The following is a 144,179-nucleotide window of genomic DNA, read 5'->3' as shown; positions in this document are numbered from 1 at the left end:
GCTCATAAAGCTAACAGAAATCTGCTGTATCAGTTCTTGTGGAATAAAGATAGTTTCTGTTATTATTGTTACAATTGCGTGTTTAAAAATTGTTGTTAGTGCAAGTCCTTTGTTATTTCATACTTCATAACCTCTAATTATAAAGGACACTGCTTGAATTATAGCTCATTGTGGACGCGAGATATGATGGTGCTTTTCCCAACATGTGAGTCGACTCCGTGGAACAGGCTGTGATGATCAAATTGCTTACAAAACTAGAACGCAAGAATCTGTTGCTATTGCGAATGATTGACATCTGTATGACAGAAACTTTACAGACAAGTCTATAAATAAATGTCGCGTGACTAGGGCCTCCCGTCGGGTAGACCATTCGCCGGATGCAAGTCTTCGGCCACTTCGCCACTTCGGCGACTTGCGCGTCGATGGGGATGAAATGATGATGATTAGGACAACACAACACCCAGTCCCTGAGCGGAGAAAATCTCTGACCCAGCCGAGAATCAAACCCAGGCCCTTAGGATTGACACTGTGTTGTGCTGACCACTCAGCTACCGGGGGCGGAGAGACAACTCGATAGAGGAGTGCTATGGAGCAAAAATGTCAAATGTAAGCACGCTGACTGTATTTGCTTTCGATGTATCCAAAGAGAGAGGTGCAGTAAAATCTTATAGGAGGTTCTATTACAAGACAGGCTCTCACGGTTTGTTTCATAAATACCAGTGTGATATAGCATAACACGGGTAAAACGGGACCTGCCATTGTGTACAAAACAGCAACATCATCTTGAATTAACGCTTGTTCTTGTCAAATATAAAATGATTGTGTTTTTTTCTGACATGTGACCAAATAGCATGGAAGGCTGTATTCTGTAGTGTTATTTCATGTGTCTAAAATGTTTGTAATACACACGTGCATAACAGTTTATTTACAGATACTGATTTGAATGTGAGAGCGACTGTCAGGTCGTGTAATTTCTCGCTCAAGCAGAAAGAAATTGCTTAAAGTAGATGTTTTTTCTTCAGAATTTAAATTCTCGCCTTTTCTTTACCCTAACGACGGTTTCGAAATAACGAGTACATTATGCCGTGATCGGTAGGTTTTGCAGCAAAATAGTGGAAGCTTTTTTTACTGATTTTACTCAGGGTGGTCACGTATAGGCCTTTGCAGTCTGGTCATCTCTAATCGGCGGCGGTGCTGTAGCTTTTTACACTTTGTTGGACGTCGCAAAATAATGAGACGCGAATTGTATCCTGCAGTTGAACAATAAAACTATACCGACTTTGCTTATAGATGTGAAAGACTATGGACTGCGCCTGTTTTCATACTAAGACGATTTTTGTTTTCATTGCGATTGTGTTTTTAATAGGTACTCGATTGTAAGGGATGATTTGATGTTAAATGAAGTGTTTTCACATTCAGAACCATGGGTACTTGTGTAGGTGGTGTGGGGCCAGTTCAGTATGTGTGAGGTCACCGATGTAGCTGTGCCCCATCAGAGAACAGCACGTGGGGCTGGGTGTTGCTGCTACATTTTAGATGAACAAACAAGGTGCACTTTGGGTGGTCCTCATTTATCTTTTATTGTTTAGTTGGCCTTACATCCTTTTGTGGTGGCGATCGGCCAATGCTTGTACCATTACCTCAAGATGGGTTGGGTGGTGCTCGCCCGCTGGCAGAATGGTGGTAGGCCACAGAAGAACAACATGGCGCACAGTATCAGCTGACCATTTGAAAAGGCCTGTGTCCCCACCATATCTGGAGGGAGGACAGAGGGGGAGCGATAAGGGGAGGTAGGGGTGCCTATAATTTCGCTAGTTCCTGGGTGTGCATAGAGGAGAACCGACGTTCAACTGCTGCCCCTATGTAATCTTTTCGGATGACGATTTTCCCCAGTACATGTGTTGCATTATGACCCATTGGTGTTTGTTTCCATGACAATTTCAATCTGTAACTAGAAAAGTGAAGCATTTTACATCAGTGGTGGTAGCGTGTATGTATTGGCTTTGATCATCTGGGGTGCAGGGTGTCTACATCTACATCCTACATCTACATTTATACTCCGCAAGCCACCCAACGGTGTGTGGCGGAGGGCACTTTACGTGCCACTGTCATTACCCCCCTTTCCTGTTCCAGTCGCGTATGGTTCGCGGGAAGAACGACTGCTGAAAGCCTCCGTGCGCGCTCTAATCTCTCTAATTTTACATTCGTGATCTCCTCGGGAGGTATAAGTAGGGGGAAGCAATATATTCGATACCTCATCCAGAAACGCACCCTCTCGAAACCTGGCGAGCAACCTACACCGCGATGCAGAGCGCCTCTCTTGCAGAGTCTGCCACTTGAGTTTGTTAAACATCTCCGTAACGCTATCACGGTTACCAAATAACCCTGTGACGAAACGCGCCGCTCTTCTTTGGATCTTCTCTATCTCCTCCGTCAAACCGATCTGGTACGGATCGCACACTGATGAGCAATACTCAAGTATAGGTCGAACGAGTGTTTTGTAAGCCACCTCCTTTGTTGATGGACTACATTTTCTAAGGACTCTCCCAATGAATCTCAACCTGGTACCCGCCTTACCAACAATTAATTTTATATGATCATTCCACTTCAAATCGTTCCGCACGCATACTCCCAGATATTTTACAGAAGTAACTGCTACCAGTGTTTGTTCCGCTATCATATGATCATACAATAAAGGATCCTTCTTTCTATGTATTCGCAATACCTTACATTTGTCTATGTTAAGGGACAGTAGCCACTCCCTGCACCAAGTACCTATCCGCTGCAGATCTTCCTGCATTTCGCTACAATTTTCTAATGCTGCAACTTCTCTGTATACTACAGCATCATCCGCGAAAAGCCGCATGGAACTTCCGACACTATCTACTAGGTCATTTATATATATTGCGAAAAGCAATGGTCCCATAACACTCCCCTGTGGCACGCCAGAGGTTACTTTAACGTCTGTAGACGTCTCTCCATTGATAACAACGTGCTGTGTTCTGTTTTCTAAAAACTCTTCAATCCAGCCACACAGCTGGTCTGATATTCCGTAGGCTCTTACTTTGTTTATCAGGCGACAGTGCGGAACTGTATCGAACGCCTTCCGGAAGTCAAGAAAAATAGCATCTACCGGGGAGCCTGTATCTAATATTTTCTGGGTCTCATGAACAAATAAAGCGAGTTGGGTCTCACACGATCGCTGTTTCCGGAATTCATGTTGATTCCTACATAGTAGATTCTGGGTTTCCAAAAACGACATGATACTCGAGCAAAAAACATGTTCTAAAATTCTACAACAGATCGACGTCAGAGATATAGGTCTATAGTTTTGCGCATCTGCTCGACGACCCTTCTTGAAGACTGGGACTACCTGTGCTCTTTTCCAATCATTTGGAACCCTCCGTTCCTCTAGAGACTTGCGGTACACGGCTGTTAGAAGGGGGGTACGTTCTTTCGCGTACTCTGTGTAGAATCGAATTGGTATCCCGTCAGGTCCAGTGGACTTTCCTCTATTGAGTGATTCCAGTTGCTTTTCTATTCCTTGGACACTTATTTCGATGTCAGCCATTTTTTCGTTTGTGCGAGGATTTAGAGAAGGAACTGCAGTGCGCTCTTCCTCTGTGAAACAGCTTTGGAAAAAGGTGTTTAGTATTTCAGCTTTACGCGTGTCATCGTTTGTTTCAATGCCATCATCATCCCGGAGTGTCTGGATATGCTGTTTCGAGCCACTTACTGATTTAACGTAAGACCAGAACTTCCTAGGATTTTCTGTCAAGTCGGTACATAGAATTTTACTTTCGAATTCACTGAACACATCACGCATAGCCCTCCTTTCGCTAACTTTGACATCGTTTAGCTTCTGTTTGTCTGAGAGGTTTTGGCTGCGTTTAAACTTGGAGTGAAGCTCTCTTTGCTTTCGCAGTAGTTTCCTAACTTTGTTGTTGTACCACGGTGGGTTTTTCCCGTCCCTCACAGTTTTACTCGGCACGTACCTGTCTAAAACGCATTTTACGATTGCCTTGAACTTTTTCCATAAACACTCAACATTGTCAGTGTCGGAACAGAAATTTTTGTTTTGATCTGTTAGGTAGTCTGAAATCTGCCTTCTATTACTCTTGCTAAACAGATAAACCTTCCTCCTTTTTTTATATTCCTATTAAGTTCCATATTCAGGGATGCTGCAACGGCCTTATGATCACTGATTCCCTGTTCTGCACATACAGAGTCGAAAAGTTCGTGTCTGTTTGTTATCAGTAGGTCCAAGATGTTATCTCCACGAGTCGGTTCTCTGTTTAATTGCTCGAGGTAACTTTCGGATAGTGCACTCAGTATAATGTCACTCGATGCTCTGTCCCTACCACCCGTCCTAAACATCTGAGTGTCCCAGTCTATATCTGGTAAATTGAAATCTCCACCTAAGACTATAACATGCTGAGAATATTTATGTGAAATGTATTCCAAATTTTCTCTCAGTTGTTCTGCCACTAATGCTGCTGAGTCGGGAGGTCGGTAAAAGGAGCCAATTATTAACCTAGCTCGGTTGTTGAGTGTAACCTCCACCCATAATAATTCACAGGAACTATCCACTTCTACTTCACTACAGGATAAACTACTACTAACAGCGACGAACACTCCACCACCGGTTGCATTCAATCTATGTACCTTTGTAAAAATTTCGGCAGATTTTATCTCTGGCTTAAGCCAGCTTTCTGTACCTATAACGATTTCAGCTTCGGTGCTTTCTATCAGCGCTTGAAGTTCTGGTACTTTACCAACGCAGCTTCCACAGTTGAGAATTACAATACCGATTGGTGCTTGGTCCCCGCATGTCCTGACTTTGCCCCGCACCCGTTGAGGCTGTTGCCCTTTCTGTACTTGCCCAAGGCCATCTAACCTAAAAAATCGCCCAGCCCACGCCACACAACCCCTGCTACCCGTGTAGCCGCTTGTTGCGTGTAGTGGACTCTTGACCTATCCAGCGGAACCCGAAACCCCACCACCCTATGGCGGAAGTCGAGGAATCTGCAGCCCACACGGTCGCAGAACCGTCTCAGCCTCTGATTCAGACCATCCACTCGGCTCTGTACCAAAGGTCCGCTGTCAGTCCTGTCGACGATGCTGCAGATGGTGAGCTCTGCTTTCATCCCGCTAGTGAGACTGGCAGTCTTCACCAAATCAGATAGCCGCCGGAAGCCGGAGAGGATTTCCTGCGATCCATAGCGACACACATCGTTGGTGCCGACATGAGCGACCACCTGCAGATGGGTGCACCCTGTACCCTTCACGGCATCCGGAAGGACCCTTTCCACATCTGGAATGACTCTCCCCGGTATGCACACGGAGTGCACATTGGTTTTCTTCCCCTCTCTTGCTGCCATTTCCCTAAGGGGCCCCATTACGAGCCTGACGTTGGAGCTCCCAACTACCAGTAAGCCCACCCTCTGCGACCGCCCAGATCTTGCAGACTGAGGGGCAACCTCTGGAACAGGACAAGCAGCCATGTCAGGCCGAATATCAGTATCAGCCTGAGACAGAGCCTGAAACCGGTTCGTCAGACAAACTGGAGAGGCCTTCCGTTCAGCCCTCTGGAATGTCTTTCGCCCCCTGCCACACCTTGAGACGACCTCCCACTCTACCACAGGTGAGGGATCAGCCTCAATGCGGGCAGTATCCCGGGCAACCACAGTCGTAGTCCGATCGGGGGATGCGTGGGACGAGCTGGCCGTCCCCGACAAACCCCCTTCCGGACCCCCACAGTGATGCCCATTGGCAACAGCCTCAAGCTGTGTGACCGAAGCCAACACTGCCTGAAGCTGGGAGCGAAGGGATGCCAACTCAGCCTGCATCCGAACACAGCAGTTGCAGTCCCTATCCATGCTAAAAACTGTTTTGCAAAGAACGTCTGAACTAATCTACAGAGAGCGCAAACAAATCGACAAAATTTAAACCGTTATTAAAATACAAGATTGCCTAGTAAGTGCAGTAATGCTGCTACTTGCGCACTGCTGACACTGCTCGGCGGCGGAAGGAGACTACGCGAATTTACACTATTCTGTACTAAAACGCGATGCTACAACTCTCAAATACTATAATACGCCCGAAATTTATGAATTAAACAATGCAAGTACCAAAAACACGCAAAGAAATTAAGAATTAAACTATGTAACAAATGAGTGAGCTAGGAGTATACGACTTGCTGCTGCAGCTGCTTATCCAATGGCGGCAGGGAGCACACTGACTGTGACCAACCGACACTGGCCGTTCAAAACAAAAACAGAAGACAAACGACTACGCGAATTTACACTATTCAGGTACTAAAACGCGATGTTACAACTCTCAAATACTATAATACGCCCGAAATTTATGAATTAAACAATGCAAGTACCAAAAACACGCAAAGAAATTAAGAATTAAACTATGTAACAAATGAGTGAGCTAGGAGTATACGACTTGCTGCTGCAGCTGCTTATCCAACGGCGGCAGGGAGCACACTAACTGTCACCAACCGAGTCACAGTCGAGTAGGCATCTGTAGCGAACTCTGACATGAAACAGCGATAGACACAGTCCTCAGCTGTGGGGTTACAGGTAACAGACTTATTAAACTCATCTCTGTCCATCACCAGCATCTTGTCAATTCTGTTGTGACTTGGCAAGACAGCCAAGCCACTACGAGGTGAAGCCGAAAGGCACGCGTTTAAGCTCACGCAGGCTGGCGTGAGGTCTAGAACAGTTAAAGGATTTGAGTCTAGCAAATAAAGTACGTAGCTGTTGGAATACTTAACTTTAATCCATAATTGGTGAACATCGGTCTGACGGTACATGCATCACAAGATAAATAGCAAATGATAATGGCGCCTTGCTAGGTCGTAGCAAATGACGTAGCTGAAGGCTATGCTAACTATCGTCTCGGCAAATGAGAGCGTAATTTGTCAGTGAACCATCGCTAGCAAAGTCGGCTGTACAACTGGGGCGAGTGCTAGGAAGATTCTCTAGACCTGCCGTGTGGGGGCGCTCGGTCTGCAATCACTGATAGTGGCGACACGCGGGTCCGACGTATACTAACGGACCGCGGCCGATTTAAAGGCTACCACCTAGCAAGTGTGGTGTCTGGCGGTGACACCACAAATTCAACCCAGTTCCTGCCAGAAATAAAGATAGTACCTTCCATTCCAGCATTTTTCCCACTAGTTTGCAGGTCAAGAATAGAGTTTGAGTACATCTGCCACTAGTGTTGAGTGGTATTGTGAAACTTTTTTTTCCCAGCAGGGTATCACCAGTTTAATGACAACGTCAATTTTTGAGCCGTATTGCGATTTTAGGCAAGCCTTGTGTAGTTATATGCATATAGTTGTGTAATTACAACCAGCCCTTATGATTAATTACGTAATTATAACGGATCCTTACTTCAGTTTCCCAACCAAAATAAATAAAGGACACTAACCTAACCTTCCTCTCCTGCATCTGGACAGTTTCCATGTATTTGGGGGGTGCACACGGGCTTTCCATCGAGAAGGTCTGGGGTTCAAGTCATGGAAACGGCAGCGCAATTTTTAATTTCCCACCAATTCCCAGGTGGTGGGTGGGGTGGAACGTCAGCCCAGCCCTGTGACAAAGAAATTCTCACCAGTTTTGAAATTCCCACCAAAATTCGAACTATGCACCAAAATTCAAAATTCCCACCAATGGGATAGGTGGGGGAGGACGAGAGGGAGAGGGACGGGGTGGAGACCCGGGTGCAAGCTGAGGAAAACACATGGCATCATCTGTGGGTGGGAGGTGTGGCTGGAGGTGGGGGCCAATTAATTGAGCAATTTAATTAATTTCCATATTAATTTGATATCAAAATTGTCCTTATGCCGCCCTTAGCCTACTACTGCCATCAATGTACTCAGTGGTGCTGCCAACAGATGCGAGACCACACAAATATGATGCGCCCTAGTAGCACCACATCAGCATTTATGTGACGTCGCACCTTGTTAGCTAAGACAGATGAATATATACAATTTACTATCGAGGACTTTTGGGTTGCTAGTTCTCACAGTTACACTTAAAATACGTAAGGGACACATGCTGTGCTGTGGATCGATCTGCATGGTTGAAAATGAACATACTTCATACGCCGCAATTGCCATTTAGACGCTTTTAATGCTCAAAGATGACTGGTTTCAACAATCTTATCTGCCATATCTGATCTAGGGAGAAAATAAAGACAGAAAGGGGTGATGGAGGGAGACTACAATTCATATAATGGAAAAATAAAATTGATATATTCCACGTACATTGTGGAACTTGCTAGAAAATTGCCATGTTACATGAAGTCAAAGCATAAACAGCACTCCCCATGTACACATGTCTTCATAAGAAATCCAGTCGATACATTACACATAGTTGGTAAAATGTACATATATGATAAAAAGCACACAGTTAAAATCCTCGTATCGTCCAAGCAAGCTGGTGGTGACTATGATTCTCACAAGTTTTCTGCACAGCACCATGCTGCTGGTGGAGAATTAAAATACAGACAGCAGACCTGCTAGGAAGTTATCTATCTCGCCACTGGACAGCATGTGTAGTACATGCTAAATGATCACATACAGTGGTTACAAGCAATGAATATTAGTGCACCGGAAGCAAAGCTGCATTTTTCAAAGTTCCTCATATAATACTTAGGAATTCCACCTGGATATACATGTCAAACCACCATGGGTCTCTGCTTCATGTAAAATCTGTGCACTTATTGACAATGCAAAAAAAATTAATAATCAAAAATTTTAAAGACCAATAATTTTAATTTACAAAGCAATACGAAGTAAAAAGAATAAAACTGTACTGGTGAGAGCGGGAATGCTAAACGAGCCAGACCCGGGGGAGTTCGGCAAAGTATCCCCGTGGAGTAAAGGGGAGAGAGGAAGGGGGACGCAAGCAAAAACCACGCAAGGCTCAACTTACTTCAAACGTTATCTAATCCAGAAGCAAATGGAAGCCTTACTGGGTGCGAGGGGTCTACTACAGAATAAATCGAAATGATATATACCATAAAAAAGTAATGTAGATTACTACAGTAAAATTAATGGTGTGGGTGGGTTGTAATAGTGCGTATGTGAATACATAATACAGCACATAGATGATGTCTGTAATCCATCTTGTGTGTATATTCAAACAGGTAGGCGCTTATAGTAGTAGAATAGCCCACACGTACCATACCATCACCCCCAAACATTATATGTAACCTGTCTTCCTTTTAATAGTCACATTTTATGACGGAAGTCCAATTTGCATCCAACACTTGACAGGTGTCTTATACGGCAGTTGTTTAGTATTTCATCTTTACTGCATATGGTAGTAATCCACAGAAGAACAACATGGCGCACAGTATCAGCTGACCATTTGAAAAGGCCTGTGTCCCCACCATATCTGGAGGGAGGTCAGAGGGGAAGCGATAAGGGGAGGTAGGGGTGCCTATAATTTCGCTAGTTCCTGGGTGTGCGTAGAGGAGAACCGGCGTTCAACTGTTGCCCCCTTCGTAATCTTTTGGGATGACGATTTTCCCCAGTACGTGTGTTGCAATATGACCCATTGATTACAAGGGCCAGTTAGCTTGGTTATCATATATCCTTAGGGGTTGCAAATATTACTGATTTCGTCGCATCCCTTAGCCATAATACTAAATACAGAACTTGGACTGAACCCAACTACTTTATTTTCGCTATTGCCATTTTTCTTAAATGCCCCATTTAGAGTAATTCTTGAGACACAGCATGGATTACAGACGTCCTGACTTTAAGTACTGTAACATGGCGATTTTATAGCAGGCTTCAAAAGGTCTGTGGAATATTTTATTTATCCGTCATATGAATTATAGCCTCCCTTAACCGCCCCCTTAGTCTCTTTGCATTCCTCTTAGATCAGACGATGGCTGCATAAGACTGTTGAAACCGGTCATCTTGGAGGAAGGCCGGCCGGTGTGGCCAAGCGGTTCTAGGCGCTTCAGTCTGGAACCGCACTACCGCTACGGTCGCAGGTTCGAATCCTGCTTCGGGCATGGATGTGTGTGATGTCCTTAGGTTAGTTAAGTTTAAGTAGTTCTAAGTTCTAGGGGACTGATGAACTCAGATGTTAAGTGCCATAGTGCTCAGAGACATTTGAACCATTTGGAGCAAGAAAAAGCATCTACACTGTGATTTCGGCGTATGAAGTGTGTTCATTTTCAATTAAAGTAAGACTGCGTTTGATTGGAACAATGCTACTATGATACAATTATGACAAAACCCACATGAATTATGTTTAGCCACAGTAGGTTTGTATCAACACCTGCGTAGAAAGGTATGGTTCAAATGGCTCTGAGCACTATGGGACTTAACATCTGAGGTCATCAGTCCCCTAGAACTTAGAACTACTTAAACCTAACTAACCTAAGGACATCACACCCATCAATGCCCGAGGCAGGATTCGAACGTGTGACCGTAGCAGTCGCGCGGTTCCGGACTGAAGCGCCTAGAACCGCTCGGCCACAGAAAGGTATGAACCTATATGCTAACTCGGCTTGGGCACATGAGAAACCATAGAATGAAAAGCAAAGTGACAAAGTAGAGAGAGAAACGGAGCAAAAATGGAATGTCTCATTACGTGCAACAAATACTGGCAAAATCTAAAATCTCATAACCAGAAGGCATTACAGGAACACAAAGCATCACCAGTATTTAATGAACTTTCTTTTCAAGAAGCCATGCAAAGCAAAGAAGTTTTTTACGGTTAATTTGTATGAAACACATACTAGAGTTCAGAAATTTTCATGGTGCGACCTCTAATTTCGAATACAAAACATACAGTGTGTTCCGTAATATCCATTATAAACTTCTAGGACTTGTACAGGGGAGTGATACATAATACTTTGAATAGAAACGCATGTCAAACATGTTTGCTAGGTAGGTATGCAACAGGGTAGGCCTGGTGAGGTTCCGCTGATGCCACTTTACGACCATCACCTCTCTCATCTGGTTCGTGCCTCATTCACGTGTCTGAGAGTGTTAGAGCGACGTGGTTGAGTACACGTTTGCTGAATACACCGACATGATCCTTCTGAATGGCGAAGCTCACTGTAATAGTCGTCTTTATCAAGATCGTTCTCCACAACGTTCGACCCTGTCTCATACCCTTTTCGTCACAATTTCGCAACTGCGAGACGCCGCACACCCTCATTAGAAGAGGCCGTACTGAATCACGTTGAAGAGAACCCGTTAACGAGTACACGAGCAGTTTATTTAACTGTTAGGCGGTGGAACTGTAAAACAAGTGACGTATTGGGTCACACCTAACCAATTACTTGTAAAAGTGGTCGCGCTACCTCTGGTACCACGCGCCGCGGAATTTGAATCCGCGCCAGACGTCATGGACGTCGAAGACCCATAGAGGTCGCTGCACTGTAAGCTGTGGCGGCGCGTGCCTCCTGGCCCGCTTTTAGTGTGGGGGCGCCACCAGTGGAACACATGGTCCCAGCGGCCAATAGCGGCGCCCCCGAGAGCATACTTAAGCGCCGGCCACTCGCCCATCAAACCCCCCCCCCCCCCAAATTCTATACGTCCCTCCAGATCCTTGAGTGCCATGCACTCCGCCTCGCCATCGGTATAAGCCTCCCATCCCCCACGCGGATCCTCTATGACCTCATTCCTTTCCCCCATCTGCTACTATTCCTCGAACATATCAGCACACTCTACACCTCCCGCCGCTTTGATCCCCCTCACCCCCTGGTTGCTCCTCTCCTCTCCCATCCCCACCCCCTGCCACGCCTTCACTGTTGTGTCCCCCCTACCCTCCATCTCTACACCCTTAATCTCCTTTACCAAGGTGGCTTCCATCAACTCCCCCTCCCGGATGATGCCCTCTCTCCCTCCATTTATCCCTGCTATCAACTCTGATCCTCACACCCCCTCCTTTCCTCTGTCCTTCTCGTGGGCTCCCTCTCCCCCTCCTTCCATCCTCTTTTTTCTCCACTTACCCTCTCTCTTCCCCCCTTCTCTCCCTCGAGTCCTTTTGCATTTCCCTCCTCTGCCTTTTCCCATTCCCTCTCGTGTCTGCCCTGCCCCTCCCCCCCCCCATCCTTATGAGTCCTCTCCCTCTTTTGGTTCCCCCCTTTCGTTTTTCCTCTCCTCCCTCCTTGTTCCCCCCCCCCCCCCCCCAATCTGTCCAGCCCTACCCCCATCTGCCCTTGGCTATGGTGTGTCATCTTTGTGCCGACATTTTAGTGCAATGTTTACAGTGAGTGTTCAGTGTTGTGTGTCTTGTCTGAAGTGTTGCAAACGGACATCATACTGTCACTGGGTGTGCTTTTTATATCTCTTGCGAACAGAAACCAGACTGTCGCCATGTTTTTTTAATTGTCTGTCTACTATCTTACCTCTCTGCTTCCTGTGTATTTTATTAGCTTTGCCAACCCTTGGCTTTATGTTTTAACTTTCCCCAATTTTCCGGCGTTTTACAATTTAAGTCACCGTTTTATGACCTGCTTTTATTGTTTCTTATCTACTTCTTACGTTTTAAAAAGTCTGTAGGCTGCAGAGCAGCGTAAAAAGCTGCTGCTAGCCCGCCCCCTTCGGGGGGAATCGAAATTCAATAAAGCAAAAAGAAAACGCATCAAATCAGTCTTGCCTCACTTACGCCAGTTTGCACCTCGCTTGCGCTAGACTGCTTTCTTCCTGGTTCGTGTACGAGTTGTTTCCTTGTGACTCTGTTGTTCGGTCTTGTCGTATTCGTTGTGTCCTACGTTGGTCGTGTCCGTCCTTTTCTGTTGTATTGTTGTTGGCGGGCCTCTCCGCGGGTCCCGCCGCGCCTTTCGTCAGTGCTACCCCGCGACCGTCCTGGTCGCAGTTACAACACTACCAACGTGTTTCAAGTGGATGCAACACGGTAACAGTACGTTTCTGCACTTGGTTTCAGTTCAAACCATTATCTACTCACCCCCTCTGGAAGCCCTAGAAATGTGAAATGGGAATTTCTGGACACTCTGTAGATCAACAAGATGCCCTCAAGCTGGTGCCCCGTAGCCCAGACGTCCAGCAAGGTTTGGTAACAGCACTGGAGAGAGATTTTGAGAGACACAGAAAAATATGTTCCTGCTGCTGGAACAACAGAGACTAGAGAAACATCACAAACGTGTCTGGCAAGTTTGTGACTGAAGACTTAGTTTTAGGCCTGGAGCTGCATTATCCTTTGAAATTCATTGCACATTTTCTCGTTATTTTGATGAAGTACTCTGTGGAAACTTGACATGCTGGCTGCCATCGATGTTTTCGGTGATGATGCCTACAGATGCGAGACCCCACAAATGTGATGTGCTCTGCTAGCACCACATCAACATTTGTATGGTCCCGCACCTTGTAAGCTAAGACAGACGTATCCGACATCTGCTGCCGCGATATAGTTGCCAGCAGCAACAGTTCTTGAGTGCGAACGTGTCTACAGCAACTGACACATTTCTGTTCACTTTTACAGTAGATAATGAAATTCTTCAAATTCCTTTATGTCTTTGGCTCGCTTCACACAATGCGTTTCTTAGCAAAAATCTGAGGAAACCCGAGAATTTCAAAAATTTTCCAAAAGTCGTTCCACCTTTGACAATGATCTAGACGCAGTTACATATTTTTTACACTATTACGCATATAAATACATAAAACAAATAAATTACTAGATATTGTACTTAGATTTGCAATGTTTCTTTGCTATTACACATATTCAGATCAATAAATTATCAAGTAGAATCGGCGTAAAACTCAGTATTCTCTAGGTGGGTTGATTGAAGACCAGTCTTAAGTTGGTACCCCATAGCCCAGACGCCCAGAAAAGTGTGGGTAACAGCACTGGAAATAGATGTTGAGAGCCACAGAGAAACACGTTCATTTTGCGTGAACAGCTGAGATTTGGAAATAACGCAACATTTTTGTGGCAAGTCTGTGACCGTCGACTTACTTTCGGGACTGGAGCTGAATTATCCTACGAAATTCATTGGATATTTTCTTGTTATTTTGATGAAGTACTCTGAACAGTTCTTGCGTAATAACCGACAATGAGAAAATTTAATTTTTCGATTGCAAGAAGATCATTTTACTTCTAAATTACAGCAGTTTTTCTCATCTTTAACTTTCTGAGCAATCTGCTATCAAAATGGTTCAAATGACTCTGAGCACTATGGGACAACATCTGAGGTCATCAGTCCTCTAGAACTTACAACTACTTATACCTAACTAACCTAAGGAACTCACACACATCCATGCACGAGGTTGGGAAAGTAGTATATGTAATACTAGTTGTTTTTCCACACTCACTAATGCAACTCAAAAGAGCCACAATAAGATTTAATAACTCAGTCTTAACAAAATATATGAACTCGTAATGAAGTTTTCCTGCAGAAGCGTTGGATGTTCGTTACACGGAATATTCTTCGTTACGGATGGGTAGATCACATAACTAATGAGGAAGTATTGAATAGGATTGGGGAGAAGAAAAGTTTGTAGCACAACTTGACTAGAAGAAGGGATCGGTTGGTAGGACATGTTCTGAGGTATCAAGGGATCACCAATTTAGTATTGGAGGGCAGCGTGGAGGGTAAAAATCGTAGAGGGAGACCAAGAGGTGAATACACTAAGCAGATTCAGAAGGATGTAGGTTGCGGTAGGTACTGGGAGATGAAGAGGCTTGCACAGGATAGAGTAGCATGGAGAGCTGCATCAAACCAGTCTCAGGACTGAAGACCACAACAACAACAACAACAACCTTTGCTGTTCATTAAATTTTCTGAGTAAAAGAGAGCATCCTGTAAAAAAAAGCTGATAACATTGAGCTAGTACTGTAGCTACAAAAATCTACAACCTTTTCTGGTGATTTATTATTATGATGGCATAGTAATTCACGTAGGAGCATGTTAGCCAACCACAGAATGAGGAAATGTGCTAAAACTACCAGAAAGTCACGAATGCGCGCTTTTGAATTGCCTAGAATGATTTTCGGCTGTTTCGCCCTTTGGCTTCATTGATTTAACTGAAAATGGCAGATAATGTATCATATCACTTTTATTCTGATATTTTTGAAACGAAGTATGAAAGGGTTGGTGTGGTATCTTGAAATGGTCGTGGCGTTACAGCAAAGTCGGCAAGGCGCTTCGATACCACAGACATTAGAGATGTCTGGCTGCAGTCCGCAACGACGAATGTGAAAGGCGGAAGAACACACGCCCTGTCTCTCAGCACAGCTATGCTCTCGCACAGAGGTGAATATAGAGCCTAGCATGGCAGCGCTCGGCCCCAGTTCTAGACCTCACATGAAGCCGTCAGCATCATCGAATAGGACCAGTCTCAGATGGACATGTACTTTTGTAAATGTTGAACATTGTACTTCAAGAGAAGAGTTTGTGATTGTTTGCATCAAGGGATGCTTTCTCAGTCAATGAGAGTTACAAATTTTCAAGCACTTCTGTTGTTCAAAAATGGTTCAAATGGCTCTGAGCACTATGGGACTTAATTTCTGAGGTCATCAGTCCCCTAGAACTTAGAACTACTTAAACCTAACTAACCTAAGGACATCACACACATCCATGCCCGAGGCAGGATTCGAACCTGCGACCGTAGCGGTCGCGTGGTTCCAGACCGTAGCGACTAGAACCGCTCGGCCACCCCGGCCGGCGCACTTCTGTGGCAAAGCACTGTATCAAGTTAAGTAAATGTTTTTATACATTCATGTACAAAGTGAACTAATACTTCCTGTGTTGTTGTTCGATGATCCATCTCCCACCGCAGTCAAAGAATCCATAGTTATGGCCGGACGATCGTAATTTCGTTTTGTCATACCATCTGAAATACTATGGGCTTACTGCTTTTGGATCAAAGTCCCACAGTTAGCGGCTATTAGTCACTCGTCTGACATTTGATATTGAAAAAAATATATGTCAACCACTCAAAGGAATAACATTTGCTGCTAGTAGACATTAAAATTAATCGATGGGGAAAGCTGAAAATTTGCGCCGGGCCGGGACTACTCACAGCGATCAGTAATTCCCATAGCAGGTTCGACTTGTTGGTGAATCTGCACGGCAAGGATGAGTGACCGTCTCGCCCTCTATATATATATACACTCCTGGAAATGGAAAAAAGAACACATTGACACCGGTGTGTCAGACCCATCATACTTGCTCCGGACACTGCGAGAGGGCTGTACAAGCAATGATCACACGCACGGCACAGCGGACACACCAGGAACCACGGTGTTGGCCGTCGAATGGCGCTAGCTGCGCAGCATTTGTGCACCGCCGCCGTCAGTGTCAGCCAGTTTGCCGTGGCATACGGAGCTCCATCGCAGTCTTTAACACTGGTAGCATGCCGCGACAGCATGGACGTGAACCGTATGTGCAGTTGACGGACTTTGAGCGAGGGCGTATAGTGGGCATGCGGGAGGCCGGGTGGACGTACCGCCGAATTGCTCAACACGTGGGGCGTGAGGTCTCCACAGTACATCGATGTTGTCGCCAGTGGTCGGCGGAAGGTGCACGTGCCCGTCGACCTGGGACCGGACCGCAGCGACACACGGATGCACGCCAAGACTGTAGGATCCTACGCAGTGCCGTAGGGGACCGCACCGCCACTTCCCAGCAAATTAGGGACACTGTTGCTCCTGGGGTATCGGCGAGGACCATTCGCAACCGTCTCCATGAAGCTGGGCTACGGTCCCGCACACCGTTAGGCCGTCTTCCGCTCACGCCCCAACATCGTGCAGCCCGCCTCCAGTGGTGTCGCGACAGGCGTGAATGGAGGGACGAATGGGGACGTGTCGTCTTCAGCGATGAGAGTCGCTTCTGCCTTGGTGCCAATGATGGTCGTATGCGTGTTTGGCGCCGTGCAGGTGAGCGCCACAATCAGGACTGCATACGACCGAGGCACACAGGGCCAACACCCGGCATCATGGTGTGGGGAGCGATCTCCTACACTGGCCGTACACCACTGGTGATCGTCGAGGGGACACTGAATAGTGCACGGTACATCCAAACCGTCATCGAACCCATCGTTCTACCATTCCTAGACCGGCAAGGGAACTTGCTGTTCCAACAGGACAATGCACGTCCGCATGTATCCCGTGCCACCCAACGTGCTCTAGAAGGTGTAAGTCAACTACCCTGGCCAGCAAGATCTCCGGATCTGTCCCCCATTGAGCATGTTCGGGACTGGATGAAGCGTCGTCTCACGCGGTCTGCACGTCCAGCACGAACGCTGGTCCAACTGAGGCGCCAGGTGGAAATGGCATGGCAAGCCGTTCCACAGGACTACATCCAGCAACTCTACGATCGTCTCCATGGGAGAATAGCAGCCTGCATTGCTGCGAAAGGTGGATATACACTGTACTAGTGCCGACATTGTGCATGCTCTGTTGCTTGTGTCTATGTGCCTGTGGTTCTGTCAGTGTGATCATGTGATGTATCTGACCCCAGGAATGTGTCAATAAAGTTTCCCCTTCCTGGGACAATGAATTCACGGTGTTCTTATTTCAATTTCCAGGAGTATATATATATATATATATATATATATATATATATATGTTGAACATTGTACTTCAAGAGAAGAGTTTGTGATTGTTTGCATCAAGGGATGCTTTCTCAGTCAATGTATATTCGCCAGACAACCATGAGTCTTTAACAACGAAACAAACTGCGAGAGCTTCGGTGGGTTAAACTAGCTAGGAGATGAGGATACGCAAGCTGGATGCATCTGCCTGTATAGAATCAGACGCTACTTATGTCGTCTGTCCTCGAATTGACGTGAACGTTTCGCGTGACGTTAAGTGAACTATCCTAATATTCTCAGTGAGGGAGAGGCTGGTTGGTTTGTGGGATTAAAGGGACCAGACTGCTACGGTCATCGGTCCCTTTTTCGAAAACTTAAAAACACCCACACAGAATAAAAACGACAATGGAAAAGACAACAGACGACACAGAACAAGAAAGACTTAGACAGAGACCAGACAAAACCAATTAAAACACACAGAGTGTGACAGTGGTTGGCCGACCATAGAGACAAAAAGGGAAAAGCCAGCCACCGAGGGACACATTAAAAACTCAATCTAAAACCGTAGGCCAAAGGTCAGACTCAACACAAAAAAGGACAAACACTTACAAGGGAACCTCCCCATCACACCCCCCTCAGATTTAGTTATAAGTTGGCACAGTGGATAGGCCTTGAAAAACTGAACACAGATCAATCGAGAAAACAGGAAGAAGTTGTGTGCAACTATGAAAAAAATAAGCAAAATATACAAACTGAGTAGTCCATTCGCAAGACAAGCAACATCAAGGACAGTGTGAGCTCAGAAGCGCCGTAGCCCCGTGGTTAACGTGAGCAGCTGCGGAATGAGAGGTCCTTGGTTCAAGTCTTCCCTCAAGTGAAAAGTTTAATTTTTATTTTCAGACAATTATTTTCTGTCCGTCCGTCCGTCCGATGCGATTTGGGAGTGATTATCACATGCACAAGAAAACCTAAATCGGGCAAGGTAGAAGAATCTTTTTACCCATTCGCCAAGTGTACAAGTTAGGTGGGTCGACAACATATTCCTGTCATGTGTCGCACATGCCGTCACCAGTGTCGTATAGAATATATCAGACGTGTGTTCCTGTGGAAGAATCTGTTGACCTACGACCTTGCGATCAAATGTTTTCGGTTCCCATTGGAGAGCCACGTCCTTTCGTCTACTAATCGCACGGTTTTGCGGCGCGGTCGCAAAACACAGACACTAAATTTATTACAGTGAACAGAGACGTCAATGAACGGACAGATCATGACTTTGCGAAAATAAACAAAGTAAACTTTTCACTCGAGGGAAGACTTAAACCAAGAACTTCTCATTCCGCAGCTGCTCACGCTAACCACGGGACCACGGCGCTCCTCAGCTCATCGTAGCCTTGTTGTTGCTTATCTTATGCATGGACTACTCAGTTTGTATATTTTGCTTATTTTTTTCATAGTTGCACACAACTTCTTCCTGTTTTCTCGATTAATGTGTGTTCCGTTTTTCAAGGCCTATCCACTGTGCCAACTTATAACTAAATCTGAGGGGGGTGTGATGGGGAGGTTCCCTTGTTAGATTCAGTGATAAAAGCCCCTTGCCCGAATTAAGCGCAAAACTAAGCCTGCCATGGCAGTGTCATCTGTTAAAAGGGCAGGGAGCGTATCAGGCAGCGCAAATGTCTGCCTGTGCACAGTTTAAAGGGGACAGGCCAACAAACTGTGGACCACCGTCAAAGCTGCCCCGCAGCGACATAGAGGCGGGTAATCACGGCTCAGTAAATATCTGTGCGTCAGGCGGGTGTGGCCAATGCGGAGCCAACAAAGGACAACAGAGTCCCTGCGAGTGGCCTGCATGGATGACCGCCACACAGTCGTCGTCTCCTTGATAGCACAGAGTTTATTGGGTGTGGTCAGATAGCGCCATTCAGCGTCCCAAAGCGCGAAAACTTTGCGGCGTAAGACTGCTCGCAAATCAGTCTCCGGGAGGGCAATGTCCAGAGTTGGTTCACTGGTGGTCTGTTTGGCCAGGCGGTCAACATGTTCATTGCCCAGGATGCCGACATGACCAGGGGTCCACACAAAGACCACAGAGCGGCCGCAACGGGCAAGAGTATGGAGGGACTCCTGGACAGCCCTGACCAGACGAGAGCGAGGGAAGCACTGGTCGATAGCTCGTAAACTGCTCAGGGAGTCGCTACAGATAAGGAAGGACTCACCTGAGCAGGAGCGGATATACTTTAGGGCATGAAAGATGGCGACCAGCTCAGCAGTGAAAACGCTGCAGCCAACTGGCAATGAATGTTGTTCGTAATGGTCCCCTAGAGTATCAGCATAACCGAGACAACCAGCAACCATTGAACCGTCAGCGTAAACAACGCAAGATCCCTGATACGTGGCAAGGATGGAAAGAAAGCGGCGGTGGAAGGCCTCCAGAGGGACTGAGTCCTTCGGGCCCTGTGCCAAATCGAGCCGAAGGCAAGGGCGGGGCACACACCATGGCGGTGAATGCAGAGGGGCCCGGGAAGGAGGTGGAAGAGGGAGAACCCCAAGCCCAGAGAGAAGCTTTCTGACTCGGACCGCGATCGTACAACCCGACCGGGGCCGACGTTCTGGGAGATGGATGACTGACTGAGGGAACAGGAGACGATAATTTGGATGCCCGGGCAAACTACAAACATGCGTAACATAAGCAGCCAGTAAATGTTGGCGCCGTAACTGCAATGGAGGGACACCTGCCTCCACAAGTATGCTGTTCACAGGGATGGTCCGGAAAGCACCAGTGGCAAGTCAGATCCCGCTGTGAAGGATTGTGTCCAGCACTCGCAACGCAGATGGGGATGCTGAGCCATAAGCGAGGCTCCCATAATCCAGACGGGACTGGATTAACGCCTGGTAGAGCCGTAAGAGGGTAGATCGGTCGGCGCCCCAGATGGTGTGGCTCAAGCATCACAGAGCATTAAGATGCCGCCAACACTTCTGTTTAAGCTGTCGAATATGTGGGAGCCAAGTCAACCGGGCATCAAAAACCACACCCAAAAACCGATGTATCTCCACCACAGAAAGAAGTTCGCCGGCAAGATAAAGCCGCGGCTCAGGGCGAACAGTGCGTCGCCGGCAGAAATGCATAACGCAGGTCTTGGCACCCGAAAACTGGAAGCCATGCGCTACAGCCCAAGACTGCGCCTTGCGGATAGCTTCCTGCAGCTGACGTTCAGCAGCTACAATGCCAATGGAGCTATAGTAGAGGCAGAAGTCGTCAGCATACAAGGAAGCTGCGACAGACGTTCCAACCGCTGCAGCGAGCCCGTTAATTGCAATTAAAAAGAGACTGACACTTAAGTCAGATCCCTGTGGTACCCCATTCTCCTGAACTCGGGGGGTCTATGGGGGGCCGCAAGTTGCACGCGGAATGTACGATGCGACAGAAAATTTCGCATGAAAATCGGCAGCAGACCCCCAAGACCCCAACCATGAAGTGCAGAGAGGATGTGATGGTGCCATGTCGTATCGTACATCTTCCGCATGTCAAAAAAGACAGCGATGAGGTGCTGACGGCGGGCAAAGGCCATAGGGATGGCTGACTCCAGGCTCACCAGATTGTCGGCGGCAGAGCGGCCGTTACGGAACCCACCCTGAGACAGAGCCAGGAGGCCCTGAGACTCGAGTACCCAACTCAATCGCCGGCTGACCATGTGTTTGAGCAACTTGGAAAAAACTTTGGTGAGGCGAATGGGGCCGTAGCTGTCCACCTCCAATGGGTTCTTGCCAGGTTTCAAAACGGGGATAACAATGCTTTCCCGCCATTTCGACAGAAACTCACCCTCGACCCAGATACGGCTGTAAAGGTCGAGGAGGCGTCGCTCGCAGTCCACTGAAAGGTGTTTGAGCACCTGAAAGTGGATGCGATCTGGCCCAGGAGCTGTATCAGGGCAAGCGGCTAGGACACTGTGGAATTCCCACTCACTGAATGAAAAATTGTAGGATTCAGGATGGCGGGTGTGAACTGAAAGGCTCCGACGTTCCACCCGCTCTTTAATGGAGCGGAAGGCCAGTGGGTAATTCACAGAAGTGGAACTCAGAGCAAAATGCTCTCCCAAGCGGTTTGCAATTACATTGGAGTCAGTACAAACTGCTCCATTCTGTGAGAGCGCAGGGACGCTGACAGGGGTCCGATAGCCAAAGAGACGCCTAATCTTGGTCTGAACCTCCGATGGAGAGATATGGAGGCGAATGGTGGAGACGTACCGTTTCCAGCACTCCTGCTTGTGTTGACGAATAAGGCGGCGGGCCTGTACATGCAGTCATTCAAAGGCGATGAGGTGTTCTATTGAGGGATTTCGCTTGTGACGCTGAAGCGCCAGCTGGCGATCTTAAATCGCTTTGGCGAACGCAGGTGACCACCAAGGTACAGTCCTCCGCCGAGGGGACCCAGAAGAATGGGGAATGCCAGATTCTGGGGTAGTAACGATGCTGGTGGTGACCAAGTGAACCACTGCATCAATGGCTTCATTAGAAAGAGGCGCAATAGCGGCCATGCAGGAGAACAAGTCCCAGTCAGCCTTATTCATAGCCCATCTGCAAGGGCGTCCAGAAGAGTGACGCTGTGGTAGTGACAGAAAAATAGGAAAGTGGTAACTTCCACACAGGTCGTCATGCACACTCTATTGGATAGACGGTAAGGGGCTAGGGCTGCAGATCGAAAGGTCGATGGCTGAGTACGTGCCATACACCACACTGAAATGTGTGAAGGCACCATCATTTAAAATGGAAAGGTCAAGCTGTGTCAATACATGCTCAATGGTGGCGCGTCGATCTGTTGCCACTGACCCACCCCACAGAGGGTTATGGGTGTTGAAGTCACCCAGTAACAGGAAAGGTGGCGGCAATTGGGCTATCTGTGCAGCCAGGACATGCTGCGGGACATCACCATCCGGTGGAAGATAGAGAGTGCAGACAGTAACAGCCTGTGGCGTCAACACCCGAATAGCGACAGTCCCTAAAGGTGTTTGAAGAGGGACAGACTCGCTGTGAAGAGAGTGAAGGACATAGATGCACACGGCACCAGATACCCTTTCATAAGCTGCCCGGTTCTTATAAGAACCCCGATCGCCACGGAGGGCGGGGGTTCGCATCGCTGGAAACCAAGTTTCTTGAAGAGCAATGCAGAAGAAAGGGTGAAGGCTGAGAAATTGTCGGAGTTCAGCAAGACGGTGGAAGAAACCGCCACAGTACCACTGGAGGATGGTATTGTCCATGGCTGAGAAAGGCGTGAAGGGACTGGGGAGGCAGATTACGCCACTGGGTCACTTGCTGCCTCCAGTTCAATACCCGCGTGAGTGACATCCATTGTGTCCGAGGGTTCGGCGAGACCCAGGTCTTCAGCAGATGCCAGAATCTCGACCTCATCCTCAGACGCTGAGCTTGTAGGAAGCGGTGGGATGGGTGCCACCGCAATGTCGGGATTCCTGGGAACCTTTTTCTTTTTCTTTTTCTGCTTCTTGCATTGTGCCTTCGGTGGTTCATGCTGGGAGGGCTTCACTGGGTCAGTCTGAGGGACGGACGACGACCGTGAGACCCTACGACCAGCGACTGGTGGTTGTTTCAGCCACTTGCAGGTGTCCGCTTTTCCGCTGGTTGGAACTTGTGAAGGGAGGTCCCCAAGGGACCCCTTCCTGGCAAGAGGAGCCGAAGAAGTCTTACACTTCTCCGGCTGGGAAGTGGGAACTGATGTCCCCGATGGTTGGGGGGGGGGGTGTTGCTCTTGAAGTAGATGGAGCAGGAGCAACAGGGAGTGAAGTGCCCCCCCACAATCAAGGGAGCCGGTGGATTCTGACGGATCATAGAGCCAACCGTACGTGAAGACATGGGAGATGGGAGAACTGTTGTTGCAGCAGCGACGTAGGTTGACGTCATTGGCATGGATGTAGCCTCTCATATTTCTGCTTGGCCTCAGTGTAGGTCAGGCGGTCCAGGGTCTTATATTCCACGATCTTGCATTCTTTCTGGAATACCTGGCACGCCGGCGAGCAGGGGGAATGTTCTCCACAGTTAACACAGATGGGAGGCGGGGGACATGGAGTATTGGGATGCAAAGGACGTCCACAATCTCGACACGTGATGCCGGAAGTACATCAGGATGTCATATGCCCAAACTTCCAGTATTTAAAACACAGCATCGGAGGAGGAATATATGGCTTCACATCACAGCTGTAAACCACCACCTTCACGTTTTCGGGTATGACATCCCCCTTGAAGGCCAAGATGAAGGCACCAGTGGCTACCTGATTATCCCTCGGACCCCGATGGACGCGCTGGACGAAGTGAATACCTCGTCGTTCTAGGTTGGCGCATAGTTCATCGTCTGACTGCAGAAGAAGATCCCTGTGGAATATAATACCCTGGACCATGTTTAGACTCTTATGTGGCGTGATGGTAACTGAAACATACCCCAACTTGTCACAAGCAAGCAACCTCCGTGACTGGGCAAAGGTTGCTGTTTTGATTAGAATTGAACCAGAGCGCATTTTGGACAAGCCCTCCACCTCCCCGAACTTGTCCTCTAAATGCTCCACAAAAAACTGAGGCTTCGTCGACATAAATGATTCACCATCAACTCCCATACGGACGAGGTACCGGGGTGAATAATTTGCACTGCCGTCTTTAGCCATACCTTCCTCCCATGGAGTGGCCAGGGAGGGAAACGACCTTGGATCATATTTCTTGCCATTGAGGTTAGACCTCGATCGCTTAGAGACTGCTGATGGAGGCCCACTGGCGAGAGATGATGTACCACGCATCATTGCGTGTCATCAGCCCTGATGCCACCCACTCCGACCAGGGGCTCTCCCCATGGGCGCCACCCAGCAACAGCAAAGACCACCTGGCAGGATGGCCTTTGCCGGGAGTCCTGATGCCCCAAGAGATTGGCATCTACTCCTCGGCATACGTGGGGAGGTAGCAGCTCAGGCATCAGCAGTGTGATCCCTGTGTAGTCAGGGGGCTACCACCAAGAGGGTACATGATGACCCCACCACAACGGACTGGCTACCATGCTGGATGTCGGGTGTTGAATATCCATGTATATCACGACGGCAAAGATGGAAGTGCTCAATGGAGGGAATGTATGCTACCCGGAACACACTGCAGCTGATGTGGCCGGAAGCTTGGTGTAAGTCCAAATCCATGACAATATCTGGTGTGCCAGATCTTAGGGCAAGATGGATATAGAATGCACCACGCAAGGCGTCCTTCCCCAAATGGTATGCACTAACGGAAAATTTTGAAATGGAGTGGTCAAACCCCTTAGGGGACAATCACATTAAAGGCCGAAACAGTTGAGACTCCTTTTAGTCGCCTCTTACGACAGGCAGGAATACCGCGGGCCTATTCTTACCCCCGGACCCACAGGGGGAGGTGAGGGAGATACTTGAGGTTTGTAGAGTAGTGCTTTTAGGGGCAAAGGCTTATGAATGATACAAGATGACAATAAAACTGTACATACAGTGGTGATAAGCGAAAATGTATAGATCACAAAGCAATTTAGGCGCCGTTTTGAACCCACAGAATCAAGGAGTCGGTGGTTATACCTCTCGTCGAGGTTAGAATAGAGCTCCTAGCTGCCAGAGGGGCGCCGGACGTGATAATTACTTTCAGTGGTCTACCGGTTTCATACGAGAAATTTGAGATGCACAGGGAATTGCCAATTTAATGTAGAGTACGGAAAGACAAGGCTTTAAGTTATATTTATTTGTGTAGGATAACAAACAGAAATCCACTATGAAGGTGGGGGCTGTCGGTGTAGTGGAGGTGTATTATGGTGTGATAGTCTATTACTGCTGTTTATCGCTCCCAAAATAAGGTGACTGTTTGCTACGAAGAAATTAAATCGTCTACTCAGAAGTATAAGCATAGGGAATATAGCTGAGATGAACTGGAATGTGGTGAGGTTGTGTTGCGTGTGGGAAAAAATGGTGATGATGCTGTTTACACACTGTTGAGCAATTTTTTCAAGGTCAGAAATTAAGTGTGTGTTATAATCTGACCGACAACGATCGCTGCTGGACAGATTTTGTAGTCTTGCTTAATAAATCAGCAGCACCCATATAGTCTCCATACGTTCCAGCACCGTGTTTCCATTTGTATCCCCAGATGTTGTTGTGAGTCGTTTTGTGCAAACACCACTTCAGGCTGCTTTATTACACTACTGGCCATTAAAATTGCTACACCAAGAAGAAATGCAGATGATAAATGGGTATTCATTGGACAAATATATTATACTAGGACTGACATGTGATTACATTTTCACGCAATTTGGGTGCATAGGTTCTGAGAAATCAGTACCCAGAACAACCACCTCTGGCCATAATAACGGCCTTGATACGCCTGGGCATTGAGTCAAACAGAGCTTGGATGGCGTGTACAGGTACAGGTGCAGATGCAGCTTCAACATGATACCACAGTTCATCAAGAGTAGTGACTGGCGTATTGTGACGAACCAGTTGCTCGGCCACCATTGACCAAACGTTTTCAATTGGTGGGAGATTTGGAGAATGTGCTGGCCAGGGCAGCAGTCGAACATTTTCTGTATCCAGAAAGGCCCGTACAGGACCTGCAACATGCGGTCGTGCATTATCCTGCTGAAATGTAGGGTTTCGCAAGGATCGAAAAAAGGGTAGAGCCACGGGTCGTAACACATCTGCAATGTAACGTCCACTGTTCAAAGTGCCGTCAATGCGAACAAGAGGTGACCGAGACGTGTAACCAATGGAACCCTATTCCATTACGCCGGGTGATACGCCAGTATGGCGATGACGAATACACGCTTCCAATGTGCGTTCACCGCGATGTCGCCAAACACGGTTGCGACCATCATGATGGTGTAAACAGAACCTGGACTCATCCGAGAAAACGACGTTTTGCCATTCGTGCACCCAGGTTCGTCGTTGACTACACCATCGCAGGCGCTCCTGTCTGTGATGCAGCGTCAAGGGTAACCGCAGCCATGGTCTCCGAGCTGATAGTCCATGCTGCTGCAAACGTCGTCGAACTGTTCGTGCAGGTGGTTGTTGTCTTGCAAACGTCCTCATCTGTTGACTCAGGGATCGGGACGTGGCTGCACGATCCGTTATAGTCATGCAGATAAGATGCCTGTCATCTCGACTGCTGGTGATACGAGGCCTTTGGGATCCAGCACGGCGTTCAGTATTACCCTACTGAACCCACCGATTCCATATTCTGCTAACAGTCATTGGATATCGACCAACGCGAGCAGCAATGTCGCGATACGATAAAACGCAATCGCGATAGGCTATAATCCGACCTTCATCAAAGTCGGAAACGTGATGGTACGCATTTCCCCTCCTTACACGAGGCATCGCAACAACGTGTCACCAGGCAACGCCGGTCAAATGCTGTTTGTGTATGAGAAATCAGTTGGAAACTTTCCTCATGTCAGCACGTTGTAGGTGTCGCCACCGGCGCCAACCTTGTGTGAATGCTCTAAAAAGCTAATCATTTGCATATCAGAGCATCTTCTTCCTGTTAGTTAAATTTCGTGTCTGTAGTACGTCATCTTCGTGGTGTAGCAATTTTAATGGCCAGTAGTGTATTTTTTATTTAAGGATCTGCTGTCACTGTGACGTTCATAAAAATGAGCACTAAGTTATTTTCTGATTTTCACGTTTAATAATACTCTATTCTGACGATCACGTCTCAATTATTTTCGTATGAAAATTCTGAAAACCTTGATACTAGAACAAACATGAAATAATTATAGCTCAGCCGAGGTGGTGCAGTGGTTAGCACACTGGACTCGCTATCGGAAGGACGACGCTTCAAACACGCGTCCAGCGACCCCGATTTAAGTTTTCTGTGATTTCCCTGAATCGCTTCAGGCAAATTCCTTGATGGTTCCTTTGTCAGGACACGGCCGGTGTCCTTCCCCATACATCCCTAATCCGAGTTTCTGCTCCGTCTCTAATGACCTCGTTGTCGACGGGACGTGAAATACTAATCTCCTCCACTCCTCTCAGTTCGCCATGTCACATAACGTTGAGATATATCCACAAGAAGCTGCTCATGAATAATTTACATTTTAATGTCACTTTTGTTTCAGATAATTAGGGTGAAAGGTGAATTTCCTATTTCACATACATCATCATGTCATTGTGGACTGCGATACGTTTTTGATAATGAGGTTTCCACTGTGCGCTTTTCGCTTTTAATCGCGGTAGTTCTATGTGGTTGGTCATTAATCAGTTTATACAAAACTACTCGCCAAGCAAACGTCGCTTAATAGGCAATTGGAAAACCTGTTTGAGAGCAAGAGTAACTCGTATTATCACAGAAGTTTTGGAGCTCATATGGTCTTGGAAAACCTCTTATTCGAAAAAAAATTATTTTGAGCAATGATTACAAAATGAGTTATGTGGCAGAGTTACAGGCATTAGTTATCTCAGATACTAACGAGAGTGTTAACGTTTGAGAAATGTGACATACTGTAATAAGTTTGAGTTTACATTCGTTAAGGGCTGCCTCATCTCTAATAAGGTATTCTCTGATATTTGTAGCATCTCGGAGTTAATTACGCAAGGAGTTATTACCATACAGAGCAATGTTCTCTTGCAGTAACCTTTTGTATAGTCAAACGACTGATTAGAAGACCTGGAAGGACGTTACGTTATGTGGGCCGCATGCTAATCAGGAGGATCGCAATTCAGGTCGTTTGGATAATTTTGAACATGACAGTACATGGCCGTGTTGTACAATACCTTGAAAAAAGATTTCACGTTTGGGGAAACTTTAATTTACCGAAGAGATTTTTGCAATTTAGAAACGGAATAAGAAAATATATTAAATTTCTATTACAGGATTGGCTAGAGGCGAAAGTGTGAAATGTACTGCAAGGTAAAATACTCTTCCTCACCGCGAAAGTTGTTCTCTGATGTTACATTCTATCGCTTGTCTCACTGATTCTGTGTATAATTTCCTAATTTCTTACATTATCCGTTCACTTATGCTTCGGCATTCTTCTATAACACCACACCTCAAATGCTTTGATTCTCTTCTTTTCACGCAACGCATGGTTCACCCCCCTAAAATAATGTAGTCCTTACGTAAATCTTAAAAAAAAAAATTCTCAAATTGAGACTTAATGTATGGTACTAGTAGATATCGGTTGGCAAAGAAGGCTGTTTTTGCCTGCCTCTTATGCCCTCCTTCGTTCATCCCTCAACCATACTGTATCAATGCAGCAGAATCCCCTCATTTCGTCTACAACAATTGCGACATTGTTTTTTCTGCTGTTCCTGAATATTATTATTTTTAAGGAATATTCTGCCAGTTCTTGGAGGAACATAGACATATTAATAACTTGAATACACAATTAACCTTCCACAATAACTGTGGAACATTAATACTGTGTATTTAAATTATTAATAATTATCTTTCTTCGGTTTATTCTACATTTTTTATTCAGTTCACTGTTCATCTCACTCAGTTGATTCTGTAGTTCATCGCCACTTTCACAAACCATAGCAACGTCATCAGCGAATTTTACCACTGATGTACTGATATCGCTCACGATATGACAATCTAATTCAGTCCCAAACCTGAATAGGAGGCTGGCAACCTTTCACGTCTGAGAGTTATGGGTCAGTATTTTACTATCGCTGTACAGGAGTGTCCAACGCAATAGAATTCTATTACCGAAACTTTCTTGAAACTGTCCTAAATTATCATAATATGAATTATCAATATAAAAAACTATGCTACAGAACATTGGTCTGGTAGCCTGTATCCAGTATCTACCTTCGTCTGTTCTTTGGAATTATCATGCGCAAAATTAATTTGTAGTGCCTATTTACTTGGTATACAGGCTAATTATCAACTCCTGAAATTGATCTGCAGTGGTATGTGAAAATTACTAATGGTTAAGCATAAATAATTCATCTGCTTAAGCTCTTTACGTTCACAAATGCTTATTAATTAACGTTTTCGTATGTGTCATCTCTCAGTAACGGGAAATGAAGACGAGCATTTCTGCTTTGTTCTAAGCTATTCTGCATGTATATCTGGCGCATGTATATCTGTTGGTTTCCAAGTTTTCATAGTGTCATATTCCTTCCACAGCATTTCAGCAACTGTGCTAGTTGTCTTCGTTTGGTGTTGAGTACGTATTTCGTTGCTTGCTGTTTCAGCTCCAATCAAACTGTGAACGGGAAGTTGTCGAAATATCCGGGGAAGAATGTGTTAACATTGACTCGGCTCCAATCTCATAAACTTGAAAAATCATCAGTTCCGCCAAGGAAAGCAAAAATATCACAATGAAATGTTCGCTTGCGGAGCGTTCCGACGCACGCGAGCCGACTGTATATAGGTATTAGCATTGTTTGAGAGATGCGAAGATTTTCGTAGTTGCATTCACCAGTTACAGGAGGAAACAGTCTCAGTCCGAATAGGCCTCGTAAGGCCCAACCTCAGGCGATAAGCGTCACTGGATGTACATTTCGAGGGGCACGTGGTCAGCACACCGCTGTCGCGGCCGCTATGAGTTTTTCTGGGCGGATCCACTATTATCAGTAGCTCCTCAACTCGCCTCACAATGGTTGCAAGCACCTAGCTTGCCGGAATCACCGGCAAATCCAGACGGTCACCCATCCAAGTGCTGGCCAAGTGCAGCAGCGCTTAAATTCGGTGATCTGACGGGAACCGGTGTTACGACTGCGGCAAGACCACTGGCCGGAAAGAGTCAGCTAAAGACTAATTCAGAGTGTTGGATATTTTCCAAAAAATATACTAAGGAATAGATACGAATGTGCACCTTTTCACGAAGTGTGTCACGTGGATGTCGGCGAAAGCGACGCGGTTCCTTGCTACATCGATTTCAGTGAGGTCACCGAACCTGAGTGACACTGAGGGTATCGCTCTCCCCTGTGCAGAATATCACTGAATGGGATCTCCTGAAACAGATTTCCCTTAAATGAAGAAAAAGGTAGAAGAATGACCAAGAAACAGAGTTACGCATCCATACAGAAGATTCCGGTAAATTTGACTTTTCAGTCACTAAAGCTCATTCTCCGCAAGGCAATGACTCGTAATTTACTTGCTGTGGGATGTGATGGTTCCTGTCCAGATTTCAAATACTGAAATTTAGCTACAGTGACTGCGAGATTAATGTGAGAAACACTAGCCTCTGTTGTCACCAACACATGCGAGCAAAATTACGTGTGAGTAATGTCCAGTGTGATCTGATGCTTTCCGGTCGAATTTCTCACTGTTTGCCGAAATATCGAGGAGAACATACGACGTGACGTGGTCGGGCCTTGAGAATTCTACAGATGATATCCGGTGTTCCCGGAAGTTTTGTAAGTATTTTGTTACTGCCATTCTTCTTCTTCTTCTTCGTTTCACCCAACTTTGGGGTACGTTGAATCAATCACTCCTGTGTATTCTGTGCCTTTCTTTTCGCCCAGTACTGCTTCATTCTTTCTGATCTTGCTTTTCTTTCCTCATCAGAGATGACAATCGTTCTTTTCTTTCTATTTTGGAGCTGGAATCCCTCTTTTCTGTCTTTGCTTATCATTTTTGCGGTCCTGTCTATGAGCATTTTTTCTGTGATGTGTAGTTCTCTTAAGTCTTTCTCTGTTTGGATAAACCAATTTGGTTTGGATTTTTTATTCCTGAAGTAGTCAAACATTCTTTTTGTAAGTCTATTTGGGTTCATTCTGAGAATGTGCCCATAAAACTCAATTACTGCCATTATTATGTATTTTATTAGTATTCTTATTCATGTGTGGGCTCTACTGGACTTTTCTTTTATGCTCTCTTTCATCCATTTTACTTTCAATCTCCCCGACTGGGCTCTTTTTTTTCTGTCGATCGTCCAAGTGGTTTCGATCCTTCTTAAGCTTTTCTACCTGGCAAACACTCCAGCAAGGAATTATTTGCCTAAAATGTTTCTCGAATTTTCTGTTGCGTTGTCCCTGCTTCTTTTAGATCTTCTTTTAATGATGTGATCAGTTCTGTTTTCTCACCTTAAGCTTCACTGTGAGATTCACGGAAACCATCACCTTCCGTAAGTTATCGGATCGATTCCATTTTTTAAATGTGTCCATAGAAATTTAGCTTGCGTTTTTCTTTGTATCCCAATATTCGTGGGTATACTTTTGGATTTTCTTATTTTCTCTTAGTCCGTATGTTGTTTGATCATTGTATTTTAGACCTAAAATTTTCCTAATTACTTTTTGTTCTGTCTTTCGGATTTCGTCAGCGTCTGTTGAAAATGATAGTCTTAGCCTCATAAAAATACTCTTTTTCATCATTATGCTGTAGTGTCTCTTTTTTTTATTTTGAGATGCATTTTGTGTTGAAAATGCCTTGTGTACGCCTGAATGTCGTTTCAATTACGTGGCAATGAATTTCATGGACGATCTTTCTTGGCCAGTTTATTGAGCCGTTCTGCCGAAATATGTGACCTGAGAAACTCTCTCGGTATTTCTACATTTAATTTCCAGAATTATGAGTAGCAGATAATATTATTATCTTTATTATTAGTGTTATACTTGAAATATATGTGCAAACTGAGATATAATTTTTAATTTTACTGTATTATTTAGAGAAAAATAATGTTCAGTATATAAACTACTCAAACATAATTATAAAACATTGTTTGCAGTTTACACAAGAGGCTCGAGAGAATTACGAATGAGGAGACTCGTCGTTAGACCCTCATTATTTTCCAAATCACCGTACTAGGATCCCCACGAAGGCATGAATTGGTGGGATTTTCTGGGAAGCATTTTCAATATAGGTCTATCGATGAAGATGACGGAGGTATTTGAACGTGTAACACCTTCGACCACTCTCTTACTTGAATAGTCAAAACAGTGTGCTACTTAACATCCTTAATTGTTTTTCCATAGTTTCCGAAAAGGAGACAAATTCGTGATATTATTCAGGAGAGCGATGACTGATGTGTTTGTGTTTATTTGTTGAGTGTAGTTGATAAACTGAACGTAACCAATAACAGATTCCTACGGTACCTTCTTTAAATCTGTAGCGAAAAGGAAAACTGTTGTATTATATATATATGAACGCAAATATATATCTGATAAAAAGTATTGACTAAAATTATGCGGTATGAGAGTTTCTTAGTCGTTCGAGAGAATTTTACATCTATGATGCCATGACGTATCCATAGGTTTCGAACAATTCTGCTACTGTTGCAACTGATTTCTCTTAATGTAGTACATTCATAATTTAGTTTTACCGACAATGAGCTGCGTGCGGTACTTATGCAACAAAAATGACCAACCTGTTTACGCAGTGGCGTCAGTCACGCATTTCACAGGAGCTGTTGCACGGACGGATCAATTAATCGAGCGAGGCGGCAACAAGATAAAGACGTAACTGGGAGCTGAACTTCAGTACCTGCAAGTAACATCCCTGAACAACACTACAGTCGAGGAACTGTCTGTTCTTGCCCGACTCAGCTAGTTTCCCATCCCTACAGACCATACTGTAAGACACAGATATTTTCCATCCTTACAGATAGTATTGGCCGGCCACTGTGACCGCGTGGTTCTAGGCGCTTCAGTCTGGAACCGCGCGACCTCTACGGTCGCAGGTTCGAATCCTGCCTCGGGCATGGATGTGTGTGATGTCCTTAGGTTAGTTAGGTTTAAGTAGTTCTAAGTTCTAGGAGACTGATGACCTCAGCTGTAATGTCCCATAGTGCTCAGAGCCATTTGAAGATTATATTGTAAGACTGTTATTATACCCTAACAGTGGCAGGATTTCTTGATGACTGACACCAGGGGCGGTATTTCATATGCTACCAGTGATAAGGCGCTGCTTTAGTTGTTATGATAGTTGACAGTGGTGGGGACATCTTTATTGAAAATACTTTTTTTCTTACGCTTTGGCGTTAGAATAGCAATTACATGTGTTCCGCGCTTAACACATTGCTATAGTGTTGACGTTTGTTCATTTGTTTTCGTGTATGTTATGAGCATTGCCACTCTATGGAAGATTTGTTTATTCGTGTGTGTGTGTGTGTGTGTGTGTGTGTGAGAGAGAGAGAGAGAGAGAGAGAGAGAGAGAGAGAGAGAGAGAGAGAGGGAGAGAGAGAGAGAGGGAAGGGAGGGAGGGAGGGAGAGAGAGTTTTAGTGCGTTTGAGCGGTGACTGTAAATTTGTGAAGATATATGAATGCTCTACAGAGCTGCGAGTAGGGTGGAGATGGAAGTAGAGAGTAGTGATTCGAGTTTTGGAGGTGATGGGAGAGGGAAGGTGACTACAGGGAAAGCAACAGGGAGGAGATAGTAATGGTGGATGCGAATTGACTCGAGGGGGGAGGGGGGGGATGGTAGTGAGCGGGTGACCTATGTCGGGGTGTAGGTCTGTACTGAATGTTATATTAAGTGATCTATTAGTTTAAGAAGGGTGTGGTTTGCCAGGTTGGTGTGATCATTTCTGACTTCTTCCTTTACTGTTATAGTTTGCTGAATGTGGTAGTATTCCTGTAGGGTGAGAAGGTGTTTTATGTTGTTGTATATCATTTCCACGTCTGTGTCTTTGGTGGCGTTTTTTGTTCGTGTTGGTCCAAGTGTTCTGCAGAATGTGAGTGATTTGTCCGTACTTCCATGCTCTTTGTATTTGAGCTGGTACATACCTGATTTATGATATAGATCTATTTTCATATTGTTTTTGTGAAGTACTTCTGATCTGTATAACTGGTTTGGTAGTCTACTTTTATGCGTTGTTTTTTGAAAATATTCTATATTCTATGTGTGTGTATTTGCTGTTGAATGTCACTGTATACTATCTTGTGTTTTGTGTCTTTCTCAGTTTGTGTTGCTCCTATTCTTGTGTCTTGTATGTTTGTTTGAATTGGATTCTGTACATACGCCGGTGATAGCTGAGTGTTTTCTCTTTTCTGTTTCTCGATTTAATGTTCAGCTTTGTTACTAAGTTTTTTTTCGGTCTATTTTTGTGTCTTTATGTACCATGGTATCCATTATTTTATAGTTATCAGTGTCTGATGGTACAGTGTTTAGTCTGTGGAGCATGTATAGAAGTGCTGCTTGTTTATGAGACTTTGTGTGATTTGTTGCCTGGTGTATTATTGTATTGTGCAAAATTTTTTCTACTCTGTCCACTTTAACTTTCATGTCCCATGTGAGAATGGCTTAAAAGTCGCCTAGCGACGGACGGAGCATCATCAAGAGTTGGGAATTTAACACTGGACTGGTAATCAGTAACTTGATACCACCAAGTATTTTTCTCTTGTCGGCCAAGATCTATGCCGTCCAGATGAATGCCTCCGCCGAAGCACGTGCCAGTCAGTTCGGCTATGAAGTCACGTACTTTCTAAAAATAAATGAATGATGCCGGTATAGCCGGTACTTTCAAATAGCTTTCTATATCATTGAAATCATTGTAGTACATTCCTTTTCTTACAGACACCAACATTACCTGCACCATTGTCTTAGATCAGAAACACCCCTCTTGAAGAGATGTTTGCCCTCGTCACTCTTCGTCGTCTTGTGTATCGTACTTCCTGTCCTAATTGGTTTTACACGGTACAGCGTGTTTCAGTCTGTGGGAGCATCTTGATGTCTTCCTTATTGACACTGTATATTTTGCTTCTAACTCAGTCTGTCCATTCTGAACAGAACACATCACTTAGGTCCTATTATTGACCCAAGCCTCCTGAGGAGCGTCCCTTACTTTACGATCATAAATTACTAGCACCAATAATGAAATCTATGTGGCGTACGCTACGAATCTGTCACGAAAGAACTCAGAGCCTACCCTATCAGTCTTTCAACCTGCAAAGCTAGATAGCTCTTATGACATAAACTGTTCAGGAGATCGATTAAAATCTTGTAATCTCATGTCCATGTGTTCACTCCAGCTATTTCTTATGACATCATCTTGTCTTTGTTAACACTCCTGTCGATCTTTCAGCCATCATTTGTTGGCGAATCTCATTAAAGGCTAGCATAAGTATTTCGTTCGCACCATACTCATTGGAAATTGACACATAGCAGAGTTGGACAAAGGAGACGACTTTGATCACGTTGAAGGAATCATCCAGGCATTCGAGTGAACTGGTGATAGCGATTGTATTACTACAGCAGTTGTCTGACTATTTGTGGCTCTCATTATGCGCAAGTAATTGCTCATGAGTATCACAGAAACGGTCTATTGTTGGACTGATTTAGCTTCTGTAAAGAAACAAACTTCACATTGGTACAGGAAGGGAAACATTGTAATTTTCTTGTATGTCGAATGGTATCAAGTACCGCTGACCTAAGGCAACTTAACTGTCAAATTTATAAGTCATCATTGTAGATACATCCAGTCAGTACTCCGAGTTAAAAGCCGGATAAAAAAATAAATATCATGCATTTACAACATCCGAACCTTGTGTTAACTAAGCGAAACCCTTTTTTAGCTTTTATTACAAAACTTGATCGATTCCACGCCCTAGGTTTCCAATAGACAAGTCATTTCAATGGTGGCAACCAAGCAAAGATGAGCACATGTCATCTTCTCAATCAAACAATTCTCGACATAAACTGGATTGGAATTATGTGTAGAGGAATGAGTATGTGCCTAATTACCTGCTCTGAATGAACGCACCAAGATTCCCATCTTACGTAAAAGTAGCAACATTATCTAAAAACAGTGAGTAATTCAAGTGAGACGCATTATTCAATAGTAAATGTGGGGATACATAATCTGCATTTTAATATATGATATTTCTAATTGAACAGGTCTGCACCCCTTCTGTCAGTGTGTGGAGCTACTATAAGGGGCAGTCAAATGAAAACGAGTCAGATGGAAAAAAGTCAGAAAACTGTTTATTATTTCAAAAGTAATCGGCATAACGGGCAAAATATAGCTGAGGTTGTTTCGACTACGTTGCAGAAGTTTCGCTGAAAAGCCTTAACACATTCTCCATACAGTCCCGATCTCTCTCACTGTGGTTACCATATTTTTGTGGCCTGGAGAAAGACATTCGTAGCCGTCAAATTGCTCTAGACGAAGAAGTGCACATCTAGATAGAATCATGATTCCGTAGGCAACCGCAAACGTATTTCCATGATGGCACTGACCCTTGTCTCACGGTGCTATAAATGTATTAACGCTTATTACGAATACTTTTGAAATAATGAATAGTTTACTTCTTTATCATGTTTATCATTTTCATTTTACTATCCCTTATACATATATTACATGTATTACTACATGTATGAGATTCCCAGTACACACCGACATCCCAGTGTGTGCTACCTGGCAAGACTAACGCTCCTTAGGAACAGACAGACAGACAGACAGACACACACACACACACACACACACACACACACACACACACACACACACACACACACTTCCACATCTACGATTGTAGTATGTAAGTGCAAATGTTTTCTAGAGGACCCGCTACAATCGCTGTTGATGATTAAGATGCCAGACACCGTATCACCTGGACTACATTCAGCAAAAAAAAAAAAAAAACCTATGCCTCAACCCAGGATCGAACCATCGACCTCCTGCATGCTGACCCAAAAATTTATCCACAGCACCAATTGTAAAGAACGAATATCACCTGTGGATAGAGATAGTTACCATACATGTCATAACGGTGTTGCCAGATTGCCACTCTTTAACGTCCTTTTTCTGCCGGATGTACTCGCCAGACGAAATTTTGTGGCAGATATTTTTTTAGAGCTGGCATGTGAGGGGTCGCGCTGCGAAGCCCGAGTGCGCGAATTTCGCATCAGCCTGTATATACACTCCTGGAAATTGAAATAAGAACACCGTGAATTCATTGTCCCAGGAAGGGGAAACTTTATTGACACATTCCTGGGGTCAGATACATCACATGATCACACTGACAGAACCACAGGCACATAGACACAGGCAACAGAGCATGCACAATGTCGGCACTAGTACAGTGTATATCCACCTTTCGCAGCAATGCAGGCTGCTATTCTCCCATGGAGACGATCGTAGAGATGCTGGATGTAGTCCTGTGGAACGGCTTGCCATGCCATTTCCACCTGGCGCCTCAGTTGGACCAGCGTTTGTGCTGGACGTGCAGACCGCGTGAGACGACGCTTCATCCAATCCCAAACATGCTCAATGGGGGACAGATCCGGAGATCTTGCTGGCCAGGGTAGTTGACTTACACCTTCTAGAGCACGTTGGGTGGCACGGGATACATGCGGACGTGTATTGTCCTGTTGGAACAGCAAGTTCCCTTGCCGGTCTAGGAATGGTAGAACGATGGGTTCGATGACGGTTTGGATGTACCGTGCACTATTCAGTGTCCCCTCGACGATCACCAGTGGTGTACGGCCAGTGTAGGAGATCGCTCCCCACACCATGATGCCGGGTGTTGGCCCTGTGTGCCTCGGTCGTATGCAGTCCTGATTGTGGCGCTCACCTGCACGGCGCCAAACACGCATACGACCATCATTGGCACCAAGGCAGAAGCGACTTTCATCGTTGAAGACGACACGTCTCCATTCGTCCCTCCATTCACGCCTGTCGCGACACCACTGGAGGCGGGCTGCACGATGTTGGGGCGTGAGCGGAAGACGGCCTAACGGTGTGCGGGACCGTAGCCCAGCTTCATGGAGACGGTTGCGAATGGTCCTCGCCGATACCCCAGGAGCAACAGTGTCCCTAATTTGCTGGGAAGTGGCGGTGCGGTCCCCTACGGCACTGCGTAGGATCCTACGGTCTTGGCGTGCATCCGTGCGTCGCTGCGGTCCGGTCCCAGGTCGACGGGCACGTGCACCTTCCGCCGACCACTGGCGACAACATCGATGTACTGTGGAGACCTCACGCCCCACGTGTTGAGCAATTCGGCGGTACGTCCACCCGGCCTCCCGCATGCCCACTATACGCCCTCGCTCTAAGTCCGTCAACTGCACATACGGTTCACGTCCACGCTGTCGCGGCATGCTACCAGTGTTAAAGACTGCGATGGAGCTCCGTATGCCACGGCAAACTGGCTGACACTGACGGCGGCGGTGCACAAATGCTGCGCAGCTAGCGCCATTCGACGGCCAACACCGCGGTTCCTGGTGTGTCCGCTGTGCCGTGCGTGTGATCATTGCTTGTACAGCCCTCTCGCAGTGTCCGGAGCAAGTATGGTGGGTCTGACACACCGGTGTCAATGTGTTCTTTTTTCCATTTCCAGGAGTGTATATGCACCTTGAAGGCAGAACTATAATACCTTGGCCGCACGGAGTGGCCGCGCGGTCTGTGGCGCCATGTCACGGATTACGCGGCCTCTCCCGCCGGAGGTACGAGTCCTCCCTCGGGCATGGGTGTGTGTGTTGTTAGAGCCTACGACGAAGCAACCTCATTTATAGATTTTAGCAGGTTACTTCACAAAACGTCGCTTAAACTTAAATCAAGCCCAAAGTGAGTAAGTCGTAATCAATTCCATAGTACGAACTGCTGTAGAATGCATTTATTGCAATAGCCTCCGTATCGCTGTGTGATATCTGTCCGCAAATTTTCGTTGCTTTATCGCAAGTGGTTTGAAATTTATCATTGGGTATTACATTTCAAATCAACACATTCTTTTTATGTTTCCTTATTCATTTCTTCCAAAGAGTATGCTAACGGTGGGATAGCACATAATGACGAAACACCTCTTACATCAACAAAAGTGACCCTGCGGAATCTTTCATCTTTCAACACCTGAGCCAGATTCAAATCTGTTCCCTGTATGTTGCACTAGAGGACATCCTCGTGCTTCCTATAACCTGGCTATGAAATGAATCATTGCTACATTTCCTAATTCCATAACGATCTAATGTAAACAAATGTAGACAAAGTTATTTATAAACACTTTTCTCTTAAATCGAAGAAGATATTAACTGTTCTACACTTCTCGTTTGGCCCAACAAGTGCTTCTCATGCATGCATTAATGTTGCAGGCATTATCTTGCTGAAATGCGATCCCGGATGGCTTGCCATGAAAAAGAGGGTCGTATAATACCGCTGCCGTACCACTGTGTTCTAAGGGCTCCATAGATGACAACCGAAGGAGTCCTGTTATGGAAAGCAATGACATCCCGGACCATCTTCGGACTGGAATATAACTCAAAAATGTTCAAATATGTGTGAAATCTTATGGGACTTAACTACTAAGATCATCAGTCCCTAAGCTTACACACTACTTAACCTAAAGTATCCTAAGGATAAACACAGACACCCATGCCCGAGGGAGAATTCGAACCTCCGCCGGGACCAGCCGCACAGTCCATGACTGTAGCGCCTTTGACCGCTCGGCTAATCCCGCGCGGCTGGAATCTAACTGAACGGAGTAGATCTGTCTTCAGTGACACGTCCCTTTTCGAATAGTGGCCCGATGACGAACTACATGCCCCGACAGTCAAGAGTGACGGTCTGGGTGGCCATTTCTTTTCATAGCAGGACCCCTTTGGTTGTCATCTTAGGCACCCTCACAGCACAGCGATAAGTCGACAATATTCTATGCCCCGTCCTGTTACCCTTGATATCAAGCCATCCTGGGCTTATGTTTCAGCTAGATAACGCTCACTCGCACACGACGAGATATTTTTGCTACTCATTTTCCTGCTTCCCAAACCCTACCTTGACCAGCAAGGTCGCCAGATCTCTCACCAATTGAGAACGTTTAAAGCATTATGAGCAGGCCCCTCCAACCATATCGAGATTTTTACGATCTAACGGGCCAATTAGACAGAAAGTGGAACATAAATGTTCGGGAAACCTCAATGTGCCCTTATGCAACCAAGAAGACATTGTGCTCGTGAAACTTTGCCGGCCACGTTTAGTGAATCAGTATTTTAGGAAAAGTGGAACAAATCTTCTCACACTATCGTAAATGTCGCGTAGGGATGGAGACAGTAACTTAAGAGCGATTAATTTGCGTACAGAGGCACAATGATTTTTCCTCACTCTGTACGCGAAGTGATCAACCATAAATAGTTAATAATGGTGATGTGCAGCGGTTAACTGACGAGGGAATATTTCCAGTCGTAAATAAATGATCTTGATGAAAGTTGGCAGGAATGTAGAACACAATACGTAGTTTTTCGTTTCTGCCCAGTCTCACTTTTCAGGTGTAAAACACACCCCGAGAGGGAATTTCGTATATTAGCTTTGGATGAAATATCTTCGAAACCATGAAACATAAAAAATGGGTTTCACATAAAATTTGTAATAGAAATAACGTTCTTGAAAACTGTATAATCGACTATTATAATGTCTTAAACTTTCCAAATTCCCCACCACCATTAACTAATTTTGGTAAATAATAACTTTTGTTACACCATAAATTAAAGAAATTTACATTCCACATCCATCCACGTGTAGTAAAGCTCGTTTCTGAAATACCGTTTTTGGCAAATAAGCTGTACACAATGTGCTGTCTGTATATTTTCTGCGTACCTAATTAAAATACGTAAATGTTCATTATAGTTTTAACTATTTAGTTTATTTATTTTTGTTTTATGTTTTATACTGTTATTTTACGTTCTAAATTCGTTTTTCACATACGTATATTTTGTTAATTGAAAATAGTAAGTAACTCATTATTATGATACAAAATCATTGCAGTAATTGTAATCTGTAAAGCAATGCTTAAAAATAACATCTTTCTACACCATGGTCATAAAATGAAAGAAATTTCTTCGCGTTATACACACGACGGGCAGCACAATGAAAGACAAATTCAGCAGGATTCTCAAATTGTGCCTGGCGATCCTCTTGGTTTGTGCCAAGCATATTTCAGCACACTATTTCAGCACACCGGGAAACTTCAGCGAACGGAACTGATTATGTACTAGTAACTGTAATTTGATTATATTGTTTCTTAGGTGAAGACTGACCTCATTATCATTAACCAGAACTACATCTGAAAATTTTCTGACAAAGATCGGCCAAAACCGGAATCAGTATGTTTCTAACAACTGTGCCCATCCTGTCAAGCCTTTTGGGAGCATCGGATGAACAAGTTCCTTGTCCTCAGGTACGATGTTCAAAACCGATCTTGGACACTCACCAACCCAATAATCTAACAATAAACGCAATTTTTCTTTCTCACTGGGACGGAACACTTCTGTCAAATATCTTTTGACGTGGTCAGAGGCTAATTTACCAGATTTCGATACCGTCGCAAGACTACTTGATGAAAAAAGGCGTTATGTTTCAAGAATTTGTGTACAGATTATAATTCTTGTAATGATTTTGTATCATACTAACGTGTTATTTACTAAAAAAAAGACGCACCACAAAAGAATTATCCGAATGGTCGGATGGGATGGAAATCCATACATGTGATGAACGTGTACAGACAGACAAACAAATGATGACAATTTCAAAAAAATTGGATGATTTATTCAAGAGAAAGGGCTTCACAACTTGAGCAAGTTAATAACACGCTGGTAGAAATGGTTCAAATGGCTCTGAGCACTATGGGACTCAACTGCTGAGGTCATTAGTCCCCTAGAACTTAGAACTAGTTAAACCTAACTAACCTAAGGACATCACAAACATCCATGCCCGAGGCAGGATTCGAACCTGCGACCGTAGCGGTCTTGCGGTTCCAGACTGCAGCGCCTTTAACCGCACGGCCACTTCGGCCGGCCACGCTGGTAGAACTCTGACCCTTATGCAAACAGTTAATCGGACTCGCAACAATAGACATAGATGCTGGATGTCCTCCTGAGGCATATATCGTGCAAATTATGTCCAACGGATCCGTCAGATCGTCAGAATCCCGAGATAGTTCGAGGGCCCTAACAGTAATGCTCCAAACGTTCGCAATTAGAGAGAGATCCGGCGACCTTGCTGCCAAAGTAGGGTTTGACAAGCACGAAGACAAGCAGTAACAACTCTCGCAAAGTGTCGGTGGACATTACCTGGCTGACACGTGAGCCCAGGGTGGTCTTGCCATGAATGATAACAGAACAGAGCGTAGAATATCTTCGACGTCCAACGTGGGGGAGGGTGCCGCGGTTAACAACCAAAGCGGTCCTGCTATGAAAAGAAATGGCATCTAAGACGTTACCCTGGCTCTCGAGCCGTATGGCGAGCGACAGTAAGGTTGGTGAAACTTCCTGGCTGATTAAAACTGTGTGCCGGACCGAGACTCGAACTGGGGACCTTTGCCTTTAGCGGGCAAGTGCTCTTCCATCTGAGCTACCCAAGCACGACTCACGCCCCGTCCTCACAGCTTTACTTCTATCAGTACCTCGTCTCCTACCTTCCAAACTTCACAGAAGTTCTCCTTCGAACCTTGCAGAACTAGCACTCCTGAAAGAAAGGATATTGCGGAGACATGGCTTAGCTACAGCCTGGGGGATGTTTCCAGAATGAGATTTTCACTCTGCACCGGGGTGTGCGCTGAAGGCAAAGGTCCCGAGTACGAGTCTCGGTCCGGCACACAGTTTTAATCTGCCAGGAAGTTTCATATCAGCGCACACTCCGCTACAGAGTGAAAATCTCATTCTTGAGTCAGGTTGATATACAACAGGTTTCCGTGGCATCTACAGGCACGTCTTCGTTCGTTATCGGGCCACAATCCCAGGCCCAAGATGGTCTGGGATGCCACTGGTTTTCATAGCAGGACCCCTTTGGTTGTAGTTCCGCGGTGACCTTAAAACATGTGGTACGTCGACGGTATTATACGCCCCTTTTTGTTACCATTCATGACAAGCCATCCTGCGATTAAATTTCAGCAAAATTAAATACAATTTATGCATTAGAGGCAATTGTTTGGCCAAACGAGAAGTGAAGAACGGTTAATATCTACTTCGATTTCAGACAAAAAGTGCTTATGAGTAAGTTGCTCTACATTTTTTTACATTAGAGCGTTATGGAATTAGAAAATGTAGCAATGATTCATTTCATAGCTAGATTATAGGAAGCACAAGAATGTCTCCAGTGCAACATACAGGGAACAGATCTGAATCTGATTGAGGTGTGGAAAGATGGAGGATTGCGCAGGGTCACTTTTCTTAATGTACGAATTGTTTCGTCATTATGGGCTATCCCAAATGAATAAGGAAACACAAAAAAGTGTTGATTTGAAATGTATTACCCAATGATAAATTTCAAACCACTTGCGATAAAGCAACGAAAATTTGCGGGCATATACCACACAGCGATTCGGAGGCTACTGCAATACATGCATTCTACAAAAGTTGATTACGACTTACTCACTTTGGGCTTGATTTACGTTTAAGCTACGTTTTGTGAAGTAACCTGCTAAAATCTGTAAATGAGGTTGCTTTGCCGCAGGTGCTAAACAAGGTGCACAAACCTTAAATGCCGAAATCACACTTTTAGGGAGACAAGCACACAGATGGTTTCCTGGTAGTTCGGCAACCCACATGACCGACAAGTATTTCGTGTGAACTGATATACCGGCTACCAATTATATTGTATAGAAACTTTTGGAATGCTGAGAAATCACTCTAATGAACTACCCATTTCATTGTTTCCCATATATTTATTTTGTTCTGTCTTATCAAGTGGTAGCGAGGCCGCCTCTCTGTTTGCACCGCGAGGGTAGTTTACGGAGCGGACAGTTCTCTTCTAGGGACAACATGGGTAGCTAAATAGACAATTTGCTAAAAAAAAATAAAAAATACGTGTATCAGGGAATCGATACAAGCAACTCACGTGTGGTGAAGTGATGTATAACGCGCGAACTGCACGTAGTTAATAAATGTGCCGCGCTGGGTAGCCGTGCGCTCTAAGGCGCCTTGCCACAGTTCGCGCGGCTCCCCCCCAGTCGGAGGTTCGAGTCCTCCCTCGGGCATGGGTGTGTGTGTTGCCCTTAGTTTCAGTTAGTTTAAGTTAGATTAAGTAGTGTTTAAGCCTATGGACCGATGACTTCTGCAGTTCGGTCCAATAGAAACTTACCACAAATTCCCAAGTTAGGCCTATGAGGTGAGGATGACACAACGGTCGGTCGGTACCGTTGAACCCTCAAGGCCTATTCGGACGGATTTTGTTTGTTTACTTTACACTGTGAAATAGTTCCCCGCGGTACCTTTTCGCCGTAATCTGTTGCTTATTCCTATGTAATATCGTAAAGCTTTTGTTTTCTTACTTTTTAAATTCTTAAACTCATGTCAGCATTATGTGGTTTAGACAGAGACAGTTTTGTTGAGAAGATCTCACGGGATCTGATTAAAATAAATACACGTCATTTGTTTTTTTACTAGGCTTTCAGCTAGGAGTACTGACTGGATGTATCTACTATTTACGAAATTATTAATTCGCCAATTTAGTTGCCTTCGATCAGTGGTAGTTGATTACATTCGACGTACGAAGAACGTACAATGTTCCCTTTCCTGTACCAGATGTGAGGTTTTTTGCTTCACAGAGGCTAAATCAGTCCAAAAATGGACCGCTTCTGGGGCACTAATTTTCAGTTACTTGGCTGTAATGCAAGCCCCATACTGTCAAACATACCCTGTAGTTGTACAGTCGGTTTTAGCAGTTCACTCGTATGCCGGCACGATTCCTTCAACATGACGAAGTCGTTTCCTTCGTCCAACTCTGCTCTTTGTCTATTCCCAATGAATATGGTGTGAACGTAGTACTTATGCCTGCCATCAAGAAGATTTACCAACGAATGATGTGTCAAGCACCGAAAGGAGTCATGCAAAAGACACAGCTAAAGTTGCAGCTAAAATCGATGTGTATTTACTCGGTGAGCGATTTCGTGCTACCCCCATTCTCAAATCAACCTAGGTACAAAAGTCAAAATTACAATATATCCAATCACATGTTTACATTAAATACGAGTGCAAAGCATAAATGGAAAGCATATCACAACCAGTACATACCGATGTACTTAGCAGGCAAAATGTTCGTCTAAATAGGAGTAAACAAAGTGCGTACATATGCGTCTGATCTCAACTAGCTCATTAAAGAATGATACTGGTCAAGGTGAAAGCTACTAGGAAACCCTTTTCGGGCAGTTATTCTTTATTTCGGGAAAGGCTGTTTCCATAGCAATTCACAGTCTTAAAAAACAAGTAGTGTACAAAACGATTACATAAAATACGTGGCCCACTCATATGTTTTGTAGGTGTGCTTACCTACACACAAAAACTACAACGTAATAACTGGTCTAACTTATAGATCCAGAAAGGGTAAGATCTAAATGTCGTAAGGCATGAAAATTCCAATACATCTTCACTGAATTACAACGCAGCTATATTGTAGCCTACATAACGTTGGAATTCCGTAGCTCAATTGCGGCAAAGACGCAAAACATGAGCATAAATCGCTAACGAATGTTTAAACAAAGTTTAAAAACGTGCCATAAAATATATTCAAAAGCCTCATCATTTTTTAACTTTTGGAATAAAAATGTTCAGTCTACGCCGTACATAACTGGCGATACAAGGGTAGGCTCACATGCAGAAGGAATAACATTAAATAAACAGTAATTATATAAACAATAGCATCTGTGCAATCAGTACAATTACCAGAAAGGACCAGTGGAAGGGGGAGGGGAGAAGGGGCAAGGGAAAGGGGGAGGATCGAAAGGAAAGCAGTACGGAAAGGAAGTGCATGATATAGATGGTTGATTCGGTTAGAGAGAGGCAGGAAGAATTCGGGAGGGGGAGGGAGAAGGGGAACAAAGGTGGCAAGGGGGAATCTATGATACACTGTCCATTTATGCTTTGCACTCGTATTTAAAGCAGACATGTGTTTGGCTACATTGTAATTTTTTACTTTTGTTCATAGATTGGTTTGATAATGAGCGTAACCCGAATCTGGTCACCTACTAAATAGACATCCATTTTAGTTGCAACTCCGGCTGTCATAACAGAAAAATGAGTATCTGTCCAACTATACCCATCACGCTGGAGTTTTGCTTCGACATGAGTGTTTTCAAAGACAAGGTGATGTCTTAATAAATAGTTATGGTGAATACATGGAAGTGAGATGAAAGTTTTTTAATCGATCTCCTCAGCAGTTTATGTCGAAAGAGCTATCTAGCTGTGTAGGTTGAACTAGTGATAGCGTAGGCTCTGAGTTCTTTCGTAACAGATTCGTAGATGATCATAAAGTAAGGGACGCCCATCGGGAGGCTGGGGCCAATAATAGGACCTAAGCTGTGTGGGTTCTACGTGCTGCCAGAATGGGTGACTAAGCAGTAGAGGTAAAATAAACAGCGTCAATAAGTGGACATCTAGATGTTCTAACAGACTGAAATAATGTGTACCGTGTACCACAGACTGGGACAAGACAAAGATACACAAGACTATGTAGAGTGATGAGAGCGAACGTCACTTCAAAAGGGCTGTTTCTGATCTAAGACAATGGTGGAGGTAATGCTGGTGTCCGTAGAAAAAGGACTCTATTAGAAAATTGCAAAGATACAGAAAAGTAGGTGAAAGTACCGGCTGTATTGGCATCATTCATTCATTTTTAGAAGGTACGCAACATCATAGCCGAGGTGACTGGCACAGGATTAAGCTGAGGCACTCGGCGGGAAGGCATTGATCTTGGCCGACAAGAGAAAGAGAGCTGTTGGTATGAAGTTCTTCATCTCCAGTCCAGTGCTAAATTTCCAATTCTTGATGCTGCTCCGTCTGTTACTAGGCGACTTTTAAGCCATTCTCACAAGGGACGTGCAAGTTAAAGTGATAACACGATAGAACCAGTTTTTTGAGTAGAAACTTCCAATTACGTGTTGTGAGGCATTCACATGTCTGGACTGTGCATTTAATCCATTCTTATTTCGGTAACGTCGTACGAAATAGGACACCATATTATACGAAGCTTAAGTTAGTTAGCGCTATTAAAAGTTGAATGCCATAGTTGGTAGATTTTGTGTTGGTCTAGAATCACTGAAAATACGCTGTATCAAGGCACTGGTATATTAAAGATATGCTAAAACGCATCAAATATTTACTGTTGGTAACAATAAAACATGGAAACAGGATTGTGACAAGGTGATAGCTCCTCCCATTACTTTTCAGCCTAGTCTTAGAAGAGGTAATCCGAGAACAGCGACAATTAAGTAGCTTTTGCAGACGATTCTATGTCAGGACATTCCAACAGCACAAAAAATTCTTAAAAAACCGTGAAAAGACTATGTCTCCAGACATCATTTGACAAAAACTGAACGCATGTCTAGCAACAACCTGGAACCCAACATTCTAACAACTAAATACGGGAAGATAAAGGGAGTTTTCTCCGTTCAAATATATAGGAAAAACCATTCAATCGATTGACCTGTAGGATTTTAGTTACGAGATTCGTATTCACAAAATGGAAACTGCCGTCAGGCTTACAAAAGATATCTAAAATAAAAAACGAATCTCAAAAATACACAAAACCGAGGCAATACAACCCAGTCATCAAATAAATCAGAGTGTTCTTATTTGGCTGAAACACCTGTTTTTAAACAGTACGAGAGACATGAAGAAATCCAAAATAGACAATGAAAAGCAATCAAGAAAATTCTTGAACCAAGTTATACTGAAGAAGGAACATACTTAATAAGAGCAATTAGGGATACTGATAACTACACAGAAGAAAGTTTAGGTGGAAAATTCATGACTGGAGTGTCGGTCTGGCGGAGAAACCCAATAAGACGGGAAAAACGTGGTCTGACGTGCGTAAAAGAGCACATTCTGACAGAATGTAACTAAAATCGCCAGAAAGGAATGTTAAAACCAAATTATGGAAAATCGCACCAGTGCACCTTCCCTCCAATGTCAACCATGGCTACACGACCCAATCACAGCTATTGTGAACTACAGAAAAGCTCCCACACATCCACTAGCGTTACACATGTTGAAAATATGGCCACAAAACTACAAATTACAAGAATATAGTACTATAAGAAACACCACACAGTTGATTCAGATAAAAGACATATAGGTTCCTGACGAGGCTACCCTCCTCTCATTTAATGTACAGAACATGTATTCCAATATTCAAAGCTGCTAGAGCTAACAGAACCGAACTATTTCCACTTCAGTAATCAATTCTGCTTACAAAGTGAAGAATTACCAATGAGATCTCCAGTGTTTGGAACTATGGCAAACAGTTTACAACCACGCAGAACAGATCATAATTAACAATATAGTGCTAAATAGGTACAACATCCTATACTGGACTAAATATATGAATGACATCTTGTGTCTGATAGATGACCCAAGTGGTAAAATTGACCAGTTACATCAGACATAAATTCTGTTCGCAATAAGATACGTTTTACAATGGAAAAAGAGGAAAATATTCAGTTAAATTTCTTGGACATTCCCATAAACATTCAGAATAGAGTACACACTTTTGATATATACCACAAACTGACAACAGGCACAATAATAAACGAGACAGCAGATCACCCAAACCGTCAAAAAGAAACAGCACTTCGATACATGCTCCACAGACTAAACACAGTACCATTAGACACGGATAACCACAAAAAGTTAATGACATAGTACATACAGGCACAAAAATGAATAGGAAGACACATAATAAACAATATTTCCAGAAAACAGGCCATAGAAGCAGTCCACCAAATCAACAAATAAATTCCTAGATGTTTCCCAAAAACAAAACTAAAAATAGGTCTACGCCAGTAATCAGGAATATACTAACTGAGATGTAATAGGGAAACCCGGAGAATATTTGACAACAGATACAAAGAACATGGAAGTATGGACAAATCATTCAAATCTTACAGAACACTTACACCAACACCAACATAAAATTACCACCAGAGACACAGACGTGGGGATAATGACGGACAACAGAAAACATCTTCTTACCCTACAAGAAAACTAGCACATTCGGAAAACCGTAACAGTGAAGAAGCAAGTCATAAGTAATCAGACCAACCTCCAAACTGCACACTTTTTAACTAATAGAGGACTTAATACAACTTTGAGTACAGACTGTCACCATATCCCTACATACACCACCCACTCACCCCCCCCCCCCTTCCCCCAGTCATTTCCGTCCACCACTACCATCTCCTCGATGTTACTTTCCACATAATCGCTACCCTCTTACCCAAAGTCGAACCATAACTCTGAACCCTCAGCTCCACTCACAGCTCTGTAGAGCATGTAAGATATCTTCAACTTACACCCATTCATACTCACCGACTCAGACTCGATAAAACACACACACACACACACACACACACACACACACACAAACACACACACACACTGTCTCTCCCTATCCTTCTCTCCCTACCTCCCTCCTCCCCCCCCCCACCTCTCTCTCTCTCTCTCTCTCTCTCTCCTTCTCTGGTGTCTGTCTGTCTGTCTCTCTCTTACACACACACGAATGCAAAAGAAAAAAAAAACTTTCATAGGTCGGTAACCCTCACAACATACACGGAAACAAATGAACAAACATTAAAACTGTAGCAATGTGCTGAGTGCGGAACGCATGTAACTGCAGTGCTAACTCAAAAGTGAGGTGAAGTGGGAATAACGCCAACACAGCGTACAATAAAAGAAAAAAATGTTTTAATAAAGATATCCCTACCACGGTCACTATCATAATAAGTAAAACAGCGTCTTATCACTGGTAGCACTTGAATTACCGCCCCTGGTGTCAGTCATCAACAAATCCTGCTTCTGTTACAACCGGTCTTACAGCACGATCGTTCAGGATTGGAAATACCTGTCTCGTACCTCTCTTGCACTATGATCCGAAAGGATGGAAATATTGCTGAATTCGGCAAAAAGTTCAGCTCCCAGTTATGTCTTTATCTTGTTGCCGCCTCGCTCGATTAATTGATCCGTCCGTGCAACAGCTCCTGTGAAATGCGTGACTGACGCCACTGCGTAAACAGGCTGGTCATTTTTGTTGCATAAGTACCGCACACAGCTCACTATCGGTGAAACTAAATAACTAATGGAGGACATATAGCGAAATAAGTTTCGAAAGTAGTAGAATTATTCGAAATCTATAGATACGTCATGGAATCTTAGGTATAACACTCTCAGGAATGAAAGAGAAACGCTCAAACTGATTAATTTTAAGCAGTGCTTTTAATCAGGTCCATATTTTTGTCGATAGCTTATACAAAGATTTGCCTTATGCTAACAGATTGAACAAAAATACACCAATAATCTGTTAATTATTACCTTCAGTTTATCAAAAACATACAACAAATGAACACAAGCACTTCTGACATCGCTCTCCTGAATAATATCACAAATTTGTCTCCTTGTCGGAAACTATGGAAACACATACAATTAAGGTTGCTCAGTAGCACACACTTTTGACTCTTCAAGTAAAAGAGTGGTCGACGCCGTTACATGTTCAGATACCTCTGGCATCGTCCTCTCGACAGACCTGCACTGAAAACGCATCCAGAAAATCTCGCCAATTAAGGTCTTGTTGGAGGCCTTAATGTGTTCATTTGAAAAAAAAAAAAAAAAAGAATGCCTGGCGACGAGTCATCTCATCTCTAATTCTCTCGAGCCTCTTGTGTACATTGAAAACAATGTTTTATAACTCTGTTTAAGTTGTTTACATACTGAACATTATTTTCCTCTAGAAAATACAGTAAAATTGAAAGTTATATCTTAGCTGGCACTTATACCTCAAGCATAACACTAATAATAAAAGTAATAATATTATCTGCAACTCATAATTCTCGAAATTAAAAATAAAAATGTCGAGAGAGTTTCTCAGGCCATATATCTCGGTACAAGGACGCAATAAATTGGCCAAGAAAGATTGTTCGTGAAGTTCATTGCCACGTAATTGAAACGGCCTTCAGCCGTAAACAAGGCACTTTTAACACGAAATGCATCTTAAAATAAAAAAAAAACGAGACACTACAGCATCATGATCAAACCAGCGTATTTTTATGGGGCTAAGATATTCTTTTTAAACAGAAAGAGAGACACTGATGAAATCCGAAAGAGAGAAGAAAAAGGAATCAGGAAAATTTTAGATCTAAAATACAATGAACAAACAACATATGGACTAAAGCAAACAAGAAAATTCAAAAATATACCAACGAATATTGGGATACAAAGAAAAACGCAAGCTAGCATTGTACGGGCTCATTTAAACAATGGAATCGATCTAATAACTTATACGGAAGGTGAGGATTTCTGTAAAGCTAAAGCTGAGACAATAGAACTGATCACAGCATTAAAACAAGATCTAAAAGAAGCTGGGCAGATAATTCCCCACTGGACTGTTGGCCAGGTATAAAAACTCAAGAAGACCTGAGCTATGTGGACTATCGATAGAAAAAAGAGCCCATTCTGAAAGTGTGAAAGTAACATGGGTGAAAGAGAGGTTAAAAGAAAAGTCCGGTAGAAACCAGACATGAATAAGAATACTAATAAAATACATAATAATGGTAATAATAATATACTTGAAACTAAAAACCTCATGGAACACCGGAAATCATTAGTAGAATTCTCGGGGGGCCGACCGCGTCACGTCCTAAGTTCTCCTCGATATTTCGGCGAATAGTTAGAAATTTGACTGGAAAGCATCAGATCACACTGGACATTACTCATACGTAATTTTACTCGCATGTCGTGATGACAACAGTGGTAAGCATTTCTCACATTAATCTCGCAGTCACTGTAAGGGAATTTCAGTATTTGAAATCTAGACAGGAACCGTCATGTTCTATTGCAAGTGAATTACGAATATTTGCTTGCCGGAGGATGAGCTGCAGTGACTGAAACTTCAACTTTACCGGCATCCTCTGTACGGATGCGTAACGCCCTACTGATTCTTGGTCGGTCTTCTACTTTTTCTTCATTTAATGAAAATCTGTTTTTGGAGATCCCGTTCAGTGATATGCTACGCAGGGAAGAGCGATGCCCCCGATGTTACTCAGGTTCAGTGACCTCGCTGAAATCGATGCAGCAAGGAACCGCGTCGCTTTCGCTGACGTCTACGTGACAGAGTTCGTGAAAAAGTGCACCTTCGTATCTGCTTCTTATTGTATTTTGTAGAAAATATCCAAAACTGTGACTTAGTCTTTAGCTGACTCTTCCCAGCCAATGGCCTTGTAACAGTGGTAACACCGGCTCTCGTCAGATCACCGAAGTTAAGCGCTGTCGCGCTTGGATGGGTGACTGTCCGGATCTGCCGAGCGCTATTGGCAAATGGTGTGCACTCAGCCTTTGTGAGGTCAATTGAGGAGCTACTTGATTGAGAAGCTGCGTCTCTGGTCACGAAAACTTACAATGGCCGTGAGAGTGCTGTGCTGGCCACATGCCCCTCCTTATCCACATTCAGTGATACCTATAGTCTGAGGCTGACACAGCGGTCGGTCGGTACCGTTAGGCCAACCGATGCCTGTTCGGGTGGAGACCGCTTCTGTGTACAACCAGCAAGTTCAGTTACGAAAGTCTTCGTATCTCTCAAACAACGCTCACACCCATACCGATACCGGGAGTGGAACGACAAAATAAAAACCATCACCTATGGGAAGATATCTGCGTACTGATTTTCATCACTTCCTTCCCCAAAAATAGTCAGCTCTTAGCAGCGGTAACAGCATATCGTATGACTGACGAAACATTTGTATCGTACGGCTATGATTCTAGATCAATAGACAGAGCTCTGAAGCGTCAAAGAATAGCAGATAAGAGTGAGGAAGAAGACGCATCATAACAACAGCTCGTGTTTCCGTCACATATGCTGTGCAAAAGTGAACTTTTTGGATTAATAAATTACTGGAAAATCTGTTTTTCTTTTGCGATGTTGCGTTCTGCGTGTCACCCGCTATGTTATAGAAAACAGCGTGGCAAATGGCGTAGATTATTCTCCACTTTTAAGGCGAGCAATTAACTGTACTGAATTAACACATGGAAAGGTGCTTAGTAATACTAGGGTCTTTGGGTGGAAATAGCCTCTGAATTGTGTCGAGCGTTGACTACGATAGGAATACTCTAATGAAATGAAGAATTAATACCCGTTTGTGTGAACTATTACCAGAATAAACTAAGGTAATAGAAGTCATGGGATGTCTCTTAATACCGATTCGGACCTCCGTTTACCCAGCCTAGTGCAGCAGGTCGATGTGGCATGGACTCAACAAGTCGTTGGAAATCCCCTGCATAAATATTGAGCCATGCTGCCTCAGTGGCTGTCCATAATTGCGAAAGTGTTGCTGCCGCAGGATGTTGTGCACGAACTGACCTCTCGATTATGTCGCATAAATGTTCAATGGGATTCATATCGGTCGATATGGGTGGCCAGATCATTCACTAGAATTGTCCAAAATGTAATTCAAACAATAGTGAACACCTGTGGCCCGCTGACATGCTGCATCATTGTTTTGGAACATGAAGTCCATGAATGGTTGCAAATGGTTTTCAAGTAGCCAAACATAGCCATTTCCAGTCAGTGATCGTTTCAGTTGGACCAGAGGACCCTGTCGCTTCCATGTAAACACAGCCCACACCATTATGGAGCCACAACCACGTTCCACAGTTCCTTGTTGACAACTTCAGTCCATGACATCGCGGCATCTGCGCCACACTCGAACCCTACCATCAGCTCTTAATAGCTGAAATCGGGACTCATTTCAACAGGCCACGGTTTTCCAGTTGTCTATGGTCCAAGTGACATAGCCACGAGGCCTGGAGAGGCACTACAGCCGATGTCATGCTGTTACCAAAGGCACCCGCGTCAGACGTCTGTTGTCATAGCCCATTAACGCCAAATTTCGCCGCACTGCCCTAACGAATACGTTCGTTGTACATCCCACATTGATTTCTGTGATTATTTTACACAGTGTTGCTTGTCTGTTAGCACTTACAACTCTACGAAATCGCCGCTGCTCTCGGTCGTTAAGTAAAGGAAGTCGGCTACTGCCTTGTCCATAATAAGAGGTAAAGCCTGAAATCTGGTATTTGTGGCACACCCTTGACACTGTGGCTCTGAGCACTATGGGACTTAACATCTGAGGTCATCAGTCCCCTAGAACTTAGAACTACTTAAACCTAACTAACCTAAGGACATCACACACATCCATGCCCGAGGCAGGATTCGAACCTGCGACTTGACACTGTGGATCTCGGAATGTTGAATTCCCTAACGTATTCTGAGATAGCCATTCCATGAATCATAACACCCAGCCACATGCCAAGGTCAAGGAAGGAGGGGAGGGGAGAGGAGAAGAGAGGAGGGGAGGGGAAGGGAGGGGAGCTTAGGGCCCTCACCCCCTGCACTCCTGCCGTCAAAAATAGTAAAATATATTAACGGCCAAAAAATTTGTCAACTACGTTTGTGTTACTGACTTTCAAAAATTCGTTTAAGGACTGGTATCTTTGATTTGAAGCTACAAATCATGCGACGTGGAGCATTGGAAAGAGTAGATAGCGTATTTCACTATAAATGATTAAAAAACAATATTTACTTATAAAATGTAAATAAGGAAATAGCAATTCGTATTTGCTGAAAATTAGTTTTCCTTAAATACTACCCCACAAGCCTGAAGATATGAGATAAGATCAAGTCCTGTTGCACATCCAAGTTCCTCCTGTCACCAGAAGACGTGCACTGAAAAATCGATATTTGTCTGTAAATAATTAAAAACCAACATTTGCTTGAAAAATATAAGTAACGAAATAGGATTTCGCATATATCGAAAATGAGTTTTACCTAAAATACTATCCCACAAGTCATATATTTCACATCCCATTTCCTCCTATCATCAGGAGATGGCTGCACTGAAAAGTCGAGTGTAGTTCGACCTTTGTACCACACCTATAGATTCTTCCACTGTTAAAATGGTCCTTAGCTCATGGTTGGTTCCTTGAGCAAGTGGTTCTTACTCTTACCAACACATGGCTCTATAGTATCAGACACAACAGAGTTGTAAATGGATTATTTTTCACAGCTAAGATGTTGCAGTATTTTAAAATGTTTTCACTGGGACGCATAATTACAATGTTTACACTCAGTACACAGGGTTAGTTGAGTTCAATACAGGAAAAAACGGTTTAAGACTAAGGTCAGTTAATGAGATGTCACAATATTGCAAAAATACATCTCCAATGTAAAAGAAAGTACAAGTTAGTAGCCACATATAACATATTCGCCAAATCAATGTTCAATATTCTAAAGTTTATACCCCAATGTTTGGTTTCCATATCTAATAACATATGAAATTTTAGAAGTTAGGTCAAATAATTCAATGCCATAAAAATAATCTGACCAGGCTTACAACTGTAGGGAAATCCATGTTATCTAAAAATTACTGACCCAACCAGGTAAAAAAACAGACTGAATGTAACTAATTGGTTCCACCCAAGATGTGACAACATACCCTCAAAGTGTATATTCCCACATTTGAATTGTCCTCAAGCACCATTTCACGAGCGACAGAGATAATTCATCATGTTATCCACTAAAAAAATTATAATCAATGAAACTGATTGAAAATGACCGCTGTTATTATGAATGACACAGGGCTACATGAGGCTATGTAAGCAACAGCAGTCGGCAATCATAGGGCTTTCTAAAAGCTTTATAGACTGTATTTGTCTTATTTTATTGCTCACAATATTATAAAAATTTGTCAGCAACGATAAAAGTGAGATGTTCACTTTGCAATAATATCTAAATACGTAAAGTATGAACTCAGTCTGTGCAGTTGCATTTATGGGTACTGTAACTCGTAAAAATAAAGCGTGTATCCAACTACACCATCACAAACACATGCAAAACATATTTTCCTTATTAGGCAAGGAAGGAATAAGTAACTTCTATTACCAAAGCAAATAACAGAAGAACATGTACTGCTTTTAAACACACGACCTATGATTGTGACAGTGAGACGTGTAAATACATAAAGACATTGTCAGAGTCCATATTTCGGAAAATAAATAAAATTACTTATCATGTAATGTGAGATGTCTCACACTTTGCAAACACAAATTAAATATTGCCCATCTAAATTGTCTATATAGCTCATTAAAATACATTTCTATCGAAATATCAGCTAAATCGTTACGAAAATGCAGTTTCGTCTGTCTTGCAAGCACAGAGAGCCATCATAATCCGCCTAACGCTTAAACAAATGCTGCAACACGTATTAAAGTGAGGTTATTCTCTATATCAGATATGTAGACGTAGATGTGGAAGTCGTCGTGATCTAAAAAGTAGTGGAAAACAACCGGAAATTACGTTAGATGCTACCAACACATGATGCTGCCTCAGCTGAAATATTCACTTAATATTAAGTCCTCAACCACATTATATATGTTCGTACCACCAATAAGCAAAACTGAAATAAAATGGCTCTAAATATTACCACATATGGTACCGCAGTATTGATGTGTGACAGCACAACAGTGCCATTTTGCAGGGATGAAGATATCAACGTCATATACACGAAAACAGAGACGAAATAAAGTTATTACAGCAGTAATAGCAGTGAGGCTTTACTACTAACTGCCAAACATATAATTATGTTGCATAACAAAGTACTTGAAAAGAAAGATACAAGTCATACAGTACCGTGCAGGGAGCAAACACACGATCCATTTCGTAGTGGTGTGCAGCCAGGTCATGCCATGTTAGCCAAGGAAGACGTAAAAAGTTTCCTGTAGTCGTTTGTCCAGTCGCTTTATAAAATCTATAAGGTGCTTATCAATAAAGTTGCCGGCTCCTGGGCTTGTGATTTGACATATACAGGGTGTTTCATAATTCATGTTACACACTTGTAGAGGTTGTAGAAGGGACTTAGTAGATGAAGTTTTACATACGAACGTCATCCAACGACGCTACAGAGCGTCAAAGTTACAGGCGCCGTCGCCTCAATTGGGGGTAAGGGTCCTTGTAACGGAAAAGAACGAGTCGAAAGTTATGAGGGAAAACTGCTCTGATACCTCTGACAGTGGAATAAATGTACTCGTATTATTGTTGACAAGACTGTAGTGAAGCAACTTTCAGAGGTGGTAGTATGGACCAAAACAAGGAACAATAGGCTCTGTAATGCATACCTAGGGAGCTATGAGCACTTGTTCATCTTCGCTACTGTGAAACGCATCTCTATCGGATAAGTGGATTATCCACCTGTCCAGAACAGTATTCCGAAACTACATGACTGGAAGTGGAATGGAGCCGTTCTGTTAATGGTAGATAGTAAGGCAACATCTCATCCTGGCGAGCACGTACAACATGTTGTAACTAGTGGTGCAGCAAAATAGGCGAAAAGCAGGCAGAAAAGCAAGGCACCAGATGTCACTCCAGGGAAGCAGAACCACCTACGAAGTTTCTATTTAATGATCACGTAATCAGCATAATAGTAGATACAGTGCAGTTTGTAAGGCTCGAGGTATAGATGCAGCTGATATATATGTACATAAAATATAACTGTAGCATGTTTATACCAAAATACCCATGCAGTTTGTGGTTTTATCGACGAGTATGGAGCTTGAGATAAAGCATGTATACTGTATAAGTGTCGTATTACTATATATATCATCCAGCGGTCAGTAAGCATCTACCTGCGTCTTATGATTTTAATGTTTAACTGTTGCTTAGGTGGGAGGGGTCAAGTGTCAGGTGTTAGGCATCATGTGTCAGGCATCAGACGTCACGTGTCAGACGTTACACATTCCATGTATTATGCTTAGCACAAGTGCTGAGGGCTGTCTGGGGCTGGTATCCGTGAAAATGGATGCGGGCGGCTGTGGTGTGAGTGTACGTACAAGGCTGATGCTTCTGTAAAAATACCACCATGTTGTACAACAACAGATTTTTTTAAACAGGACTTTGTATCTATTTATTCACTTCCTGTTCTCCAGATCCTCACTTACAAGCTTCAAATAAGGTAAGACATACGTCGTTCTTGCTCCTATTGAACACTAGGGGAAATAATTTTGGAGACATCGTGAATACGATGATCAAAGCACCAGTGATCGATTGCTATTTGCATCCAGGGCCCTTTTGTGAGCCTATCTGTGTGTGGTGAAATCCCAGTCACCCAGTACGTAAACTGATGCTCACACAGGGTCCGAAAAGTGAGCTCGATTCCTGACGTTCATGTTTTTAGCAGACGCGGAACTGCTGTTGGTACTAACTCGAAGACGCGCTTTTTCTCAAGTTGCACCAGCAGGTCCCCACAGTCACAGTGCCAAGTCGTCGTTTCTACGGTTCTCGGCCTTAACAAATATAAAGGAGTACCTTGCAGACCCGACCTGTATCCCAGGTACCACCAGGAGGTCGCAGCAGGCATAGTATTGCTGTGCTGAGTCGACAGTTCTCCGATTCCACTACAGTTGCATGTGGTGCGGTAGTGTGCATCGTGATTTCATATCACGACAGTTCGATAATGGTTGTGTATATACCGGGTGATCAAAAAGTCAGTATAAATTTGAAAACTTAAAAAACTTAATACACCACGGAATAATGTAGATAGAGAGGTAAAAATGCACACACATGCTTGGAATTAAATGGGGTTTTATTAGAACCAAAAAACAAAAAACAAAGTTCACAAAATGTCCGACAGATGGCGCTGGACAGCAAAACGTCAGTACTACCGTGACGGGTGAGAGGTATGCCGATATGTTACAGAATCACATCATCCCCAGCCTGGCTGATATACACCTGCTGGAACGTAGGATGTTTATGCAGGATGGCGCTCCACCCCATATTGCTAGACGCGTGAAAGATCTCTTGCGCGCGTCGTTTGGTGATGATCGTGTGCTCAGCCGCCACTTTCGTCATGCTTGGCCTCCCAGGTCCCCAGACCTCAGTCCGTGCGATTATTGGCTTGGGGGTTACCTGAAGTCGCAAGTGTATCGTGATCGACCGACATTTCTAGGGATGCTGAAAGACAACATCCGACGCCAATGCCTCACCATAACTCCGGACATGCTTTACAGTGCTGTTCACAACATTATTCCTCAGCTATTGTTGAGGAATGATGGTGGACATATTGAGCATTTCCTGTAAAGAACATCATCTTTGCTTTGTCTTACTTTGTTGTGCTAATTATTGCTATTCTGATCAGATGAAGCGCCATCTGTCGGACATTTTTTGAACTTTTGTATTTTTTTGGTTCTAATAAAACCCCATGTTATTCCAAGCATGTGTGCCAATTTGTACCTCTCTATCTACATTATTCCGTGATTTAGCCGGCCGGAGTGGCCGTGAGGTTCTAGGCGCTACAGTCTGGAACCGACGACCGCTACGGTCGCAGGTTCGAATCCTGCCTCGGGCATGGATGTGTGTGATGTCCTTAGGTTAGTTATGTATAATTAGTTCTAAGTTCTAGGCGACTGATGACCTCAGAAGTTAAGTCGCATAGTGCTCAGAGCCATTTGAACCATTTTGAACAGTGATTTATTCAGTTTTCAAATTTATACTGACTTTTTGATCACCCGGTGCTGAGTCATTTAATATGAGACACATGGTGCCACAGATGTCAGGAAATATCCCAAAACTAGATTACAAGTGTTGAAAGTGTGACGTCACCAGATCATGTACCTTACCGTGAAGGGACAATTGAGTGATGTGATAATTGCATTCATGGAAATGGTGCAAATTTTGAACACCTTTTGTAAATGTGATCTACTGTAAATGTACAAGTAAGTCCTCGCTGTAACTAAGCAAATACTGATCGTATTTTGTGTTTCTTTCCTTTTGTCAATTCTCTCTTTTTTCAAAGACTTAATTTAATAAAGAAATCGTATGTCATTTACCGGTAATGTCGCAGTTAGGAAGCCTATACTCATTTACTTGTGACGCAATTCAGTAGGTTTTTGCGATACTGTACTTTGCAATAAACCAGCGGAGATTGCGGCACCGGTAAATGAAGTAATAAATCATACCTCAAAGTAAACAAATAATTGTCTGCTGGAATGCAAAACTGTACTCCCAGCCAGACGTAAGACTTGAACACTGAACCCCATGAGCTTAAGTCGCGCATGTAGGCCTGGAGCCGCACCGACGTGAGTACTCGACGTGCGTTACATGATCAGGTGTGACAGATCGATAGGCTCAACCGCTGCATGCAAGACGACGTAAGTCATCTTTTGACGTCACATGTTCAACATCTGTCATCCACTTTTTCGGTATTTCCCTACATTTGTGGCCCCATTTGTCTTATATTACATTACTTGTAGGTGGAAGAGGTAGACCTGGGCAGAATGGAAGATCGTGCAAATTCCTTTCCAGAACCAGCGCCTCAGAACTGTTCAGCTGAAATTGTACAGGGACCAGTGTGCCCTAAATACCGTATGCAGGAGGCTAGATTAGAATCATTCGATGTGTGGCCCCTTGCTCCTAAGCAGCGACTGGATGAACTAAGAGAAGTGGGAGACTTTCACACCGATATTGGTAATGAAATCGTATGTTTTCACTGTGGTGGTGGTTTGAAGCACTAACTTGGAAAAGATGATCCGTGGCCAGGCCACGCTCTGCGGTTCCCCTAATGTATGTTTCTGATTCGTGTAAATGGCACAAACTTTGTGGATACTATTTGTCAAATAATAAATGCGGTAACTACAGAAAACGATGTGTCAAATATTAAACTTGAGGCAGATATTCCGAACAAAGCAGTGTCATCTGAACAGCACATGGTTGAGCATACTCGTCCGTGTAAAATGTGGTTCCAGGACGAGGTGGGTGCAATGTTCCATAAATGTGGAACATTTAACCTCTGTTAAAAGTGCGTTCTCCAGTTCCTCATGTGTTGTGTGTTGGGGTCATATGGCATCTACGGTTACAGTATTCATTCAATGTAATTGAGATAGTATCAGCGAGTAGATTTCCCCACCATGTTATAGTTCTGGGTGGAGATTTTAATTTGCCGGATATAGACTGGGAGACTCAAACGTTCATAACGGGTGGCAGGGACAAAGAATCCAGTGAAATTTTTTTAAGTGCTTCATGTGAAAACTACCTTGAGCAGTTAAACAGAGAACCGACTTGTGGCGATAACATATTAGACCGTCTGGTGACAAACAGACCCGAACTATTTGAAACAGTTAACACAGAACAGGGAATCAGCGATCATAAAGCGGTTACTGCATAGATGATTTCAGCCGTAAATAGAAATATTAAAAAAGGTAAGAAGATTTTTCTGTTTAGCAAAAGTGACAAAAAGCAGATTTCAGAGTACCTAACGGCTCAACACAAAAGTTTTGTCTCAAGTACAGATAGTGTTGAGGATCAGTGGACAAAGTTCAAAACCATCGTATAATATGTGTTAGATGAGTATGTGCCAAGCAAGATCAAGAGATGGAAAAGAGCCACCGTGGTACAACAACCGAGTTATAAAACTGCTGCGGAAGCAAAGGGAACTTCACAGCAAACATAAACATAGCCAAAGCCTTGCAGACAAACAAAAATTACGCGAAGCGAAATGTAGTGTGAGGAGGGCTAGACGAGAGGGGTTCAATGAATTCGAAAGTAAAGTTCTATGTACTGACTTGGCAGAAAACCCTAAGAAATTTTGGTCTTATGTCAAAGCGGTAGGTGGATAAAAAAAATGTCCAGACACTCTGTGACCAAAATGGCACTGAAACAGAGGATGACAGACTAAAGGCCGAAATACTAAATGTCTTTTTCCAAAGCTGTTTCACAGAGGAAGACTGCACTGTAGTTCCTTCTCTAGATTGTCGCACAGATGACAAAATGGTAGATATCGAAATAGACGACAGAGGGATAGAGAAACAATTAAAATCGCTCAAAAGAGAAAAGGCCGCTGGACCTGATGGTATACCAGTTCGATTTTACACAGAGTACGCGAAGGAACTTGCCCCCATTCTTGCAGCGGTGTACCGTAGGTCTCTAGAAGAGCGTAGCGTTCCAAAGGATTGGAAAAGGGCACAGGTCATCCCCGTTTTCACGAAGGGACGTCGAACAGATGTGCAGAACTGTAGACCTATATCTCCAACGTCGATCAGTTGTAGAATTTTGGAACACGTATTATGTTCGAGTATAATGACTTTTCTGGAAACTACAAATCTACTCTGTAGGAATCAGCATGGGTTTCGAAAAAGACGGTCGTGTGAAACCCAGCTCGCGCTATTCGTCCACGACACTCAGAGGGCCATAGACACGGGTTCACAGGTAGATGCCGTGTTTCTTGACTTCCGCAAGGCGTTTGATACAGTTCCCCACAGTCGCTTAATGAACAAAGTAAGAGCATATGGACTATCAGACCAATTGTGTGATTGGATTGAAGAGTTCCTAGATAACAGAACGCAGCATCTCAATCTCAATGGAGAGAAGTCTTCCGAAGTAAGAGTGATTTCAGGTGTGCCACAGGGGAGTGTTATAGGACCGTTGCTATTCACAATATACATAAATGACCTTGTGGATGACATCGGAAGTTCACTGAGGCTTTTTGCAGATGATGCTGTGGTGTATAGAGAGGTTGTAACAATGGAAAATTGTACTGAAATGCAGGAGGATCTGCAGCGAATTGACCCATGGTGCAGGGAATGGCAATTGAATCTCAATGTAGACAAGTGTAATGTGCTGCGAATACATAGAAAGATAGATCCCTTATCATTTAGCTACAAAATAGCAGGTCAGCAAGTGGAAGCAGTTAATTCCATAAATTATCTAGGAGTACGCATTAGGAGTGATTTAAATTGGAATGGTCATATAAAGTTGATCGTCGGTAAAGCAGATGCCAGACAGATTCAGTGGAAGAATCCTAAGGAAATGTAATCCGAAAACAAAGGAAGTAGGTTACAGCACGCTTGTTCGCCCACTGCTTGAATACTGCTCAGCAGTGTGGGATCCGTACCAGATAGGGTTGATAGAAGAGATAGAGAAGATCCAACGGAGAGCAGCGCGCTTCGTTACAGGATCATTTAGTAATCGCGAAAGCGTTACGGAGATGATAAACTCAAGTGAGAGACTCTGCAGGAGAGACGCTCAGTAGCTCGGTACGGGCTTTTGTTAAAGTTTCGAGAACATACCTTCACCGAGGAGTCAAGCAGTGTATTGCTCCCTCCTACGTATATCTTGTGAAGAGACCATGAGGATAAATCAGAGATTAGAGCCCACACAGAAGCATACCGACAATCCTTCTTTCCACGAACAATACGAGATTGGAATAGAAGGGAGAACCGATAGAGGTACTGAAGGTACCCTCCGCCACACACCGTCAGGTGGCTTGCGGAGTATGGATGTAGATGTAGATGTAGAAATAATGTATTTTGTGCCTTTGCAACATCTAAGACTCCACAGTTCACAAATTAATACGTATCTGATATAAAGTACAATTAATAACTCCACAGTTCACAAATTAATGTGAATTTATTGTAAAGCTCCATAAATACCTTTTTTTTTTGGAAATAAGTTGACGTGTGGAACTATATGCAACTCATAACCCCACCTTCCAAGTTTATGATTAAACAGTGCTATTAATGAGCGTCTGAATCATATACAGCAATTTTTAGGCTATGAGCAACAGACATTATACAGAGCCATCCAAGCGAACTGTATGAAGCATTACACGTAGAATTCCTTGGTATGACACTTTGAGAGCACTATGTCAACTGTATCGACTTGTTGTTGATCACTAACATTGACGCAGTTCCACCTTCCTGCTACAGTCAAATCGTTAACAGGACATGACAACTGGACGACAGATGATAATTTACTATCTCTCAATTATAGCAGGTTGTACTCACTGTAGTCGAGCACCCAATCCGGTAATGTGTCTCCTACACCTGTAGATTATGACTCCATCAGTTTTGCTATCATTGGCTCATAAGCCCCTTCGGCTGTGATGGTTCAGGCAATACTATGTTGCGACTTTGTAGGGCCGAGTGCTGGGTGGGAGTACCACCACTCTGTGCCAATTCCTTCCATGTGGTGTCAATTAACGAATAACGTACAGAAGAGTTGCTGTATTGTGTTCAACAGACTGCTGTTTGTCTACTGGTGTACAGGTGGACCAATGACTACATTCTGCTTGACTACAGCTGTCATAAGTCAGTCTGACTCCGACAGAAATGCCGCATTAAAACAGGGGTAGCGTTTTTCTCCACAGTACATGGGAGGGACAGTCTGTCCGTCACCATTTGACACTCTGTCACATACAGATCATGGCATTTACCATTAAATTATCGCCGGCCGCGGTGGCCGAGCGGTTCTAGGCGCGTTAGTCCGGAACCGCACTGCTGCTACGGTCGCAGATTCGACTCCTGCCTCGGGCATGGATGTGTGTGATGTCCTTAAGTTGGTTAGGTTTATGTAGTTCTAAGTCTAGGGCCCCCCCCCCCCCCCCATGAACCATGGACCTTGCCGTTGGTGTGGAGGCTTGCGTGCCTCAGCGATACAGATAGCCGTACCGTAGGTGCAACCACAACGGAGGGGTATCTGTTGAGAGGCCAGACAAACGTGTGGTTCCTGAAGAGGGGCAGCAGCCTTTTCAGTAGTTGCAAGGGCAACAGTCTGGATGATTGACTGATCTGGCCTTGTAACAATAACCAAAACGGCCTTGCTGTGCTGGTACTGCGAACGGCTGAAAGCAAGGGGAAACTACAGCCGTAATTTTTCCCGAGGGCATGCAGCTTTACTGTATGATTACATGATGATGGCGTCCTCTTGGGTAAAATATTCCGGAGGTAAAATAGTCCCCCATTCGGATCTCCGGGCGGGGACTACTCAAGAGGATGTCGTTATCAGGAGAAAGAAAACTGGCGTTCTACGGATCGGAGCGTGGAATGTCAGATCCCTTAATCGGGCAGGTAGGTTAGAAAATTTAAAAAGGGAAATGGATAGGTTGAAGTTAGATATAGTGGGAATTAGCGAAGTTCGGTGGCAGGAGGAACAAGACTTCTGGTCAGGTGACTACAGGGTTATAAACACAAAATCAAATAGGGGTAATGCAGGAGTAGGTTTAATAATGAATAGGAAAATAGGAATGCGGGTAAGCTACTACAAACAGCATAGTGAACGCATTATTGTGGCCAAGATAGATACAAAGCCCACACCTACTACAGTAGTACAAGTTTATATGCCAACTAGCTCTGCAGATGACGAAGAAATTGAAGAAATGTATGATGAAATAAAAGAAATCATTCAGATTGTGAAGGGAGACGAAAATTTAATAGTCATGGGTGACTGGAATTCGAGTGTAGGAAAAGGGAGAGAAGGAAACATAGTAGGTGAATATGGATTGGGGGACAGAAATGAAAGAGGAAGCCACCTGGTAGAATTTTGCACAGAGCACAACATAATCATAACTAACACTTGGTTTAAGAATCATGAAAGAAGGTTGTATACATGGAAGAACCCTGGAGATACTAAAAGGTATCAGATAGATTATATAATGGTAAGACAGAGATTTAGCAACCAGGTTTTAAATTGTAAGACATTTCCAGGGGCAGATGTGGACTCTGACCACAATCTATTGGTTATGACCTGTAGATTAAAACTGAAGAAACTGCAAAAAGGTGGGAATTTAAGGAGATGGGACCTGGATAAACTAAAAGAACCAGAGGTTGTACAGAGATTCAGGGAGAGCATAAGGGAGCAATTGACAGGAATGGGGGAAATAAATACAGTAGAAGAAGAATGGGTAGCTTTGAGGGATGAAGTAGTGAAGGCAGCAGAGAATCAAGTAGGTAAAAAGACGAGGGCTAGTAGAAATCCTTGGGTAACAGAAGAAATATTGAATTTAATTGATGAAAGGAGAAAATATAAAAATGCAGTAAGTGAAACAGGCAAAAAGGAATACAAACGTCTCAAAAATGAGATCGACAGGAAGTGCAAAATGGCTAAGCAGGGATGGCTAGAGGACAAATGTAAGGATGTAGAGGCCTATCTCACTAGGGGTAAGATAGATACCGCCTACAGGAAAATTAAAGAGACCTTTGGAGATAAGAGAACGACTTGTATGAATATCAAGAGCTCAGATGGAAACCCAGTTCTAAGCAAAGAAGGGAAAGCAGAAAGGTGGAAGGAGTATATAGAGGGTCTATACAAGGGTGATGTACTTGAGAACAATATTATGGAAATGGAAGAGGATGTAGATGAAGATGAAATGGGAGATACGATACTGCGTGAAGAGTTTGACAGAGCACTGAAAGACCTGAGTCGAAACAAGGCCCCCGGAGTAGACAATATTCCATTGGAACTACTGACGGCCGTGGGAGAGCCAGTCATGACAAAACTCTACCACCTGGTGAGCAAGATGTATGAAACAGGTGAAATACCCTCAGACTTCAAGAAGAATATAATAATTCCAATCCCAAAGAAAGCAGGTGTTGACAGATGTGAAAATTACCGAACTATCAGCTTAATAAGTCACAGCTGCAAAATACTAACACGAATTCTTTACAGACGAATGGAAAAACTAGTAGAAGCCAACCTCGGGGAAGATCAGTTTCGATTCCGTAGAAACACTGGAACACGTGAGGCAATACTCACCTTACGACTTATCTTAGAAGAAAGATTAAGGAAAGGCAAACCTACGTTTCTAGCATTTGTAGACTTAGAGAAAGCTTTTGACAATGTTGACTGGAATACTCTCTTTCAAATTCTAAAGGTGGCAGGGGTAAAATACAGGGAGCGAAAGGCTATTTACAATTTGTACAGAAACCAGATGGCAGTTATAAGAGTCGAGGGACATGAAAGGGAAGCAGTGGTTGGGAAGGGCGTAAGACAGGGTTGTAGCCTCTCCCCGATGTTGTTCAATCTGTATATTGAGCAAGCAGTAAAGGAAACAAAAGAAAAATTCGGAGTAGGTATTAAAATTCATGGAGAAGAAATAAAAACTTTGAGGTTCGCCGATGACATTGTAATTCTGTCAGAGACAGCAAAGGACTTGGAAGAGCAGTTGAATGGAATGGACAGTGTCTTGAAAGGAGGATATAAGATGAACATCAACAAAAGCAAAACAAGGATAATGGAATGTAGTCTAATTAAGTCGGGTGATGCTGAGGGAATTAGATTAGGAAATGAGGCACTTAAAGTAGTAAAGGAGTTTTGCTATTTGGGGAGCAAAATAACTGATGACGGTCGAAGTAGAGAGAATATAAAATGTAGGCTGGCAATGGCAAGGAAAGCGTTTCTGAAGAAGAGAAATTTGTTAACATCCAGTATTGATTTAAGTGTCAGGAAGTCATTTCTGAAAGTATTTGTATGGAGTGTAGCCATGTATGGAAGTGAAACATGGACGATAAATAGTTTGGACAAGAAGAGAATAGAAGCTTTCGAAATGTGGTGCTACGGAAGAATGCTGAAGATTAGATGGGTAGATCACATAACTAATGAGGAAGTATTGAATAGGATTGGGGAGAAGAGAAGTTTGTGGCACAGGAGCGTAAGATCTGTGCCCTTCAGGTGCAGTTGAAAAACGCACAGGAGGAGCTAGATAGGATGAGGAGGGAGAAGGGGGTTGGGGAATGGGAGCTGGCTGTTGGCAAGAGATCTGCTAGGAGAAGGAGATTTTCAGATAGTTTTACTATTGGTGTTTGTAATAGATATGACCAACTGTCAGAGTCTAGTGGAGAGGAATCTCTAGTAGCTGTAGATGTAGGAAGTATGCAGCAGACCTCAGCAGTTACGGTGGCTAGGACAGTTGCAAAGTCTAAGAGAAAGAAGAAGGTTCTGCTGTTAGGTAGTTCTCATGGTAGAGGTGTAGGCCAGCAGTTGCAGGAAGTTTTGGGGAGTGAGTACCAGGTCACCAGCATTGTGAAGCCTAATGCAGGATTGGCTCAGGTGACTTTTAACATAGGGGGGTTATGTAGGGATTTTACTAAAGAGGATCAGGTAGTGATTGTGGGTGGGGCTGGTAATAGTATTGATAGGGATGGGAAGTATGACATAGATGGTGACCTGGAAAAGATAGCCACTCAGACTGGCAACACGAATGTGCATTTCGTGGAACTGTTTCAGCGTCACGATCGGCCTCATCTTAATATAGCCGTCAGGCGTAATAACATGAGACTTGGGGGTGCGCTGATGACAGAAGGCATGAGTCACATGTCAGTGGTGTCGGTGGAGTCTATCAGTAGGACGGGTTTCACTAGACATGGCCTGCACCTCAACAGATATGGGAAGGGGAGGTTGGCAAAACTTATAGGTGACAGCATAGGTGGGGGTGGTGGGATCACTCATGGGAAAATTCCGGTAGTTGTGGGTGTTAGAGCTGTACCTTTTTTAGATTGAAGTCAGCTGATAGGTATTCCTGCTTAAGGGAAGTCTCTCTAACAAAGAAACCACTTTCTACAAAACTTGGGTATCCGATTAATGAGGGAATTAGTATATTTCATCAAAATATACAAGGTATTCGAGATAAAGTTAGTGAACTGCTTATAGATGTTGACTCTGAAATTATTGGTATATCTGAACACTTCTTAAATAAGGAGATAATTCAGAGGCTTCCTTTACCAGGATACAGGTTGGCTGGCAGCTTTTCTAGGAGCTCTTTGCGGTGTGGGGGAGTAGCCATGTATGTGAAAAACGGTATCCCATTTGAGTCAATTGATGTTTCAAAGTACTGCACTGAAAAGGTGTTTGAATGTTGTGCAGGTGTGGTTAAATTTAGTGGAGCTAAACTTCTTACTGTTGTTATTTATAGATCCCCAGACTCCGATTTCGCAACATTTTTGCTAAAGCTAGAGGAGGTTCTTGGTTCACTTTATAGGAAATACAAAAAGTTAGTTATATGTGGTGACTTCAATATTAATTGTATAAGTGATTGTGCAAGGAAAAGGATGCTGGTAGACCTCCTTAATTCATATAATCTTATGCAAACCGTATTCTTTCCAACGAGAGTGCAAGGGAACAGTAGAACAACCATAGACAATATTTTTGTTCATTCGTCATTATTAGAAGGGCATTCTGTTAGCAAAAAGGTGAATGGCCTTTCAGATCATGATGCACAAATTTTAAGTCTAAAAGATTTTTGTGCTTCAACACATGTTAAATATAGTTACCAACTTTTTAGGAAAGCTGATCCAGTTGCTGTACAGACTTTTGTAAACCTTATCAAGGAACAAGATTGGCAAGATGTTTATAGTGCTGATACAGTAGACGATAAATATAATGCTTTCCTCAAGACTTTTCTCGTGTTCTTTGAAAGTTGCTTTCCGTTAGAACGTTTAAAACAGGGTACTAGCACAAACAGGCAGCCTGGGTGGCTGACTAAAGGGATAAGAATATCTTGTAGAACAAAGTGGCAATTATATCAAAACGTTAGAAACAGTCAAAATCTAAATGCAGCAGCCCATTACAAACAGTATTGTAAGGTGCTTAAAAAAGTTATTAGGAAGGCAAAAAGTATGTGGTATGCAGATAGAATAGCTAAGTCTCAGGATAAAATTAAAACCATATGGTCAGTCGTAAAGGAAGTGGCTGGTCTGCAGAGACAGGTCGAGGATATAGAATCAGTGCGTAGTGGGGATGTCCGTGTTGCTGATAAGTCGCATATATGTACAGTACTTAATAATCACTTTCTGAATATAGCAGGTGAACTAAATAGAAACCTAGTCCCAACAGGGAATCATATAGCGCTCTTAGAAAAAAGTGTTCCGAGACTGTTACCTGAAATGCTCCTCCATGATACTGACAAGAGGGAGATTGAGTTAATAATTAAATCACTAAAGACCAAGAACTCTCATGGATATGACGGGGTATCTAGCAGAATACTGAAGTATTGTTCCACGTATATTAGCTCAGTACTTAGCCATATCTGTAACTTTTCCTTTAGCAGTGGTCGGTTTCCTGACCGATTAAAGTACTCGGTAGTGAAGCCACTTTATAAAAAGGGAGACAGGGATAATGTTGACAATTATAGACCTATTTCTATGCCATCGGTGTTTGCTAAAGTTATCGAGAGGCTTGTATATACAAGGTTACTGCAGCATTTAAATTCACATAATTTGCTGTCAAATGTACAGTTTGGTTTTAGAAATGGCTTAACAACTGAAAATGCTATATTCTCTTTTCTCTGTGAGGTTTTGGACGGATTAAATAAAAGGTTGAGAACGTTAGGTGTTTTCTTTGATTTAACGAAGGCTTTTGACTGTGTTGACCACAAAATATTACTGCAGAAGTTGGAACATTATGGAGTAAGGGGAGTAGCTTACAATTGGTTCGCCTCCTACTTTAAGAACAGAAAGCAGAAGGTAATCCTCCGCAATATTGAGAGTGGTAATGATGTTCAGTCCCAATGGGGCACTGTTAAATGGGGCGTTCCCCAAGGGTCGGTGCTGGGGCCACTGCTGTTCCTTATTTATGTAAATGATATGCCTTCTAGTATTACAGGTGATTCAAAAATATTTCTGTTTGCTGATGACACCACCTTGGTAGTGAAGGATCTTGTGTGTAATATTGAAACATTATCAAATAATGTAGTTCATGAAGTAAGTTCGTGGCTTGTGGAAAATAATTTGATGCTAAATCACAGTAAGACTCAGTTTTTACAGTTTCTAACCCACAATTCAACAAGAACTGACATTTTAATCAGACAGAATGGGCATGTTATAAGCGAGACGGAACAGTTCAAGTTCCTAGGCGTACGGATAGATAGTAAGCTGTTGTGGAAAGCCCATGTTCAGGATCTTGTTCAGAAACTAAATGCCGCTTTATTTACCATTAGAACAGTATCTGAAATAAGTGACATTTCAACACGAAAAGTAGTATACTTCGCATATTTTCATACGCTTATGTCATATGGTATTATTTTTTGGGGTAATTCTTCTGATTCAAAAAGGGTATTTTTGGCTCAAAAACGGGCTGTTCGAGCTATGTATGGTGTAAGTTCGAAAACCTCTTGTCGGCCCCTATTCAATAGTCTGGGAATTTTGACATTGCCCTCACAGTATGTATTTTCTTTAATGTCGTTTGTTGTTAGCAATATTAGCTTATTCCCAAGAGTTAGCAGCTTTCACTCAGTTAATACTAGGCAGAAATCAAATCTGCATGTGGAATGCACTTCCTTGACTCTTGTGCAGAAAGGAGTGCAGTATTCTGCTGCATCCATTTTCAATAAGCTACCACAAGAACTCAAAAATCTTAGCAGTAGCCCAAACACTTTTAAGTCTAAACTGAAGAGTTTCCTCATGGCTCACTCCTTCTATTCTGTCGAGGAGCTCCTGGAAGAGATAAAAAATTAAGCAAATTCCAGTGTTACATTCTTGATTTTCTTTATTTAAACTAACGACTTGTTTCATTTTATGTGTTTCTACAATCGTGTTATAATTTCATGTATTGACTCGTTCCATGACCATGGAGACTTCTCCTAAATGTGGTCCCACGGAACAATAAATAAATAAATAAATAAAATAAACAACTTGACCAGAAGAAGGGATCGGTTGGTAGGACATGTTCTGAGGCATCAAGGGATCACCAATTTAGTATTGGAGGGCAGCGTGGAGGGTAAAAATCGTAGAGGGAGGCCAAGAGATGAATACACTAAGCAGATTCAGAAGGATGTAGGTTGCAGTAGGTACTGGGAGATGAAAAAGCTTGCACAGGATAGAGTAGTATGGAGAGCTGCATCAAACCAGTCTCAGGACTGAAGACCACAACAACAACAACAAGTCTAGGGGAGTGATGACCTCAGATGTTAAGTCCCATAGTGATCAGAGCGATTTGAACCATTGAATTATCTCATTACGTTATTATTCGCCGCCATTGTTTTTCCGGAACATGCTATGATGTCACTAATTTACACACACAGCATGTGGGATTCACATACTGTTCTACCTCACGAAACTGCACCAAAAATATTCATTAATGGTGCCAGCCTGATTCAATAGTTCAATAAAGTTTTTACTTGGTGGAGCATAATATTTGCTTGGAGGCAACATCTTTCATATACAGTGAAATTTAGGGCTATACTATAAAACATGACACAAGCGCAGGAGCTGACAAAATGTTTGGTAACCATATAATAGGTTTTACAAAGTGACCAGACATGTGACTACAGGAAACTTTTTATATCTTTCTTGACTAAGGAACGTGGTATTACTTGGCTGGAGATCCCAACAGAATGGATCGTGCGTTTGTTCCCTATGCAGGAGTGCACAGGTATGTACGTATTTACTTGCATCTTTCTTTTGAAGTACTCTGTTATTCAACATAATTACGTCATTTCAGCAATTACTGGTAATGCCTGATCGTTGTTGCTGTTGTAATGAAATCATTTAGACTCTGTTTTCGTGTATTTCGACGTTAATATCTTCGTCTCTGCAAACCAGAACAGTCTTGCTGTCACACTGCAATGTTGCGGTATCACACCTCGCAATATTTAGAACAATTTTTGCCGAACATGAACGATGTGGTTGAGGACTTGACATCAACCATATATATCAGCTTAGACAGCATCTTGGGTTGGTAGACTCTCTAACATCATTTACGGTTGTAACCCACTAAATTTTAGAACGCAACAAGAAATAAGAACACCGTGAATTCATTGTCCCAGGAAGGGGAAACTTTATTGACACATTCCTGGGGTCAGATACATCACATGATCACACTGACAGAACCACAGGCACATAGACACAGGCAACAGAGCATGCACAATGTCGGCACTAGTACAGTGTATATCCACCTTTCGCCGCAATGCAGGTTGCTATTCTCCCATGGAGACGATCGTAGAGATGCTGGATGTAGTCCTGTGGAACGGCTTGCCATGCCATTTCCACCTGGCGCCTCAGTTGGACCAGCGTCCGTGCTGGACGTGCAGACCGCGTGAGACGACTCTTCATCCAGTCCCAAACATGCTCAATGGGGGACAGATCCGGAGATCTTGCTGGCCAGGGTAGTTGACGTACACCTTCTAGAGCACGTTGGGTGGCACGGGATACATGCGGACGTGCATTGTCCTGTTGGAACAGCAAGTTCCCTTGCCGGTCTAGGAATGGTAGAACGATGGGTTCGATGACGGTTTGGATGTACCGTGCACTATTCAGTGTCCCCTCGACGATCACCAGTGGTGTACGGCCAGTGTAGGAGATCGCTCCCCACACAATGATGCCGGGTGTTGGCCCTGTGTGCCTCGGTCGTATGCAGTCCTGATTGTGGCGCTCACCTGCACGGCGCCAAACACGCATACGACCATCATTGGCACCAAGGCAGAAGCGACTCTCATCGCTGAAGACGACACGTCTCCATTCGTCCCTCCATTCACGCTTGTCGCGAGACCACTGGAGGCGGGCTGCACGATGTTGGGGCGTGAGCGGAAGACGGCCTAACGGTGTGCGGGACCGTAGCCCAGCTTCATGGAGACGGTTGCGAATGGTCCTCGCCGATACCCCAGGAGCAACAGTGTCCCTAATTTGCTGGGAAGTGGCGGTGCGGTCCCCTACGGCACTGCGTAGGATCCTACGGTCTTGGCGTGCATCCGTGCGTCGCTGCGGTCCGGTCCCAGGTCGACGGGCACGTGCACCTTCCGCCGACCACTGGCGACAACATCGATGTACTGTGGAGACCTCACGCCCCACGTGTTGAGCAATTCGGCGGTACGTCCACCCGGCCTCCCGCATTCCCACTATACGCCCTCGCTCAAAGTCCGTCAACTGCACATACGGTTCACGTCCACGCTGTCGCGGCATGCTACCAGTGTTAAAGACTGCGATGGAGCTCCGTATGCCACGGCAAACTGGCTGTCACTGACGGCGGCGGTGCACAAATGCTGCGCAGCTAGCGCCATTCAACGGCCAACACCGCGGTTCCTGGTGTGTCCGCTGTGCCGTGCGTGTGATCATTGCTTGTACAGCCCTCTCGCAGTGTCCGGAGCAAGTATGGTGGGTCTGACACACCGGTGTCAATGTGTTCTTTTTTCCATTTCCAGGAGTGTAGTTCTATATCTACATTCTGTATTCCGTCTCTGCTTTTCCGTGTATTACGAAGTCGACATCTTTGTCTCTGCAAACCGGCAGTGTCATACTGTCACACTGCAATCTTGATATACCGTATCTTGCAATATTTACAGCCTTTTTGTTTAAACTTTGCTTATTGGAAGCCTGAACGTGGACGTTGCAGCGGTACCAAAATACGTAAAGTGCATTTAATCTGTACAAAAAGTCCGATGTTTATGGAGATTATCACAGTGTATTTTCAACAAAATGTGCTGGTAGGAAGGGGAGATTAAAAGTATTGTATCAATAGAAAAATGTGATCGATAACAATTATTGCAAATGATTGGGACCTAGGGGTGATTAAGTACAAGGAAAAAGCGCTATGGCTCAAATTAATTACTTGATCTCTTCTATAATGCTTGCCGGACAAGCCACAATGTCGTAAAAAGTATCAGAAAATGTAGTGCTTACGTTACAACAGTATCCAAATACATGAAGTGTATTCAGTGTGACAATGTGTGTACTGTCGTAGCCTAACGTTATTTCATTCATCACCATTTTAGGAGGGGGTGGGGATGCAATGGATGACAAGTATTACCAACAAACTGCTGCTTGGAAAGGAAGGAATAACAAGTTAGATTTCAGAAAGAAATAAAGTGATTTATCACGATACCTCACTTAAACTGTAGAACGGCATGGACTGTTTATAAACACACACTCATAAGATAGACGATGGTAGCAGTGAGAGACGCGTCAGAATCGATATCTCTACAATAGATAAAATTATTTTTCCCTTATTGTGAGATTTCTCACAAGCATAATTAATCTTGAAATTAAACATTTCAGCACCTAAATTATCCGTATCACTTATTAAAATGCACACAGCTTGCTTCCTTATCATAATATGTGCAGGAACTCTATAAAAATTTCTAGCAAAATAAAACTGGATCATATGTAAGATTCCTCACAAATTGCAAGCACAGTGAAACTTAAAATTAAATATTGCTACATCTAAATTATCTGTGTTACTTATTAACATATTTGTAGCTCGTATATTGGCACTTTTGATAGGAGTTTTTAATTTATGCAGCATTCGTTTATGACGAAAGTTTGGTGCGTGTACCACACTTGCAAGCTACACTATGCGATCAAAAGTATCCGAACACCCCCAAAAACATACGTTTTGCATATTAGGCGATTTGTGCTACCACCTACTGCCAGGTAATCCACATCAGCGACTTCGGTAGTCATTAAACATCGTGAGAGAGCAGAATGGGGCACTCTGCAGAACTCACGGGCTTCGAATGTGATCAGGTGATTGGGTGTCACATGTGTCACACGTCTATATGCGAGATTTCCACACTCCTTAACATCCCTAGGTCCACTGTTTCTCATGTAATAGTGAAGTGGAAACGTGAAGGGACATGTACAACCCAAAAGTGTACAGGCTGACCTTGTCTGTTGACTGACAGAGACCGCCGACAGTTGAAGAGGGTCGTAATGTATAATAGGCAGACATCTATCCAGACCATCACACAGTAATTCCAAACAGCATCAGGATCCACTGCAAGTACTATGACAGTTAGGCAGGAGCTGAGAAAACTTGGATTTCATGGTCGAGCGGCTGCTCATAAGCCACATATCACGCTGGTAAATGCCAAATGACGTCTGACTTGGTGTAAGGAGAGTAAACATTCGACCATTGAACAGTGGAAAACTGTTAGTAGTGGAACTACCTTTGATTCAGCACAGTTTGTTAGTGCGGGATGCCTACAGTAGGGGCTGGCATGCACTCAGAGGCAAACGTATCGTTCTGTTAAGTGCTTTTCCATGTCAACCTAGTGTTCTGTCAAGTGCTTTTCCATATCAACCTATTGTTCTCCTTGGATTGACAGGTACTTAACCTATTGTTCTGCTAAGTGGTTTTCCATGCCACCACACTTAACCTAATCTACCCTCACCCCTCAGGAAGGGGGTGCTGGCACATTTGGTTAGTATGGGTTGCCTACATCAGGGGCAGGTATGCAATCAGGGGTGAACCTATTGGTCTCCTTCATTGACAAGTACTTAACCTATTGTTCTGTTAAGTGATTTTTCCGTGTCACCCCCATTTCCTTTTGATTGACAGGCATTTAACCTATTGTTCCCCCCAGCCCCTCCCTCTCCTCCAGCCCCCTGCCCCCCACTGATAGAGGTATACTTTCAGGTCTGAGTTATTGGAATAGGCCCCCACTTTCACTCTTATCAATTTGATTGATGGTTTAATTAAATTGATCAGTTAGTTAACCTCTCTGGTGGGAAAGTGTCATGCCCCCCTGGTGGGAAGTTCAAATTCCCTCAGGACAAGGCAACCTCTACTAACCTAAGAAAATGGCGGGAAAAAAGGGCACTTCCACTAACCTAAGTCATCTGACAGTCACCTCTTCCTAGGAATTGGCAGGAAAAAAGACTCAGTTAATCGGTCATTTGGAGGGAAATTGTTTGCTGTGTATGGAATACTGTTTTAGAGGATTCAAAGCAATGTATGGAAAGGCTATATTGTTTATTTATAAAAATTCTGTTTGTGGGGGTTGGATTTCTCTTGCTCATGATTCTAGGCTGTTTGCAAACATCTAGGTCTTGCAAGAAGCAATTACATAGGGCAAACATGTTGCATAACCTAATGTTCGACACTGTACTCGGGGTGTCTTAACCTCATGCTTGAGACTTTGTCGGCACTTAAACTATTGTTCTGTTAAGTTGTTTTCAATGTCACTGCACTTAAACTATTGTACCACCTTTGATATGAAATTAAGTAATAAGTTATATCCTCCCACCATTTTCTGGTAAACTTTTCGAATTTCACGTGCTTTTGAACACCATTTCTGGTGCATTCTTCTTTGTCACCCACACCCTGGAACTATTGTACTGTGTTTTACATAAAAAATTGTTCTGCACTACTGTACCACTAACACTACGTTGATATAAAAAATTTATGCAAATTAATTAAATCGATATTCTTCACATGTATTGGATAGTTTTTTTTTAATTCGTGGCATCCTATTTGTCTTAGAGTATTATTCGTCTGTATGGGTGGACCCTTACCAGTTGGCTCTGATTCAAGAGATTGAGAAGGTCCAAAGAAGAAAAGCAAGATTCGTGACTGGTTCATTTAACCATCGCCAGAGCGTTACAAATCTCATTGAAAGTCTGAAGTGGGACACAATTGCAGAGAGACGACGCGCTAACGGAAGGGCTGCTTACTAAATTCCAAAATTCTATCTTCGCCAGGGATGTAGAGCATATATTATTACCACCAACTTTCATATTGCGCAATGATCACCATTCAAAAATAAGGTAAATTGGAGCACGTACTGAGGCGTTTATACAGTTGTTTTTCCCTCGGGTGATGCAAGAGTGGAACAGTGGGCGGAGAATATGACTGGCGTGAATAGTACCCTCCACCACACATCGATTGGTGGCTAGCGGAGTATATATATATATATATATATATATATATATATATATATATATATATATATAGAGAGAGAGAGAGAGAGAGAGAGAGCCACCAATCGGTGTGTGGTGGAGGGTACTATTCACGCCAGTCATATTCTCATATATATATATATATATACTGCTGGCCACCGTAAATGCAACACCAAGAAAGACAAGAGGTAGCACAACGAGATTTATTTTATAGATAACATGTTGACCAAGTATCAAATGATTACGTTTACAGACGTCTGTGACATGTGGTTCCTGCCAGAATCAGTAGCCAGAGTAGCCGCCATTGTTGGAGATCACCGCTGCCACACGTCTCGGCATTGAGTCAAAGAGACGTTGGATGTGTTCCTTGGGTACAGCAGCCCAAGCAGCTTCCACACGTTGCCAAAGATCATCTGGTGTGGCAGCTGGGGATGTAATCTGGGTCACTTGTTGAGCAACCATGGACCACATGTTTTCTATCCGCGAAAGATCCGGAGAGCGAGCCTGCCAGGGAAGCAATTCAATCTGGTTATTGACGAAGAACCTTTGGACAATGCTTGCCACGTGTGGTCGCGCATTATCCTGTTGAAATATGGCTGTGGCCGAGCCCTGAAGATAAGGAAGGACAACTGGCTCCAGCACCTCGGATATGTTGCACCGGCTATTTAAAGTACCGGCAATGCGTACTAGAGGCGTGCGAGAGTAATATCCAATACCGCCCCATACCATATACCCGGTACAAGACCATTGTGGCGGTGCATAATGCAGCTGTCCAGCATCCTCTCTCCATGGTGTCTCCACACTCGAATCCGACCATCGTGGTGCTGCAGACAGAAGCGTGCCTCGTCAGTAAAGACAACGTCATTCCATTCTGCCGCCCACATCCGTCTGTCATGACACCATTGGCGACGGAGACGTCTGTGGTTCTGCGTCAATGGTAGACGAAGCAATGGACGTCTAGCGGACAGATCACTCTGCTGTAAACGGCGTCGAATGGTACGCGCAGACACTGGATGATGCGTTACAGACGCAATGTGCTGTGCTATGGTTCGGGATGTCATTGAGCGATCCGTCACTACCATGAGCACAATTTGCCTATCAGCACGTGCAGTGGTGCACCGAGGTGAATGCGATCGACCACGTCGGTCCGTCGTACCCTCCTGCATCCAACGGTCACATATCCGCGTTACAGTTGTTTGGTTTCGTCCAACACGACTAGCGATTTATCTGTATGATAATCCACAATCTCGGTAAGCCACTATCCTTCCTCTGTCGAACTCGGATACTTGATCAAAAGATGTTCGCTGTTGTCTATGAGGCATAACTGATCGTCTTGTGAAACAACCACAAAGTAAACACACGTGCCGAACGCACACTCGTCGAAATCGCCAAGCCTTAAATGGCGTTATGAGGTGGCGCCACAGGCGCGCGTGATGTGCGTCTGCGCTGAAATTCTAATCAGTTGCATATCTCATCGCTGCAAACCCATGGTGATGTGTTGCAAATGTGCCAACACCTTGTAGATAGAGGAGGCCGAAATGCACGCTATCTAACGCAGACGGGCGTGAATTCTGGAACAGGATAAGTATTGAATGCTAATAAGAAAAGTATGCAGCACCTCGAATACTTAACTTTTATTCTTTGATGTGAATACAGCATTCTTGATGAGACATTTCATACGATAGCTATCAAACTATGTAAGGCTAATGGCGCCTTGCTAGGTCGTAGCCATGGACTTAGCTGAAGGCTATTCTAACAGTCTCTCGGCAACTGAGAGAAAGGCTTCGTCAGTGTAGTCGCTAGCAAAATCGTCGTACAACTGGGGTGAGTGCTATCCCGTATCTCGAGACCTGCCTTGTGGTGGCGCTCGGTCTGCGATCACACAGTGGCGACACGCGGGTCCGACATGTACTAAATGGACCGCGGCCGATTTAAGCTACCACCTAGCAAGTGTGGTGTCTGGCGGTGACACCACACATGGTGTAAATTTCACTTGATTCGGATGCTTCCTTCAGGGTGTTGCATTTACGGTGGCCAGCAGTGTATGTATATATACAGGGTGTTTCAAAAATGACCGGTATATTTGAAACGGCAATAAAAACTAAACGAGCAGCGATAGAAATACACCGTTTGTTGCAATATGCTTGGGACAACAGTACAGTTTCAGGCGGACAAACTTTCGAAATTACAGTAGTTACAATTTTCAACAACAGATGGCGCTGCAAGTGATGTGAAAGATACAGAAGACAACGCAGTCTGTGGGTGCGCCATTCTGTACGTCGTCTTTCTGCTGTAAGCGTGTGCTGTTCACAACGTGCAAGTGTGCTGTAGACAACATGGTTTATTCCTTAGAACAGAGGATTTTTCTGGTGTTGGAATTCCACCGCCTAGAACACAGTGTTGTTGCAACAAGACGAAGTTTTCAATGGAGGTTTAATGTAACCAAAGGACCGAAAAGCGATACAATAAAGGATCTGTTTGAAAAATTTCAACGGACTGGGAACGTGACGGATGAACGTGCTGGAAAGGTAGGGCGACCGTGTACGGCAACCACAGAGGGCAACGCGCAACTAGTGCAGCAGGTGATCCAACAGCGGCCTCGGGTTTCCGTTCGCCGTGTTGCAGCTGCGGTCCAAATGACGCCAACGTCCACGAATCGTCTCATGCGCCAGAGTTTACACCTCTATCCATACAAAATTCAAACGTGGCAACCCCTCAGCGCCGCTACCATTGCTGCGCGAGAGACATTCGCTAACGATATAGTGCACAGGATTGATGACGGCGATATGCATGTGGGCAGCATTTGGTTTACTGACGAAGCTTATTTTTACCTGGACGGCTTCGTCAATAAACAGAACTGGCGCATATGGGGAACCGAAAAGCCCCATGTTGCAGTCCCATCGTCCCTGCATCCTGTACTGGTCTGGGCCGCCATTTCTTCCAAAGGAATCATTGGCCCATTTTTCAGATCCGAAACGATTACTGCATCACGCTATCTGGACATTCTTCGTGAATTTGTGGCGGTACAAACTGCCTTAGACGACACTGCGAACACCTCGTGGTTTATGCAAGATGGTGCCCGGCCACATCGCACGGCCGACGTCTTTAATTTCCTGAATGAATATTTCGATGATCGTGTGATTGCTTTGGGCTATCCGAAACATACAGGAGGTGGCGTGGATTGGCCTCCCTATTCGCCAGACATGAACCCCTGTGACTTCTTTTTGTGGGGACACTTGAAAGACCAGGTGTACCGCCAGAATCCAGAAACAATTGAACAGCTGAAGCAGTACATCTCATCTGCATGTGAAGCCATTCTGCCACACACGTTGTCAAAGGTTTCGGGTAATTTCATTCAGAGACTACGCCATATTATTGCTACGCATGGTGGATATGTGGAAAATATCGTACTATAGAGTTTCCCAGACCGCAGCGCCATCTGTTGTTGAAAATTGTAACTAATGTAATTTCGAAAGTTTGTCTGCCTGAAAATGTACTGTTGTCCCAAGCATATTGCAACAAACGGTGTATTTCTATCGCTGCTCGTTTAGTTTTTATTGCCGTTTCAAATATACCGGTCATTTTTGAAACACCCTGTATGTATACATATATATATATATATATATATATATATATATATATATATATATATATATATATAGATGTAGATAGAATATAGTTTAAACAAAAGATCATTGGTAAATAACACATCCCGCCACCCAAAACCCGACGCCCACACCGGAGTCGGGCTGCATCAGCGGTCTCCATGAAGCTACGACGCGACCGTTCGGGTCCCGCAAGGATGAGGCGCTGGCATCTCTTTCATACTTTACACCTGAGAAATCCCTGTCGAAATATATATTCACCAAAGTACTGCTGTTGGCGCGATGACGCATAGGGTCCAGCGTGGAAAGTGAGAGATGTCGCAATACTTCCCAGAATAGCACATGGTGCATTCCTGATGGTAGAGCCCATCCTCATTGAACCTACCTGTCAAATTGCCGCTGGTACAGGTGTGGGATCACCATCCGCCCTTTTCTTCTGCAAACGCAACTTTCAGTGGCAAAATGATTTTGCACAGATCACTACATTGCACTGACAGTTAAACCCGCAAAAGTTGCCTACAGATCACCAAATACATACAAGACTCACAAGAATACTGGAAGTCAGGAACATATTTACCAGTCTAACTACAATTAAGTATTACGATTGCTGCTACAGTCTGACACTGATCGATGTACAAGTAATGTCTCCTCTTGACGACTGTGTTTCTGGAACTAGTCTCAGTATCTACAGTGCACATAATTTTCCACATAAAAAAAAATCTCTTACAGTTATCAATGGCCTGAATCTTTACGTCCCTCACGATAGGACATACACTCATCTTCTCTGGTCATGCCACAACATAGGCCACAGCAACTTTACATTGCAATATATACACCTTTTACACAAACAGCGCAGCTATCTTCTATATCTGTACAGCACCCGAAAAAATTATGGTATACCCACACTGACATAGGCCATATGTCTCGATACTCCTCAGTCCTAGGAAATTATCCGACAAAGTCGTCGAATCAGCGCTTCTGGAAGGTGCTGCATCCTGCCAAGATTCTGTCAAACAAGTGTTATGAAGGACGTGCGTCCGGCACTGCGTGGTAATGAATACTGCACCTGCAGAGGTAATGCTTGGAAAGGCATCACCGACACGGGTTGGTGTACTATAATCAATATCACTACCAAAAGAACAACAAGGAAAATGCTGGGGTACGCTTAGGGGGTGCCGATGAGGGGGTGTATTGTTACAGCCATATTGCCTTAACTATTGGCACGCTATAGCAGGTCCAGTCGATCACTTTCATTGCTATAGTGTGCAGCTGTTTACGAAACTAATCTATCACCACTTACGTTCGGATATACTTCTCAGTGTGTTGAAATCAAAATTCACTATGTGCAATCTATCATTCCAATACGACTAGACATACACAATCATTTTTTGTTTTTACGTGAAAAGTAGATTGATTGCTTCCCACAAACATATATCAGATCGTAAGTCATGGTACCTTCACATTCAAGCAGCGGCATAACGTATCTATCATTTATGAGAGTATAAAAGAATTATGATATGTCCACACTTGCACCACCTGGCTGCCGTTTTCACACTGCAAAAATGTCTCCCGCGATTATGTATTTGTCGACAAATAAAGGATGTAACTAAAATTTTAAAAAGCCCTAAAATATTTTCGGTTTATAGTTTCACCACTTCCATGAAACCTTTTGGTATTTTCGATACTTGTAAATCCAGCCAACACGCTGTGGGCACAGCCAAGTCGAGGTTTGTGTCAGTGCATTCCGTGCATAGCTTCCACCCCCCCCCCCCCCCCCCCCCACACACACACACAATTTTCCCCCTGACTAAGAAATCATTGTGAAAGCGAAATATACTAGAGTACGTTCTTTCACAGTTAATTTCATCCCTATAATTTACAAGGTCAACTAAAGTGTTTCTCATGTCTAGAGAAACGGCACATGTGTAACACATGCAAGATGCAAACACCACAATCGAGTTTCCCTCAACTAAATAAAGGCGCGAAATGTGCAGAAGTAGTCTACAGGACAATTTACGTGGAAAGGAATAACGGCGCAATGGAAACACACGTCCATATTGAATCTTCTCAAATTTCCACACTATCACGAAAGCTACCCAACACATACTAAGTATTAGTTCGCTATTCAGCCGTCTAGAGGACAACAGTTAACTCAGCTATGTTCCTACTCTCCAACAGGCCCTTGCATTCGGACGCCTCCTACAGTTAATGTAAACGATACCTCCTACAAGGAAACAGATAAACACATAGCAGCAGCGTCCGACATGCCACAATTACAAGTCATTCCATCACTAACTCTGTAAACAGCACATCTGTCGGGGAAAATGTGTACACAGGGATTGCAGTGCCTCACAAGCACCTGTCACTAATTTAGTTATGAATGATTTTACACCCAAGATGCGACAGGGTGGATGGAGTATAGTGCATAAATCAAACTTCATTTAGAGGAATGTGCCAAGTTTCATCACACATAAGAAAGTAGCCCTCTGATGACCGACAGGTTTACCATTAACTGGAAAAGCAGTTTACAGAACGATAGGTTAAGTACCTGTCAGTCAACGGAGAACAATAGGTTTGCCTCTGAGTGCATACCTGCCCCTGATGTAGGCAACCCCCACTAACAAACTGTGGCAGTACCCCGTTCCTGAGGCGAGGGGGGGGGGGGGGGAATAGATTAAGTGGGGTGACATTGAAAACCACTTAGCAGAACAAAATATTAAGTACCTGTCAATCAAAGGAGAACAATAGGTTGACACGGAAAAGCACTTAACAGAACGATAGGTTTGCCCCTGAGTGTATACCTGCCTCCTGATATAGGCAACCCGCACTAACAAACTGCACTAAAGCAAAGGTAGTCCCACTACTATTGCTGTGTGGAGTGACAAATCACGGTACACAATGTGGCAATCCGATGGAAGGGTGTGGGTATAGCGAATGCCCGGTCAACATCATCTACCAGTGTGTAAAATTTGGAGGTGGTGGTGGAATGGTGTGGCCATGTTTTTCATGGAGGGGGCTTGTACCCCTTGTTGTTTTGCGTGGCACTATCACAGTACAGGCCTACATTGATGTTTTAAGCACCTTCTTGCTTCCTGCTGTTGGAGAGCAATTCGGGGATGGCGACTGCATCTTTCAACATGATCGAGCACCTGTTCATAATGCACGGCCTGTGGCGGAGTGGTTACACGACAATAACATCCCTGTAATGGACTGGCCTGCACAGAGTCCTGACCTGAACCTATAGAACACCTATGGGATGTTTTGGAAAGCCGACATCGTGCCAGGCCCCACCAGCTGAGATTGATACCTCTCCTCAGTGCAGCAGTCCGCGAAGAATGGGCTGCCATTCCCCAAGAACCCTTGCACCAACTGATTGAACGTATGCCTGCAAGAGTGGAAGCTGTCCTCAAGGCTAATGGTAGGCCAACACCATACTGATTTCCAGTATTACCGATGGAGGGCACCACGAACATCTAAGTAATTTTCAGCTATGTGTCCTGATACTTTTGATCAGATAGTGTATATGGACCTATAAACAGAATTTTTTCGTTTCTGAGGTGTCTGTATAACATAGTAAAATACACTCAGCTTGCATTCTTATCATAACAGGCAAGACCTCTATGAAATTTCAAGCAAAAATAATTTTGCGTAATACGTAAGATTTCACGCGCCATGCAAGCTTCAAATTAAATATTTCTCCACCTAAATTGTATGTATTGCTTATTAAAATACTCACAGCTCTCTTATTGGCACTACTCATAAAAGCCTTAGGTTAAGAAGCATGGTTAAGATTTAGAGAAGTGTGTTATACCTGAGTCTGGTACTAGAAAAAGAGAAAAGAATTACTTTCTGTTAACATTAATCATTTATATTTCACAGTTGACAAAACACAAAATTGTGTATGTCAACAATCAATTTTATATGTGAAAACTGTTCGTTGATACTGAATCTGTTACAAAATATATGCTCTTACTGTAGCTATAACGAGAGTCTGACACACAGTGTGTGAGGAAATGAAACATGCACATTTAACGTAAATAACGATGTGTTAGCACGAAAAGAATAGTACCCAATTTTCTTCTAAGATACAAATTTTATGTACGTGGGCGCTCTCAAAAAAGCCCTCAACATTTTATAGTAAGAATTACATCTTTCCATCATCACGGTTTTTGTCACTGCCTTGGGTGCTGAAGCACACAGATTTGATTCCCATTATGTCCTCAGATTGCACTGAGGTGTGGAACTTCGTTGCACGTGGTAGGGTGGTCCGAACTTTGTTGCACAGGAGCTCGTGATGTTTATGGCTGCAAAGATGCAACAGAAATTTTGGAATAATTTGATACAGTTTGACGGATAATTTGATGCAGTTTTGGGATAAGTTGATACAGTTTGATGTGTAATTTAATACACTTGAGGTACTTTGACATATTTTACTAGGGTACACAACATCAAAACATTACCTACAATATTTACATATATGCCTCATAATTCTCTCTCTGATTTATACACCACAGTAATATTTTTCTCTCTGTCTGTAACACTTATTTTAATGATGCAATAAACTACAGTGTGTTGACTTGATAATTCTCATCTTACCTGGACTTGTTACAGCTTGCAGCAACAAGTCTCAACTTACTCATTCAACTTTGTGTGCTGACATCTGTGCATTTGCACTGATGCAGTGTCCAAGCATGTATAAAGAGGCGAGGTACGGGCAGTATGTTTTATTTTTTGTGATTTGTTGTGAAGAACATGAGAAACTACAAAAAGATCACAAAGAGAGGCATAACACAAAAAAAGGGAAGCAGCAAAGGAAGTTATAGTTGGAATATATTTCATGAGACTTCTGATTCTGTCAAAAATGGAAACTGATTCTAATGGTTCAAATGGTCCAAATAGCTCTGAGCACTATGGGACTCAACTGCTGAGGTCATTAGTCCCCTAGAACTTAGAACTAGTTAAACCTAACTAACCTAAGGACATCACAAACATCGATGCCCGAGGCAGGATTCGAACCTGCGACCGTAGCAGTCTTGCGGTTCCAGACTGCAGCGCCTTTAACCACACGGCCACTTCGGCTGGCGATTCTAATGGTAATAATATTTTATACATATAAAGTAAGTGAGTGAATATTTTAATTTTCAGTCATCCACAATGTGTCAATAAGTGAAGTACAATATTTATAAAATCTCTTGCCTTCACTCAATGAAGAAATATTAACCTCAGTATCGGACACTAATTCAGCTGTATCTAATGTCGGATGCAAAGAATCTAACCAGGTTTTGAAAGAGGAGAAGAAGGAGGAGGTGCAAGCACTTCCACTTCCAATCAGACTAAGTTAGTAAAAAATGTTAAATAACATTGTTTATATAGTCTCGTACATTAGGTAACAGATATATTTATGAGACACTGTTCTCCATTTCAGATTATACTCCAGCTATGCCTAAAGGATCTCTTCAGGGTTGGCCAAAGAAGAGGGAAATGTGGTTAAAGAAGAAACACACACCTGACCTTCCCATCAGACATGCTTCTCAGTGATTGGGACAACTATTCCGAATTAAGACAGCTGAAGAAGTTAAAGGGTATGTATTTATGAAAGCAAAAGGCGGAGAAGAAGAAGGGGATCATTAAAATGACAAACATAGTTATGAGTTATGGTTGCAATGAACAAGAAGATGAAGAAGAAGAAGAATAGGATGATGATCAAGGTGGTCTTCATCAATTCACTAGAAAATATCAACCCAAAAGAATAGGTAGAGCTATTACTGTTCTTACTAGCTTCAAAATCATTCATACGATAATGAAATATCTGTTTAAGAGAAACGTCGGGATTTGTTGATTATCATCTGAAGTTGAAGGAAAAAAATTGGTGAAGTGGCATTTGAGAACATTAAGTCTGCCTACACTCGGTAAGACGATGAGGCAAACGTTTAATTTGTTCACCTTCCCTTTCCCCATGTACTAGGTGTGTCAGAATCCTATTTTAGCTAAGTAACAGCATACCTGTATTGGTCGTTATAAATTTCGTATCAAAGAACATTATGACACATAAAACGGATAGTTAATATACATTTTTATATATTGTTAATTGTGAAATGTGAATTAGTATTGTTGACAATATGTAACTCATTTTCTTTTTTATACCGGCAGACTTAGATATAGCACCCTTCTGTAACTCTTAAGAGTGCTTCTTAACCTAATGTTTTTATGCCTAGCGCCAATAAGAAAGCTGCATGTATTTAAATATATAATACAAACAATTTAGGTGGAGAAATATTTAATTTGAAGCTTGCAAAGCCTGTGAAATCTTACATATAATACAACATAATTTTTGCTCGAATTTTCATAGAATTCTTGTATATTATGATAAGAATTCACGCTGTGTGTATTTTACTAAGTTGTACAGACACTCAAGAAGCGGCAAAAATTCAGTTTATGGGTTCATAGAGCTTGCCAGTGGGGTACACAAAGCAAACTTTCGTCAGAAACGAATGCCGTATCACTAGTGACAATATGCGAGCTGTGAGTACTTTAGTAGGTAACACAGATAATTTAGATGCAGCATTATTTAATTTTAAGCTTCACTGTGCGAGCAATATGTGAGAACTCTCACAATACGTAATAAATAATTTTATTTATTCTCGAGATACCGACTTTGACATTCTCTTTGGAGAGTTCTGTATAAATTAAATGTTCCTATCAGTAGTGCCAATATGCAACCTGTGAGTATTTTAATAGGTGATACAGATAATTTAAATGCAGCATTATTTAATTTTCAGCTTCATTGTGCTAGCAATATGTGAGAAATCTCACAATAAGTGATAAATAATTTTATTTATTCTCGAGATGTCAACTCTGACATTCTCTTTGGAGGTGACACATCTCCCACTGTTACTCTCTTTGGCCATCTCTATCATCAGGTTGGGTTTATAAACAGTACATGTTGTTCTACAAATTAAGTGAGATTTCGTAATAAACTCCATTATTCCTTCCTTCTCTAAAAACAATCGTGTTGTGCATGAGTGCGTATGTGTTTGGCGATAACTGATTGTAGTTGACTGTAGTTACTTCCAGGTTTTTAGCGAGCCATAGTTCCGAATGGAGCAGCAGTTTCCTTATAATACTTGTAATTGGTTGTATTTTTTTTTATAATGCATTGTCTTCGCTCCTACTCTCCCCCCTCCGTCTCCTAAAATGCTGATGAAAGAAACAACATTAGACAATAATAGCACACACATTATCATATTGAATACACTTTATGTATTTAGATATTGTTGCAATATGAACATTACAATGAGGTGAAGAAAGTCATGGGATACCTCCTTTTGCCTGGCCTCATGGACTCAATAAAGTCGTTGGAAGTCCCTTGGACAAATATTGAGCCTTGCTGCTCTTACAGCTGTCCATAATTGCAAAAATGTTGCCACTGCAGGATTTGGTACACAAACTGTCCTCTCTGTTACGTCACGTAAATGTTCGATGGGAATCATATCAGGCGATCTTTATATTCAAATCCTTTGCTCCAGTTGTCCAGAATGTTCTTCAAACGAATCACAAACAACTATGGCATGGTAACATGGTGCATTCTCATCTATAAAAACTCCATCGTTCTTTCGGAACATGATGTCCATGGACAGCCATTTCCAGTCAAAGATCGGTTCAGTTGGACCAGAGGACCCAGTCCGTTTCATGTAAACACAGCCCACTCCATTACAGAGCCACCACTACCTCGCACACTACCTTGTTGAAAACAAAAAACTGAATGACGATAGATGCAGATGCAACTTCCAGGAGTTTCTACATATATGTATAGCTATGAAAGAGGTGGGTACGCTAGTATACATCACGCCATGGACAAGTTCACACGCTTCTCATGCACTCCACCACAGAGGATAGGTGTACATAGACAGAGAATTCATCTATACATTGATGGAATGCTTCAGCCTCTTGGACATAAATTTAAGGATCTAGAGTCATATATTCAAAGTCTTCTGAGACTGATCAACGTTTAGATAGTAGGGTTACTCCACTTGAAAAGAATGTGAACAACTTAACTGGAAAGGTTGATGGAGGCTGTTCGTGAGAAGTTATGACTGCTAAAGTTAGGAAATTTGGATTGAGAGCAAATACTGAGAGAAATCTTTAAACCAGTTATTGAATCTTTCGATAACTCTCAGCGAAATTACTCAATGAGTATGGCGTTTCTGATTTCATTAACAATCACGGGGATGCTAGGATAGACAAATTATTCAGGTTCTGTGGTGAAAACCATACATGTTGGGCATGCAGCGTGTAAGTTTAAAAGAAAATCAATACAGATATGTGACAGGGAATTTCAAAGAACAACTGATATAATGAACCTCATTTTCCTAAATCCCACAGAACTGTAAATTATGAGATGTATGGTGAAGTACTGCAGTTGACTAGTGTACTTAGGAAAATGGAAAACTGATACGGTGCAAAATACATAACCATTGCGAAACATATATTAAGTGCTTGATATAGCATTGGTAAATGTATTGACGTCCAGAACAGAAGAGTCAGCAATCGACCCCCGCCGTATATATACTACGATCACTCCTATGAGATAATAGATCAACTACGAACTCATGGTATCAGCTGCTGCCTGTGATTCTGCTCATTCGAAATAGGTTGCTTCAATAATTTCCGAGCTTAGAGAGAGGTATAATCGAGTAAGTATGGCGACAGTAGTTTGAGAACTGCACAAACAAGCACAAAAAACATACCCTTGTAGACAGATTATGATTAAAGGTTTGGATGATTTATGGCAGGTTGATCTCGTACATATGCAGGAATATTCAATTGTGAATAATGGATTTAAATATATTTTACCGGTCATTGAAACCCACTATAATTTGCGTGGGCTTTACCTGTTAAGACAAAATTATGGAAGAGATGTCAAAGAGTACTTTGAGCGTTAGTTACAGATAGGTGCGAATCGATGCCCAGACAACCTCCAAGCCAATCATGGTGGATAGTTTTACAATAGGTATTTCAAGACAGGCGAGTACTGTGAAAAATCTGAGCAGAACAAAAGAATCTCAAATGTGGATGCATTTTAATCTTCATGGCTCATACAAATGGACGGATATCCTCCGAGAAATAACTGCATAGTATAATCAGATCAAACATAGCACACTAAAAGTGAGACCAATTGATGTACGTGATAGTGGACTCATGGATACGGTACACTATCGTATGAAAACGTTGAATCCACGTAAGCCAGCCGGTGTGGTCAAGCGGTTCTAGGCGCTTCAGTCTGGAACCGCGCGACCGCTACGGTCGCATGTTCGAATCCTGCCTCGGGCATGGATGAGTGTGATGTCCTTAGGTTAGTTGGGTTTAAGTAGTTCTAAGTTCTAGGGGACTGATGACCTCAGAAGTTAAGTCGCATAGTGTTCAAAGCCATTTGAACCATTTGGATCCACGTAAACAGAAATTTAATGTGGGTGATTTGGTGTGTATCTCAAAATCCAAGATAGAACTTGAGAAGTCATACCTCCCACACTGGTCGAGTGAGATATTCACAGTTTCCAAAGTGCAGAGAACAAATCCCAGAATTTATATCTTAAAGGATAGCAGTGTTATTGAAGTTTCAGAATGATTTTACACAGAGAAATTCCAGAAGAGCTCAGAACCACATGTATTTTTCATAGAGCGTGTCATAAGACGTCGAGGAAATACAGCACTAATTAAATGGCATCGTTTTCCTGCAACACAAAACAGTCAGACTGACGCTGACGATTTGCTGTATAATTGACACAACATTTTTCAAATATTTACGAGTTGTGGGCCACCATCTGCTGAAAATAATATGATAGTTCCTTTGAGACGGACACAACCCATTTTCTTCCTCCATTTTGCCCAGTCTAAATGGTTCAAATGGCTCTGAGCACTATGGGACTCAACTGCTGAGGTCATAAGTCCCCTAGAACTTAGAACTACTTAAACCTAACTAACCTAAGGACATCACACACATCCATGCCCGAGGCAGGATTCGAACCTGCGACCGTAGCGGTCGCGTGGTTCCAGACTGTAGCACCTAGAACCGCTCGACCACTCCGGCCGGCTGCCCAGTCTAAAGGAAGAGTGGTTTACGTTGAGGTCATTATAGACAGAACACAAGCTAGTACTGAGGAAGCATGGTTGAGAAAATATGACGTACGTGTTTCAGAGGAATCATCGAAGCATTTACCTTAAGCGATTTTGGGAATCACGCAAAACGTATGGTAAGCTTAGGGGAAAGATACTGGGATAATTTAAAACGTATTTGGGACAACGAACAGATGTGTAAAAAAGGGAAAAAAGGCGATTGTCATCGTATATAATCATGGTTGTTCCTGCATGATTGTTTGAGACTGAATCGTCTATCAAAATTAATAAACAATAAAAGTTGAATTCAAGCAGTATACATCAGTATGAAGGCACGAAGTATTTAGGTAGGATCAGCAACGAGGTATTATGGACGAACAGAACGTCACTAGGTTGGAAACTGAGATTCGGGAAAACAAAATGAAATTGAATGAACATGTCTGCAGAATGAGTCGTTGAAAATTCTCTCTCAAAATTTTAAAATATAAATGTGGAGAGAAAACGAATTATGGAAGATAGTGGCAATGATCGTTTTCGAAACAGACAAAAGCTTCATTATTAAAGACTAGAATAAGCGGGGAATAAGAAGAAGAAGCAGAAGAAAATCGGCACAGTGTGTCCTAAAAATTCAAATGGCTCTGAGCACTATGGGACTTAACATCGGAGGTCATCAGTCCCCTAGAACTTAGAACTACTTAAACCTAACTAACCTAAGGACATCACACACATCCATGCCAGAGGCAGGATTCGAACCTGCGACCGTAGCGGTCACGTGCTTCCAGATTGAAGTGCCTAGAACCGCTCGGCAACACCGGCCGGCCCACAGTGCGTCCTGACTTCATTTTTAATTCTGTATATCAAAAATAGGGAACTTGTATTACCTAAATGGTTTGGAAGTATGTGATTTACCTAAGTTACATGCATAACTGTGTTTCAGTACCCTATTACAGGCTGGATAGGAAAAATAGTTTTGTCATCAGAAAGCACATATATTTTGTACAAATAACATCAATAATGTAAGATAATTCAGGAGATGGTGATAACTATGGAAACACCGCGAGAAATGCATGCCTGTAGGTTGCGCTGTTGTAAAAATATCTGAGCAATGTCCTCAATACGGTGCAACTATCTGCAGTTCTGAGTGAATTAAGTCGGAACTAAGTGAATTCGAACGTGGGCAGTTTCTTGGTGCTCTGATGGTGGTTGCTTGAGTAACCAAAGTAGCTGAAGTGTCTTGTGTTAGAGGCGGCACAGTATCGAAGATTTAAGCACATAGGTAAAGTGGAAAAACATCGTCTGCTAAGTCAAAATGCAGACTAAAGTTTGGGTACACTGATCGTGACGGGCGGCCTCTGAAGAGGATTGTGACGAAAAATAAGAGGGCGACAGCTGCAATAGTGACTGCAGAACTGAATGTCACAATCACGAACCCTGTCACCACCAAAACCACGGCGAGCTGGAATTCCAAAACCCCACACTTCGAGAACTGGAAAACGTGCCGCCCTAGCCCTAAAACCTGGACTGTGGAGCAGTGGAACAATGTCATTTGGTCGGATGAGTCTTCTTTCACACTGTCTCCAACTTCTGGCCGAGTTTACGTCCCAAGAGTGAAACATGGCGGGGGTTCAGTGATGATTTGGGTAGCCATATCGTGGTCTCTCATAGGCCCTCTGGTTACTCTGCAAGGTCGCATTGCTGCCAAGGATTATGTGACCATTTTGGCTGGACAGACTTATCCTATTGCACAATTGTTTGCTCTCCAATAGTGATTCTGTGTCCCAAGAAGACAGGGCCGCTGTCCACACACCTCGCATCATCCTTGACTGCTTTTGTGAGCACGAGGATGAATTTTTTTATCTTCCCTGATCACCTCAGTCACCAGTTTTCAATATTATTTAGCTTTTGTGGTCTACTTTGGAGAGAAGTGTGCATGATCGCTATCCACCTTCTATACCTGAACTTGCCACTATTTTACAGGTAGAATGGTATAACATTCCTCTGACAACCATACAGGACCTGCTTTTATCCATTCCACAACGACTGGAAGCTCTTTTGAATGTCAGTGGTTTTCCTGCACTGTATTAGACACGGTAATGGTAGAGCTTTAATGTGCCCATATTTGTTCTCCCCCTGTAGTTCAGAATTAAACTGATTAATTTGTAACAAAGAAATGCCGATGTAAAGTAGATAATTTCATATCAGGACCAGCAGCAATCTGCAGTTATTCATCAAATACAGTAGCAATATGAAGATAAATAACAATCTAGGGTATCTGAGAATATCTAAGCAGTTAACTCACCCATTATCAGCATGACCAGCGGTACGGAAGCGACGCAGAGAAGAAGCACAGTCACCGCAGCTGAAAAGAAAAAAGAATATTTTACACAGAATCCAAACGGAAATATGAGGGTATTCAGACGAAACTTGGTACTAGATGATGATGATGATGTTTGGTTTGTGGGGCGCTCAACTGCGGGGTCATTAGCGCCCGACTTGGTACTAGAACCTTTTTCTCCATTAGAAATTGAGAAGTCATATAACTTACACACAAGCTAGAATTAATTCTACGATTGTCATAGTAATTTTACCTAAGTCAGTTCAAGTGAATGTTTCGGTTGTTCCCCAAAAACGAAAAGTCCATTTCTTCCCCATCGTCGTTTAGTCGAGGATGTGCTACGCCTCTACTGCCCTCGACGGCAAATGTAGACAAAAACCGTCATTTGTTGTACACTTAACAGAGATTCTGCACTGAATTTGCTGCTGAGTTAGCATTTCTTTCATAATCCACCGTAGAATCCTCTAACGAATACCGTGATCAGTATTTGGAAGAAAGCATAGGTCACATCTGTCTACAAGAAGGGTAGCACAAGCGTCCCGCAAAGCTACCGTCCAGTTCCCTTGATATTCATTTATTGCAGGATCTTAGGACGTATTTGGAGCTCAAACGTAATGAGGTATATCGAACAGAATGACGTCCCCAAAGTCAACCAGCATGGATTAGGAAAGCATCGATCATATGAAACCCAACTCTCACTTTTCTCATATGACATTCTGAATGCCATGGATCAAGGCAGTCTGGTAGACGCAATATTTACCGATTTCAGAAAGTCATTTGACACAGTACCACACCTACGCTTATTATCAAAAATACGATTGCAGGCGCTTAAAGCAAAATTTGTGATTGGATTGGCGATTTTTTGTTGGGAGGATGCAAAAGTCATCTTGGATGGAGAGTCATCGACAGAGGTAGAAGTAATTTGAGATGTACCCCAGGGAAGCGTGTTGGGAGCCTTCCTGTTCATGTTGTGTATTAACGACCGTGCGAACAGACTTTTCGCATATGATGCAGTTCTCTATAACGAAGTACAGTATGAAAGAAGTTGCACAAACACTCAGTCAAATCTTGATAAAATTTCAAAGTGGTACAATGCCTGACAACTTGCTTTAAGTGTTCATAAATGTAAAACTGGACGCTTCACAAAACGAAAAAGAAAATGATAATTTATCAATATATTATCAGCGATTCACAGGTGGAATCGGTCATCTCATACGAATACCATGTGTAATAATTTGTAGGACTACGGAAGGTGACGTCAGACTGTCTCTGTTGTAGATGAAATAGTTGGTAGGCTGCGGTTCGTTGGTAGAATACTAGGGAAATGCAATAAGTCTACGAAGGAGACTGTATCCAAAACACGTGTGTGAGCCATTTTAGAATATTGCTCAAGTATATTCGATCCGTACGAAATAGGACTAATAAAGGATACTGATCAGATACAAAGAAGGCCAGCACGAATGTTGGAGGAGGAGGAGATTAGTGTTTAACGTCCCGTCGACAACGAGGTCATCAGAGACGGAACACAAGATCAGATTAGGCAAGAATGGGGAATTAAATCGGCCGTGCCCTTTCAAAGGAACCATCCCGGCATTTGCCTGAAGTGATCTAGGGAAATCACGGAAAACCTAAATCAGGATGACCGGACGCGGGATTGAACCGTCGTCCACCCGAATGCGAGTCCAGTGGGCTAGCCACTGCGCCACCTCGCTCTGTAGCACGAATGTTCACACGTTTGTTCGGCCCATGGGAGAATGTGACGAAAGTGATGAAACAATTGAAATGGCAGATGTGTCAAGACAGACTGAAACTATCCACTGAAAACCAACTCACAAAGTTTGTATAATCAACTTTAAGTGATGAATCTAGTATATATTACAAACCCCCCTTCGTCTCGCTACCACAGAGATCGCAAAGACAAAATTACTCTAATTCCAGCGAGCACAGATGCATTTGAAGAAACATTCTTCCCGTGCTCCATACACGAATGGAAAGGGAATCCGCCCTAATAACTGGTACAGTGGGACCTAACCTCTTCCTTGAACTTCACAGTGGTTGCAGAGTGTGGGCGAAAATGAAAACGAATACTAATCAAAGCGAACAAAGCACCAGGCCATGGTGAAATTCCTATTCGATTCAACACTGAATACACTGCAGAATCAGACCTTCTCCTAGCTCATATTTCTCACGAGTCTCTTGTGCAGCGAATAGAACCACGTTATTGGGCAAGAGTGCACAGCACGTCCGTTAGCAAAAAGTGTAACAACGGATATACTGGATGACATAAATATATCGCTGACGTCTGTCGGTCCAAATGTTTTGTCGTTTCTTGAGAAAAAGAAGTATCTCCTAAGCATCAGCATGTGTTAGTGAAATACGACTCGTATCAAATACAGCTTGTTTTATCCACACACTATATTTTAAAAATGCACATGCATGTGAACTGGCAGACTCCATGTTGCATAAATCCCACAATATTTCGTCCACACAACTGTCCGACATCATCAGGCGTTGGTAGCTGCTGTTGTCACTGCCCCAAGCCACTACTGATGATTCAATGTTCCTAGATTTCCGAAACGCACTCAACACCGTGCCACATCGTCGACAAATGACAAACGTATGTAGGCACGGAATATCTTCAATCGTATACGACTAATTAGATAAACGTTTGGCTAACAGAAAGCAGTACTTTAAACTGGACGAATTTTAAACGGAAAAAAATAACATCGAATGCACTCCACGGAATCTTATCAGGGTCTTTAATGTTCTCAACGTAGATAATCGGTTTGTGAGATAGTGTGAGTAGCACTGTAAGACTGTTCGTGGGGACGAGAAGGGGAAGGGGACCAAGGACGAGATGGAAGACAACGTACCACTGCAGCGTAGTGGCCCCCATTAATTTCGTAAGACCAGTGAAGTTTTTCGCTCTCTCCGGCCCTGGTGTTAGTGCGGTATGTAGTAGGTCATCAGGTGGCACTTTATCGTATTTCACTAAACCAATATACACAGCTTCCTTGCCCATAGTATCTCCTTCCTCATTTCCCTTTAGTCCACGGTTCGCGTTCACACAGAACATAGCAGTATTAGTACTCTTAGGCGGGAAACCTCCTGAAATACACTCCTGGAAATTGAAATAAGAACACCGTGAATTCATTGTCCCAGGAAGGGGAAACTTTATTGACACATTCCTGGGGTCAGATACATCACATGATCACACTGACAGAACCACAGGCACCTAGACACAGGCAACAGAGCATGCACAATGTCGGCACTAGTACAGTGTATATCCACCTTTCGCAGCAATGCAGGCTGCTATTCTCCCATGGAGACGATCGTAGAGATGCTGGATGTAGTCCTGTGGAACGACTTGCCATGCCATTTCCACCTGGCGCCTCAGTTGGACCAGCGTTCGTGCTGGACGTGCAGACCGCGTGAGACGACGCTTCATTCAGTCCCAAACATGCTCAATGGGGGACAGATCCGGAGATCTTGCTGGCCAGGGTAGTTGACTTACACCTTCTAGAGCACGTTGGGTGGCACGGGATACATGCGGACGTGCATTGTCCTGTTGGAACAGCAAGTTCCCTTGCCGGTCTAGGAATGGTAGAACGATGGGTTCGATGACGGTTTGGATGTACCGTGCACTATTCAGTGTCCCCTCGACGATCACCAGTGGTGTACGGCCAGTGTAGGAGATCGCTCCCCACACCATGATGCCGGGTGTTGGCCCTGTGTGCCTCGGTCGTATGCAGTCCTGATTGTGGCGCTCACCTGCACGGCGCCAAACACGCATACGACCATCATTGGCACCAAGGCAGAAGCGACTCTCATCGCTGAAGACGACACGTCTCCATTCGTCCCTCCATTCACGCCTGTCGCGACACCACTGGAGGCAGGCTGCACGATGTTGGGGCGTGAGCGGAAGACGGCCTAACGGTGTGCGGGACCGTAGCCCAGCTTCATGGAGACGGTTGCGAATGGTCCTCGCCGATGCCCCAGGAGCTACAGTGTCCCTAATTTGCTGGGAAGTGGCGGTGCGGTCCCCTACGGCACTGCGTAGGATCCTACGGTCTTGGCGTGCATCCGTGCGTCGCTGCGGTCCGGTCCCAGGTCGACGGGCACGTGCACCTTCCGCCGACCACTGGCGACAACATCGATGTACTGTGGAGACCTCACGCCCCACGTGTTGAGCAATTCGGCGGTACGTCCACCCGGCCTCCCGCGTGCCCACTATACGCCCTCGCTCAAAGTCCGTCAACTGCACATACGGTTCACGTCCACGCTGTCGCGGCATGCTACCAGTGTTGAAGACTGCGATGGAGCTCCGTACGCCACGGCAAACTGGCTGACACTGACGGCGGCGGTGCACAAATGCTGCGCAGCTAGCGCCATTCGACGGCCAACACCGCGGTTCCTGGTGTGTCCGCTGTGCCGTGCGTGTGATCATTGCTTGTACAGCCCTCTCGCAGTGTCCGGAGCAAGTATGGTGGGTCTGACACACCGGTGTCAATGTGTTCTTTTTTCCATTTCCAGGAGTGTACTTCTATAATATGGTATACTAGATTGTGGTATTGTTGACATCGTAGCATTTTAACATCATCAATTCCGAGCATGAGTCTGCTAAAATAATATTATTGCTTCCTTAACTTCTTTTGCTTTTTAAGTCTATCAAAAATAGCTCCAAATTAGGCAGTGAGTATGGACACTACTTGATGGAGCTTCAGTTTAAAGCCTCGATTAAGCTTTTCATCTACGAAAGTAGTTTCTTCCCCATCTTTTAATAACAGCAGTGTCGTTTTCACAAAGAGATCTCCAGCTACTGACCAAAGCAGGCAGCTGAAGGCCACACCGTCTCTCTGTCGACACAACTTGCATATCCACGCGAATTAACTGATCTTCATGTAGTGCTGTACAGGGCTGCATACGTCCGGCGCAGAGATCTTGAGTAAAATATTCATTGAACCCTTCGCTTTACGTCGGTAAACAATGATCGAAATTTCTTGATAGTCTCCTCGGGTCTGCTACCGGATGCTAAAACCAACATGATTCGATATTTCGGCGATCCATCTCGGTGCGTGATGCGTGGCGGAGGGTACCCTGTACCTCTACTAGGGAAAAACGACTATCTGTATGCTTCTGTATGAGCACTAAATTCTCGTATCTTATCTCTGTCGTCCTTACGCCAAATGTATGTTGGTGGCAGTAGAATCGCTCTGTAGTCAGCTTCGAATTCGGGTTCTCTAAATTCTCTCAAATGACTAAAGAAGTCTTAACGGTTAATTAAACTACGATGGAACAATCTAGCCATACAAAAAACACCGTGCCCAGAGAACATGACTGCACAGGCAATCGAATTCAAAGTGCATAGTCCAGCAGAACTATTTTTTCTGCAGTTTAGTTTCTTGCATTATGCGCGGAGAGCGGATGATATGGTTTCGTTGGACAGTTATCTTGTTGTAACTTTTCTACAGACCTTAAGAACAAGAAAATAGACACCAGGTACCTCATTTAATAACGTTTCTAATTAAGTATTTAGCATAATAGATGACCTGTAAATTTAAGAAACTCAATTCATATTCGAAGAAGAAAATTTCACAAGGTGGTGGCGTACATCATATAATAAATACAGCAGCAGATACATAAGAAATGAAACATTTGGCAACTATAAAGAACTTCCACTTTGTTCTCGATAACACAGACCTTGTAAATTGGCTGGACTATTCGTTAACGCTTATGACAATGGAACAAGTACATTTAATGAATAACCGTCCATTGAACGTCGATATTTCAGTCTTTAGTTTTCATTTCCGATAAGTATCGGCAATAAAACCTAAAAAAGAAATACAGAAGAACGACGGACTTTTATTCTATGTGCCATACGAAGCCACTATGGATTCTTTAAATAAATAAAAATAGTGTTTCATTTCTTGTGCCCATATTGCCATACTCCTCGCACGATGTGTCCCACAAACATACGCAGTCTTTATAATATCTCTGTCCTTAAAGTTTCGTCCGCCTCGCATCGTGTCATATATATTAGAACAGCATTTAATCCTGCACGCAGTGGCAAAAGACGAACTTTCGGCGGGCGGTTGGCACGACAGCACTACACACGGCACAATTTGTGGGATGGACTGAGAAGTGGGGAGGGGGTGGAGGGCGGAAGGGTTCGGCTGTCGGGTGGTCCAAGGAAAGTTCGTCTATGAGTCGGTCAAAACGTTTGCACACGTCCAATTTGTCGGTCGATTGGTGCGTCTGTAGAGCCCTACACAGTTCCCAAATGGAAACCCCTCCGCTAAACGCGGATGTAAGGGGACGCATGGCTCCACTTACAGAGTATGTTAAATGTTAGTTCGATAGTGTCAATAGCGTGCCTGAAGACAGCATCAGGATTTATTACAAGCGCCGCCCAGAAGAGCCCAACTGCACATTACACTAATTGTGTTGGCTGTCATTCACTGGATTCAGGATTAGACCAGAGTTAAAGACAGATTGCTGCAAGTGAACATTGAACTATATTGCTACGCATCCTCTTCACGCTCGAGCTACGTAACGTGTTATTTATTTTAATAAATTATTTAAAATTGTTTCCAATCTGTGTTAACAACGTTTTTGCTGTATTCCATTATTTTACGGGGTCCAACCGGATATTATTAACTCTTGTATCGGTATTTCGGATGACAACCTTTAAACCAGTATAAAGGTGAGTTTCTTGCAAGATTTGTAACGCACTTTTACACTGCGGGGTAAACGCGCGTGCGTCAAAGATAATAATGATGAAAACAAGAGCGTCAGTCATACATAAAAATTTATGCGTCTAACAGTAAGACAAAGCAAGCTCCGAGTCAGCAAATCCACAAGCTAACAAAGTATTTGGTCCATTTTATAGATGTAATATATTGGAATGCTACGCAGTGAAGACCTAGAACAATATTTCCCTTCAGAGTATCATTTGACCAGCTACTCTGCTAATTGTATTTCCACAGCTTCCTTGACGACTGGATTCCCGTAGGGTGAGGCTGTGTCCAGTATCGTAACTTTCCCGTAATCCATGGAATGGCTAGTGGCAATACAGTGTGCAGCCACTGCAGTTTCGTTGGCCTGTTGTAGGTAAGTGTATCGCTGGTATTCAACGCATTGTTCTTTTACAGTGCATGCTGTTTGTTCTATGTACTTTTTAACACAGTCGCAAGGTATTTCGTATACACCTGCCTTTCGTAAAAGCAAATCATCCTTCATAGATCCAGAAGAGTTGCTGTCTTGGCTGGCGCTAGGAAGATCACATACAGTTTAATCTTCTTCATTGGTCCTGAAATTTTTGAAGAAGTATTTTCCAGGTACGGTAGACAGGCCGTAGACTTTACCCCTCTTTGTTCTTGCCCTTCTTTTGGTTGGTCTGGCGTTTTCGCTTGGAGAGATCACTTGATTCGATTTTTTGTGTATTCATTCTTACGAAATATCGCTACCAGGTGTACCAGTTGATTCAGTAGGCTATCAGCGTCGATCACTACATGAGCCCCGTGTACTAAAGTTTTAAGCACATTCATAGTTTGCAAACAAACTCATTTTAGCCGTAATTTGCCCAAACCTCTTTGGCTCTGTGACAAGACTGTATGGTTACAGCATGCAAGCAAGCCTACTTTTTATGGTAGGCTAATAGTATTTCGTGAATATAACACGAAGTTCTCTTTTATTGCAGAAATCTTCTTTCGTCTGTGCCAGCCTACTTCTGATAGCTTGCTTGTTTTGGTCAACCTGTGCTTCCCAGAGAGGAGAATTGCTTCAGTTCTTCTATATACTACCCCGTCGTTATCAATTTTGATGTTAATATAACGTTATTATCCTATTTCTACGATTGTTCATCGACTTCTTCTTTGCTCTATTTATCTTTAAGCCATATTTCTTGCTCAAGCTTGAACAGGAGTTGTTTTCTTTAACCTTTCCATGCCTCACTTGGTGTGATGCTGCTGCTGTTGGTGAAGATGGTTTAGGAGAAAACGGCGAAAGCTGGGGCCAACCCATAGCTCTACTTGGGTCAAATCACCAATGGAGTCGTTGAATTCAACGTCTCCGTCTGAGGAAGAGACCACCCATGACCACCACTACCATGCGCCTACGCTCCATGATAAAACCAAGGATCGAACCAACTTCATCCGAAGGAAGGAAGATTAGAGTTTCATGTTAAAAGACGGCTGGCCCTCGTGTCCCGTCCATTTCCTGGATGGAAGGTCATTCAGGCCCATCCCTATTTCATTTTATCGATCATGTAAAGTTTACTGTACGTGGGCCTATCATTTATATGCAGATAGAGCGATTGAGCACTATGTGCTATAATGACTTGATATTGCAGTCGTTTTTGCGTTGTGGAACTGTCTTCTTTCCGCTGCCTTTTTCTACCTCTTGTTTCGTGGTCACTTGGTACAGCCAAGGTACACAGCCGAAGGGTGTGTTAGCGTGTCAAGTGTGTCGGTTGTTGGAAGGACAGGAGCAACGGACAACAGCGCCTTCGCTAATAGTCTCACAGCGAGGATGACGTGTTCCGACGGATGCACGGTGCTTGTGTGCGAAATGACGAGGGTCCGGCTACAGAGCCAGCAGACTTTGTTTTATGGCTTTAAATGCGCACAATCTGCAAGTTGGTGATTGCTGGCCTGGCCGTAACGTCAGATCACGTTTACAGGCGCCGTTTACTCTGGAGGGAAGCTTATCCATTGCAGGATGTTGTTTAAGTATATATGTGACGGGAGTCCATTGCACTAGTTTTAGATGTGTGATTGGCGTGGAACTGGTCACTTGGCCAGGATTGGCAATTACGGCCTTTTGGAGGGGCAACGAGGTGGGTTGTGACAGTTGCTGCGTGAAGCAGAGGAGTTCTTTTCAGACAATCGGAGAAGCTAGTTCGGCGTCATCCGGATCGCGTCGCTGCTTTCTTGGACGTCTCTCCGGAGTCCTTTGACCGACCTGGTGCACAGTCGCCCTGATCGCAGCATCGGCCACCACCCGGAGCAGTCATCGGCCACGTGTACGACGACAACAGTGGTGGTATATAAATAAGTGCCTTATAACTAAAGCTAGATGTACAGAAAATTTGTAAGAAAAACTAGATTAGTTTACCTTCAGTGTGATGTATGATTTGTTGAAAATTTGAAATTTGTCGTATGGTCTTATGGGACCAAACTGCTGATGTCATCTGTCCCTAAGCTTACGCACTACTTAATCTAACTTAAACTAACTTACGCTAAGGACAACGCACACCCATACCCGAGGGAGGACTCGAACCTCCGACGGGGGGATCCGCGCGGACCGTGACAAGGCGCCCTAGACCGCACGGCTAGCCCGCGCGGCTATGATTTGTTGTAAACAGTCTAAATCAAGCTGTTACAACGTACCACTGAAACAGGAGCATTCATTTATGGACACCCTTGGAGCATTCATTTATGGACACCCCGTATGGGACTTCGAATATGCTCAAGAATTCTGTAGCAAACCGATGCTAACCTTCCGGGTTGTAGTACTCAAAAGGTTTTCGAGCCAGTTACGTATCTGCGAACCTTTGATAAATGTCTACAGTCGAAATAACTCAGTTTCTATGCTTTCGACCCTCAAAAAATTAAAAACCTGTCTGGTTTTCTAGGCAACCAACAAATTTCTCAAAAGTTCGCAACCTATCACTTTAACTTTTTAGCTAATTTGTCTCATATACTTTCAAAGTGATGCATCTACATTCGTATCAATGTATTTATCGGAAGTGGGGGTTTCTACTGACCTGCCATTAAGTGGCTATTGTATGATACTGGAAACTACAAAAGAATGAAAGTGCTTTGCCTATGACGAGTCTAACGTAACAACAAGAGAGCCTGTCTGGTGAATGCGACGGTGGTAATTCTTCGCAGAGAGAAAGGGCTACGGGCCGGCTGTTTGTCTGACCTTTTCGGATGGGGTGGGCTGGGGGTGGCAGCGGGGGCGCATCGACCGGGGGGGGGGGAGGAGGGGGGGCGGAGTGGCGGGGGAGAGGGGCAGGGAGGACGTGACGCAACACTGCGCGCGCGCGTTTCCGATAGGCGATAGGTCAAATCAATAGCGAGTCCACATTATTACCAAAACATTTCGCGCCCCGAAAAAGAATGCGCCCCACATGACCAAACGCTCAAAGGATGAGCAACGCTGGGTCGCCTTACATTTCGATGCACAACGTCTCCCTCGGTGTGAACTCTAAATATCGATCGGCCTCGACGACGAGATATATTGAATCACAGTTCTTCAATCAGACTCTGGAAGCTTGAACTTAAACAACTGTTCTATAAATTGCGGAGAGATGTGGATGATGGAGTATTATAACAAACTGTAATAGAAGTAAAACGCTAGAATAATTTGTAACTTATATCTTATTTCTCACTTAGATAAAACGCTGCATATAGCGTTCTGCCTTTCAAATGGTACAACTGCAACAATAAATTCAGTACCTAGACAAGGATAGCCAACGGCCTTGACGCAGTTGTAGCAACGGTTCCCGTCGGATGACCGAAGTTAAGCGCTGTTGGGCTGGGCTAGCACATCGATGGGTGACCATCCAGTCTGCCGAGCGCTGTTGGCAAGCTGGGAGCACTCAGCCCTTGTTAGGCAAACTGAGGAGCTACTTTATTGAGGAGTAGCGGATCCGACCTCGTAAACTGACATACGACCCGGAGAGCGGTGTGCTGACCACATGCCTCTCCATATCCGCATCCAGTGACGCCTGTGTGCTGAGGATGACACGGCGGCAAGTCGGTACCGTTGGGCCTTTATGGTCTGTTCGGGCGGAGTAGAGACAAGCATATACAGCTTAAGTATAATTTTCAAAAATTTTGGATATTTATACTGACGTGACTTTAAATGAAAAAAACTGATATATTTTATATGGGATCTAGAGCAAATCGCTTCAACCAATTTTCCATTTAAGACTTGGAAATAATTAAATGAGCGAGATAACATTATTACATAGCTACCTTTTCTAAGTCTCTTTCGGTGGCAAAAACCCATCTTCGAGGTGATCTCCCTCATATTATGAGAAAACTAAATCAAATCTCTAGCCTCAAAATACAGCTAATAATACATCTCCTAAAACAACAACATCGTTTATCCTCGTTTCTTTCGTGCACCATTTACTCTATAAGGACTAAGTACCCTCTTTTTCCACTAGACTATAACCATTTCCCATCCGCCTCCGTAGCTGAGTGGTCAGCGTGACCGACCGCCATGCGGTGGACCGACGTTCGTTTCCCGGTACTGCCAGAGATTTTTCCTTTGTGAAAGGACTGGAACGTGTTGCACTCGGCCTCGTCATGCCAGCTGCGGAGCTGCTTCACCGAAAACTTGCAGCACCAGCACTGCTAATCGGACAACGGCCGCTACTGCGATGTGCTGACACCCACCCGTCCATACTCCATCAACAGGACGTTCGCTGTTGGCTGATGGATGACGCAGCGGCTGGCCAGTAATGAGTTCCCCGATAGAACGAATAGACGCAGCTTTACCCGTACACCAACTGGCCCTTCTCCAAAATGGAGGGGTTTTCTTTGTTTTCCGTTTCCAGTGTCTCTAGGTGGAGAAGTCTATCTTCAGTTCTTTTTTATAATTCGTTACGTTACAATACCTATGTTTTGCACACCCATAAAAATTTCTAGTATATGCTACTGTCACTATTATTATTAGTGGTATTAGCAATAGGAATGAAAGCTCAACATATCCTCGGAGACCTTAGATGTCATTTCAAATTTTTATTAATTCACGGATTATTAAAATTCATTATACAGATGTAAATGAATATCTATATTCTTCGCTGAACTCAGTGTTCCTTTGAAGTCACTATCTGATAATGAAAGTACTGTTAAGAAAAACAAATGTCTAGAAGAGTTTTGTACTTCTTAGACGATCGCGTGAAAGGTACATGCTACGTTGCTGCCAATCCCTGCCTGCTGTTTACATGATGACAGCGTACGACGAAAGTAGACGCATCTGGCGGAACGGGTGCTATGCCACTGACAAGGGGATCGCGTTTATTTGTCATCACCGATTTCGTCCAAGATTATAGTGTATCCATGTCTCGGCCACAAATGAAAGAAACAGAATTGGGAGCTCCAGATGGCTAATCGCTTAGGAAAAATAGGATTTCTGGCGTGGGTCAGGCGAGGTTTATTTTAGACTAGTTCCCAGGCAGCTGTTGGCGCCGCGGAAAGAGTACAGAACGGTAATCTAAGGGTTCAGGTATTCAGTCCATGTGCTTAACCTATTTTTTATTCAGTTTTTATGTTACTTACACTGCAAATAAACCACGATAATACTCATTATGTTGTATTTGATGTAATTAAACCCTATATGCAGCGGAACAAATTTCTTCCGTAACCTGACTCGTGGGGGGAATAAACAAATCCGTAATTATACTACAAGAAACATCACGATGAAAAACGATTGCCATCGCGCAATGTTAAAATGATTCCCCTCAAATGAACTCGGGTAGTACAACACTGCGATGTCTATTTTTATCGGCCGGCCGCGGTGGTCTAGCGGTTCTAGACGCTCAGTCCGGAACCGCGAGGCTGCTACGGTCGCAGGTTCGAATCCTGCCTCGGGCATGGATGTGTGTGATGTCCTTAGGTTAGTTAGGTTTAAGTAGTTCTAAGTTCTAGGGGACTGATGACCACAGATGTTAAGTCCCATAGTGCTCAGAGCCATTTGAACCATTTATTTTTATCGTCACCTTAAGAATTACATCCGAAAGCTTCAAAACTGCTCTTATCTCATCGAGAGAGAAAAGGAAATCACAACTCGAGAAGATTGCATCATCAAAATATATTCCACTGTACATCACAAATATTTGGCGAAATGATGCGTTACGTTTTTTTTTTTTTTTTTTTTTTTTTTTTTTTGCCAAACTGCGTAGCAAGAAAGCAGCTTTTATGAATGTAAACCAAGTTTGGTTTTGATCAGAAACTTAAAAACAATTATGTAACTGTAAAAACGCGGCGTCTATAATGTGTGCAAGATGCCGACAAATTTACTGTTTCCCCTGTTTTTTCGATGAATATTTCCCCGATACGTGTAAATCATGAACCGTGAAATAATAAAAGTACCTAATTTTATATAATAAGTTCTCCCGCACGTCTTACAATCTCTTTCTCGAAATTTATTTACAATTCCAGATATTCCTTTGCGTGTCCTTCTCACGCCTTTTATGAAAATATTAAGAGATACATTATAGTCAGTATTATCCCGGTTTATTCCACTGTCCCAGCCGCTACGCAGATACTCCGTTCGCATATAGTTTGATGAGTCTGGTAAATTTTCATGAAAAAGTAGAACATGTTTTTGCGTCATCATGCTTGATAAGCTTGATCATTCCAAGGATCGTATAAATAATTTCAACAATGTACAGCGTACAGTCTATTATTGACAGCCGTCTGAATTGGTCAGACTTGAAAACTGAGAAAACCGAGTTTGGTGCTGTTATTAAACATTTTCATTTGAAGGATTGGACTGCCGCATAAATCTAAACAGAACTGATTACAGTACACGCGGAATCTGCACCATCATTGGAGACCTTTTACTTTTGGATTAATGAATTTAAACGTGATCGGACAAACACCGAAGCCGGCTGGTGTGGCCGAGCAGTTCTAGGCGCTTCAGTCTGGAACTGCGCGACTGCTACGGTCGCAGGTTCGAATCCTGCCTCGGGCACGGATGTGTATGATGTCCTAAGGTTAGTTAGGTTTAAGTAGTTCTAAGTTCTAGGGACTGATGACCTCAGATGTTAAGTCCCATAGTGCTCAGAGTCATTTTTTGAACAAGCACCGAAGACGAAGAGCGCTCCGGCCGTCCATTTCAGGTCCCCACAAAGGAAACCATCAACAGCTCGTGGTCTAGAGGCTAGCGTTGCTGCCTCTGGATCACGGCGTCTCAGGTTCGATTCCCGGCAAGGTTGGTGATTTTCACCGACCGGGGACTGGGTGTTTGTGTTGTCCTCGTCATTTCATCATCATTCATAAAAGTGGCGGGATTCGACTGAGTAAAGATTGGGAATTTCTACGGGCGCTGATAACAGTGCGGTTGAGCGCTCACCAAACTAAACGTCATCATCATCACAAAGGAAACCATTGACAATATCCATGGTATGGTAATGCAAGAAATGGTTCAAATGGCTCTAAGCACTATGGGATTTAACATCTGAGGTCATCAGTCCCCTAGAACTTAGAACTACTTAAACCTAACCAACCTAAGGACAGCACACACATCCATGCCCGAGGCATGATTCAAATCTGCGACCGTAGCAGCAGCGTGGTTCCGGACTGAGGAGCCTAGAACAACTCGGTCACAGCGGCCGGCGGTAATGCAAGACCACAGAATAAAAATTTTTGAGATTGCTGAGACTGTAGGCATCTCAGTTGAGCGAATGCATAATATCCTATTCGGAGAATTGGCTATGAGGAAGCTGTGTGCGAGGTGGGTGCCGCGATTGCTTACAGTGGACAAAAAGCGCATCCAGCACAACATTTCAACACTATGTCTCGCGATGTTTAATCGCAATCTGCAAGTCTTTTTGTGTCGATTTGTGACTGTTGATGAAACCTGAACCCATCATTACACACCAGAATCAAAACGGCATTCAAAACCATGGAGAACGGCTGGTAAATGTGCACCAAAGACGGCAAAGACCAGTTTGTTAACTGTCAAGGTGATAGTTACAGTCAACGAGAATAGGTATTTTGCAGAGTTTAACAGTACATATAATTCCAATGGGATGAAAAGACATTTCTCTTGCTTTTTTTTTTTTACGAGACTTTTCAAACCACGCCCGACACGCCCCAAAAATGCTAGATCTTTCCAAACGCTTGGCAATCTGATGCTCCTACTTCCGTCACTTTCGTTTCTGGCCACGGCCTGAATATACCAGAAATTTGGGCGGAAACAGTGATGACGAGTAGGTGCGATCCTCTTTTCAGAGTCGATGGCAGTAGTGAAGAACGCGACGAAGGACGACGTCAGAGTGCGTGCAGAGTGTTAATAGTATTAACATTTTGGATAGAATGTCATGGGAGTAAGGCAGGCGTGGGTATTAAAAGTAAAATAAAGGAACTAGTGCAGAAGTGAAGTCAAGATTTACCAGAAATTTAAACCGAGCGAGGTGGCGCAGTGGTTAGCACACTGGACTCACATTCGGGAGGACGACGGTTCAATCCCGTCTCCGGCCATCCTGATTTAGGTTTTCCGTGATTTCCCTAAATCGTTTCAGGCAAATGCCGGGATGGTTCCTTTGAAAGGGCACGGCCGATTTCCTTCCCAATCCTTCCCTAACCCGAGCTTGCGCTCCGTCTCTAATGACCTCGTTGTCGACGGGACGTTAGACACTAACCACCACCACCACCACCAGAAATTTAACATGATTAATCATGTTTGTGCAGACGATACTAAAAAGAAAAAGAAAAGTGAACAATAATAATTTATAGCTCAAAACGAGTAATTGAGCGTTTCTTTTAATTTAATCATCTTCCCACAAAATGTCACCATTTAAGGAGAGACACACTCAACTAGGGTTCGCCGCCATGTGCAGATAAAACGCAGCATATTATTGGCATGCGTAGAAGACGCTTCACAAGACACTTTTTAACATAACGACTATGAGATACAGTGCTGATGAATAAATATTGCATGTCGCAGATTCTCTCACTAGTGTGTCCTTCTGCATTCAGGTTCGATCACAAAAAATTAAACTGTTGGGCAAATAAAACTTAATGAAACGATATTTACAGGTTGTAACCATTATTAATCATTCTTATATAACAGAGTAAACATTCAGAAGTGATACAACTGATTAACTATACACGAACTGCAGAAACAATTTCACATCATCCAGTCATTGGTCGCAGTGATATAGTAGAGTTATCGACAATTCACTTGTCTCTCCACTGCTGATGTAAAGCCTGGCACTCAAATGATGTGTATCCCTAGGTTGTAAGAAATCAGAGCAGCAAGGGGGGCCGATGAGAGGGCGCGACTGAATGACAGAACAGAACTACCGAGTTTGGACTTGCCCATGACCACATCGAGAAAGGTTTTCTCGATTTGTTGCTGTATCACAGCGAGGTTTTTAACAGGTCTACATGGTGTCCCAGGAGGAATGGTCAATATTCAGGCATATGACAGGAACGATCATTCGAAGCAAAAAGTCTAGTAAATATGGGCTCCAAAATGCGTAGCTTAAGATCTATAAGTACTTCTCCATCATTAATACTGTGATACAATTCTCTTCTGCTGGTTTCCCTTTGCTTTCCATATTTTGGGAGGAGGTAGTATGGACCAAAACAAGAAAAATTTGTTTAGTAACATGAGCTGTAAAATTCATACGTTTGTTCAGTAGACGAGATGTGTTTCACAGCAGCGAAGATGAGCCAGTGTTTGTAGCTCTTAAGCTATTAACTTTGTTTGGAGTACATGTATACTGAACGTTTCTTCCTTGTTTTGGTCCATACTATCACCTCTCAAAATATGAAAAGCAAAGGTTTTGCAGTTAGAAGAAATTTATTTCACAGTATCGCAGATGAAGAAGTGCTCATAGCTGTTAAGGTATGCATTTTAGAGCTTGCTAGACTTCTTTTGCTTTGAACGATTGTTCCTGTCATATCGCTGAATACTGACCGTTCCTACATGGGCATCTTGTGTAAGGAATCGTGTACCATTGGTAGCTATGTAACACGGCGTAAGAAAAGTGGTCGTAAAAATACCGTAAACAGCAGTGTCTAGACATCTTAGCAATGGCAATCATTCCTAGCCCGAAAGGAATCGCTGCTGTCAGTGAATGGAGGTACAGCTTCACAGTGTTTAGTTGCACGTCTTCAAAGTGCCAAACAAAGAGGAACTGGACAGTAGGTGACTGTTGGCGTGCGGTGCGGTCTGACGAGTCGCGACTTTTCCTCTTTCAAATGATGCAGGGTGTCAAGTGCACCGACGGCCCAATGAGGCGTTTGACTTTCTGAGTGCTTCAGGATGAGTATGCTGTAGATAATTTCATTCTCCAAGCTGTATTCTCAAGGATATAAGCATATGTTCGAGGTTCGACCGATACTGATGTACCCAATCGCACCTGGCCCGCTAAATTGTATACTCGCCTAGTATAATAACCCAACGAGACATATTCATCAATGCCTTGCTGCAGCTAGCTATGACGTATTTTAAGAAGCTTTTAGACATTCATCCTCGTCCTATTAGTGCCATTAACAAGACTAGAGACGATGGTAGCTTGATATCTGCTTGGATGACAAATTGTTGGCCCTTGTGCTTATTATTGCTACTACAAGGTCCAGTCACATTAACGTGACGACCACCTATGTTCGACGTCAACCTACAATAGCCACTCACAGATGACACATTGGCAGCACTATCAGTGGAGGGTACATAAAGCGTGTCAGTGGGACAGCGTGTCAAACAGTGCTGTCCTTGGCGTAATGTGGAAACTGTGCGATGTATTTAACGTCCAAAAGGGCAGGATCATTGGGTCAAGGGTGGAAGCATTTCCTCAACGGCTAAGTCTGTAAACTGCTCGCGAATAGACGTGCAACTCTTGAGCAACTGGTCGCCCAAATGAAGCAAGGGGCTACCAATTTTGTCTCCTCAACGACCGTTCAGCAAACGTTGCTGCGTATCGGCACCCGCAGCAAAGGTCTTGTGTATGCACCCAACCGACTGTTGTCAATCGGCGACGAAGGCTGGAAATTGCACGCCAGGACAGCAACTAGACGCCCACTGAGGGGTGACAGCTTGCTTTTTCCAGATGAATCACGTTTAAGCCCATCGGGCAGATGGCCGTTGGCCTGTACGGCGTGAAATATCTGAAACAAATATCCAGCAACAATCATCGGAAGGGTCCATGCCGGGGCAGGGAGTGTTATGGTCTGGAGAATGTTTTCGTGGCATTTCCGGGGTGATCTTGTCATTCTGAAAGGCACAAAGCGATCATCACAATTATGCATCTATCGTTGGTACCATGTCCACTCCCACATGCAGTTTGTTTTCCCTCGGCATGATGACAACTATCAGCAGGACAATGCAACGTGTCCCACAGCTGTCAGTGTACGTGCGCGGTTTGAAGAGCACCGAGATGGGTTTACCGTAGTCCCCTCGCCACCAACTCCCCGGATTTAGACCCAGTCGAGAATCTGTGGCACCACCTGGTTGGGGCTATATGCGCCATGTATCATCAGCCAAGAAATCTAGTGCAACTAACCTCGGCTTTAGAGTCAGTATGGTTCCAGAGCCCTGTAGGTACCTTCCAGAACCTCACTGTCTCTCTCCATGGACGTCTCGTAGCGGCCCGCGCTGCAATAGGTGGTTATTCAGGCCTTTGACAGGTGGTCACATTAATGTGACTGGACAGAGTATTATTAGTTCCTAGTGAGCACTATAATTTCGAATGACCGTAGATATACAGAAAATCTTCCCACACCCATTGTTAACGTTATCCATACTATTTATAATCTTCTCCTTACGGGTAAATTTCGTCGTTACGTCATTTTCGAAACTCACTGTTCGCTCTTACTGTATTAAGATAATCCTTAATGTCTCTATTTCTTCGGCTTATAACGTTTAATTCGGATCTTCCTTATTCCTCGTGAGGTATGCTAATGTATGCAAGCTCTCTAGTCGAATTTCCGCACATTAGTGTCTGCGCTTGGAGTTAAACGACACCTCTGAAAAAGTGAATAATGCTTCCACCAAAATTTTTGATAAAAGGTACGTGACAGGCAGCCAAGTCAAATGTAAAACCGGAATAAGCCGGTTCCTTTTGGACGGTTACTTCCGTTCCACAGATGAACGAATAGCATCTTGCTTCCCCAAAGACATTCGTATTGACATATTTTATTATCAGACCGGTGTTTTGGTTTAACTCATAATATCCTTTATTCCCCGATGATGGGATAAGGTAAACTTGAGTTGAGATGCGTCTTTTTGAAAATAACGTCGTTCATGAAATTTATGCATACTACAGGTAGCACAGAATATGCACATGAACCACACGGGAAAAATAAGGATGGAGGACTAAAAACGAAGTGCTCCAACTAGGAAGGATGTTAGGCAGGGGTATAGTTTTTCGACCCTGTTGCTAAATAAATACATCGAAGAAGAGAAGAGTTCATGAATGGAGTCAAAATTCAGGATGTAACATTTACTTTATTTAAATGTGTTGTTAGTAGAACTGACAACCTATTAACGTTAACTTCAGTGATTTGAAATTATTAAACAGGTGTTGTAAGACTGCTGTATAAGTATTTTGTAATTTATTATTTATTGTATTGTTATACGTATAACAATTTGCAATAGTCCAAACCCTGAACGTCTGCTCTCTACCTGGTGAAACAATGACTTATAGTAAAGGAAAGGGTGATACTGAACCACCGAAATGGAGAAACGATTGCTCCTTTTAATTTAACCCTTTCTTCCTTATCGTTTCGGTAGCTGGAACACCTTTCTTTAGGGAACATGCGCAATAGGTTGACCGAAGTGGACACTGTCGTTAAATGGTATACCTTTAGCCTTGTCTTTTCTGTTTTTTGGAACGCCTTTTCTCTGTGCGAGGAGTGCGACTGGCGGACAGCAGCGGACATAGTAACTAACAGGCAGTAATTGAGTTAAGTTCACATAATAATTCACTGTACAAAAAGCAGATCTTTGTGCTTAAGAATGGTGCAGTTATGGAGGTAGGTGATGATCAGCATTTTTTGCAGTAGAAATTCGTCTCATGTAAACTGTAGCCAGCGATGCAAAATATTTCCATTCAAAATTCTGTGCTGCAGTAATTGCACCTCCGTTTGCATCAAGAATGGTTTCAAGAGGTAGACAATATGTGATGCTTTGTCTATCGATGTAATAGAAGATGTAAATTCATTGTGAAAGCACAGTCACACTGTACTCTCAACAGGACTGCGTCTATTGACATGTCATTTCGTTATTAGTACTGTTCTAGGAGAGACAGACATTTTGGAGAGTGTGGTGTTTTTTTTTTAGAAAAAAATATAGTAAGAATTTATAACAAATGAAGTAACATTCTTTTACAAGTACCTTACAATCATTTTTTGCTAAAATTAGTGAGTTTGTTTATAAATAACTTTTCTGCTACCAGTCACGATTTTCTATATATACAGTCTTCAGAAGGAAAACACTCAAGGTAAGGTTGTGGTGGTTCCTGGCCCAGTTGTAAATACTGGCGCTGTGTCTTAGTGGGCTGATCTAAGCTATCAAAACGATGACTTAGGTAACGGTGTCGTGCAGTGTTAAATGTTGATTCTAAAGAGATCAACCCTCTCAAATTCCTATAAATGCTCCAGAATAAATACGATAACCTTAACAATAGTCAAACAGGTTTACACTCGATTAGATTTTATTATAAAATTCAGTTTACGTAAAAACAGTTCTCGAAATGTAATTTTTATTGCTCTTTGCGAGTCAATACTTAGAAGCTACGACAACCACTCAAGTCACGCAGTTTAGCAGGCGCGATCACTGCTCGTAAAATAGGCGAGAAATTCACGATGTTTATAGAAGATTGAGAGAATAGTCGTTACAGTATCAACAACAAGATTAAGAGATGAAATTTCTGTCCTCAGTGAAAGTGAAGAAGTAGATCAGAGATCTTTAGATGGAATGAACAGTCTGATGAGCACACGTGCAACGTTTCCCCAACTTATATGCACTACTTAATCTAGACGATGGCTGCCGGCAGTTTATAACACCAATTCTCCCAACACTGACTACTCCAATTATTTTGGTCGCCATACTCACCATAAAAGATTCACCCCGCGAATCAACGGGAATTATTCTAATCATAAATCAGTGGCTCATTTGTCAGATGCGAAGACACAGGCAAAGATGGCATTCCTGGCCCAAAGAAATCTATCAGTATTAAATACAGGCTTTATTTTAACGAAGAACTCTCTGAGATTGTTTGTCTTGAAGCACAGTGGATCATGAACTGTTTGAAAACCGGAAGAGAAGAGGATTGAAGCTTTTGAGATGTGGTGCTGTAGAAGGATGTTGAAAATTACGTTAATTGGTAAGATAAGAATTGAGATGTTCCGGAGAATTGGCCAGGAGCGAAACATGTGGATAACACTTAAAACAAGAAGGGACAGGATGACATGATATATGTTGAAACGTCAAAGGATAACTTTCCATGGTACCTGTGGGAGATGTAGGGGGAGACAGAGATTGGAATATATCAAACAAATGCTTGAGGACATTGGTTGCAAGTGCTATATTGAGATGGAGAGGAACAGGAGAAGACTTCTTAGCGGACCGCATCCAACCAGACTGAAGACAAATGACTCAAAGAAAAAGAAGCAGCATGCATCCAAAATGTTTACCACGGAAGAGTGTTTACTTTTAGAATAGTCTGTATACTGACTCAATCCGCATCGATGAAAATACTACCTTTATACTAAAGGAACAAGCCGGCTGTCATTAGTAAGTATTATTTGTTTGGCATATTAATGCGTCGCTGTTTCCCGACCGTGAATTAAGTGCTTCCGCTGTAAGCAGATTCATTCAACTCAGTGACAGTGGACGAGCAATTTATTATGTTTTAAATCGGAACTGAATATGCTATAGAATTCTACTGGAGATGGAAGTGCGTGTCAGAGGACACTATTCATGTGAATATAGTCTGCTGTCTTTGCGAAGGTGTATTGATCTGAGCTCATGCCAATCACTGGAAATTTTATCTGCTGAAGAAAGTAGCAGTAAATTTGGGATTAGAAATGAGCCAGTTTACTTGGAAATTTCATAAAGAGCTGACCCGTTCGACTTATAGCAATTCCAGCTGATTTTTGAACCACTGGAATTGATATCTACATTACTCATATTTTCGCTGTCATGGCAAATGAATAGAGGCAGCATTTCTAGAAACATCTGAAACAGAATTCAGCATTTTTGGTTTTCTTTTACTGCTGTTTGTACTTGTTCACGTCTTACTAGTGAGTGGCTGCACACTGCGAGGCCGTACTGAAAAGTAATGCCTCCAAATTTTTTATGTGAAAAGCTATTTAAATAAACCAAAAGTTATTAACATTCTACAGATATATTCTTCATGTCTGCTAATTTATTTCTTAAGGTAGTCACCCTCGCGCCACACACACATCTCCCAACGAGAGACAATTTTTTGATACCGTCATTGTAGAATGTTTAACTTCGTTGCCGGAACCACAAAGTTACATCTGCTTGTACCGAGTCGTCACTATCAAAGTGAAGTCCTCGAAGGTGTTCTTTAAGTTTGGGAAACAGTTGAAAATTGGATGGTGCAAAGTCGGGACTGCACGCACAGTGATCGATGACAGTGAACCCAAGGCGTCGGATTGTTGTAGATGTCGCATCGCTCTTGTGTTATGGCACTGTCTTCCTGAAGAAGAGGATGCTCCGTGTGTGGAAGAACGCTTCGAACTCGAAACTCGATCACAGCCCATAGTGAAGTCGAGCACCGACCGCGCTTCCGCGCCTTCTTCACCAATTACCTACACGCGATCTTTACGTCACCCCCGCTCAGCTGGATGGTGCCGCACGCCAATAACACTCCCGCCCCCCCCCCCCCCCCCCCCCGCTGACATCTGAGACTCTCCGCGACTTTCATTATCGTAACCCACAGTGGAGTAGGCGCATGGACACGCGTCTCCTTTCTTTTATGTGCTATACCAGAGCACGCTGGTCATTCCCCCAACTCTGCTGTCTATTGTTTCACACCTCTTAGCTAACTTCAGTAATTACTGTTATTATTTTTTTCCGATACATTTTTCATAAAAACTTTTGCTCGCCTTGTTCGAGTGTAATGTCTCGTGTTCATTCCGCCGGAAATATGGCCTTTCTGTAGTATTTGTGCTTGTACCAATAACGATATTTTGTTTATTTACCCCGCTCGGGATCGGTTGGTAGGACATGTTTTGAGGCATCAAGGGATCACAAATTTAGCATTGGAGGGCAGCGTGGAGGGTAAAAATCGTAGAGGGAGACCAAGAGATGAATACACTAAGCAGATTCAGAAGGATGTAGGTTGCAGTAGGTACTGGGAGATGAAGAAGCTTGCACAGGATAGAGTAGCATGGAGAGCTGCATCAAATCAGTCTCAGGACTGAAGACCACAACAACAACAACCCCGTTCCCGGTAAAAAAAATAAAAAAATAAACCTAGAAGGTAGTGATTCGTGGATGGGAAGGGGAAGGCATCGTGGCCAGGCCTCGGGTTTCGACCCCTGCCCACCTTGTCTCCACCAGCTCAGAACTGGCCACTCTTCTCTTTTTTTTTTTTTTTTAATAATACAACTGCCTAGTAAACAGGAGATTCTGGGTTCGAGTCCCAGTCCGGCACACATTTTCACTCGCCGCCGCTGATTCCGCACAAAGTTACGAGGCAACTGATGTCAATAGTTACTTCCCTTCCTAAATAAATGTACCGGGTGATCAAAAAGTCAGTATAAATTTGAAAACTGAATAAATCACGGAATAATGTTGATAGAGAGGTACAAATTCACACACATGCTTGGAATGACATGGGTCTTTATTAGAACAAAAAAAAAAGTTCAAAAAATGTCCGACAGATGGCGCTTCATCTGGTCAGAATAGCAATAATTAACATAACAAAGTAAGACAAAGCAAAGATGGTGTTCTTTACAGGAAATGTTCAATATGTCCACCATCATTCCTCAACAATAGCTGTAGTCGAGGAATAATTTTGTGAACAGCACTGTAATGCATGTCCGGAGTTATGGTGAGGCATTGGCGTCGGATGTTGTTTTTCAACATCCCTAGAGATGTCGGTCGATCACGATACACTTGCGACTTCAGGTAACCCCAAAGTCAATAATCGCACGGACTGAGGTCTGGGGGCCTGGGAGGCCAAGCATGACGAAAGTGGCGGCTGAGCACACGATCATCACCAAACGACGCGCGCAAGAGATCTTTCACGCGCCGTCTGTCGAACATTTTATGAACTTGTTTTTGTTCTAATAAAACCCCATGTCATTCCAAGCATGTGTGTCAATTTTACCTCTCTATCTACATTATTCCGTGGTTTATTAAGTTTTCTAATTTATACTGACTTTTGATCACCCTGTATATTAAACATTTTGCTTGCATGATACTCTGCAGGTTGCGTACGTTTCTCAAATAGCATTTCGTAGCCTTCAGAGGGGCACAATATATACCAAAGCTTTGTATTTGGGTTTTTGTTATACTGTTTGTACTACGGTTGCTGTGAAGATCTAACGCGTAGGTAAGTTATTACATTTTTCATAAAGTCCTTAACTCTCTTCATGGTGTTTATATATCTTACTAAAAGCACGATAATGCAATTAATTAATCCAACTGAGATGAAAATACGTTTTTTATTCTCTGGTGATGGGATCGGCTCAGACATCTGTCGGATACAAAAATGGTTTGGACGCACCTGGAAAGTATTTCTTTCGAAATGACATGCCGTTCCACAAATGGATACTTATGTCAATATGATGAGTAGCATTTACGTGGCTGTACGAGAATCCAACATTCACTTCATATCGCCATTACAAATGTTGATTTCATGTGACCTTGTTTAGTAGTGTAGTCTGACACCCAGCTTTTCACTGTTGGTAGGTATGGTGTAAGAGGCTGTGAGACTTATGGACGAAGTTGTTAATTTTAATTTAAGCGTCATGTTCACTCATAACTGTAATGTTTGCTTCCTTGAGACAGCTGCCGATTTCGGTTTACGACTTCTCAAATGTTTAGCTGTTACATGAGCATTCATTCCAGCTATAGTTATTATTTCGTTCCGATTTCATTTGCAGCTCCACAGATATAACATTAATTATATATACCAGCTTGAGGATTTATCTCGTCTTTGTATTTATTAAGATGGTAGATTAAATTAATTACAGAAACTTGCTTGAGGGATTATCTCATGTTTTTATTGATTGAGATGATGATCCTCTTAGTTCCCTTTCTGCAGGTTACAAACATCACATACACAGAATGTTTAAAAATGTGTCTAACATTATAGGAACGGTAGTACTTAACAAAACAAGAAAGATAAATCTAATAAAAATGGGTTGAGAAGCGCATACTTTCTGAGATATGATCTCCTGTTCATACCAGGGGGCTCAATGTGACATCCATTTAAGACATTCGGTCAAGGGAAGTGCAAATCCATCAATAGTATTGCAACCCTCAGACCTTCAGCATAAGGAATGACGCACTCTCAGAACCGTAGCACTGGTTCAGGAGTAGCATCCATCCATTCAAACGTATCTCTGTTGCTAAGCGTCGCACACTAGTTCCAGTATTCTCTTCCACTAAATGTAACACACTCCATCGTAGGCGAGTGGACTGTGCGAGGTCTTCCACTGTTAACTTTTGGTGTACTAGAGAAACTCTTCCCTCGTAAGATGAAAGAATTGGCCGAAAAGCTAATCAGATGGTACTCTGCGACATGGATATTTTTATGCGCACAAGATACAGGCTTGAACATTACGTTTATGCTAAACCGTAGCATAAAATCATACCCACAATATCACTTATGAGGTAGTAATGGCAATGAGAAAAGCAAATATACTGAACCATTCATATCCACAAACAACACAATAACGGTAAGCACAAAAGTGAAGTCACTTATGTAAGTAGGTAAGACACTACGGTACATACTCAGCCCCACAAGAAATTTTTTTGCAAAATAACACACACCAACACAACTGAAACTAAAGCATCACACACAAGTCGAACTTGATAACGGTCTGCAGATTACATAACCTTCAGACTGATTTTTACCTAAAGTACTGCGATGCAGAAAGACTTCAAAGCACACTGCTGATATTGCTGACAGAGAGCCAGTGCAATGACTGCGCTAATACTCAAAACCAAAAGTCTTTCAGGGCTTCTGCGAAGAAGCGTTCTGATCTCAGAGAGTGTTTCTAGAGCCTTGTTCATTATACTTTTTTGGTAAGTGTTACAATGATTCAGAATATTTGACACATTTATTTTTACACCCTGTATACATGTGTAAAACGGCCTTGCCGCAGTGATGACACGGGTTTCCGTCAGATCACCGAAGTTAAGCGCGGTCGGCCTTGGCTAGCACTTCGATGAGTTACCATCTGCTGAGTGCTGTTGGCAAGGTGATCTCAGCTCTTGTGAATCCAATTGAAGAACTACGTGGTTGAGGAGTAGCGGCACCGTTCACGAAAACTGACAACGGCCGGGAGGGTGGTGTGCTGACCAGATGCCTCCCCGTACCCGCATCTGGTGACGCCTGAGTACGACACGGTGGCCGTTCGGTACCGTTGGATCTTCAAGGCCTGTTCGGACCGTGTTTGTTTGTTTACATGAGTAAAAAAATGGTTCAAAGCGCTCTGAGCACTATGGGACTTAACTTCTGGGATCATCAGTCCCCTAGAACTTATAACTACTTAAACCTTACTAACCTAAGGACACCACACACATCCATGCCCGAGGCAGGATTCGAACCTGTGACCGTAGCGGTCGCGCGGTTCCAGACTGTAGCGCCTAGAACCGCTCAGCCACTCCGGCCGGCTTACATGAGTAAAAGTGTGTTATAAGATGTCCCACTGCTTCGCTTCTCACGTAGTTCCCCTTCCCTATACTCTGCAAATTGTCATGAAATATTTGACATTGTGTATTCTACAGGGTGTTACAAAAAGGTACGGCCAAACTTTCAGGAAAAATTCCTCACACAGAAATATAGAAAAGATGTTATGTGGAAATGTGTCCGGAAACGCTTAATTTCCATGTTAGAGCTCACTTTAGTTTCGTCAGTATGTACTGTACTTCCACGATTCACCGCCAGTTGGCCCAATTAAAGGAAGGTAGTGTTGACTTCGATGCTTGTGTTGACATGCGACTCATTGCTCTACAGTACTAGCATCAAGCACATCAGTACGTAGCATCAACAGGTTAGTGTTCATCACGAACGTGGTTTTGCAGTCAGTGCAATGTTTACAAATGCGGAGTTGGCAGATGCCCATTTGATGTATGGATTAGCACGGGGCAATAGCCGTGGCGCGGTACATTTGTATCGAGACAGATTTCCAGAACGAAGGTGTCCCGACGGGAAGACGTTCGAAGCAATTGATCGGCGTCTTAGGGAGCACGGAACATTCCAGCCTATGACTCGCGACTGGGGAAGACCTAGAACGAAGAGGACACCTGCAATGGACGAGGCAATTCTTCGTGCAGTTGACGACAACCCTAATGTCAGCGTACAAGGTAACGTTGAACACGTCACTGTATGGAGAGTGCTACGGGAGAACCAGTTGTTTCCGTACCATGTACAGCGTGTGCAGGCACTATCAGAAGCTGATTGGCCTCCACGGGTACACTTCCAACAATGTGTCAATCCTCATTTCAGTGCAAATGTTCTCTTTACGGATGAGGCTTCATTCCAACGTGATCAAATTGTAAATTTTTACAATCAACATGTGTGGGCTGACGAGAATCCGCACGCAATTGTGCAATCACGTCATCAACACAGATTTTCTGTGAACGTTTGGGCAGGCATTGTTGGTGATGTCTTGATTGGGCCCCATATTCTTCCACCTACGCTCAATTGAGCACGTTATCATGATTTTATACGGGATACTCTACCTGTACTGCTAGAACATGTGCCTTTACAAGTACGACACAACATGTGGTTCATGCACGGTGGAGCTCCTGCACATTTGAGTCGAAGTGTTCGTACGCTTCTCAACAACAGATTCGGTGACCGATGGATTGGTAGAGGCGGACCAATTCCATGGCCTCCACGCTCTCCTGACCTCAACCCTCTGCTTTAGCAAAAGTTGAGCTATCTGCTGTCATTAATGGATAACATGAACAGCAACAATCTTATTATACTCGTGTTATACCCTCCTGATGCACATCAAAAATTACTTCAGTGCCTGTATGTGACTCTCCATCGAGGATAACGCGTTGCATGCTTCGTATCAGGGAATTTAATCACAGCCCCAGGGATATCACTATAATATAATATTACTCTATTGTGGAATGGACTGCTTATGATGAAATAAACGTCATGGCTACTAGAAAGCGATGTGCCTATTTCTGTCTTCGTAAATAATTGAGGTAGCACTGGAAACCAGGTGAACGTTCTATAAACTCCCGGCGCGAAAGTGCAAGAGGTGGAAATGTTATTCCTAATATATATAGTCCCCTTGAGAGTGACAGTATTACATTGAAAGGGAAAGGTCGCCTAGTGAAGGTTCCAGTGAAAATGTCAGCCCACATCATCATCTGCAAACACAGTGGGGCTTATCCTGACCGGTGCTGACGAGAAAATTCAAACAAGAGATTTGGTTTTCATGTCTGTAACAAGTAGTTGAATTGAGGGCATGTAACCTACTATGATCTTCTGAATTCATTTCAAATTTGTAATACGATACCTACTTGTGTGCAGTTGTCCTCTACTTTATTTGAAGAGAGTGTTAGTATGGCTTCTCTCCAAGATATGTGTGATGTGTTAACGTACCTTAGTTAGTTACACTCTGTCCTGGAGTGATAGGCAACCATTGCAGCATGACGTCATTGTGTAAATACAGGGAATTTCGATATATTTGCATCAAACGTCTAGGGTGTGATAGATCACGTCATGGAAAACAACTATTGTTAGAAACAGAATGTTCGCCGACACTTCCTGGCGACGCTAGGCGTCTTTTATTTTTGGTTAACCCCTTGAGTGGCGGAAGGGCGTAGGTACTCTGTGGTGTACATAAGCAGAATGTGTTGCCTGTAGTTCAGTCATCTGCTCCGTGTGAAAGGTGCTAGGGCCGACCAAATTAAAGTTTGTGATTCACTTCTAAACTATTTTTCTCCACTGAGAGAAACTTGTTGCTAAGGTTTTCTTGTTGAACATCACTCTGTCACTTTACTGGGGTGGTTAGTATGCAGATGCAACACACCTAGATAGTGGACTTTGCTATTTTGCTGAAATCTCGTCGTTCCTGGGACAGCGAATTCAATAAAAAGCTTTGTGTCACCTGAAAACGACTACGAACATTTTGTCTCTGACAAAAGTTGTTCCCCATGTTGTGAAATATGGCCCTAGGCATTTGATACAAAGACTTTGAAACACGCTGTATACTGCGCCGTCGTCTAGGCTGGCTCTAGTGACGCCTTTGCCAGCACCCCGTAGTTCGGTACGGCCATCAGTTTAACTGCCCTATCTTTGCCAGAAATTCTGCTTTTTGTGACTCCCGTCCTTTTCTGCACAAGGCGGAACAGTTATAAGCATTCAAGAACTCGTGATGTGAACTTTTATTCCTCTCTGTATTTACCTTACTGGTCTTAGTTTTCACCAACCGAAAGGCCTCGACTGTCCCTAAATATCAACTCTCAATAAACGTTAGCAGAGCCATCTTCCTGTCCCTCACTACAAAGCGAAAGATTACTGTCGCTGACAAATAGACAGTTTGAAGAATCCAGTTAATAGTTACGCAGCTGTACACAGCCAGCAAAAGAATTAAAGCACACCAGAACGTTATTTCCAATTTTTGTTGGAAAATCAACTAAATCAACGCAACATAACTTCCTATTATAGTTTAATGTTTTGTCTGATGCTTGCACCTTCAATTATTCGCTGTGTTGTTGAAGGGTGAAGCAACTATAAAATTGCAACAGTTTTAATCCTCTAATTTGCTTTCATAAATTTTTCTCATAAATCTCAACATTAGAATAAAATTTCTAAGAAATAAAATTCATGCGGTGAGTCGTGCATTTTTCATATTTGCAAATGTGTAACAATCCATAATGGATTTAGCTTTATTCTGGTTATTTAAGAAATTGTTTCGATGACACTTCAAGAGCCTAAATCAAAAGGAATTAAATATGTATTGTTTCTATGGTTGTTGTTGTCTGTCAAGTTTCTCCTGCTGTTGGAATATTTCCAGGTTTGCGTGTACAGAACTGGACAGAGAGATTTTTGTTGCATGTCGCCTTTCACGTTACACGTAGATTTCGACGTGAAAGACTTTTTCAGAAGTTCTACAAGTAAAGGTTGCAAATAAAAGGAAAAGTGCCTGTAACGTGCGCCAGAAGCCTTAGAGAGAGCTGCGTGCGTTGTATCGGACTAGGAATTTATATGGGTTACACCGGTCGCTGCCAACAAACTAAAGCTTGTAATTGGATCAATCCACCTCTCGCACAACTCGGGGTCAGTACGTATTTGATTCTGAATCAGTTCAGCTGAGAAGCGTATGGAATCGGTGAAGACACAGACTGCTGTTGAAAACAAGCACTTTCTTGTGAGTGAAACAAGAGACAGCTGTCCTCCAAAAATTGTAGCCTGGAACAATAATTTCTAAAGCGTTCGCGGTACATTTAATGACTTCGCATTAAGTTTCCCGATCATGGGTTATTAAAATTTATGCTGCAGTTATTCCATTTAGTTTTTACTTACTTGGTAAATCTGTAAACGATGTATAAAAGTAAAGTAGTTCTTGAATATCGAATGAAACAACAAGCTTATTGTTACCAGTAAAGGTTTATTTATTTCCACAACGTATTTCGAAGGCTTAAATCTCCATCGCCAGGTGGATTTGTGTAGATTAATATGGCATGTATGGTAGTGTTATGACTCTGCAGTAACGTCTGACACTGTCTAGTAGAGAGAGGAAGAAACCACTGCTTCAGAATGTGGCTCTTAACCCACAAAACTATGAGCCATGTTCTGAAATAGTGTTTTGGTTTTCTCTGCTAGACAGTGCCACTGGTTACTCCGAAGTTGTAATACAACACATATTACGTTAATCTGACCACGTTGGCAGAACCGTTGTATTTATGCTGGGGAGGGAAGGTAGCAGTCGTATACATTAATGAGGTGTTTATTTAGAATGAGAACAGGAACAGAAGAGACAGTATTTCTCACCTCAGCTGCTCACAGTGCTTTTCTTTTAGTGCACGTAAAAACTACCTACCTCGGGTACGTCGCCATTTTCACTGGGGTGTCTGTTGATTCGTGGTTTGCTGCTTCTGTCGCGGATGATAATGCCGACACTTTGCTTGAATCTACGCCGACTGATTTTATTATATCTTCAGTTCCCCCGTTCGTCAGAGTACCTCTTCTCCATTAATCATCACACACCGTTTTGGGTGACACGGGGCCTTTCACGTCTTTTAATATGTGTGGCATCTAATACAATAGGAATGAAAAAGGTGGTCCAATGATTAGGGTTTTTGTCTGGCAACGCCGACGTTCCGAGCCCAGGCGACCATTAAAATTTTTTTCTGGTGCAACGTTCTGGGAGGATGTCCAGTCTGCCTTGTAAGGCCAACTGAAAAACTGTTTGAATATAATGGCAGTGAAATTGGTGCGCAAGTCACAGAAGTAGCGTTACATGTACAAGGTGACACCAGACATTTATTTTTTAGAAGTAAAAGCATCATCCTTTACTTATTCGGGTTACTGAGATGCATCACGTATTACGACTACGATTTTTTGTAAGATTCCAGATACGTTCCATAAAATTTTGTTCTGGGTCGTATGGTGACAGTAGGTAGGTAACCATTTTATTGCAAAACTGTGTCAGTAGTGTTTCTCATTTAAGGCCAATAGTCAGCTTTCGCTGTTTCCGCCTGATAGTTCAGAGTTTTCATTTTGTAGTCATAGAGGAGAAATAACCAAACATCGCATTCAGAACAATGAAACATTGCCTAGGTCTGTTGTTTGACAATACTCGTGCTACACTTTAACTTTTCAACGTCTATTCACTGTGTAGTATGTATGAAAAACACATAATGACTCGTTTATTCAGACACATTTTAAATCACATCCAGTGGAAAAAAATTTTCTCATAGTTTCTTTGCTAGTCTTGGAGTCAGTTCTGTGCGACAGAAACTCTTTTGTTTTTGCATTTGCATTGTTCGTAACATTACAACAATGGGTGTCTCATAATACGAGGGTTGTGACTTTAATAGTGGCAACTATTTATTTACAGCTCGTACAAAATAGACACGTGTTTCAAAGTTTTACTGACCTGCAAATAAACCATTGTGTATAATCCGTTGTCAACGATGTGGAAGTCGTAGGACACTCTTAGCTGCGCGGCGCGGCGCGGTCTATTGCCCGACGAATTTGTAGCAGTTCAGAAGCGAATGCCGTGAAGTGTTTCCTTCAGTTTAGAAATCGAGTTGAACTCACGATGGCTTAAGTCAGGGGAGTGAAATAGGCGGTATAGCACTTAGCAGCCCCATAGTCAAACAAATCAGTAACAGCTTGCACTGTGCGTGCTTGAGCATTGTCCTGCAAAATGATGGTCAGGTCGTGCAGAAAGCGTCATCACTTCTGTCTCTAAGCTGGTCTAGGTTGTGTTCCAAAAATGAACAGCATAGAGACAGAAGTGATGACACTTTCTGCAGGACCTGGCCATCATTTTGCAGGACAATGCTCAAGCACGCACAGTGCAAACTGTTACTGATTTGTTTGACTGATGGGGCTGCTGAGTGCTATGCCGCCTAATGCACTCCCCTGACTTAAGCCATCGTGAGTTCAACTCGATTTCTAAACTGAAGAAAACACTTCACGGCATTCGCTTCAGAAATTCGTTGGGCAATATACCGCGCCGCTCGAACTGTTAACACAACTGGCACTGCTAAGAGTATCCTACGACTTCCACATCGCTGGCAACGGGTTATACACAATGCTGATGACTACTTTGAAGGTCAGTAAAACTTTGAAACACGTATATTTTTTGTACGAGCTGTAAATAAATAGTTGCCATTATTAAAGTTCCAACCCTCGTAGATTTACACGTATCATCAATGAAATATGTACTGTCTCCATTTTACTTGTTCTGCTTTGCGATAGATGTCTAAATACTATTCCATTAGGCATCATGTCTCTCCTTCTGTAAAGTTCACACCACTGACCCCCTTAACTTTTGCTTATCGACATTTGCTTGCACCTTCCGTCACCTTCTCTGTCCGCCGCTATAACATCTTCACGGTTCTCATTGCCAGTAAAATTAACGACATTAATAACAAGTTGTCGTAGCTTCCCGAGAAAGTACTTTCCGTGATCATTTTTCAAGCTCATATTACTACGTAAAAACACGCATTACTTTGATTTGGAACGTGGCTGTATCTAGTAGTGTGACCAGTTTGGCCGCTTCTGCGCCTGGTTTACCACTTCGTCTGGCCAGTTAATACTTACTACATTAACCTACATAAATGCATTGGATGATGGAGGTTCACGAAACATCTGAAGATGGCAACGAGTCTGTTTTCCGAAATATCGAGCGTAATTTACGACGTAACGCTGTCGTACTCCCGAGCAAAAAAAATGAAATGGCTCTGAGCACTATAGGTCTTAACATCGGAGGTCATCAGTCCCCTAGAACTTGGAACTACTTAAACCTAACTAACCTAAGGACATAACACACATCCATGCCCGAGGCAGGATTCGAACCTGCGACCGTAGCGGTCGCGCGTTTCCAGACTGAAGCGCCTAGAACCGCTCGGCAACATCGGCCGGCCACCCGAGCATTCCACATGTTAGAAACACGCCGGGAAAATATCAAATCACATATCGAGCCCCTTTATGGAGAGGAAATGCTTCAACAAATTTAAATGCTGGACAAGTTACGTAACAAAAAGAAAAGACTGCTTTGCGCAATCAAATTCCTACTTACCAGGAAAGTACTTGGGCTCGAACAAACAGATATGTATGAACGTTTGGTTACAGGACCATTACGTACCTCTGAATGTGGTGGTGCGTGTCGTTTTCTGCAAAACTATGCAGTCATGCTCTAGATATCACTGTAGATGTAATTGTAGACGCCAAACGCAATCTTAACTATAAATGTAAATGCGGAATTGGCATGCTCCGAGCAATGCGAATGAATGCAAAACGCACAGTGAAGAAATGCAAGTTGATCGCATGGCGTATTTGCACATTCTATAATATCATTGTTGAACGCCACGTCAATGACACTTTTGAAGTTGTTCACTGGTTCACCAATATCGTAGCCAGCGTTCTGCCACGCTTAACGAAACAATGGTCTGTATACTCCCGCAGATAACTGATTGTAAATGACAGAATGCATATTCATGATGAAGAATCTGTCGTGCAATTTCGGCTGCATATTACTGGGACGTAGTTTAATGAAGTCTGTTTTTCTCTTGGCATATATATTTAAATTGCCTGAAGAAATACACATCTAGAGGTTGTGCATACTTTGTAGTTTTAGGCGGAATGATTTTTAAATCTACATGGTTTCCGCTAGATGCTTCCAATAGTACTCTTTCATCCTTATGTCCAGATTAGGAGTCACAAAGTACTAATGACTTTCTCGACAAATGTGGATTCAAAACTGACAGAAAAAACGTCTTCAGATGTTGTTTCGTCATCTTCCCACTCACACTTGCATCGACGACGACATTTGGAGGGCACCGCGTTTCTATTTCCCTTGACACGCGGGGTCCAAACTTTCCACTGGATTCTTGGAAGCAAATATAGAGCTTGTCTGCCATTCGTCCGTCCATTGATATAGCAACATCGATCGTGTAACTATGTGTTGCACAGTTAAGTGATTGCAACATCGCGACAGTGTTTCTCTCCCCTTTCATGGCTGGTGTCCTGTCACAAGAAAGTTCATAGTTGAACTGACTCTGATCACAGTTCCATACAGAACTAATATCGATGTTTTCTCTCGTGATATGCTAATTGACGTCAGCAACAAACGTTTGAGCTCTTTAAATCAGTTCTTCTCCGTCATCCTTATCTTTTCGTGCTTGGAGCATAGTGATACGGCGTGATGTTATCCTAAACTCGTTTTTCAAATTAGTAATAAATCCTAGTGAAGCTGTAAAGTTTGTACACCCGAGATTTCTGGCTACGTCCAATGCCCAATGTTGTAAATGCCAATAATGAACGGCGGAACCGCATTCTCGCGCTTCATCGAATGTCGCCATTACACGCTCCTTGATGGTCTTGAACAGCAGTGTACAATTTCCTTTGAAAACTGTATTTCCTTCTCTTTCCTTTGCCACGTAACCCAGTATGTTTTTAATATTGCTTTTAGACTTCAGTTTAGGGTATCTTTTCAGAAGCTTGTCGTATGTGTCGAAGCCTCTTACGTAATAATCATCGTACATGTTCTCCAGTGTGTTGTCATCAAACACCGTGATGATACTTGCAACTTTAACCTTCTTCTTGGGAGACGGTTGGTATTCACTGTCACTGCTTCCATCGCCTCTTCCCGCACTTGCCGTAGCACTACCGTTTGCAATGAGTTGTTCGTCATTATCATCCCTGTCATCATCATTATGTGTTAGTGTTACAACAGTATCTGTTCCTAACTTATGCTCATATTTCTGCACTTAATAGATACCAGAAAACATGCGAATGATTCGTCTTCCACACTAATACCATCTTCACGAAGAAGGGTTCTTCGTAACTGCATCTCAACCAATCGCAATACATTAGCAGGATTGATTACCAATCGCCGAGGCATCTGACGCTTCAATCCACAAATAATGTCACAAAACGCAACTTCAAAGGCACACTACACCGTCCCTACTGGTCCCGACTGGCGTACCGGCAGGTCGGTGAGCAATGCGGCATGGCATACGCAGAGGCCTCTAACGGACAACTGCAGAGTTTTGCAGATGCGGGAGTATCACTAGTGCAATAAGAGACCTTTACATTATTTCTCACACGATTTTGGTGCATTTGTGTTTGTTCGAGCCCAAGTACTTTCCTGGTTAGATGCCAAGATCGTTTTTTGATAACACCTTTCGCCAAGATCTCTCATTACACAAGGACTGCAGCGATCACTCCTATCATAGAACAAAGCTGCTTGGCGCTGGTTAGGGAGAGAATCGGCTATTCTCGACGCTGCCTGGATATCACCTTTATACTCGACACTGCCTGGACCCCACCTTGAAAAAACTATGGGATATCCATCTCAAGATAGCTTCAGCGCTCTCTCCCACATCATGAGAGTGAGTTTACGCTGTCATACAGTATAGCCACAACCGGACAGCTCACAGAGAAAATCTACAACTAAACGGATGTCGAAGTATAAATGTTTGCTAGCATGACATAAAACCACGCAACAACCACGGAAGCAACCTGTGATCAGTCTTACAGCGAAAACGATCAATGATGGAACAATCTCAGTGATAGGGAAAGGGTTAAATTTCGCCCAGACTCAAACATCATTACCAACTGTGGACATCAAATCAGTGTGGAACAGGCTACCTACGTTCTGAGTTCAAAATGGTTCAAATGGCTCTGAGCACTATGGGACTCAACCTACCTACCTTCTATTGGGGCCGAAGATATACAACGCGAAATGTGCTGCACGCTGACTAGAGCCGCACCACCGAAAACCGAGGTTTCAAAGGTGGAAAGAGTGGCCATCAGCGGGCTAAATAACGACTAGGAATAGGTAGTCCTGCCTGCTGACAATGGGAACGCTACTATTTTCCCCCTCGCTCAGAATATAAACAGAAAATTTACGTACTTCTCGATGACGCATCATACAGAAAAATAGGAGATTTAACAAGTCAACACTAGAGAAACCATTGAAGTTCCGGGTATTATCTTACACCACAAGCTGCTGATCCACCGCAACATTATGGGGTCACAAAATGCACGAAGAGGGCATCCCACAGCGGTCCATAGCCAGGAATATAAGAGCAGCAACATACGGACTGGCCGAACACTTGACTCCTTTTCTCAGTCCATCTGTAAGAAAACTCCAACGTCAGATCCGCAATTCCGTTCATATTTTACCACATCTACGAGAACTTCGTCTCAGTTGTTGTGACCTGTTGGTGAGTTTTTACGTAGTTTTCGTCTTCACCAGGGTACCAATAAAGGGATCCATGTAATAAATAAGCACGAAATTCGAGACCAAACTGAAAAGACTGTTCGAGTTTGTGCTCACCTGTTCGATGGAAATTATTATGAATAGATGGACAGCGGGTCGTGGGTTGTCATCCGTCGCTGGTTATGCCGAATTGGTTGCTGAAAGACTTCGATGAGAAGGCCCTGGAGTAATTACAGTCAAATCCAACCTGTTTCTATTGTTATGTGGATGACTTGTTCGTCCGGGACTACGTAGTAACATCACTTGACAGTGAATGATTGAATTCGAGCGACCTGAAGTGATGAATCAAAAATACACTGTGGCAATCTGATGGAAAGCGAAAGCCTAGAGGCTGAGGTTTTTCGCGGTTATGGTGCGGAAGTATGTGGAAACATTACTCAGCAGTGTGTACTGTGTGCAGTAGAGAAACGGTTCGGAGACGACGATTGTTTGTGTCAACATGACAATGCATGGTGCCATAAAGCAACATTTGCGAGACAATGATTTGTGGGTGGTAACACTTCTGAAATGGACTGGCCTGCCTAGATCCCCGACCTGAACCTAGTGGAACACCTTTGGCACGAATCAGAACGTAGACTTCGCTCCAGAACCTAGCTTCTGACACCCCTACCTGCTCTGGTTTCGGGTATTGTGGAATAATGGGCTATTATTCCTCCACACACATTCCGACACCTCGCTGAATGTGTCCTCAGCAGAGTTCAAGTTGTCATAAAGGCGAAGGATGGACACACCCCATATTAACTTAACGTCCACTGAGAAGTGTTCGGATATTTCTGATCAGATACTGTAATCACATGTCCGACAAATCTTATTTGCTTCTTTCCAAATCCAACGTCGCCAAGTTTACGGTGACTCCAGCTCTCTTAAATTCACTGAGGACACGATATAAGATGCTGAAATGTTCCTCCCACCTGAACCGACTGAAGTATCGTCGACAGATGCAGTAATGGATCTAAATAGCTCAGGTCCAATATCTGATCAGTTGCTCTCGAGAAGGCAGCAGACGATGCATTCAAATATAATGGAGTTCTCTTAAACTGGTAGCAACGGCCGTTGTTCAGAAATGCAGAGTACTTGTGCCTTTCTAGGTACAACAAAAGTTGCTTGTAAATGCTCGTGATATCTAAACTGCTCAAATACTTAAAACTACCATATCGCTCTAATAGCTCCCCTAATTTCTCGGGTTGACATGTTTGCAGAAGAATGATGCTGCAGATTACTCTGGCATCTAATAGAATCCTGAAAGTTGTGTTTCGCTTCATTACTGAGTGGCTGGCTCTGCTGTACTCTCCGCCTCTGATCGCTCGATGGTTCCCAGACCTAGCATTCTTTGAATTTTTTGGCCACCGGAAGGTTTCTTGGCTGATGGCTGAAATCAAGATTTTATACCAAATGCTTCATAAGGTTTTTATTTTAATTTCGAAACACATCCTTTGAATAGGCCGGGCCGGGATCAAAATAAGTCTTGGTAGCACCGCAGTACCTTTCTTAACTCTTTCTTTGATGTTCAAGTTTTGTTAACTTATTTAATTTTGCTGGAATATCTGCGCATCGTGATTCACGAGAGTCCGCGTCTTCACTTCGCTATCTTTCCCTCGAAATTACGGAGATATAGCTCCTGTAACTTCTTTCACGCTAACAAAACGAAGCTTCACGCATGCAGTCTCTTTACAATCTTCATATGCCATTCCTTTAAAGCAAATCTACATCTGTTCTTCCTGACTAGTCATATAGGCACATTTCTGTACGAAATGTAATCGGCAACATCTGTCTGCTGTCCAGTGTGTACCGAATACGATTTTAACATTCAAAAACGGAATAACGAAGATTGGCTGCTCAAAATCTTCTCCCAAATTTCGGTATTTCAACAGTACGTGATCCGTAATTGGCTTGTTCGATTCCAAACTGCAGTTACAATTCTTAGTCCATGTAAAGAAAAAGTAGATATCTTCAAGCGATCATTGAGCTCTTGAAATAATTACAGTGTTTTTGCACATGCCTGTGAGATAGAATCCAATGAGACGTCAACACCAATTCCGCATACTTCTGTAACAATAGGTTTATTGGCTTCTGTAGGACGTTGCTCATGTTCCCTTAATACGTCTTCCACAGTGTCGTATCCGTTGTCTGTGTGTAAGTTCAGTTTCGGAGGTGGTCGCATTCGAAACTAAAATGAGGTTTCCTAAGAATTTAGAAGTGGAACCGCGTCATCATTCTTCTATATTCTGGTGATCGGTCGTTAGTCTCACGATCGCCATTCCTCTGGAATTCGCATCGATACCCCTGCAGTCTATTGTACTATTGATGCCTGCTGTCGTCGTATCATCTTGACTCGTTACGATCATTTCACGCTCTCACACCAACTTCTTTCGATGCAGAGAGCTTCAGTTCGATCAATAATCAAATATTCACTGACGGAGTCTTTGCTACTTACGGGGGTTAATTTCTCATAAACAGGCAATAATAATCACTTCATCAAAATCTCTGAGTTTTGTGTCTTTGACAGGCTCATCCAAATATATGTTACGATCCCAATACTTCTGGAACAGTTCGCGAATGATACTGTCACTGCGGCTGTTCGCTAGTGTTGTCAGTAACTTTGAATTGACTGGCCACTATTGTTCGACAGACCAAAACTCACTCAAAAAGGCAGCCTGAACTTCAGTGAAATTATTGTAATTATCGGATGCTCTTATTCCCCGCGAGCGTGCACTGTCTTTCAAGCTGCTCGCACAGACATCTATTTTCTGTTTCTTTGAATGCCATGTTGAGAAAGCATGTTCAAACATTTGCACATGGAAGGAACGGGACACTTGAGTCGGTTTGAACTTACGTGTACCTATACTGGTATCAACATTCAAGTTTGGCGTTGCACTCTTCATATCACAACATTTCTCTTGTACCGTGTTACTGATTTTTTCTTTTAGCGTACGTTCGCCTACAGCGGAATGCTGCATGTGTTCAAATTTAGAGGCCATGTCCGTGCGTTGTTCCTGTACGCCAGCTATCATGTTAATGAGTGACTGTTTATACTGTGAACACTCACTCTTCACTATCGCAACCTCCGTACTGTGTTAACTGAATTTTTCTTCTACCTGATCCAGTGGAGTTTTATTGTAGTCGAGATGTTTATCTTGCTTAGATTTTAATGGTCTGAACCTGCACTGATCCGTCAAAACTTCTTCACGTAATTCATCCTGTTTTCATGCGAACGTACTGATGAGTTTCCTTCCTGGCTTTTCTAATGCTTCTTGAAATTATAGTGCATTATTTCTGACTTGATCATACATCCTATTTATTTCGCGTTTAAGAGCACCAGTTTGCTTTTTAGTTTGCTGTTTAAGATCATTAGTTTGCTGTTTAATACCGTTAGTCATCACCTTGATGTACTGAAACAATTAACTTAATTCAACTGTTACTGGTTCATGGCTAACCGTTGGTGTGGTAACCTACAATACTGAACTGAATACTAGTTCCCAAGTTCGTAACAATCACAATTCAAGTCACTGTTATGTAACAAAAATGTCGAATTTTCTTCAGAAATAAGTAACTAAATGATGCTATGAAGTTCGAATAAAACATTAACTTTCATGAACGCATTCCTGTCTATCGTAAGAGGCGACTAAAAGGAGTTTCCCTCTTTTCGGTCTAATACTTTATGGTCCCCTATAACGGTTTGATCCCCACATTGTCAAAATTTTTTCGGAGTGAGGGCCATTTGGAGAAGGACGTGTTACGTGGTGCATTACGAGCTTCTGCACCTATTATTACCATGGCACTGCAACTCTACCCATATACCAACGATTTGGGCGAAGACACATTAAGGGGTACATAATCTCCATCGATTATCGGCTGTCCTCTCTTGCCCCCATGACAATACTGGATTACCATGTACTCAGTACCCATCACGATAGTCAGTCCGTCGTGGAGGGTTCATCATGTTCCTTCTTCGTCGTAGCCCCCTGACTACACAGGGATCGCACTGCTGATGCCAGAGGTGTAACCTCCCCACGTATGCCAAGGAGCAGATGCCCATCGTTTTGGGGCATCACGACTCCCAGCAACGGCCACTGCGCCGGGTGGCCTTTGCTGTAGCTGGATGGCGCCTGCGGATGACCTGCAATGAAGCGGACCAACTCATCTCTTGCTGGGTACCGAATGGCCCCAGCAGTCTATAATGCTGAGAAATATGACTCCAAACCATCCCCCCCCCCCCACTAGCTACACAATGGGAAGAATGTAGGGCTACAGAAAGATGAGAGCCATATTCGCCTTGTTATTTAGTGTGCAGTAGTACCGATGGGGACTCCTTTCTGACTACAAAGAATATATTTTTTGTTGAACACTGGAGGATAAGTTTGGGGAAGTGACAGCACTGTCAGAAATGAGCAATAGATCCTACTTTGGGAGCACTGCCACCTAAACACTGGGGATATCTGTCCCCTCCTCCCAGGCAGAGAAGTAACAGTTCCCCTCACTCAGAAGGGGTCCCTTGGGGTTCTACCTTCCACAGTCTGCCCCCCCCCCCTTTCCAATGGTAGAATGGACACCAGCCATTGGCTGAATGAGCCACTAGCTTCTGGTCCACAGTCTTCCTCTGTCCATGAAGCTACTTCAGAGAAGACCTTCCAGAAATGGGAGACTCCAGTGTCCCCCACACCACCATTCCCTAACAGTTCCATGTCTGAGGAAGAGGTGAAGATTCTAGCATCCTCCAAGGACCTAGATCTCACTGACGCCTCAGACGCAGTGATACTGGACACCACCACTCAGCTGGTGGTATCAGGTGACCCTGAGGCATAAACAACCTCCTTGCTCCCTTTATGGCTTCCCAGAAGGCAGAGAGCTTCTTCCTCCTGTGGAATTGCGGCTGTTTTTTCTCCCATCTGGCTGAATTACAACAACTCTTTAGCATTACCCCTGCTTTTTGCGTTGCCCTTCAGGAAACTACTTTCCCACATGCAGACCCTCGTGCTTTGTGGATGTACTACAAAAATCGAAATGACTGTAACAGGATGTCAGGTGCAGTCTGTGTTTATGTCCTTACCTCTGTATCTAGCGAACCTGTGCTCCTTCAAATGCCTTTAGAAGCTATGGCTGTAAGGGTAAGGACAAAGTTGGAAATTACCATCTGCAGCATCTACCTTCCTCCAGATGGTGAAGAGATGCACCATGTATTGGCTGCACTTATTTCCCAACTCCCCTACCTTTTCAACTTCTGGGTGATTTTAACACCAATAACCTTTTGTGAGGTGCAGCTAAGATTACTGGCCGTGGTAAAGATGTCAAGAAACTACTACCTCAACTCGACCTTTGCCTCCTAAATAACGGTGCCCCTACTCATTTCAGTGTGGCATGCACATGGCACATTCTCGGCTATTGATCTCTCGGCTTGCTATCCTGGCCTTCTACGATTTATCCACTGCAGAGCTCTGACGACTCGTGTGGTAGTGACCACATTCTGCTCTTCTTGTTCCTCCGCCCGCATCTCGTGGTCGTGCGGTAGCGTTCTCGCTTCCCACGTCCGGGTTCCTGGGTTCGATTCCCGGCGGGGTCAGGGATTTTCTCTGTCTCGTGATGGCTGGGTGTTGTGTGCTGTCCTTCGGTTAGTTAGGTTTAAGTAGTTCTAAGTTCTAGGGGACTAATGACCATAGATGTTAAGCCCCATAGTGCTCGGTTCCTTCTCACTGAGCTTAAGACTTTCCCTCTACCACCTTTCCTGCGGGTCCTCTCATGTACACCCCCAAGGTCCATGTCTTGGCCACAGCTTTGTCTGGACCTATCGCAAGGTCCAAAGGGCTCAGTTCCACCTAAGACCCTCCACTGGCAATTTTCCTCGATTCTCGGGGAGTTCCACGGCTCAGAAATAGTCTACACTGATGGCTCGATGGTCGATGTTCATGTTGGCTTCACTTACGCTCACGCTGGACATACTGAACAGTGCTCCATGCCGGATGGCTGCAGTGTTTTCGCTGCAGAGTTGGTAACCATCTCTCGCGCTCTTAAGCATGTCTGCTCCTGTGCGGGTGAGTCCTTCATCATCTGTAGTGACTCTTTATGCACCCTACAAGCTCTTGCCCAGTGCTTCCCTCGCCATCCTTTGGTAATGACTATCAAGGTGTGTCTTTACACCCTCGAAAACAGTAGACATATTGTGGCCTTTATTTGGACCCCCAGACATCTTAGGATCCCAGACATGAACTTGCTGACAGGCTGGCCAAACAGGCTACCGGTAAACCGATGACCCTAGAGATCGACACGCTGGAAACTGATCCCCGATCGGTCTTACACTGTACAGTTTTTGGGATCTGGGATACTGAATGGCGCAATCTCAGTACATTAAATAAATTGTTATCAAGTAGACAACAAGCGTGCGGACGTCATCCACGCGCGTCACTCGCTGAGACTCCGTTGTCCATAGCTGGCTCCGCATCTGCCATTACTTGGCTGACTCACAGTCACCCACTACGTCGCGAGGACCCATCTCAGTGTCGCTGTTGTTCCCATTTAACTGTGGTCCACATCTTGTTGGACTGCCCAGTTTTAGCCGGCCTGAGGCGGACATTTAAGCTTCCCACCACACTGCCTATGGTGTTAGGCACAAGCTTCAATGGCTGATGTAGTTTTACGTTTTCTTAGAGAGGGAGGTTTTTATCACTCAGTCTAAGAGTGGGCTCTGGCCTCTCTCAGGCCTTCACCCTCTGTCTTTTTTAACTCTTCCTCGCTCTTTCATTGCTGTTGGTTCGCCTTGATGTTCGACTTTTCCCTACTTGTGTTTCTCTGCCCTTGTGTTTTTTGGCTGGAGACGGTTTTGTGGTAAGATCTTGTGGGACCAAACTGCTGAGGTCATCGGTCCCTAAAGGACGACACATACACCCATGACCGAGGGAGGACTCGAGCCTGCGATGGAGGGAGCAGCGCGGACCGTGACAAGGCGCCCCCAGGTCGCGCGGCTACCCCGCGCGGCGCTGGAGACTCGAGTGTGTTGCAGAGTGGTTGGCTCATACTCTTTTATTCTTACGATCAGCCAGCCCAGGGCATCTGCTATAGTATATTGATACCTTGAGCCACCTTCTTCCTTTAGTTTTGTCTTTCATTGTGGCTCCCAGTTCTACTCCTTTTTACCTTCCCCGTCTCATTTTGGGAATGGTTTTAACCCGAGATCTCTTTGCATGCGGAAAAAGGGGCTGATTACCCTGTTGTTTGGTCCCTTTACTCTCCAAACCAACCAACCAACCTTCAACCTATTACCAGATATCTGTCCCACACAATTCTCTGTGCACTTTACAAGATATAACTGCAAACATAGTTAAATTCCAATTCACACACAGAATGTGTACGCTACTTTTCGTGCATAGTAATTCTGAAAATAAAAGTTTCCACTGGTCAAGGTGCACAACAAAAATCTCCTCCTTATGAAGTTGCAATCACAGTGACAGTTTATTAATGGAAGTTGTTAACATTTCTTGACGAACAATGGAAGCAAACTATTTCGATATTAACGAATAAATAGATACTCACAGGAACACGTCTGCAGCTTTACGAAATCTGTGCACAATGTACACTCCTGGAAATGGAAAAAAGAACACATTGACACCGGTGTGTCAGACCCACCATACTTGCTCCGGACACTGCGAGAGGGCTGTACAAGCAATGATCACACGCACGGCACAGCGGACACACCAGGAACCGCGGTGTTGGCCGTCGAATGGCGCTAGCTGCGCAGCATTTGTGCACCGCCGCCGTCAGTGTCAGCCAGTTTGCCGTGGCATACGGAGCTCCATCGCAGTCTTTAACACTGGTAGCATGCCGCGACAGCGTGGACGTGAACCGTATGTGCAGTTGACGGACTTTGAGCGAGGGCGTATAGTGGGCATGCGGGAGGCCGGGTGGACGTACCGCCGAATTGCTCAACACGTGGGGCGTGAGGTCTCCACAGTACATCGATGTTGTCGCCAGTGGTCGGCGGAAGGTGCACGTGCCCGTCGACCTGGGACCGGACCGCAGCGACGCACGGATGCACGCCAAGACCGTAGGATCCTACGCAGTGCCGTAGGGGACCGCACCGCCACTTCCCAGCAAATTAGGGACACTGTTGCTCCTGGGGTATCGGCGAGGACCATTCGCAACCGTCTCCATGAAGCTGGGCTACGGTCCCGCACACCGTTAGGCCGTCTTCCGCTCACGCCCCAACATCGTGCAGCCCGCCTCCAGTGGTGTCGCGACAGGCGTGAATGGAGGGACGAATGGAGACGTGTCGTCTTCAGCGATGAGAGTCGCTTCTGCCTTGGTGCCAATGATGGTCGTATGCGTGTTTGGCGCCGTGCAGGTGAGCGCCACAATCAGGACTGCATACGACCGAGGCACACAGGGCCAACACCCGGCATCATGGTGTGGGGAGCGATCTCCTACACTGGCCGTACACCACTGGTGATCGTCGAGGGGACACTGAATAGTGCACGGTACATCCAGACCGTCATCGAACCCATCGTTCTACCATTCCTAGACCGGCAAGGGAACTTGCTGTTCCAACAGGACAATGCACGTCCGCATGTATCCCGTGCCACCCAACGTGCTCTAGAAGGTGTAAGTCAACTACCGTGGCCAGCAAGATCTCCGGATCTGTCCCCCATTGAGCATGTTTGGGACTGAATGAAGCGTCGTCTCACGCGGTCTGCACGTCCAGCACGAACGCTGGTCCAACTGAGGCGCCAGGTGGAAATGGCATGGCAAGCCGTTCCACAGGACTACATCCAGCATCTCTACGATCGTCTCCATGGGAGAATAGCAGCCTGCATTGCTGCGAAAGGTGGATATACACTGTACTAGTGCCGACATTGTGCATGCTGTGTTGCCTGTGTCTATGTGCCTGTGGTTCTGTCAGTGTGATCATGTGATGTATCTGACCCCAGGAATGTGTCAATAAAGTTTCCCCTTCCTGGGACAATGAATTCACGGTGTTCTTATTTCAATTTCCAGGAGTGTATATCGAGAAAAACCAGCTGAGTATATAATTATTTTTAAAATGAGTTTATTTTATGTTATCTCATGTTATTATGTGAAGATGTAAAATGGTAAATAAATAACTTACAAAAAAGAACCCCATAAGCAAACAGTTATTATTTACAATAATAGTATAAACGACAAAGAACATTATAAGAGTGTGCATAAGATTACGATGGTACTCAGAACCGAGAATATGGACTGAAAATACATTGATTGTTAGATGAGACGCAATGGAGGAACGGATGATGCAATTAGCGCCCGTTCGGTAGTCGCTTGTTATTTTATGCGGGATAGTTTATGTTAAAGTATGAACATCTTGAAGATTAAACCGTGCTCAATTAATACATTTTTTTTAGTAGACGAACATGGAAAATATTCTGTGATAATCCGGAGAGGATTCGTAACATAGCCGGAGGTGTGGTACCGTAATCCGATAACGCCTGGTCCTTGCTATGAGTAATGCGCTCAGCCGACCTCGGCGCTGATCTTACAAATTGGCGCCCTGCTCCAAGCCGTTCATCACTGCAGACTTCAGACGCAGGCGATGCCCGACAGCAACCGGAAACTGTGAATCCGCAGCAGGCACACAGTTACTCCAATAACGATATTTATGTTGGTGTGTTTTGTGGGAGGTAAGCGAATGCTGAATGTCTGGTAATTTTTACAGTGCTCCCATAAAAAAAAGGGGCAATAAGTGTTCTGGCGTAAAACCAAGCTCCGGTATGCTAGTCGGAAACGTTAGAGCGGAGAGGGCTGTGGCAAGACGTCAGCCAATTGCACGCTGACCGACCCCACCCCGGGACGACAACGCGACAACAGCAGTGTCTAGGTGAAGAGAACGTAAGCGCCGCTCCCGACTGCTCGCAGTCCAGTTCTACAGAAGCGTCAGGACCAGCGACCTGGATAGTGTTACTGATTACTTCACTTGTATTGAAATCGTTATACTGAAGGACATTGATTATATTGCACGTCTATGTATTTCTCAATATTTGTCATTTATTTAGGTCTACAACTTTGCTTCCGCCGTTTTTTCTCGAAGCTCGGGGCTTTATTGTGATAAACTTACAAAAAAATTACGATTCATAGTATTGCCCATCGCTGGTCACTACATTCTGCCATCTTTCGGATAGCATACGAATCCCGTGGCGAAGAACTCGTGTCTTTTGTGGGGATCCATCAATCGACTCAATTTAGCACTTGTTCATATGATCGGAAGTGCTGGTAAGCCCGACTGTGTGCCATTGATCGAAAAAGGTGGTAGTCAGAGAGAACAACGTATGGAGAATACGGTGGGATGGATAGGACTTCCCATTTCAACGTTTCCATGTATGTTTTGACGGGTTTTGCGACATGAGTTCGAGCACTGACCTGCTGCAAAATCACCTTTACGTGTCTATCACCTTATTGTGGCAGTTTGTGTTTCAGTGCTGGTCTCGAACTCATCAACTGCTTTCGATAATGATGTCCTGTGACTGTCTTCGTCTGTTTCAGTAGCTGCGAAAACGTTCTGTCTTCCCCTGCCAAGCCGGTCTTCGACATCAAAATCACCGTTCTTAAGGTGTTGAAAATATTCTCTGCACGTTCTTCCACTAATAGTTCCCTCACCATTCGTCTTACCCAGCATTTTAAGAGCCACAGACGCAGATTTCTTCATGTTAAAGCAGAAAATTAGACCTTCCCCCAAATGGCGTGAAATGGGTACGTAAGTTGAGGTACTTAATCGAGAATAACCTTATGATGCAATCACAAATCGACTAATATTTTTATGGTTTTATGGCATTATTTTTTCAGGTGCCTAAGCTTATTGTATTACACCTATACCAACCACCTGAACCCCACTTGCCGTTACTGTCTTCTATTGCAAAACGGCGGAAGCAAAGTTGTAGCCCCAATAATAAAAACTATTTAATACGATTTGCTTGAATTGTTGCATAGAGATCCGAGAAAGCAGGTGTCCTAGACACCCCATATTTCACGAGTAGCCAGGATACACCAATAAGGACTACATCAGCATAATGATGGCTGTTGAATTATTTTAAGAGATACGTAGGACATCTTGCCAGAAGCAGGTGCCACAGGAAATACGGAAAAGATTATACACTGCCGGAAAAAGTCACAACACCGAAAAAAATTAATGCTGAGTAATTGAGTTTCGAGAATACATTTCTCTAGGTAACATATTTAAGCGATTAACATTGCAAGATCACAGGTTAACGTACGCGCGAGATGAGCCATAGCAAATACGAAATGCTGCTTCCGGTGTAACCGCCAGCATGTTGAATGCAATGGTGCATACGTGCATGCATTGTGCTGTACAGATGGTGGATGCCAGTTTGTAGGATGGAGTTCCATACCTGTTGTATTTGGTAAGTCAATACAGGACTGGTTCATGCTGGTTGTGGATGACTGTGGAGTTTGTGTCCGATAATGTCTACAGATCTGCTGATTGAGCAGGCCAAGGCAACATGTTGATACTCTATAGAGCATTTTGGGTAACAACCGCTTTATGTGGGCGAGCGTTATTCTGTTGGAAAAAACCCTCTGAAATGGTATTCGTGAATGTCAGCACAACAGGTCGAATCACACGGTTGACCTGTAAATTTTCGGTCGGGGTGCGTAGAATAGGCATTAGAATGTTCCTGCTGTCATAGAAATCGCATCCCAGACCATAACTCCAGGTGTGGGTCCAGTGTGTCTAACATGCAGAAAGATTGGTTGCAGGCCTTGAGGTGTAGCGCCTTCGCATTGCTCCTGTCACTTGTTAGGACAATATCGTTATAGGCATGAGTCATCGACAGATGTCGTCACCAGCTGACATGGACCTGAGTTACAGAGCTGCACGTAGTTGTACTAGTCGGCGGCAGAGGTCAGCAGTTGACGGACAGTGCTAGCAGTCGTAGTCAAAACAATGTTGTAAAGTTGTTTTTGACTAATATTTAATGCATTTGCACAATTATAATTGTTTTACATGTGTAGTAATTAGCAGTGTGAGTATTGTATGAGTGAAGAAGAACAGAAGTAAATGAAAATTGTTTTGTTTATTCACGAAGTACCAGTTAAACTATACAGGGGATTTACTATAATTAAATGTGCAGTCAGTTTATGGTACTAATAAATCGTGAGTAGAACACAAATTAATCGGTAATTTCGGAAGAAGTAATTTTATGTTTGATACTTTTCTAAATTTATTTATTTAGCAATTGCCATAGAAAGAAATGTTTTACTATGATTGGTCATTGAAGTAAAGCGCGGGTTACCGCGGGATAATACTGCAACCTGATTTGCTGTTTGTGATATCAGCCAATCAGAAAAATGCAGGCTCGCGCCAGTCTATGATGGGAAAAAAAGCCTTTGGTGTGATCTAGGGAAGTCGGGGCTGATGGTTCGAACTAGTAACATCTCATTGAAAGCGGCTCCGACGAAAGTACTATAAAATCGCGGAAAAATGCTAATTACGAGTCCACGAAGTAGTACAAAGCGTATTTAAGTGAACGGTATAGTGAAAGTCGTGTGGAATTTCGGACGGAATATCAAAATTATTGCTTTTGACTGTTAGTTGAAAGAGCGTGGCGTGTTGTGCGATCTAAGACTGGAACAGGTATTACGTGTAGAGCAGAGTGCACAACATTTGAGCAAGCATTTTCATAACTAAACGATCTAGTGAACTCTATTAACTTCGGTAACGGGTGTAAATACCATAAACTGGCTACGTGTGTGATTGTGGTGTGTGTGGGAACTTTACATTGTGTAGACACTTAGTACGGACTTGGCAGTATTAACTGTGATCTTTATCGTGAAAATACACCTGAAAATTTACATTGCCGAGTTAAAACTTTCATTTCAGTATTAGCCACATCCCGTTTACCGGACAATTCTATGTATGTTGCGACCTGCAATAGACATTAGTGGTCTAGTATTTTCTACTACAGCTTTTAGCTAGACAAATGAACACTGCTGGACATTGGCAGGGCGGTAAAAAAGAAACGTGCCGCGCCGCGGCGTCCGACTGGCCTCCTCCTGACGACACACGGACATCTCCGACACCAAGGCAGAACCAGATTTCGTCAGAAAACACGACAAACGTCCACCCTGCTCTCCACTGAGCTCTCGCTTGACACCACTGAGGTCGCAAATGGCGGTGGTTTGGGGTCAGCGGAATGCACGCGACACTGCGTCTGGCTCGGAGCTGCCCTTGAAGTAACCAATTTGCAACAGTTCGTTGTGTCTCTGTGGTGCCACCTGCTGCTCGAATGGCTGCTGCAGACGCATTACGATGCGTCAGGGCCATACGCCGAACACGATGGTCTTCCCTCTCGGTAGCGCCACTTGGAAGTCCGGTATCCATTCTTCTTGCGACCGTACATTCTCGTGACCATCGCTGCCAGCAATCATGTACAGTGGCTACATTCCTGCCAAGTCTCTCT

This window comes from Schistocerca serialis, chromosome 3 (assembly GCF_023864345.2).
Source record: "Schistocerca serialis cubense isolate TAMUIC-IGC-003099 chromosome 3, iqSchSeri2.2, whole genome shotgun sequence".
NCBI lineage: Eukaryota > Metazoa > Arthropoda > Insecta > Orthoptera > Acrididae > Schistocerca > Schistocerca serialis.
Note: the sequence above shows the minus strand (reverse complement) of the source record.